At 41.9% G+C, this 108,288-nt stretch overlaps 4 protein-coding genes, 2 long non-coding RNA genes and 16 gene segments (V, D, J or C); 19 read left to right on the top strand and 3 right to left on the bottom strand.

Annotated features, from left to right (window-relative positions):
- Window positions 1-274: 274 nt before the first annotated feature.
- LOC116720960 (zinc finger CCHC domain-containing protein 18-like) lies at window positions 275-4,038 on the bottom strand. Its single transcript, XM_032564485.1, has 3 exons — window positions 3,820-4,038; window positions 3,653-3,737; window positions 275-3,252 (listed from the first exon to the last, which is right to left on the bottom strand). The coding sequence occupies exon 3, from the start codon at window positions 2,875-2,877 to the stop codon at window positions 1,240-1,242; it is 1,638 nt and encodes a 545-aa protein (XP_032420376.1). The 5' UTR covers window positions 2,878-3,252; window positions 3,653-3,737; window positions 3,820-4,038; the 3' UTR covers window positions 275-1,239.
- Window positions 4,039-6,015: 1,977 nt separating this feature from the next.
- On the top strand, window positions 6,016-7,751 carry LOC116721049 (T cell receptor alpha variable 39-like). The segment is given in 3 exon segments: window positions 6,016-6,169; window positions 6,268-7,366; window positions 7,471-7,751. Coding segments are annotated over 2 exon segments (456 nt in total).
- A 588-nt stretch (window positions 7,752-8,339) lies between these two features.
- Window positions 8,340-9,107, bottom strand: LOC116721104 (uncharacterized). Its single transcript, XR_004339521.1, has 2 exons — window positions 8,999-9,107; window positions 8,340-8,638 (listed from the first exon to the last, which is right to left on the bottom strand). It is a non-coding gene; the product is annotated as an uncharacterized LOC116721104 (long non-coding RNA).
- Window positions 9,108-12,355: 3,248 nt separating this feature from the next.
- On the top strand, window positions 12,356-13,958 carry LOC116721036 (T cell receptor alpha variable 3-like). The segment is given in 2 exon segments: window positions 12,356-13,145; window positions 13,243-13,958. Coding segments are annotated over 2 exon segments (492 nt in total).
- A 1,705-nt stretch (window positions 13,959-15,663) lies between these two features.
- LOC116721107 (uncharacterized) lies at window positions 15,664-16,805 on the bottom strand. The gene is made up of 2 exons (XR_004339524.1): window positions 16,064-16,805; window positions 15,664-15,965 (listed from the first exon to the last, which is right to left on the bottom strand). It is a non-coding gene; the product is annotated as an uncharacterized LOC116721107 (long non-coding RNA).
- Window positions 16,806-17,436: 631 nt separating this feature from the next.
- Window positions 17,437-18,155, top strand: LOC116721071 (T cell receptor alpha variable 18-like). The segment is given in 2 exon segments: window positions 17,437-17,639; window positions 17,767-18,155. Coding segments are annotated over 2 exon segments (417 nt in total).
- A 9,005-nt stretch (window positions 18,156-27,160) lies between these two features.
- On the top strand, window positions 27,161-30,658 carry LOC116721938 (T cell receptor alpha variable 3-like). The segment is given in 3 exon segments: window positions 27,161-27,446; window positions 27,551-27,893; window positions 30,631-30,658. Coding segments are annotated over 3 exon segments (570 nt in total).
- A 6,667-nt stretch (window positions 30,659-37,325) lies between these two features.
- LOC116721061 (T cell receptor alpha variable 3-like) lies at window positions 37,326-38,387 on the top strand. The segment is given in 2 exon segments: window positions 37,326-37,461; window positions 37,559-38,387. Coding segments are annotated over 2 exon segments (438 nt in total).
- A 2,320-nt stretch (window positions 38,388-40,707) lies between these two features.
- Window positions 40,708-41,536, top strand: LOC116721056 (T cell receptor alpha variable 3-like). The segment is given in 2 exon segments: window positions 40,708-40,863; window positions 40,956-41,536. Coding segments are annotated over 2 exon segments (441 nt in total).
- Window positions 41,537-45,104: 3,568 nt separating this feature from the next.
- On the top strand, window positions 45,105-45,846 carry LOC116721050 (T cell receptor alpha variable 9-1-like). The segment is given in 2 exon segments: window positions 45,105-45,297; window positions 45,425-45,846. Coding segments are annotated over 2 exon segments (450 nt in total).
- A 2,606-nt stretch (window positions 45,847-48,452) lies between these two features.
- Window positions 48,453-53,892, top strand: LOC116721068 (T cell receptor alpha variable 3-like; the record flags this gene model as incomplete). The annotated part of the segment is given in 3 exon segments: window positions 48,453-48,584; window positions 53,383-53,415; window positions 53,513-53,892. Coding segments are annotated over 3 exon segments (426 nt in total), but the record flags the coding sequence as incomplete, so codon positions are not given.
- On the top strand, window positions 50,215-51,343 carry LOC116721064 (T cell receptor alpha variable 18-like). The segment is given in 2 exon segments: window positions 50,215-50,349; window positions 50,477-51,343. Coding segments are annotated over 2 exon segments (432 nt in total).
- A 7,770-nt stretch (window positions 53,893-61,662) lies between the features above and the next one.
- LOC116721058 (T cell receptor alpha variable 18-like) lies at window positions 61,663-62,798 on the top strand. The segment is given in 2 exon segments: window positions 61,663-61,852; window positions 61,980-62,798. Coding segments are annotated over 2 exon segments (438 nt in total).
- A 2,967-nt stretch (window positions 62,799-65,765) lies between these two features.
- LOC116721074 (T cell receptor alpha variable 12-3-like) lies at window positions 65,766-66,449 on the top strand (the record flags this gene model as incomplete). The annotated part of the segment is given in 2 exon segments: window positions 65,766-65,997; window positions 66,133-66,449. Coding segments are annotated over 2 exon segments (354 nt in total), but the record flags the coding sequence as incomplete, so codon positions are not given.
- Window positions 66,450-70,011: 3,562 nt separating this feature from the next.
- Window positions 70,012-70,515, top strand: LOC116721937 (T cell receptor alpha variable 20-like; the record flags this gene model as incomplete). The annotated part of the segment is given in 2 exon segments: window positions 70,012-70,114; window positions 70,187-70,515. Coding segments are annotated over 2 exon segments (384 nt in total), but the record flags the coding sequence as incomplete, so codon positions are not given.
- Window positions 70,516-71,083: 568 nt separating this feature from the next.
- Window positions 71,084-71,967, top strand: LOC116721025 (uncharacterized). Its single transcript, XM_032564600.1, has 2 exons — window positions 71,084-71,358; window positions 71,463-71,967. The coding sequence occupies exons 1-2, from the start codon at window positions 71,160-71,162 to the stop codon at window positions 71,918-71,920; spliced, it is 657 nt and encodes a 218-aa protein (XP_032420491.1). The 5' UTR covers window positions 71,084-71,159; the 3' UTR covers window positions 71,921-71,967.
- A 2,109-nt stretch (window positions 71,968-74,076) lies between these two features.
- On the top strand, window positions 74,077-74,782 carry LOC116721046 (Ig kappa chain V region 3381-like). The segment is given in 2 exon segments: window positions 74,077-74,248; window positions 74,321-74,782. Coding segments are annotated over 2 exon segments (465 nt in total).
- LOC116721042 (T cell receptor alpha variable 18-like) lies at window positions 74,749-76,069 on the top strand. The segment is given in 2 exon segments: window positions 74,749-74,859; window positions 74,987-76,069. Coding segments are annotated over 2 exon segments (468 nt in total).
- Window positions 76,070-76,177: 108 nt separating this feature from the next.
- LOC116721936 (uncharacterized) lies at window positions 76,178-81,780 on the top strand. Its single transcript, XM_032565970.1, has 3 exons — window positions 76,178-76,726; window positions 76,823-77,221; window positions 81,407-81,780. The coding sequence occupies exons 1-3, from the start codon at window positions 76,693-76,695 to the stop codon at window positions 81,778-81,780; spliced, it is 807 nt and encodes a 268-aa protein (XP_032421861.1). The 5' UTR covers window positions 76,178-76,692.
- A 10,179-nt stretch (window positions 81,781-91,959) lies between these two features.
- On the top strand, window positions 91,960-92,661 carry LOC116721060 (T cell receptor alpha variable 3-like). The segment is given in 2 exon segments: window positions 91,960-92,095; window positions 92,193-92,661. Coding segments are annotated over 2 exon segments (438 nt in total).
- Window positions 92,662-95,713: 3,052 nt separating this feature from the next.
- LOC116721935 (T cell receptor alpha variable 20-like) lies at window positions 95,714-96,902 on the top strand. The segment is given in 3 exon segments: window positions 95,714-95,884; window positions 95,957-96,286; window positions 96,859-96,902. Coding segments are annotated over 3 exon segments (429 nt in total).
- Window positions 96,903-98,774: 1,872 nt separating this feature from the next.
- Window positions 98,775-99,877, top strand: LOC116721048 (T cell receptor alpha variable 18). Its single transcript, XM_032564608.1, has 2 exons — window positions 98,775-98,945; window positions 99,073-99,877. The coding sequence occupies exons 1-2, from the start codon at window positions 98,903-98,905 to the stop codon at window positions 99,486-99,488; spliced, it is 459 nt and encodes a 152-aa protein (XP_032420499.1). The 5' UTR covers window positions 98,775-98,902; the 3' UTR covers window positions 99,489-99,877.
- Window positions 99,878-108,288: the final 8,411 nt, after the last annotated feature.

Raw genomic sequence — 108,288 nt, 5'->3', positions numbered from 1 at the left:
CCCTGATGGTCTGTGCGTTCAACTTCCTGTAATCAATACAGAGCCGTACTGCACCATTTTTCTTCCGCACTACAACTATGGGGGAAGCAAAGGGTGAATTGGATTCACGTATAACACCAGATTGCAGCAGTTCTTGAATATGTCTATGTACCGCATCCACATCTAGGGGGTGGATGGGTCTTGGTCGCTGTTTAAAAGCAGTGGGATCTGATAGCTTGATCTCATGCTTGACCTTATCTGTACGACCAAAATCAAGATCATACTTTGAAAAAACATCTGACATACTGTCGAGCATGGTTGTTATACGTTGCTTCCATTCAGTTGAGAGCGGCGAATCTCCAAAGTTGTAGTTCAATTTGGTTGGATTTGGCTCAGAACTATGGGAAGGTTGATGCACACTCTGCTCTTTGTGAAGAATGGTTTGGATGGTACTGACTTCAGCGATGGCTGCTCTGGCTGGAATCACAATATCATGGTCAGATTCATTAGTGATCACCACTGGCAGAGAAGCAGGCTGTACAGGAGGTAAATCAAAAAGACTAGATTTTACTATCAAACCACCAGGTAGAGAGAAAGAGGTTGGATGCTGAATAACTACTTCTTTTTCACCTTGCAGTAATGGGCAAATAAGAAGAGCATCCAGCACAGCAGTCTTCTGTGCAGGAACAACCTGTGGGATGGATGACTGCATTTTTAGAATGCCATGATAGTCATCAGTTGTTAGTTTATGCCTTATCTCCAAAATTTTGTGCACTGCTCTATATCCAAAAGGCACAGGATGGAACTCAGACTGTGACTGACAGCACTGGTTATACACAACATCCAAAGTGTTGGTGCCAATCAGAACAGGGGGTTGTGATGATCGCAGTTCTGGAACAACCAAGGCCAAGGTGTTTATGTCCATCTCTTCTCCTGTGAACTCAGGGGGAAATGTCAAACAGAGTTCCACATATCCGATATAAGGCACCCTCTGACCATTTGCACCTTCTATCTCCAAAAGATCATTTATTGGGTTTATTTTGTGATCTGATAGATGGGTGTTATAGAAGGAATGTCAAATTGTGGTGACTTGGGAACCTGTTTCCAAGAGGCAATGAAAATTGATCCCTTTAATCTTCACCTCACCAGTACTCCTTGTGCCCACTAATCCTTTAGGTAATGAAAAATATGAAAATGAGTCTTTAGTGTGGGGACATTCACTGGTTGCAGCTCCCACTTGTCCCTCAGTAAGAACTGCTTCTAGTTTAATGGCTTACTTTTGTCCCAGGACTGCTGTTTGTGTTTGAGCTGGTGGCGTTTTTCTTCAACTAAGCTGGAATTTGGCTGACTGGAACAGTTGGGAGCAATGTGACCATCCTGTCCACACTTGAAACAGAACCAGGGCTTTGGCCTATTACTGGTCTGGCCAGATTTTGGTTTCTGTTTTTTCATCTGATTTTCTGGTTTAGCAGAATTAGAGTCCTTAGACAGCAGGGCTGACATTTGACTCTGCAGCTTTAACATTTGCTTCCTTAAGTCTTCGATAGCACCTGAGTCTGATAGATGGCTACATGAACATGAACTGGTAGTGTGAGCTTGTGCACTGACACGATGCTTGACTGATGGAATATGTTTTTTCATTAACATCTCTTTTGCCAACTGTCTGTCTTCTTCTGTTCTGAGTGTTAATAAAAGCTCTGAGAAAGGAGGTGGTTGGTCTTTTTTCTTTTCTAGTTGAAGTTTGTTAATCATGCTGTTATCCCAGCAACCTCTACAAAATTGTTTTAACAAATATTTGTCAATTTCAGTGGCTGGAATCCCACCACGCTTCACCACTGTACTGAGAGCCAACTGGAGTCTCTGCAGATAAGAAGATGGTCGTTCCCCATGGTCCTGAAGCGTGTTTAAAAATTTTGCAAACAATTCTTCTCCATCCTCAACAGTGGCATATGCAGAATCAAGTACCTGCAAAAATGTTGCAGGCAGGGCACCAGGCCCCAAACCCTTCACTAGGTCAGCAGCTGGAGGGAGTAAACCTTCCAAAATGCGCCTTGTAACATGTAAAGGTGCAAGACTTGGATCTGCATTTAAGAGTTCTATTTGAGACCTCCAGGATTCATAATCTGCCTCATGCTGAGGTTTTGGAAGTCTTCCTGAAAAGGTGCGTAGTCTAAATGAAGACAGAGGTTGAAGATTTACATCATCTCTGCGCACAATGTGTTCGACAACAACCCTTTGAACCCCAGAAGGATTCAGATCATTCCCCGAGAGGAAAATTCTCGGCCCCACATTTGTAGTTGGATTAGGCTGAGTTTGTGGTCCCTGCTGGTAGGTGGTGGACTGATCTGATTGGTTTGCGGGAAGAGTAGATGGCTGAGTCTGACTGGACTCTCTTTCAATGGTAAGTATTTCAACAATATCCTCCTCATCACCATCCCCTTCATCATCCCCATCAGGCTCCCCTCCGGTAGCCGCTATTCCTAAATGAGCACTTATTTGTTCAAAAACTCCTCTCAAAACGTCATCAAATGATTGTCCACTCTGCTGGGAAATACGTTTCAGTTCATGGAGATAATCGGGAGGTAAGGTCGTGTCCACTGTGACTGTGGCAGGGCACTCTCTTGAAAGCAATTTAACAACAAATATAACATCTTCTACAACCTGAGATGGATAAACATATGGTAAAAGCGATTTTAGCTTTTCCAAATCTGCAGAATTAATGAATTCAACGGCCAGGTTTTTATAAAATGGACTCTCACATGCAGTAACAGAAAAAACCTTAATTCCACCATAACTACGTAAAAGATTGACAATCTCATCATCTGCTTGAGTGTTCGTTACACCACTAATGATGACAGAATTAGCAACATTGATACCAACTTGGTCAAAGAAATCCATATTTCAATACCAAACCACAAAACACATTCACCAAAACATTCACAGTATCAGGCTCCTGGCTAGCTCGCCAAAGTAATGTAACAGTTATGGGCTAGGCAGCTAACTGCAGCTACATAAGCAGCATCGGAAGAGTGGCCTTTTAAGGAGCCTGAGGTGTGAAAAAACACAGGAGGCAGTGCTTTAAGTTTTGGTGAATATATATATTAAGTGATTTGAAAAAAAAAACATACAATTACAATAACACAATGGGACACATGAGAATTGACTCAGAATAAATTGATTTTCCAAATCATAAAGTCCATAGTCCATTTCTAGCTCGCCATCTTTCGATCCAGACGAGGATCTGATCCGACAGGTGGAAAAAAAAAACCCGACCTAAAAGGTCAGAAAACCCATCAAGTGTTTTATCAGAAACAAATATAATACAAAGGAAATAATTATTAAATTTAAACATCTAGTTTATGCATACTAAATGCAAATGCAATAATTAGATTCCTAATAATTAAAACATTTCAATCAGGTTAAACTAACCATAATTTAAATGAAACAAAACTATCATATTTCAACTAATCAATTTAAAATTAAAGTGCTAAAGTTAAAGTGCACTTCCAAAATATCAATCAAGAAAAATAAAATAAATAAATAAATAAATATACTGCGCAATATCAATTTAAGTGTAGCTACATTCTAGTCTGATCAATTTTAGTTTAAACTTCAGTGCCTCGGCATCAATGTAAAGGTGTCAGAATACGCACAAACTTCAGCAACAAGTTACCTTTTTGAAGAGAGTGGGGCGTACTGAGCCACAATCAGCACTAACAGAATCCTGGTGACGGTCCAGGTAAACAATGCCAGTGATTCTAATAAAACAACGCTCCAATGAGCAATTGAGCAGAAGTACCACATAGAAAAAATAACACTGTTAACAAATAACAAACTCACCCAGCAATCAAATCAATATGTTCAAAGATTTTTTGAGGAATTCCTGAGGAAGACGCCAACAGCAAGCCACAATCACAGTGGAACAGGTGAGGATCTTTTACTGCGCACTGGAGGCGTGGCTTTAAATAAGTTAGCAGCGTTCGGGCAACACAGGAAGTGGGCCCGCAAAAATAAAAGTCCTTTACTAATTGTGGGTTACATGGGGATTGGTTGGACTACCAAGTCTGGCACATCGGACTCCTGCCAGTACCAGCTATTAAGAGCTGCCATGGACAGACAGCTTTCTTTTACATGCTATTTAAAGCCTGGAAAGAAATCTAACAGCTAAAAACTTTTCAAATGTAAGGACTTTCTAAAAAGTCCTGTTTGTTATCTGATGGATAAACATTAGAATTAAGTAGGAACATGTTTATTATCCCAGACCCCAGACAGGACTCCTACCTGGACTCTGGCAGTCACACCTGACTGCAGCTTACCAACATGCTGACAATATTTTAGTAGTTTATCACAAAGGCGTAACTTCCTGAAGGTCTGGTGTGGACATGTCCCCACCAACTCTGGCCTGATGGGGACAGTCCCACCAATATTTCCTGCCCCTTTTTTCTTTAACAAATTTTTAACAAATATGGAGAAAACATATTTTATATTAAAGTTACAAACAACAGCTTGAATAAAATGCAACTACATAACGTTTTATGAGAAGTCTGGATTGCTTTATTTATATTTTACATGTTGCCTCTGACTGTTGCTGGTGGAGAAACATTTCAGTATCTAAAACTAGTAGAAAATATTTAAGCAACCTGTATGTGGACTGTTGGATGTAAAGTTGATGAGCAGTAAATATTGTGCTAGTATCAGTATTGGACCAAAGAAAGCAAGGCTTTAAAACTGTGACGCTTTTGATGGTTCAGATAAACTCAAAAACCAGCAGCTGCGTGGGGGGGGGGGGGGGGGGGGGGTTAATTTAATTTTTGGTCCTGGGGCCCAAGATTCCTGGCAGCGCCCCTGTGATGGAGGGATGATGATGGAGGGATGATGATGATGATGGAGGGATGATGATGATGATGGAGGGATGATGATGATGATGGAGGGATGATGATGATGATGGAGAGATGATGATGATGATGGAGGGATGATGATGATGATGGAGGGATGATGATGATGATGGAGGGATGATGATGATGATGGAGAGATGATGATGGAGGGATGATGATGGAGGGATGATGATGATGATGGAGGGATGATGATGATGATGGAGGGATGATGATGATGATGGAGGGATGATGATGATGATGGAGGGATGATGATGATGATGGAGAGATGATGATGGAGGGATGATGATGGAGGGATGATGATGGAGGGATGATGATGATGATGGAGGGATGATGATGATGATGGAGGGATGATGATGATGATGGAGAGATGATGATGGAGGGATGATGATGGAGGGATGATGATGGAGGGATGATGATGATGATGGAGGGATGATGATGTTCCCCATTTAGATGTTTCCAGGTCTGTTCTGCCTTCAGCTGATTTATGGCCAAAGTCAAAAACCTCATGATGCATTCAAGTACAAGAAATTATGTTAGAAAATAAATCTAATGTTAGCCTATTTAATTTGCCATCATAAATTTCCAGTGTCTCATTCAGCTTTTTCTAATCATTCTGTTAATTCTTATATTTTCATAACAGAACTTTGATCAGTTGATCAGTGACGCCCAGCCGAGCGTTCAGCAGCTGATGTTCAGTCTGTTGATGCTTCACAGTCAGTTCAGGATCCAGATTGGACCAATGAAAACCAGGGAGATTAAATCCAGATTAGACCTGAATGGTGACAGGTGAGTCTAATCCAGGGAAGAAGAACAGCTGCAGGAAGGAGACAGACAGACAGAAAATACAGACAGAGCTGAAGAAATAAGTCCAACATCAACAACGGATGCAGTTTATGGCTTTTTACCTGCATTTGATTACAGTTTTTGTAAAAATCTATCAATCAATAAACTATATTATTATTTTATGAAAATATCAAGTTAACAGACCTGCCATCTGCAGAACAGTTAAAATAAAATAGTTTATCTACAAACTTTACTCTGTTAAGTTCACTTCTCATTTGTCGTTTTACATAATTGATAGTTCTGAAAGTTCAGAAGTAAAAACTTTATATTTCCACCAGAGATCAGCTGAAGCTGAGGAGGCGGAGGAGGAAGAGGAGGAGCTGATTTGTTCCTGAACTCAAGACTCAAACTTTCAGTTCAGTTCAGTTCAGTTCAGTTCAACTCTCCAACATTAACTCTGCTCATCATGGACTATTATGGTCTGTCTCTGCTCATCATCTCTCTGCTAACAGGTCAGATTTAATTCTAAATGTGTTGATAAATTTATTCTAAACTTTATGATTGTGACTCATAGTTTAGTTTTATAACTAAAAGGTTTTTCTGCCTTCAGGTGTTGAGTCTCAACAACTATCTCCTCTGATGGCAGAAAACTTCATTTCAGAGGGCGGCTCCGTTTCTCTGACCTACACATTTTCTAAAGAAGCAACTGGAAGCGATGAGTTCTACTGGTATCGCCAACATCCAGGAAAACCTCCAGAGTTCCTGCTCTACCACCTAGGATCAGGAAAAATACTGTCGGAGCAAACTGCTGGACGGGAGATCGATGTGAAGGGAAGAGACATAAAGCTGCTGATCTCCTCTGCTGCAGTGACAGACTCTGCTGTGTACTACTGCGCTGTGAGGCCCACAGTGACAGGAAACACCAGAACTCTGTACAAAAACCTGCAGTACTCCACAGCAGCCACTAGAGGCCCTCACTCCCTGCTCTTCAACGGTTTGTCAAGATTCAGACTGATGTGATCAAACCTGAACAAGAAATACAAGTAATAAAAAACTAGTAACAGGGACGGTGGGTTAAACCTACTGCTGCTCTGTGGCGCTCAGAGAACAGGAAGAACCCAGAACAGTTAAATAATTGTGATTAATTCACAAACATCCTGAAGCCCCAACCAGATTTTTTAAACTAATTTGACAGCGCTAATTATTAATGTTGCTGGGTTTTTTTTGTATTAATATTTGTTTGGTGGTTTTTACTCTGGACATTTAGTTCTGATACACTGAGCAGCCTTTCTCCGCTCTGCTCAGCCGTTCAGATCCACTAGAGGGCAGCGTTACCAGGTTCTGAGCTCTGCTGTGGTTCTGTGTTCAAGCACTCTGTCACTCCACAGACCAGGTCCCATCAGGTGTTCTTGTCTCCCAGGCAGAACAAATGAGAAACGTTTATCCGGTTGTTGAACAGCTGCAGCGTTCCCTCCAGATCCCGGTCTGAATCATTCTGTCTGGTTCTAGCATGACACAGTCTGAGTTTGGACTGGTTTTAATGGGACGGCCCGTCACCAGGCTCAGTGAGGGGAGGAGCTCCACTCTGACAGACTTTGTGTTGGAGCTGAAGAGCTGCTGCGTTCTCTCTGTTCTTCTGTCAGTACCAGGGAAAACAATGCAGCTGCTGCTTTTCTCCTGCATGATGATGATCTTCTGCCTTCAGCCAGGTGAGTCATCTAAAGATGCAGCAGGTGGAGAAGGAGACAGAAGGCAGGAAAACATCTGGAGCTTTCAGTTTGTTAAAACTGAATTATCAATCTGTTGTTTCCAGGATCCTCTGAGGATTTACTGACACCATTTAAAGACGATCAACTGGATTTGGAAGGAAACGACGTGACTCTGTCCTGCAACTATTCAGGAACAGTAAACCTGCTGCTGTGGTATCGACAGACGCCCAGTTCATCTCCACAGCTGGTCACCTCAGGATATTCAGACACAACAGGAAGGCTTTCTTTGAGACACGAGAAAACAAGAAAGACGTTTCATCTGCTGATCTCCTCTGCTGCAGTGACAGACTCTGCTGTGTACTACTGCGCTGTGGAGCCCACAGTGACAGGAAACACCAGAACCCTGCACAAAAACCTGCAGTACTCCACAGCAGCCACTAGAGGGCCTCACTCTCTGTTAAACCACTAAAACCTGCAGTACTCCACAGCAGCCACTAGAGGGCCTCACTCTCTGTTAAACCAGTTAAACCTGCAGTTCTCCACAGCAGCCACTAGAGGGCCTCACTCTCTGTTAAACCACTAAAACCTGCAGTACTCCACAGCAGCCACTAGAGGGCCTCACTCTCTGTTAAACCAGTTAAACCTGCAGTTCTCCACAGCAGCCACTAGAGGGCCTCACTCCCAATTGGTCCACTGGTTGTTGAGTCTTTGGACTGAAGACAAAGACAGATGAGACGTTGTGACTGAGCTCAGTCTCAACCATCACCATTATCTGCTTTAGACTGTGGCAACAGGACAGAATGAAAACAAAAACAATAAAAAAACAAAGAGCTACAATAAAATTATTTGCTGTTAATGTTTAACAGGTTGAAGGTTCAGATCCATGAGCTTTTGTTGCTTTAATTGGAAGATTGTGAAAATGTTTGACTAAATATCTCAGATTCTCTCAGTAAATTGACTCAGAGGAAGCAGATTAAATAACATGAACTTTATTTAAAGAGGTAGAAATTACAGACCAGATGAGTCTTTTTCTTCAGCAGTGGAGTTTTGTTGAACTGTTGATGATTTATATTCTGCAGTGACTCATAGTGGGATGAATATAAAATGAAGAGAAACCTGTGAAGTGTGTGTGTGTGTGTGTGTGTGTGTGTGTGTGTGTGTCCTTACTGACAGCATTAAATCAACATTATAACTCAGGGGTGGCGAACAAGTTAGACACAAAGAGCCGAAATCTTTAACTGTGAAAGTCCAAGAGCCACACCACGCGCTGACCTGCCAAGACAGACACACACACATGCGCACACAAACACACATAATTAAAACCATATATTTTTCTAATAACACACTCCTCTTCTTACAACATAACCCTCAAGTGTCCACCCTCAACACACACATCAAATGCAGCTTAGCCAGAGGTAATACAGCAACTACCCTGGAGGTCAGACACCCCCCTCTCCACACACACACAGGCACTGCTCTCTCTATCCCTCGCTCTGACACACGCAACTAATGAACACACTTCAGATACATAGATAGGGCCTGTATAATGTAAATTGATCAATATTGAAATATTCACACAGGCATGTTTAGTCAGATGGTATTTTTTTCAAACTACATCACAGAGTTTCTTACCTTGCTGGAGGTGATGGGGTGATAATCTCAGTGGGATTTCTGGCATCTCTTGTTTCTAGTAATCCTCTGCAAATCAGGTTGGTATTCAGTTGTAGCCACTCGGAGCAGTTCCTTTATGTGAGTGTCAGTCAGAACGGACCGATGCTTGGACTTCACGTGTTTCAAGGTAGAAAACAGGGATTCGCAGACATATGTTGAGGAGAACATCGACAGCAGTTTGAGGGCGGCTCTTTTTACACACGGGTATTTTTCAGTTGGCACAACTCTCCAAAACGCAACAGGGCCTTCTTTCAAAAGAGATTTCAGTCTGTCATCCTCGCGTAGCTCAATCATCTCCAGTTCACTCGCTGCCTCATCAGTGACAAGCGGGGATTTGAGGCAGTCTGCCTCTGCATTAAAAGGGTCGATGAGAAGAGCGATCTGTGGTCTTTTCTGCTGCAGGTCCTCAAAACGCGAAGTAATGCTCCCGTACAGTTGCGCAAGCATTTTCACGTACTGACCCATATTCATTCTAATGCCAGCCTTCTGCTGGGCGCTGCGCAATGAAGGAAAATGGGACAGATTGCCATTTTGAATGTGCACTTTGAACAGCTTCACCTTGTTAACAAAGGAGAATACACTTTGTGTCAGATCAGGAAGAGTTTTTAATTTCCCCTGCAGGTCCAGGTTTAGTTTGTCCAAGTGTGAAAGCATGTCCACTAAGAAAGCCAAATCCATAAGCCATTTGGGGTCTGAGAGCTGAGGGTAACTTTTGTTCTTTTCTGCCATAAACAATTTTACTGGTTCCAAAAGCTCCAAAAAGCGTGAAACCACTTTACCTCTTGAGAGCCATCTTACAGCGCAGTGCAGTGGCAAGTCACCTGGCAAGTCTCCGTCTAGGTCAGCAATGAGATTTTTGAACTGTCGGTGAGTAAGGGCATGCGTGCGGATGTAGTTCACAATCTCCATCATAGGTTTCATGACGTGGTCTAAATTCAGTGTTTTAGACACGAGTTGCTCCCGGTGGATGATGCAGTGAAAATTCCAAAAATCGGGGAAGAGGTCATCACCCTTACAAAGGCCCACAAGGCCGTTCACAGAACCAATCATCGATGGCGCTCCATCCGTGGCTATTGCGGTGAGTTTTTCTAAAGACATATTCGCTGTTTTGAATACTTCCATCATTGCTTCTTTTACGTCAGTGCTGCGAGTTCTGTCTTTTAATGGGACAATATCGAGAAGCTCTTCTTTCACCACGCAGTCCTCAGAAATCATTCGTACAAATATTGCCAACTGTGGCTTGTCCTGTATGTCGCATGACTCGTCTAATGCTACACTAAAATAAGCACATGCGTTCAGGTCTGCATGTAGATCAGATTCAAGCGCATTATTTATGTCTGATATTCTGGTTTCAACTGTGTGTCGTGACATCTGGAGATCAGTGATGGAATCTTTGAGTTGTTTGTTATCTGGAGCCAAAATGTCAATTAAATCTACAAAACACTGTTTTAAAAACTCGCCTTCGTTGTATGGTTTTTTAGCACGGGCAATATTCCATGCCACTTTATAGGATGCAAGCAGTGGCGGCTGGCCAGTAGGGGGCGCTTGGGCGCCGCCCCCTTTAAATTGTTTAGATAATAAATGATTTCTATTCTGAACTGCAAAATACTTAGAAATGTATTTATTCATACTGTGTGTCCAATAGACATGTTAGAATTTATTAAAATAGTAAATACATAATTCTAATTGCTCACATTGTGCACACTTCCTATATGCAGGGCGCCGTCCTAATGAGAGTGTATGTAGGCGCATCAACTTTTGGCAAGCAGGTGATCTGAGGCTGACTTTTAATTGGTTGTTTAAGGTTTTCCACAGGGCGCAGCGCTCTGCGTCTCGGACACACCCATTTTGTTGTGTCATTACTGGTAGAGCGTCAGTACTGGCTAATTTTTTTTAAAACATTGTGTGATTGGACAATCCCCGATTCGACTCATTAGCGCAGCTGCAGTTCGTTAGGTCGATTCACGTTTACGTTTGCATTAAGCAATGCATTTTACTGCTTTCCGTGTTTGCTATTTCAAAGTTCTGGCACGGAGGCAATGTGGACAACAACTGGGGTAAGAGACTTAAAACATCTTCCAGAAAAATGCAAACGGCACGAAAACAGCCGCAGCCACCTAGACAATGCAATGAAGCTAAGTTTTTGGGGGAAACTTAGCTTAGCTGAAAGGTGCTTTTCAACTCTGAAAAGAATCAAGACTTTTCTGAGAAACTCAATGACTCAGGACAGGCTGAATGCATTGGCCATGTTGTCAATGGAGAAAAGACTAGTCACAGAGATGACTGACTTTAACAAGAATGTAATTGAGAAATTTGCAGGGCAGAAGGAAAGGAGGGCAAAATTCATGTTCAAATAGTGCTATTTTTTAAGATTTGTTTTGTTTGTTTTTCATTTGTTTGTTTGTGTGCGCCCCCCTCAGTTTTTTTTAGCACCAGCCGCTACTGGATGCAAGTGTCACAGCTTCTCCACGCTTGGTCAATTGCTGAAACATTTGAGACTGTCTTTTTACCTGGCTTTTCAATGTGCTCAATTTTTGCTTCCGTAGTTCAGTACCTTTGGGGAAATCCTTGTCAATATTAGCATGGAGTGTGCTAAAATGACGCTGAAGGTTTGAAGCCTTGTAATGTGATATCGTGGTATCGCATAATAAACAGAGCGATTTGCCATTCCGTTCAATAAAAAAGTAAGCATCTTCCCATTCTTCCAGAAATGTCCTGTGTTCATCGTCATATTTTCGTTTAGCTTTGCATTTTGCCATTTTTACAAAGAAGGTAAGTCTGCGGTCTGCATGCATATAAAATGTTTACCTAATTTCCCGGCATGAGACATAATCCGCGCATATGATTGGCGGTCACTTACGTCTCTTACGTCTCATAAAAAACACCCAATCTGTCAAATTAATTTATTAATTTTAAAATATTATTATTTGTTTTTAATAACCCCTGATGGATTTAAGTGTGTTTAAGATATAAAAAAAAAAAAGAAGAAAAGAAACATGAAACGAGGAAAGAGCCACAGTATATAGAAAATATGGTAACAGGCAAAGAGCCGCATTCTTATTGGTCGAGAGCCGCATGTTCGCCACCTCTGTTATAACTGATCATGTACAGAAACATTTTCTGATGTTCATCCAGCCTCATTCTGTAGAACAATGTCCCTCAGTGCATCCTGCAACCTTTAGATGCATCTCTGCTCCAAGAAGATGGTGGATGGATGGATGGATGGATGGATGGATGGATGGATGGATGGATGGCAAGCTGGCCGTCCAGCACCATGGACAGCAGCAGCAGAGGTCAGGGGTCAAACAGAAAGTTCATGTTCTCTGGTTCCTGGAGAACTGAAGCGATCTTAGTCTGTAACATTTACTGAGGAAATATTTAGTAACTTTTGACTTAATCTGGAAATGAACTGCAGTTTAGTGAAATATTGTATAAAATTCATCTACTGACAAACTTACAGAGAATTATTAGGCAGAAGAAGAAGAAGATAAAGATTTGGTGATATTTAATAAAACAAAAATAAATCATTTCAATAAGGAGAATCTTCAATGTAATCTAACATTTGATTTCTCTGTCAGAGCAGCAGGTGAAACGGATCAGCAGAACACTGAGGACTGATGGACGACCCGTTTTAAAATGTTCTGTGCCGTTCTTGGATCTGAACCAAGCATCATCTTCCTCTGGGCACAAGATAATCAGTCCAGTTGTCAGCAAGACTTCATCTCTGAGTGAAATGATTCTGCATCAACATCACAGTTCTTGTGTTTCAGACAAAGAGAAACTTCATCAGGTTAATATTTATGAACTTATATTCAGAAATATAAGTTATGAATATACTTATATTCATAGTTATACACAGTTTTTGTATAATTGCAAAACATTTTTCTCAAACAGTTTTTTTCAAACTGTGTTTGAGAAAAATGTTTCTAGAGGAAGAAAGCAGCTGAATCTGAAGAGGAGGAAGAGGAGGAAGAGGAGGAGCTGATCTGTTCCTGATCTCTAAAGAGACTCAAACTTCCTCCTTCAGTTCAGTTCAACTCTCCAACATTAACTCTGCTCAACATGGACTATTATGGTCTGTCTCTGCTCATCATCTCTCTGCTAACAGGTCACACTGTCTCTGTTTTTCAAAAACACATTTTCAAAGTTTTATTAATGTGAATTTATTTCCAGTAACTGAAACTAACAGATTTCTTTTCTTCTAGGAGTCAGATGCCAACAACTCACTGCGCTTCAGAAAGAAGAGTTCGCTGTAGGAAGCAGCAAAGTTACTCTGTCCTACACTTACTCCAAAACAGCCACTGGAACTGATTCTTTCTTCTGGTATCGACAATATCCTGGAAAACCTCCAGAGTTCCTGATCTCCCATTTAGGAACAGGAACTAAACTCCAGGATCCGGTTCCTGGTTTCTCCTTCAACGTGAATGCTGATAAAACCCAGATGGATCTGCTGATCTCTGCTGCAGTGACAGACTCTGCTGTGTACTACTGCGCTGTGAAGCCCACAGTGACAGGAAACACCAGAACCCTGTACAAAAACCTGCAGTACTCCACAGCAGCCACTAGAGGGCCTCACTCCCTGTTAATCCACTACAACCTGCAGTACTCCACAGCAGCCACTAGAGGGCCTCACTCCCTGTTAAACCACTAAAACCTGCAGTACTCCACAGCAGCCACTAGAGGGCCTCACTCCCTGTTAATCTACTGGTTGTTGAGTCTTTAGACTGAAGACAAAGACAACAGAGACATGAAGCAGTAAAGATCAGACAGAGCTGCTGAGGAAGCAGAAAACGCTCTGATTGGTTGAGTTGAAGTGGCCCCGCCCACTGACCTTCAGCTCATCCAATGACATCATTTCTTCCTCCTTCTGCTGCAGTGGAAGAACATTGTTGATCTGCAGTGTGGCTCTAAGGACTCCAAAGACATGTTGCTCTGCCTGGTTCTGCTTCTGTCTGTCAGTAGAGGTGAGTTTCAGATCAGGGATTCTAGTTCAGGTCCAGCTGCTGCATTAACACAGATACAGACTGAATTTCACTGCTTTCTGCTTTCTCTGCTCTGACTGAATGAAAATCAACTTTTCATCATCCTGGAAGTTGAACTGACATTTCTACAGTTGATGATGTTCGTCTAATGGCTTCATTTTCTCCACTTTTTCCAGGTCCAGCTGCTGCAGACATAATCTCTGCTGTTACAGATGAAGTCAGAGGGACTGAAGGACATCCTGTCTCACTCAGCTGTAACTACGAGACAACATCTGATTATGCTGACCTTTACTGGTACAAACATCCTTCTGACCTTCAGGCTCCTCGATTTCTACTATTAAAAAATGGAAAAGGAGGCTCTGCTGATTTCAACATTGATCAAAAACATTTCAAATCCCAAACATCATCTTCCTCCACTGAGCTGACCATCAGAGAGCTAACCCTGGCAGACACAGCTCTCTACTACTGCGCTCTGGAAACACAGTGATACAAAGTGGAGAAGAGGCTGTACAAAAACCTGAACACAGATATCTGACTCCTCTTCAAAGAGGAGGGAAGTGGTATTCACAGCTCAGCTTCATATCAGATGATTCTGATCATTCCTGCTTGATCAGAGTCGCTGTGGTTGCAGCTGCCAGACAAGCAAGTCGAAATACTTGATCACAGTGTTGATCTACTGGGATTTTCACACACAACCACCTGTGGTTAACAGAAACCTCTCCACCTTCAGATTATTTTTATCTCCACCTTCTTCACTTATGTCTTCCTCATTCTGACCTTATTTCATTCTGCTACAGGAAGGACAGACCAAATAAAGCAATACAATGTTAGCTTAGCTTGCTTATTCCTGTTGGTAGTTGGATTAAGATCGATCAGTGTTTTAAAATTCATGGCGCTCCTATAGCATGCATGAAAACTCAAGCTTTTGGTCATTTTTATTTTGATAACTTTTGATAACTTGGCAGGTTTACCAAGTTTGAAGTCATTATCTCCGAACTCCTTGGAGTTTGACAAAGTTGAACATTTATGAAACAACCGTGGGTTTAGGGCAGGGGTGCTCAAGTCCAGTCCTCCAGAGCTACCATCCTGCAACTTTCAGATGCATCCCTGCTCCAACACACCTGAATCAGATGAGTAGCTTGTTACCAGGCCTGTTTAGAGCTGATCCCGGTCTGTTGGAGTTAGGATGCTTCTAAAAGTTGGTAGCTCTCGCGGACTGGACTTGAGCACCCCTGGTTTAGGGCGTACCTCCAAGAGATTGTTTTCTTGAACACGGAGGTTCTGTCTATGTACCAGCTTCAGCTCTATGATTTATCAGTTGGCCTGTTTCACATTAGGGGGCGCTGTAGAGTTGTTTGGCCACGCCTGTTTTGTATTCTATTAAAATGCAAACATTTCAGTCGGGGGAACATTTTGGGTAACGTTTGGTGAGTTTTGCTTTATGTTTAGGCTTCCAAATTAACGTTTCTTTTGTGTAAAGAAAAATAAACATTTGTATTAAAATAGACCTTCACAGCACTTTCACTGTTTTGGTCTAAATATTAATACAATTTAAAGCGATGCACAATTTATAAAAATAGTTAGAAAAATCTGATATTACACCTAGTGGTAGCAAGACATGGTACTGCACAATGCCAGTATTGGTACAGATGTTTTAACACTTTATTAGTGCTGGTTGCAGATGTCATTCAGTCTGACTGCAGATGGTATGAATGACCTGCTGCATCTTTCTTTCCTGCACCGTTGGTGGATCAATCTGCTGCTGAAGGCCCCACAGCCTCATACAGGATGAGAAGAGTCAATCATAACTGCCTTCAGTTTAGCTAAAGTCTTTTTCTCACCCGCCGCCTCAATGGAGTCCAGAGAACAGTTCAGACTGAGCCAGCTTCCACAAGCATAGAGGATCACTGAAGCCACCAGAGTCACAGAAAGTCCTCAGTAATGTCCTGAACACAACAAATGTCCTCAGCAGGTAGAGATGACAAGACATCTGTGTTATGTGAGCAGTCCAGTTTGTTATTGGGCTGAACACCCAGATGCTTACTGGTACAATCTGAGAAGCCCTCCTCCTGAAATCAGCCACCACCTCCTTGTCTTGCTGACATCGATGTACAGATGGTTCAGTTCACACCAAGCAGCAAAGATGGAGATAACCTCTCCTGACACGCGTCCAGCAATGGCTGCGTCATCTGAGAACTTCTGGAGGTGGCAGATATCCAAGTTGTTGCTGAAGTCTGATGTGTAAAGTGTGAAAAGGAAAGGAGAGAGCACTGAACCCTGTGGATTCCCCATGCTGCAGTCTACCACGTGAGACGCAGAGCCTCTCATCCTGTGGTCTATTAGTGAGGAAGTCTGTGGTCCATGCCGCCAGGTGGCAGTACCTGTTTACTTTGTAATGGCAATACAAAGTAAAAAAAGAAAAAAAGTATCGACTTAATTATAAAACTAATCAATTAAATGGATAAAATGATGCAACAGATTCAACTTAAATACAATAATTGTGACTCAACATGTTTGTCTTAGAGTAGCTTTACAAATGCTGCTGCTGGAACAAACCGCAGCGTTTAAAAACGGGGTTTCTTAATGGGGCCATCAAACTCCTCGCGGACGCGAGGACATTGAGGACATTGCGGGACATGTCCTCTGGGTGGTCAGACAAAATGAGCAACAGCTGGACAATCCTTGACCTGGACAATAAAAGGCCCCAAAATGTCACCTTATGTCAGAAGTCATAAAGCCTCAGATGCCTCAAGTTATGTGGGAGCCGTTGGCATGTTGGATGCAGGGACGTCCACCAGAGCAGCAGCTGCATGGCTCAGTGTCTGTTATCGGACCGTCGGCCCTTTAAGAGTTGGTTTCCAACAGACTGCAGATCCTCCTCATCCTCGTCTGACCGCTCAGCACCACACGGCCACATCGGCTCGTCCGTCTGAGGATCGGCTCAGACCAGCGACACTCAGCTGATGAAACTATTGGTCTGAACAACAGACACATCAAACCTCAGACTGTCTGTAACCGCCTACGGGAAGCCAACAGGGTCAGAATCAGATTCCTCAAACTATCATGTAAAAAAAGGTCAATCCGCTACAAACGGCCGAACCACGACGTCATCAATGCTGATATAAAGATCAGTAATTACTGAAAATATAGTTTGCGTTTCTCTATATATTGCGTAACCCAAATGTTCATAAACTCTTATATTTGACATGGGACTTTATATTTTTGTTCAATGTATTTTTATTTTTAAAAATTAATTAAAATAGAAAACCAATAAAAAAGTATTCAAACATCTTTCTGTGAAACTCAAAACTGGCCATCTTTGAAATGTTTCTACAAATTATATGGAACTCATCTGTGGTAAATTCAGCTGATTACTAGCTGGAGCCTCGTCTCCTCTCTGGTGAACTCCACCTCTCCTCTCCACCAGGGGGCGCCATGCTCCAGCAGGCGGCGCTCTCCTTGTGCTCTGTGTTCCAGCATTGTGTCAATAAGAAGTGGTGCTGTGAAGAGAACAATAGTCAGACTGAATGTTGAACATCAGCTGCTTCCTCCTGCTGATTTAAACCTTGGTGGACAGATGGAACATTGGCTGTGGATTATTCTGGCTGCTCTTTTCTCTGGTAAGATACAAAGATCAACATGTTTCCTCTACATGGAGTAGAAGTCTTTAAAGCTGCTGATTGTTCTCCTTTAATCAATCATCTTTATTGATCCATCTCTTCCTCTGCATGTTCTGTTCTTCCCCAGAGTGTAAAGGAGACTCAGTGAAGCAGACAGAAGGAGAAGTTGTTGCTGCTGCAGGAGAATCACTGACTCTGAGATGTACTTATGAGACCAGCTATGCTGCTACATTGTTCTGGTACAAGCTAGAAGTCAATAGTTATCCAAAGTTCATGCTGAAGCGATTCTCAACAGGAGGAGATAATGATCCAGGATTCAAGAAAGATAAATTTGATGCTCAGCACGAGAAAACCTCGTTTAATCTGAAGATCCAGGATCCGCAGGTTTCAGACTCTGCTGTGTACTACTGCGCTCTGCAGCCCACAGTGACAGGAAACACCAGAACCCTGCACAAAAACCTGCAAAGCAAATTCAATGCAATTCTCCACAATGTCCACTAGAGGGCATCATGGTCATACCCAGGGCCGAATTTAGGAGGAAGTGGGCCCCTGGATACACACACGTCTGTCGGCGTGCGTGTATGTGTGTGTATAATACATATATATACAGTATATACCTCTCCTTTGGCTGCCACCTTATCGTGGTGGCAGCTCCTAGGAACTTTCAATCCTAGGAGCTTGAAAGTTAATCTAACAATAGTCAGCCCCGCCCACTCCTCACAACTCCTCTGAGCTGACTACTGACCAGTTCTCTGTCTAACAGGTCCGGATTATCTCTAAGACCTGGGTCTTACCCCACAAGACGTCTATTAGAGATAATCTGTTTAAACTGGTGGCGAGAGAGACTCGTCTAGCTCTAACTACCTTCGATCCAGAAGTTATGACCCTCTACAGTTAAGGAACAGTCAACTGAGTAGCCCTCACAGCTGTGTAGCCCCAATAACCACTTCTGTTAACGGTAGCCCCCTCTCTTAAATAACCTGCACTTGGAAACGGCTAGATTAGATTTAGTGACTTAGATTCAAGTCCCAGGGTCGTTATTTTTACTCTCACTAAAGAAAAGTCCGAAGCCACCACATTACTGAAATCATGTACACTAATTTTACTTTAATTGGAGAAACTAAAATAATCAATGACTCAATTAATTTGCTGTCTGGGGCTTCATGCCCCTGGTAGGGTCACCCAAGGCAGACAGGTCCTAGGTGAGGGACCAGACAAAGCGCAGCCCGAAGACCCCAATGATGAGAAATAACCTTGGACTTGGTGTTCCCTCGCTCGGACGTGGGTCACCGGGGCCCCACTCTGGAGCCAGGCCCGGAGGGGGGGCGCTATGGAGAGCGCCTGGTGGCCGGGCTTTTTCCCATGGAGCCCAACCGGGCTCAGCCCGAAGAGGATACATGGGCCCATGAGACCCCTTTGGCACCTCTCACGGGGCCAAAGGGGTCGGGTGCATTGTGTGATGGGTGGCGGCCGAGGGAGGGGGCCCTGGCGGTCCGATCCTCGGCTGCAGAAGCTGGCTCTTGGGACGTGGAATGTCACCTCTCTGGTGGGGAAGGAGCAGGAGCTAGTGTGTGTGGTTGAGAGGTTCTGGGTAGAAATAGTCGGTCAGGCTCTGGCACCAGTCTCCTTGAGAGGGGCTGGACATACTTCCACTCTGGAGTTGCCCAAGGCGAGAGGCATCGGGCAGGAGTGGACATACTTGTTCTTGGTCGGTGAAGTGACCCAAAGAGATTTTAATATAATTTATGGTATTCTTAAATATTGAAGCCACGCCTCCTCCTTTTTTGTGTTTTCTATTCTCACTGAAGAAATTGTAGTTAGGAGGCGCAGATTCAATTAGTACGATCGATTCATTATTATCATTCAACCATGTTTCTGTCAGAAACATAACATTGATATTATGCTCAGTGATGAAATCATTAATTAATAGAGCTTTAGCACAGAGAGATCTGGGATTTAAAAGAGTTTAAGTGACTTGGAGGCCAAGAAATCTTCAGTCTGAGGTTCCTTTAGGCAGGGGATCAGTCTGATGTTTGAATTAGGTCCCCTGTATTTTATGTTTCTGTTTCTTGTAAATTTTCTTGTAGTGATAGGTACAGGTAATGTCCTGTTCTGTCATGATGAGTTTCAGTTTACGAACCCACATGCAAGAACACAAGCAGAAGAGATCGATAAAGTGCACAATAATAAATCAGGGGAGGGGTCAGGAAGCGAATACTGGAGCTGATGACCGGGTCGTCTTGCTACCAACAGGAGAAGCAGGGTTAGAACAGTAAGGTGAGAATCATTCAGGAATAATCCAGAGTCTGTCTTACTTGGAAGGGAGGGGATGGAGACTTTTTTTTAGTTGGAGAACGGACAGGTATGTACCGCTGGCTGGATGGCTCAGACTGTGGTTCGATGTACACTTTCTCCGGCTGGGTTCGGGCTTGGGCCACCTGGCCCGGACGCTTCCGAAGGGGAATCCACCGGAGAGGGATCGACGAGAGGAAAAGGTGAGCACACGAGGAATGGCGTCTGACCGGTAGCACCGACAGCGTCGAGGGAGGACACAGGAGGTAGGTAATCCACAACGAGGGAAGCACAGACTCACACGGAATTCGGGAAGGACTGTTCTTCGCCAGAACCACGAGGGAGCAGCAGGATATCTGACGAGGATGACAACAAAAGGTTAGAGCGGAGCATCTTCTTCTTCTTCTTCTTCTTTAGATTTTAACGGCAGCTTGCATCCAATTATGTTGCACTACTGCCCTCTATTGCCTCCTACCACCTACTCCTCAAAGACTCTTAAAAATCCCAGTGTTTTTTAAAAAACGAAAAATCTTCTTTTTCCCCTCAATACTATTCAGCTGATCGATCACCTTCTCAAATTTCAATTCCCTACTAACACCTAGTTCTGTTTTTAATAATCTTCTCTGACTTGCGTATTTCCTACATTTAATCAAAACATGTTCCACTGTTTCTACTTCATCACACCATCTACATAAACCAGTAAGATGTTTCCCCATCTTAAAAAGAGTTCCGTTTAGGAAACTATGCCCAGTTCTTATTCTATTTATAATTATCTCTTCCCTCCTGTTTAATCCTCTGATCCTTTCTACATCGACTGTATTTTGTATTCTAAATAAATGTCTTCCATTTATTTCATTTACCCACCTAGCTTCCCATATCTTCTTGCTTTCTTTCCAAATTATACTTTTGCCTTCAGATTTAGATAACTTTATTTGCATATCAATATCATCTTTTTTAATTGTCTCCTTCGCCAGCCTGTCCGCTCTTTCATTCCCCATAATACCTACATGAGCAGGAGTCCAGAATAATACAACATTTTTATTTTGTTCACATATCCTATGATGAACCGCCATAATCTCATATAAAATATTTTGATGATTTTTTGTACGTCCCTTTCCGATACTCATCAACGCAGATAGAGAGTCACTACAAACTATTATTTTATTCCTATTAGTTTCCTCCACCCATTCTAAAGCTACTAAAATAGCACCTAGTTCTACCGCGAATACACTCAAATAATCAGATGTTCTTTTTGAAATACTAATCTTTAATTCAGGAATCACTACGGCTATACTGGTTGCTTCACTTTTAGGGTCTTTCGACCCATCCGTATAAATTTACAAATATTCATTATATTTATTCTGCATTTGATTATAAAATTCTTGGCAAGTATCTAATGTGTTCCTTTTCCTAATATTTGTTAGTGTTCTGTCTACATTAATATATTTCCAAGTCCATGTCGGTCTCAAAGGCCACAATACAGTTGGACTAAATTCCTTATAATATACATTAAAAATTTTCGCTCTATCATCCCCAACCCACCCAAAACTATCCATTTGTTTCTTTCCTCTTTCCCAACACTCTCCTAATAATTTCTTAACCGGGTGATCTGCATTATGTCCTTTTAAACTTATCCAATAATTGACCATTAGCTGCTGTCTTCTAATGCATAATGGCATTTCTCCTGACTCTACTTGTAATGCACATATTGGTGTTGATTTAACTGCCCCTAAACATATTCTCAGTGCTCTGGCTTGAATAACATCTAACTTTTTTAACCTAGTTTTAGCTGCTGATCCATACACCACACTCCCATAATCTATTCTTGATCTAATTAGAGACACATATATATTTCTAAGGGAATCGAAATTTGCACCCCATGTCAACCCAGCTAAACACCTCATAATGTTTAGAACCTTTTTATTCTTCTCCATAATATGTTCTATATGATTTCCCCAAGTTAGTTTCTTATCAAAAACTACTCCCAAAAAGCGAAACCAATCAACCCTTTCTAACTCTTTCCCATATAAACACAACTTTTTATCAACCCCTATTTTTTTATTTGTGAAAAACATTACTTTGGTTTTTCAATTGAAAATTTAAAGCCCCACTTTACTCCCCACTTACTCACTTTATCTATACCTTCCTGTATTTTAACAATAAGATGGTCCACATTTCTTCCCCTTTTCCATAATGCTCCATCATCAGCAAAAAGTGACTTACCAAAACCGATGGATAATTCTTTAAAAATATCGTTGATCATAACTGAAAATAATGTTGGACTTACCACACTTCCTTGAGGGGTTCCATTTTCTATTTTACATATTTCCGAAAACTGACATCCTATTTTAACTTGAATATTTCTATCCCTTAAAAAATCCCATAACCAATTAAACATATTACCTCCTATACCTATCTGATGTAATTTAATCATTAACCCTTCCCTCCATAACATATCATATGCTTTCTCCACATCAAAAAACACAGCAACAACAGTTTCCTTATTAATCTGAGCTTTTCTAATATCATCCTCTAAACATAAAATAGGATCCATTGTTCCTCTCCCTCTACGAAAACCACTCTGATAAGGAGCAATTAAATGTTTTGACTCCAAATATTGTGTCAATCTCTCATTCACCATCCTTTCCACCAGTTTACACAGATTAGATGTTAAAGCTATTGGTCTGTAATTTACAGGGTTACTCTGATCTTTCCCAGGTTTCTTCAACGGAACAATAATAGCTTCTTTCCACTTACAAGGCAGTCTCCCCTCCTTCCAAATCTTATTGAATAAAATTAATAATTTATTTAAAACTTCCTCACTTACATGTCTTAGCATAATATAACACACCTCATCCTTACCTGGAGCACTATTCCTAGTTCTATCCAAAGCTGTTTTTAGCTCTCCAATAGAGAAAGGATAATTCATCAGATCATTATTATTCTCCTTTCTTCTTAAGATTCCATCATATTCCTTTTTAGTTCTCTCCCTTCCCTCCATTTCATTACCTAATAAATTTTTACCACTATGTATCTCCACAAATGTTCTCACTAACATATCAGCCTTTTCCTTGTCAGTTACAGCTACTATATCATTTTTATTTAGTATAGGATAACTCCATTCCCTTCTATCTCCTCCCATTTTTTTGATCATCCCCCAAACATCCCCTAGTTTTGTACTACTGCCAATTGTGTCACAGAAACCTCTCCAGTATTCTCTTTTTGTGCTCCTTATTGTTCTCCTGACTTTTGCTTGTGACTTTTTATATTCAATTAAATGTTGAAAATTATGAGACCTTTTAACCAATTTAAATGCTTTATTTCTTTCTCTAACTGCTTTCCTACACTCTTCATTCCACCATGGAACTAACTTTCTCCTATTTTTCCCTGATGTTTTTGGAATAGCCTCCTCTGCAGCAACTAAAATACCCTGACTAATCACTTGGTTCATACTTTCAATACTCTGATCATTTTGAACATTTAAAATTTTCCTATCACATAGGTTATAAAATTCCTCCCAATTTGCTTTCTCAAATATCCACTTTCCTCCTATCATTTCAGGCCTATGCACCTGGCCCATCCTTACTTTGCTGATTATAATGTAGTGATCACTACCAAATGACTTATTTTTAACTTGCCAATCACATAGTGGAGCTAAACAGCTAGAAACAAATGTCAAATCTAGTACAGATTCCTTACCTGAATTTATATCAATTCTTGTCTTCTTTCCATTATTCAAGCAAACCAAATTATTACTATCTAGAAATTCTTCTAAAATGTTCCCATTATAATCTACTTTTCCACTACCCCATAATGAATGATGTGCATTAAAATCTCCACACCAAATAACAGTTCCTTTCATATCCATCTCTTCAAGTTTACTTACCTCAAGCTTTTTACAAGGATTGTAAAAATTTAAAACCAACAGTACCTTCTCTTCCACCCATATTTCAGTTGCAACATACTCCAAATCACCTTTTCTTCCAATAACTTTATACGGAATACCTTCTTTAATCAGAGAAAGACACCCTCCCCCATTTCCTTCTTCTCTATCATATCTAACTGCAATATATCCATCCAATTTGAAATCCAAAAAAGGCCTCAGCCAAGTTTCCTGTATACAAATTACATCAGGTTTTTCTTTTAATTCGTAAATAAACTGTTTAAAATCTTGCCCATTTGACAGAAGACTCCTGGCATTCCATTGTAATATTGAGACTATCCTTCTTGACTTGCCTGACTACACAGTTCTCCCCTTATGTCCTCCCACCGAATATTCTTTAAGTCTAAACTATGGCACGCTGCCTTTACAATAATCTGAATCCTTTCCGTTTTTGATTTCACATCCGATGTTGCATTTATAACTCCTGCAATAAAAGTCACCATTTTCTTTTTTTCCTCTTCAATTTTCTTTTCAACCATTTCCATAATTTTTGAAATTACTTGCTTTTCTCCTGTTAGAGATTTCCCAGTTTGTTTCTCTTTCTCAACTACTTTACACGCCTCTGCATACGTTACTTTCTGCGTAACTTTTGTTTTCTGTATCATTGATTGTCGTTTCATTACCTCGCATCCCCAAAAAGCGACACTATGCTCTCCTCCACAACTACAGCACTTTGGTTTAACTCCAACTCCACATTTACCATATTCATGGTCTCCAGAACAACGGGCACATCTCCTTTTTCCTTTACACATTTTTGCAATATGGCCAAATTCCTGACAGTTGAAGCACCTCACTGGTTTGGGCACATATTCCCTGACACTAAATCTTATCAAGCCAAAGAAAACCTCCCTTGGCATTTCTTTTGTTTCAAACTCCAGCAACACAGTTTCTGTTTCAATCTTCTCTGTACCCCTTTTCATTCTTCGTGCTCCTTTTACTTCCTTGTTTCTTTCTTTCAGATTTTCAACTAATTCCTTCATGTCAACACTTAACGGCACTCCTGTTATGATTCCTTTGCTTTCATTATTTCTTTTCACCCACTTTAACAACTGCTCTAATTTTGACTTTACACACCCATCCAAGCTTTTTTGCCTTTTCAACCTGACCTTCAGAATTACAGCCAATCAAAAGATTTCCATCTCTCAGTACTTTAGCATGTTTAATTTCCCCAACATGTGTCTTAAGTGCTTTTGTTAGTTTAAGTGGATCAATCTTCTTGACTCCTTCTCCTTCATCAAATCTTATTATAATGTTCAGATTTTGTCTTTTTGGTGCTTCTTTTCCTTCCTCAATTCCTTCATTATCAGTGTCTTCAGTGCTTTCCTCATTTCCTTTTTTCCTCTTTCTTTCAGCAGCTCGCTGCTTCTTTCCACCCTTTCCCACCAATTCCCACTCTTTATCTTCATTCCGACCACTCCTTCCTTCCTCGTCACTACACTCCATACTATTACAGTCACTTCTTTCCAAATCCAAACTTAGAGCGGAGCAGATCACAGAGAGCCTATTTCTGGAACGAGTTGTTACCGAAGTAAGCAAACACTCAGGTGATGAGAAGAAGAGGAGCTGCTGCTTAAGTCCATAATCCACGCCCTCCAAAACAAGCTGCAGGTGTGTAGACGGGTTGAACTCAGCAGCTTCCCAGGGGCTCTGCATGTTGGCGACATCTGGTGGATGTCATGAGGAATGCCGGTTCCAATGGCAGAAAAAAAAACTCAAACCAAAAAGAAAAACAAAATAAAACAGAAAAGAACGCAGACCCTGACATGTTCTGCAGTGCCGAGGGGCCAGACACATTCTGGAGCAAGAAGGGTGTAAAGATAAAGTCTGGACCCCGGCCTCAGACCTCAGAAACGCAGAGTGATGGATCCTCTGGGAAGTTAGAGTCAGGTGGCTTAAATGAAGTGAGGTCTGCTACGTGAGCGCTAAGGAGAGACGTCCCAAATACAACCTGTTGATTCATTCCATCTGTAAATTTAAGAAACTCCGGTCCAGAAGACATTTCTCCATGTGTATCTTGTGAATCCTGTGAATGAGTGGGTGAGCAGTGAGGGAGGGGAGAAGGAGGAAGGGAACCAGTCGCTCCGTCTCCAGTCGTTGTATCAGCTTGTTTTAAAACTGGTTGTTCCTGATAAGCAGAGGGTTCCTTCCTAGTCAGAAATCCTTGAGCCTGTTCTTCTGAAGCGATGATCACGTTGCTGTCCTTGTTGATAAAATGAAAAAGATTTGCAGTGAGCAGCTTTATCCCATGTTTATTAAGATTGCGTCCGCCTCTTCCAAAAAGGTGAAAGCGCTGCCAATAGATCCAGAGGTTATCAATGAAGGTCACTGAGCTGGCAGAGCAGCTTTTAATCAGCCATTTGTTTATCATGTCCAGCCTGGAGTGTTTTTCGTCTCCCCATTGAGGTGATGGAATTGGACCACTGAGAAATAACTTCATTTTTAATACCTTTCGTTTTCCTGGTAGCCGCTTTGTCCTTTGGGGCTTTGGGGGGTGGATGTGTTGGACTTGCCTCATTGTTGATGTTTGAAGGTGAGGTTTCACTCAGAGGCTCAGGCTGGAGTACAGAAAATCTGTTTTTCAGTGGGATTCCCACAGAGTCAGAATGTTTTGAGGCCCGGGCTGGTCGCTCTGTCCTTGGGAGCGGGGTCGGTGGAACCGTTTTGGTTGCAGCTGCTTGTTTGTTTTTCTTTGGTGGAGCGGGTGTTGAGGTTGAAGGTGGGTTTCGGCTCAGAGCCGGCCACGCTGATTCGTCCAGGTGAGGGGTTCTCCCTGTCAGTCGCCTCATCGGATCTGCAGTGTAAGACTTTTGCTTCGGCTTGGCACCCAGAGCGTTCCAGGGTGAGCTGCTTGATGCGAGGCGTACAACCTCTCCGTTGATTTGAGGAAGAGTTGTCTGATTTCCACAGTTAGCGTTGATTTCAAAGTTCACCTCCAGCAGTTTAATCTTCCTTTCTATAGACTGAAGTCGTTGTATAATACTGCTAATGTCCTTGGGGTCGGCCGGAGGCATTTTGTCCTGGTTCAACTTGGAGATGAAGAAAAGTAAGGTAAAAATAAAAGTAAGAAAATCCCGCAGTCCATAGGTTTGAAGTAATCCAGTTATGATGTTGAAAATGTGAATATAATCATAAAAACTGTCAATTTAAAAATAGCTCAGGCAAAGTTATCAGTAAAAACGGGAGAGAGCAGGACAAGCTGTTCCTCCTTCAGCTGCCACACAAGGTATATCAAGCACTCTGTCGCTCCACAGACCAGGTCCCATCAGGTGTTCTTGTCTCCCAGGCAGAACAAATGAGAAATGTTTATCCGGTTGTTGAACAGCTGCAGCGTTCCCTCCAGATCCCGGTCTGAATCATTCCGACTGGTTCTAGCATGACACAGTCTGAGTTTGGACTGGTTTTAATGGGACGGCCCGTCACCAGGCTCAGTGAGGGGAGGAGCTCCACTCTGACAGACTTTGTGTTGGAGCTGAAGAGCTGCTGCGTTCTCTCTGTTCTTCTGTCAGTACCAGGGAAAACAATGCAGCTGCTGCTTTTCTCCTGCATGATGATGATCTTCTGCCTTCAGCCAGGTGAGTCATCTAAAGATGCAGCAGGTGGAGAAGGAGACAGAAGGCAGGAAAACATCTGGAGCTTTGAGTTTGTTAAAACTGAATTATCAATCTGTTGTTTCCAGGATCCTCTGAGGATTTACTGACACCATTTAAAGACGATCAACTGGATTTGGAAGGAAACGACGTGACTCTGTCCTGCAACTATTCAGGAACAGTAACCCTGCTGCTGTGGTACCGACAGACGCCCAGTTCATCTCCACAGCTGGTCACCTCAGGATATTCAGACACAACAGGAAGGCTTTCTTTGAGACACGAGAAAACAAGAAAGACGTTTCATCTGCTGATCTCCTCTGCTGCAGTGACAGACTCTGCTGTGTACTACTGCGCTGTGCAGCCCACAGTGACAGGAAACACCAGAACCCTGTACAAAAACCTGCAGTACTCCACAGCAGCCACTAGAGGGCCTCACTCTCTGTTAAACCACTAAAACCTGCAGTACTCCACAGCAGCCACTAGAGGGATGTTTGAAAGTACATTAGAGCATTTAAAAACATACATGTTGGTTTTGGCAGGAATTCGTCTTTATGGAAAAAAAGTATTATTAAATGTTTTAATATATAGTTTATTATATTCAAAACATTCTTAATTAAGAATGTTCTCAAAGTTAATTAACTATTGATTAATGGCTAAATAAGGTTTAGTTATTAAAAGTTGCTATTGAATTTTTTCCAGTTTTCTGCTGCATCGTCTTGGAACCAGTGTCAGACATACATGAACCTAAAGGGTCTGTTGTCTCTAAATATTTCTCAGACTGTTCTTTGAGAAGGAAACATGTAAATTTATGACTGTGAACTTTTTCTGTTTTGCTGTGTGAATGTTCTGTAAATTGTGAGCTGCTGCCAGTCTTGGCCAGGATTCTCTTGTAAAAGATTTTTAATCTCTGTGGGATAAATCAATAATAATCATTATCTTATGATTCTTTCCTGACTGCCTGGCTCGCGTTATAAATCACATTGGTGTAACTGTGAGCTCTACAATGCACAGCGACCCAGAACAGCAGACAGGTGACTTTCTAGAGGACTAAAAGGTCACAGCAGCTCCACACCGACCAGGCACCGGCCCAGGGCAGCCGCCCCCCACAGAGGTCAGTCACTAGCAAAGCAAAGCAGCCTCCCAACCCAAAGAAGCAGCCTGAGACGCAGCTTGTCTGTCTTTCTGCAGAACTTCCTCCGGGTGATCTGTCCCGCTCCAGATCACCCGAAGACGTCACATCGTGTCCGGGGTCCACATGGACTCTCAGCCCAGATCACCTCGTAAATCCAGTAAACTTTATCTCTGCTCCATAGACCTCTGTTCACCTCTCATCTCCTTCATCAGCAGCTATTAACAAATCCTTTTTCTAAAGAAACCTCAGTGGATTGCTGTTTTAGAAATGCAAAGTGAAACGGATCAGAGATCTGAACCGACAGAGCCTGGATCTGATCTGGGTTTCTACGGCTTGTATTTTATTCAGGAATGTCAGCTTGAAGACAGGATGGAAGTGGAAAATCAAGGCAGAATCAAGATTAAGGTTTCTGTAAGACTGGCTTCACTTCACACATTTTAAAATCACTCAGCAGTTAATTATTCCCAAAACTGACGAACCAATGCAGATTAGAAGCTGAACAAATAAAGATGGTGGGGAAAGGGTCTCATCTTGCCAGTTAATGAGGTCAAATCATTTAATGCAATCAGAACAAAGGACTGAGAGTCTCATCTTCACAGGGAGAGCAGCTTGGGGGCGCTGCACACCTCAAAGGGCAAAGAGGACAGATTACCGCCCCACCTGGTGAGCTAAAGCCGGGGACTGATGGACGCCCCAGGAAACCCTGTGGCTCATGGCTGACCCTACATCTGACCTTAGACCTGACCTTAGACTTGACCCTACATCTGACCCTACACCTTACCTTAGACCTGACCTTAGACCTGACCCTACCGCTGACCCTACATCTGACCTTAGACCTGACTTTACATCTGACCCTACATCTTACCCTACACCTGACCTTAGACCTGACCTTAGACCTGACTTTACATCTGACCTTAGACCTGACCCTACATCTGACCTTACACCTGACCTTAGACCTGACCTTACATCTGACCCTACATCTGACCCTACATCTGACCTTACACCTGACCTTAGACCTGACCTTAGACCTGACCTGAATGAGGAAACCAGACAACAGCACGTCTGGGTGAGACGACCTAAATGCATTGATATCCTCAGCCATAAAAAGCTTAATGTCCTCATTAGCTTTACTAACCCAACAGAACATCACTCTACCCCTGACTCTGTTTGCCTTTCTTATCTTATCAGGCAGCACTTTGGCGGCCGAGTGTTAACCAGTAGTGGTAAAGATCCAAGCCCTTCTAGATCTCAGCGTCTTTTAGTGTCGCTCCTCCACCTCGTTGCCTCATTCAGGTTACCTGAACCGACCTCCAGATCTGGATTTCCTGTTGTTCCGGTCCACTCAGATTCTGGTCAAGGCTCCACAGTTGGCTCCGTCCACTCCACTGCTGCTGCATACCCTGTCCGCCCTCCTACTTCTCCATCACACGGCTGCTCACCATGGTTCCCATTGTAAAGAAAATAATTATTGTTTGGTGCTTAATATAGCTAATCCACGACATGTGTAAAGGTATAGCCAACACTTTAATTTGGAATAGTTTCTGTTGAGCAGTTGGGAATTCAGCAGACAAAGCAGGGCCTTTTTTCCTCCCCCTTTTGACAGACACAGCAATAAAATTTACAATTCCGAGAGAGCAGAAGAGACTTCTTGGCGCCTCTCCCCGTACCTGGCACGGCCCAAGACGGAGTGGTTCCCCCTTTCGCCTAGACAAAAACCAGACATCGGGGCTGTGATGAGGGGAGTTTCTAAGTTTCTAATTGGTCAAAGAACGGAACGCCTTGACTGCATATATTAAATAGGGAAACACCTCTTTCATTAAAAAGTACAAGTCAGCAAGCCAACGGAGAGGTTTTTTCATCTTTTCCTCCACATTTTGGGCGCCTTTGTCTGTCTTATGTGTTTCGTGTTGTCTGTTTTGTGTAGTCTGTATAAAATGTATATCTCTGTTCCTCTGCAGCTTTGTTGTTCATTGCTTTGTATGAGATTAAACTCTGTGATCTGTGACGTCAACACGTTGTGTTGTTTCGTTTTACCAGCACGCCGTCGCTCCACGTCGCCCACTGAGAGCGTCACTCGCCAAGGACTCGGAAGATCCCGGGCAAGATTAAAGAGGAAAAGAGCCAAACGTTTTGTCCAAAGCTAGCATATAATGATCCTCATTTTTTAATATTTGGGGGCTTCGTCCGGTTCTGGAATCTTGGCGGGTGGCGGTCTCTCCCTGATCGATCCGTCCGGCTGGTGCGGTAAGACGTTTTTTAATTACTCTTTTGTTGTGTGCAGCCACGTTTCGGAGCTGCAGGGGTGGATAGTTTTGTCTTAAAATAGTCTGTTGTTAGTTATAATTGGAATTTAACGATAGCCTGCGGTAGGCTTTGAGTGTGTGGTACACTGTATGGAAATACGCATGTACAGCGGACCGTAGCGGGTTCAGACTGAGGATTTTGCGCTCCCTCAGTTGTAAAAGCTGGGTTTTCTTAAGTTTATGTCTTTTTCCCTGGAGACCCATGGCTGTGCTCCTTAAAGAAAGAAATTTAGGAATTGTGTATTTTGAAAATAGCCTGAGGTAGGCTTTAGATTTTAAAATAACCTGGGGTAGGTTTATTCAGTGTGTGGGACACTTTAAAAAATGGCCTGCGGTAGGCTTTGATATGGTGCATCTTTTATTTTTTTGGCCGGCATTTTATTTTTCCCCGTCTGTCTGTTACGTTTGTCTGAAAACGTGTTTGTGTTCTCTCTGTGTGTGCTGCTTTGTGTGCCGGCTGCCGTGGAAGTGCGCTGTTTCTCCTCAGAGTTTTGTGTGTGCGTATGTGTGTCTGCGTGTCCGTGTGTGTGCGCGTGCACGAGTTCGGGCTGGCTGTGTGTTTCAGCAGAGTGTTAAGTTGTTTGGATAGCGCTGTGTGTGTGAATTTGCATTGATTTTGCTGCGTTTTATTGTGAAGTTATTATGGACACTGAGTTGCGACACGTGCTATACGCTATTTTATGGTCGGGGTTCGTTGAAGAGTCTTAACGGGGAAAGTAGAACGATGGCGAACACGTGGTCGTTTAGTTTAAAAATAAATAAATAAATAAAATAAGAGATAAGTAAATAAAACTGGTACCAGAAAACAAAATTATTGGTTGTGGTTTGATTTTTACATAACTTTGAGATGTCTCTCTTTTTAAACGTGCACGGGGAATTAAAAGGTTCCTGACGATTGGATTTTAAAATTAATTAAATTGACACATGAAAATATGTTAATAAAACATTGGACAATTCCTGAAGCTTCAGTAAATTTGATATAAATTACAGAAAATTTGATAAAAATTACAGTTAAATTTGATAGAATAATGACCACAGACTGACACTTGGGGACTGATGAAATTTTGACTGAATATAAAACCTGGACAGATGTGTGTGTTTTGTGTTTTCTGTAATGTGTTGTGTGTTTTTGTTTGTGTTGTCATTCGTGTTGGTCTGAAAGAGTGTGTGATTGGAGATAAAATACCACTGGGTATTTCATGTCATATAAAATACAGAGCAATTTTTTAGTGCTGTCCCGTGGTGTTACATTTCCAGTTTTAGGACACCCTATGTGTTGAACTGGACTAAATTATTAAAATTAGGCAATAACAGCAGTAAATGTGACCTGCAGTGTAAAGATTGGAAGGTTGTTGAAGGATAGAACCTTGATAAAATAAATCATCTGAACAAAATTGAAAATAAATTATGGGTTCTAAGGTTAAATAAATAAATAAAGAAAGATAGAATAAGCCAAGAAAATTAGGTCACAGAGGATTGTAGACATGCTGTCTTGGCCAATTACTAGATAAATACATAAATAGAGTGAATGAATAAATGGCTAAATACATGACTGATTAGGTAGAGAAATAAATAAAATAAAACTGTGTATAGCATTATGCACTAAATTAGTAGATAAAAATGTAAATAGAATGAAATACAATTTACTACAATGGGACTTTTTTAATGAGTTGAGGATACAGACAAAAAACAGAACAGATCTTTAGAGAAACAGGCTCTAACTGTAAGAGGAATTGCTCAGATAACAACAAACTGCAATATGCAACTGACTCTAGATATTTTTACAATCAGTCTTTTTTCAAACTGACCAAAACTTTACGATAGATAAAATATTGTTGAATCTACAGGACTTACTGATAATTAGACAGAATAAATTAGAAGTCACTCTCTTGTTAAATAGAAATTGATTTAATATAGAAAACTTTGCTAAAATTTACGAAATTTGTTGTTGAAGGATAATATTAAGTTAGAAATAACTTATGGGTTAATCAAAGAGGATTTGGTGGAACTTTTTTAGAGAATAATGTAGATTAGGGGACTTGCAGCAGCCCCCTTGCAGCAGCTCCGCAAAAGGGGGGGGGCACAGACCTGTGCTGTAACTTCTACCCCCACTAGATTCAACTAATTAACATGTGAAGCCTCTTTGCAAACCACGTTTTTAAGTACAAAGCAACCTCTGCTCACAGAAGTTCAGCAAGGGAGAACGAGCAGCTGTAAGGCACGTGATTTTCTCCCCCATTGTTTAAAATACCTCCTGATAAACTGTCTGAATATAAGTTACAATTGTAGTAGTGAGTAGTTTAGGATTTTATCTTTAAATTTCTTTTCATTAGTCTGATTTTTTATTTGGCTATTTGTGTCAGTTCTTTGTTTATTTTGTTAAATATAACGAATTACTTTCTTTCTTTTGAGTTATCAGTTTCCTCTGGACCCGTTCACCAGGGGATAGGGTACTTTGGTCTTTAGTTTAATTTCTTTCATTTGTAAATTTGGTAATATTCTGACCAGTATTTCTCGAAATTTATCATTTTTAGATTTTCTTAACTAAGACTATATTTTTTCTCTTTCAACGTCTCTCTGGCTGGTTTATGCATAACCTTCACTGAGTTTTTAATTGGTAAACACGTTTTGTCAAACACTGCTGAGTATTTTTGAGACGTTTCTACAATTAATTATTTGAAAATCATGAGAGTAAAATTGCATAATGAGCTTTAAAACTGTAATGTGAAATGTTTTTTTTGAAAATAGTAATCTTGAAGGTTTAAAGCATGCTATAATAAATTGTTCTGTTTGTTTTGACAGTTTGCCTGTTAGGACGGGGCGGTATTGGGTAGAAGTTCTCAGTAAAATAATGACCCTGTTTAATCAACATCGTTAGTTAACATATTAGGTACTGATGATACATTAGCCAGTAATGTATCATACAGAGGGAGAATATGTTATGGGTTATTTTTATATTACTTAATTAGATTACTGAAACACTTATATTACTTAAACAAAACTTTTGAAGAATATGTCTGATAAGTGCTTATTTTGAATGGATTTGAGTTGTTCTCCATTAAAGGATGTTCTGATAATGGGCTAACATATTTTGAGAAAATAGATAAATTTATAGTGATAATGGAGCATATTTTGGTTAATTAACTTGGGAAAATAATTATAGAAATTAAAATATTATTGTGTCAGCCATTTTCAGAGCATTAATTTAATGGAGCATGAATGTTTTAAGAAATGTTTTGAAGAATCTGTTATTGATTAAAGTTATCACTAATCAGTAAAAGTACACAGGTGGGATTATAATGATTTTTCTAAACTTGATTTTTGTTTTGATTTACATCCATTTAAAACGATTTTGAATAAAACTTTAAATTCGACGACAAGTATAAGCCTAGGTACAATTGGTGTATTTTGAAAATGTCTGGATTTGTTTCATTATAATTTCTCCAAGTCTAACTTTTGAATTTTGTTTAAGGAACGCATGTAAAATGATTTACACAGATAACAATAAGATCTAGTTTGTTCTATGAAAGTAATTTAAACTGGACTGTTTAATTCACATTGTTATTCATTTTTTGGTGGTACATGTAAGCTTTACAACTACATTTTTAAGTTTTTGTGATTGTTTTGTTTCGTTTGTTTAATCCTATTTTTACAAGATTGGTTTAAGAAAAGATCTGCATATGTTTAACATTCTGGGAACACGTTGCTTTGGAAACATGTCTTTTGAAGCAAATGATTACAGGGTTTTGGTGTTTTCCATCGGTTAGGAGCTATAGTATATTATAATAGAAACGTAAATTGAAGGGATCACATCCACCATTTGATGAACAGAACTGGACAGAGTAGGAGATAAGGTTTCACGTGATGTGTTGCTCATGGTTTTACACACAGACTGCCCTGGAGCTCGGAGCTCCAGGACTCTGGACTCTGTCATACAAGCTGTGTCATGCGAGGCGGGGGTGGGGCTGCTTGGAGAAGCGGCTTCACACTTATTTCGAAGATAACAGCCACAGAGCCACGAGCGTTGGAGGATTCACTTGAACACAAAGTGAATTGAAGATGTTTGTGTTGAATTACACAAATGAATGATGCCTTTGGATAAATCTGATCTCTGTTTTGTCATTATAGTTTTGCAGCTGGTTTCCTGGTGCCCTGCGGATGTGGTCTCCTTCAAAGTCTGCGTTCTTTGATAAAAAGGATTAAAATAATTTCCCTGGATGGAAAATAACAAAACAAATTTATTTTTAGGTGAAACCATCGTTTGATTATGCTGACTGTAATGAAGATGATATTAAAGAATGTGGTAATTGTGTTTCTGAGGCTAATGAAATTCATGTTGAACACAAAATGTCTGTTTAATGACCTGTGACAGGTCGTTTCTTGAGGTTTCCAGTCGAAGAAGATCAGGCTACAAGAGGATCATCATCGACATTAATCTTTATTGCGTGTTTTTCGTTCGTTGAGAACTCTGGAAAGGACTTTCGTTTCGTTTTTTGCGCGCAATTTTTGAACATTTCTTGACGAAGACTTCATATTTTTTGAGAGACTGTCGATGGACATTTAAAAAAAAAAAAAAAAAAAACAGAAATAGACGAGCAACAGATTGTAATTTTGTGTCTTTCTCATTTGACAGGTTGTACTTGGGTGGTGAATGTTGTCTTTTAAGTTGCAGAGCATTTCTTACTAATTTTACTATGTATGTCCCTGTTTTATTTTTTCATTTTTCATTGTGCACTTTGGGTTTTGTTTGAAAAGGGGGAACTGTATATAATTAGGCTACGTCAACCTTTTGTTTTCTATTTTTTGTTTTGTTTTATTTTTTTAATACATAGTTTTGGTTCTGCATTAGAAGGCTTAATCAATTTTTATTGAGGTCTTTTTGAAGACCTCAAAAGGGGGAACTGTAAAGAAAATAATTATTGTTTGGTGCTTAATATAGCTAATCCACGACATGTGTAAAGGTATAGCCAACACTTTAATTTGGAATAGTTTCTGTTGAGCAGTTGGGAATTCAGCAGACAAAGCAGGGCCTTTTTTCCTCCCCCTTTTGACAGACACAGCAATAAAATTTACAATTCCGAGAGAGCAGAAGAGACTTCTTGGCGCCTCTCCCCGTACCTGGCACGGCCCAAGACGGAGTGGTTCCCCCTTTCGCCTAGACAAAAACCAGACATCGGGGCTGTGATGAGGGGAGTTTCTAAGTTTCTAATTGGTCAAAGAACGGAACGCCTTGACTGCATATATTAAATAGGGAAACACCTCTTTCATTAAAAAGTACAAGTCAGCAAGCCAACGGAGAGGTTTTTTCATCTTTTCCTCCACATTTTGGGCGCCTTTGTCTGTCTTATGTGTTTCGTGTTGTCTGTTTTGTGTAGTCTGTATAAAATGTATATCTCTGTTCCTCTGCAGCTTTGTTGTTCATTGCTTTGTATGAGATTAAACTCTGTGATCTGTGACGTCAACACGTTGTGTTGTTTCGTTTTACCAGCACGCCGTCGCTCCACGTCGCCCACTGAGAGCGTCACTCGCCAAGGACTCGGAAGATCCCGGGCAAGATTAAAGAGGAAAAGAGCCAAACGTTTTGTCCAAAGCTAGCATATAATGATCCTCATTTTTTAATACCATCAAGGACTGTCTTTGCGTTTCGTTGACTCACCTCCTGGCCTGCATCCACCACCCCATCGTCAACATTCGTTCCATTTGTCTGTCAGAACCTCGAATCCTGCTGTTTGCTCATGGTGGAGATCAAGGCTAACCTTCCTGTCCGCTGCTGACCCCGTGGGCCACGCCCCCTCCCCGAGCGGTCTGCTGAATCCCTTCCTCTCCTGAGTACAGCTCTTCACTGGACTCTATTAATTAGAAATCTCTAAATTCTGCTTCCTTTCCTGAGAGTGTTTTGCATGTGGGTTAAACATATTCCAAAAACCAACATCACACTGACCTTCCATGTAGAGAAAACAGGTAATGGGCTTCAGGTAAAACCATGTTGGCCCAGTCCAACATGGTTCTGCCTCCAGGAACCATCCAGAGCTCAGCTTCCTCCTTCTCCTCATTAACCAGAACAGCTAGTCCAATCATTTCCTGTACTGTCTCTGCACTGGTTGGTCTTCAGACTCACACCACAGCAGGTAACTCTGACAGAGCTGTTTCTTCCTGTTAAAAGGAGGGAATGAATAAATTAAGGACTTGATGCAATCCACTGGATTACTGCATACAGAAAACCTTTTAATCAATTTGAATAAACTGAGCTTAATGCACTGATTTAGAATTTGTATTGATGATTCAGTTGAATTGACTGCAGATTTCTCAATACAAACTTTATATTTATGTTTTATAACAGTTTCATTTATTTCCATCAGAAAGCAGCTGAAGCTGAAAGTATGTTAGCCAGGAGGAAGAGGAGGAGGAGGAAGAGGAGCTGAGAGCTTCAGGGAGGAGCTGATCTGTTCCTGATCTCTAAAGAGACTCAAACTTCCTCCTTCAGTTCAGTTCAACTCTCCAACATTAACTCTGCTCAACATGGACTATTATGGTCTGTCTCTGCTCATCATCTCTCTGCTAACAGGTCACACTGTCTCTGTTTTTCAAAAACACATTTTCAAAGTTTTATTAATGTGAATTTATTTCCAGAAACTGAAACTAACAGATTTCTTTTCTTCTAGGAGTCAGATGCCAACAACTCACTGCGCTTCAGAAAGAAGAGTTCGCTGTAGAAAGCAGCAAAGTTACTCTGTCCTACACTTACTCCAAAACAGCCACTGGAAGTGATTATTTCTTCTGGTATCGACAATATCCTGGAAAACCTCCACAGTTCCTGATCTCTCACTCAGGAACAGGAACACAAACTTCTCAGCCGCTTCCTGGTTTCTCCTTCAACATGAATGCTGATAAAACCCAGATGGATCTGCTGATCTCCTCTGCTGCAGTGACAGACTCTGCTGTGTACAACTGCGCTGTGAAGCCCACAGTGACAGGAAACACCAGAACCCTGTACAAAAACCTGCAGTACTGTACAGCAGCCACTAGAGGGCTTCACTCCCTGTTAAACTACTGACTCATGCAGTACTCCACAGCAGCCACTAGAGGGCCTCACTCCCTGTTCGGTTGTCTAATGTTAGACCAAGCCAAACATGGTTTTTCTCTTGTGCTGATGATCCTGACAGATTGTTTTAGACTTTCTCAATGTTTATTATCTTATCTGCCAAAAATCCCTTCCTATTCTGTTTTTAGAAATGATAATGATGGATTTTCATTTCATTTTTCTGCAGCTTAACATTCATCAAGCTGAACAGTCGCATCGTTCCATCACACACTAAGCAGATGAATAAATGTAAGTACATATGAACAATGAAATGACTCCAATTAATTTATGAACCATCACCTGCTGTGGCCTGAAGGCAAAGTCTCACTCTTCTGTGTTCAATCTAACGTCTAATTGCTTCAGTGGCTCATGATGTTTTGGGCTTTTGCTCCTGGTTGATTTGATGATCTGGAGGCTGAATTCCTGCTCTGCTGTCACTCTGTCGACTGAAATTATACGCACCACTTCAGAGAAAGTTTTATAATCAGTCAACATCCATCTGATTTAAGAAAGAGAGAGATGGGTATATATATATAATTTAATTGGTAGATTTAATTACCTCCATAGTGTAATGTTTTCAGAAACAACTGGTCCTGGGTGTGAATTGTAATCCGTCAAAATGACAGATTGACTTCAGGTTTTTCAGTCACCATTTTAGAAACTATTCTACTTATTTATACCCAAATAATAAAGCTCCTGATAATGTAACTTTACAATATAGACAAGCCTGCAACAGCAGATCTTACAAGTCTCAGCACCACAGAGAGCGACTATGTCATTCTGAAATCCATCTGACATGAAGTTCAACAAACCAAGAGAACAACAGAAACATCAGGCTGCTGGTCACTAATTATGAAACGACACAAATTCAAATCAGTTCAGAACCGCGGATGGGTTCAGATCATCTTGACACTTTATCAATTTCTACTCAGAGCCTGGAGCAGCTAGCAACTGCTGAAGCTACGTTTATTGTTGGCGCGTTGAAGCGGGAACGACGCAGCGACTCCTGCAACGCCATCTTTGATCTTTGTAACTCCGTTCACACAAACTGGGCGGCTCCAATGGAAACCTTAACTATAAACGCCATTCTGCTTTCTTGGCTCAACAACGCTCAACAAGAACTGTTGAAAGCGACTTTAACTCAGCCTTCAGTCCCTGACATCACCGCTGCAGTACTCCACAGCAGCCACTAGAGGGCGTTTTCAATGGTTTGTTAGGGTTCAGTCTGATTGTTGTCGTGGTGATACTAAGATCATTATATTAAAATCAAGGCAAACATTTTTATAAACCAGTCACGTACATGGTAAAAACAGCAGCAATAACCTGGGCGGATATCGTAAAACCTCTGAAAGTCAAACTTTCACAAGCATTTTGGATTCATTTCAGTTTTTAGAAATCTGAAAATCACATTTGCCATAAGTTAAAGTGAACAAACAAAATAAAGTTCAGTTCTCAGGGATATTTTACTGACATCTGCTTCTTGCTGCTTCACTAGAGTCTGCAGCAACGTTACAACAAGTGAAGACGTTCAGATTGCAAGTGTTAGTCAGAAGAGGACGATAAAGGTCACAGCCTGGCATGCAGTGAACATGAGACCTTTTAAACATGATGCCAAACTGGACACCATGCCTGGAGCAGATCCTGAGCAGCTGCAGGCCCGTAGGGAGACAACAGGACCAGATCGTCTGCACACATTTACAAGATGGCTACCCACCATTCACCCAGTCTTATAGTCACTTAGTCCAGACAAATTATAAAGGTACAAGTTGGTCGTTAAATTAAAAGGCTTTGAGAGAGTGATGTGTGACGTGACCCGCTCAGCAAGTCTGGCTCTTTCTATTAAATCAAAAGTTCTTTAAACAATCGTTTCAAAGTCCTGGGGCTGAACATTTGCTTCCGATGTGCTGAAACATTTAGTACTTAGTCATTTGTTACACCGATACCCTAACAAGACCCTCAGTGTTCCACAATTTAGCTCAGTATGGTGAAAAGTTACCATCAAATTACCACTTTATTGTCGTCCAACTTCATTCCTATTTAAAACCCAAATGAAAAACTCAGAGCCTGCAGCTCACAGAAAACTAGAGGAAATAGACAAAACCTATCTTTTATTGTTAATGCAAAATGTTATGCACTTTTCATCTCTTCTCATCTGACAAGCTGGAATATAAGCAATATTGCTGCAAAATTTTCCACAAATGTTAAATAAATGTTGTGAAAAACTAACCTGAAGAAGCTGACCAGTGAAAAATTACAGTTTCTACAAGTTTTACTGCATTAAGTCTAAAGATCCACATCCCAGTGAATCATTTGGACTCGTTCTCGTTCAAACTGAGTCTTGATTAAATGTTACTGATTCACTTACTAAACTGATATTGGAAATTATTTTGAGGTTTTGATAATAAGGTGATACAATGCTGGAGCCAGTAGATTGTACAGATAAATGATTAAATATGAACAGATTGAAAATAATATTTCAGTTCTGGGGAGGGAAGGGCAGTGGGGGTTCTGAAAACATTATGATCCCTAGGAGGGCATGACAGAAAATAATGGAGAAACACTGGATTATTGTGACGAAGGCTGAATGATTGTGTTGATGAATTCTCGGGTTTTGGAGAAAACGTGTTTGTGTTCACTGTGTGTACGTCTGCCGTTCTTGCTGTTTGGAAATAACAGAGCACAAATTCATTTTTCCAGGTTTTTGTTCTTTCTCAATTTAACAGAGAAGAAGATGAAGAAGAGGAGGAGGAGGAGGGGAGAAAAACGGAGGAGCTGAATGACTGAAGAGACACTTCCTCATTCAATGCAGATCAGCAAACTAACCACCAACATTAACTCTCTTCAACATGGACTATGAGCTTTTGGTGATCATTACCTCACTAACAGGTCAGTTTGATGTTTGGTCAGGAATATGTTTATGACAAATCATAATAGAAATAAAAAACAATGAAAAAAGTTAACATTTTGTCTTTGCTCAGGTGTCATCTGTCAACACGTTACTCCAGTGAAAGACGAGAAGTCTGGTTCAGCAGACAGCCCTGTTTCTCTATCCTGCAACTACAGTAAAGGTGCAGCAGATTATTTCTTCTGGTATCGACAACATCCAGGGAAACCTCCAGAGTTCCTGACATTTAATACGGAAGTTGAAGAAACGCAGAAAGAATCTCGGTCTAGACTCTCTGGTAGAGTTCGAAAACAGGAAAGCCAGATGGATCTGCTGATCTCCTCTGCTGCAGTGACAGACTCTGCTGTGTACTACTGCGCTGTGAGGCCCACAGTGACAGGAAACACCAGAACCCAGTACAAAAACCTGCAGTACTCCACAGCAACCACTAGAGGGCCTCCCTCCCTGTTAATCCACTGGTTGTTGAGTCTTTAGACTGAAGACAAAGACAACAGAGACATGAAGCAGTAAAGATCAGACAGAGCTGCTGAGGAAGCAGAAAACGCTCTGATTGGTTGAGTTGAAGTGGCCCCGCCCACTGACCTTCAGCTCATTCAATGACATCATTTCTTCCTCTTTCTGCTGCAGTGGAAGAACATTGTTGATCTGCAGTGTGGCTCTAAGGACTCCAAAGACATGTTGCTCTGCCTGGTTCTGCTTCTGTCTCTCAGTAGAGGTGAGTTTCAGATCAGGGATTCTAGTTCAGGTCCAGCAGGAGACAACATCTGGGTCTGCAGACGTCGTTCTGACCTCCAGGCTCCTGTTTGTCCTCTAGAAACAACATGGTTCCTGATCCTGGATCAGCAGCATCATCTTCCTCCACTGAGCTGACCATCAGAGAGCTAACCCTGGCAGACACAGCTCTCTGCTACTGCGCTCTGGAAACACAGTGATACAAAGTGGAGAAGAGGCTGTACAAAAACCTGAACACAGATATCTGACTCAACTTCAAAGAGGAGGGAAGTGGTATTCACAGCTCAGCTTCATATCAGATGATTCTGATCATTCCTGCTTGATTTTATTACCCATCCATCCATCCATCCATCCATCCATCCATCCATCCATCCATCCATCCATCCATCCATCCATCCATCCATCCATCTTCTTTCGCTTATCCGGGGTCGGGTCGCGGGGGTAGCAGCTTCAGAAGGGAGGCCCAGACTTCCCTCTCCCCAGCCACTTCTTCCAGCTCTTCCGGGGGAATCCCGAGGCGTTCCCAGGCCAGCCGAGAGACATAGTCCCTCCAGCGTGTCCTGGGTCTTCCCCGGGGCCTCCTCCCGGTGGGACGTGCCCGGAACACCTCACCAGGGAGGCGTCCAGGAGGCATCCTGGCCAGATGCCCCTCAACTGGCTCCTCTCGATGTGAAGGAGCAGCGGCTCTACTCTGAGTCCCTCCCGGGTGACTGAGCTTCTCTCTAAGGGAGAGCCCAGCCACCCAACGGAGAAAACCCATTTTGGCCGCTTGTATCCGCGATCTCGTTCTTTTGGTCATGACCCAAAGCTCATGACCATAGATGAGGGTGAGAACGTAGATCAACCGGTAAATCGAGAGCTTCGCTTTTTGGCTCAGCTCTCTCTTCACCACGACGGACCGGTACAACGCCCGCTTGACGGCAGACGCTGCACCAATCCGCCTGTCGATCTCCCGCTCCCTTCTTCCCTCATTCGTGAACAAGATCCTGAGATACTTGAACTCCTCCTCTTGGGGCAGGACATCCCCCCTGACCCGGAGAAGGCACTCTACCCTTTTCCGGCTCAAGACCTCGGATTTGGAGGCCCTGATCCTCATCCCAGCCGCTTCACACTCGGCTGCGAACCGCTCCAGCGAGAGCTGCAGATCACGACCTGATGAAGCCAGTAGGACCACATTGTCTGCAAAAAGCAGAGACGAGATCCTAAGGCCACCAAACCGGATCCCCTCAACACCTTGGCTGGTCTAGAGATTCTGTCCATGAAAGTGATGAACAGAATCGGTGACAAAGGGCAGCCCTGGCGGAGTCCAACTCTCACCGGGAACGAGCCCGACTTACTGCCGGCAATGCGGACCAGAACCTGACATGATTTTATTACATTTTACACAAATACATTTTTTAAAACTTTTTCACAGAATATGCTAAAAAAATCCTTTGACATCAATTTCTACAAAAATAACGACATGACAATATTTAACATCAAATTAGTGATTGCATAAATATTCACCCCATTTAAAGTGACTGAGCTCATTCAACAGAGGTCCAGTGGTGGTTGAAGTCTCTTAATGAGTGAATGTGTTTCCAGTGATTGTAGTAGAAACACATAAACACTGATCTGCTGAAAATAAACGTTCTGTGGGATGGAAATAAATATTCACTCACTTTATGGGAAATATGTATTTATTTTGTCTTATTTTGTAGGCATCAGTTTTCCCTCAACATCAATTTGTATCTGTTTGGTCTAATTTTGTGGATCATGACTGATTTGTAAAAGCAATAAGACGTGCAATCTGTCCAAGAAACTATCGTATTGCTACTGTATTAACTAGAGGCACAATGTGAATATTTCCTTGTGGGACACGTTGTAGTTACAGGAGAGAACAAGTCTTTGGACCTGGACTTGATATTTGTGAAATAGCCTAATTCTCCAGATGCAAGACATTTAAAATGTGTATTAAAAAAGACAGCGAATCGCCAAAATGACATTAGAAATAAACATTTTATATAAAATTGAGGTAACGTTGGTACGCCATTCTAGACGATCTCTCCCTACTTCACAAAATCTGTCAACTCAAAATAAAATGCAAACTGAACAAACATGGTTGTCCGGTAGAGGCAGCAGCACCAAGGCTGTGCAGAGCTGGATGGTTACAGTTCATTTCTCCAGGACGTGGCTCTGACTAGGTCACTTTATCCTGGTTCCCTTCCTTTGAGATCAAAAATATTTAGTTCAAGAAAATAATTATTTTCCCCAATAGTCCTTAGCTCAGTTTGTCTTCTTTCTACAGTTCAGCTTCTTCCAAACAAATTGAAAACTGCATTAAACACGTTTTTGATTCAAAATAATTCACATGCAGGCAGAAAGCAGCACTGCTGTCGCAGAACAGAAATTCAATTTAATCGATTATTCTGATGATTAATCAAATAAAACATTTTATAAAATAAAATATTGGTAAATACTTTTGTAACAGCAGCTTTATAATTGGATATCAACATCATCCCAAATGTTCATATTTGTGCATCCCTAATTGTTACTTTTCTGTAGTTTAGAAAATTAACCTGTAACAACAGCATTTCACTTTTTAAATTAACGTGAACAAAAGTTATGCAAAGATCTGAAATTATATAGAGTTTAATAATAAAGCAGCAGGCTCACAAAGATCCTTCTAAGAAATGTCTGTCCTCCAGTTTTCATCTTCAGTCAATGTAACAGATGAACTCACTTTGCTCAGGCATTTATAGTTTCTCTGTCCATCTGAACGACTGGATTTGGTTCCTCCGTCACACAGAAACATCTTCCAGCTGTGAACCGCCGTGAGGCACGTGTTGGGACCGGGACAGAGGTACATTTATTTTCCAGTTCATCTGTAAAACTATGCTAAGCACGAGCTACTGCAGCCTGCTGTGTTACATCTGTCTGCATGTCTCCGCTCCACCTGTATGCATACACCTGCCGGCCATTTGCTCCAAACCTGCCACTAAGCAGCAGCTCTGGGAGGACAAAGGCTGCCGTACGCCAGACACTGTAAGGATGCTTATTGGTTCCCTGCTGAGTGATGAAAATCTGTACATTTTCGTCTGCCAATGACATCCCCCTGGACCAAACCTGAACATTATGCTGCTAGCACTTAACTTCCTGCTATGAGTTGTTGATGAATGCTAAGTTTTTTATTGATTTTGTCCAGTTATGAAAAGATTTTCATCTAGCATTAGCTTGGAAAATGTTGGAATGTTTGATTACAAGTTAGCATTTGTCCATCAATATTTCTTCTTTCAAGAAGAGAGCAATTACAGGTGACAGGCAGCCGACAGAAAGTCACAATGAATCAGCAGGAAAAGCTAGAAACGCTGAAAGGGTCAAAGTAAATTCTGTTTGTGGTTTTTGTGTCTCGCCCCAAATCTGTTCTAGAGATGCTTCTGACACCAACTGCAGCAAATCTTCCAGAGCTTCTCCACCTGTCAACATTAAGAAACGATTTTCTGTACACTAGAGGGCGCCATGCTCCAGCAGGCGGCGCTCTCCTTGTGCTCTGTGTTCCAGCATTGTGTCAATAAGAAGTGGTGCTGTGAAGAGAACAATAGTCAGACTGAATGTTGAACATCAGCTGCTTCCTCCTGCTGATTTAAACCTTGGTGGACAGATGGAACATTGGCTGTGGATTATTCTGGCTGCTCTTTTCTCTGGTAAGATACAAAGATCAACATGTTTCCTCTACATGGAGTAGAAGTCTTTAAAGCTGCTGATTGTTCGCCTTTAATCAATCATCTTTATTGATCCATCTCTTCCTCTGCATGTTCTGTTCTTCCCCAGAGTGTAAAGGAGACTCAGTGAAGCAGACAGAAGGAGAAGTTGTTGCTGCTGCAGGAGAATCACTGACTCTGAGATGTACCTATGAAACCAGTGATCCATATCCATATCTGTTCTGGTACAGACAAGATGAAAACGGTTATCCAAAGTTCATGCTGAAGCGATTCTCAACAGGAGGAGATAATGCTCCAGAATTCAAGAAAGATAAATTTGATGCTCAGCACGAGAAAACCTCGTTTAATCTGAAGATCCAGGATCCGCAGGTTTCAGACTCTGCTGTGTACTACTGCGCTCTGCAGCCCACAGTGACAGGAAACACCAGAACCCTGCACAAAAACCTGCAGTACTCCACAGCAGCCACTAGAGGGCCTCACTCCCTGTTAAACCTTAACATTCAGGATCAAGTCTGATTTTGTATGTGGGGATAAAAATGCGAGAGAAAATTATTTCCTTCTGATTAAATCCTGTTAAGTTTTTCTTTAATGCTTCAGAATCAGAATGAGTTTGTTCCCTTTGCCAGTAAACACATTCAGCCGCTAGGAAACCCTTTGGTGTTATCATGCAAAAATAAATAAATACAATATGAATCACAAAGAAAAATGTGTGTGTGTGTGCAGAGCAGCAGGTGGATAATGAGGCTGTGTTGTTTATCAGTTTAATGGCTGAGGGAAAGAAACTAATGTAACGTTTTAATGTCAGAACATCAAGACTAGAACCCAAAGTTAATTACAGCATTAAAGTCTTTTTTCTCTGCGTTTGGTTGGTTCCTTTTTTGTCCAGCTTTTCAGTATAGAAACATAGCATAAAGTTTCACTGTTTAATATGAGGAGCTGTTTAGGACAAAAACTATGTTTTGTCTCACTCACATGTAGCACTACTTAATGAACTAAAGGACTAGATAGCATCTGATATCAGAAGACCAAATTCATCTACTGGAGCTGATCAGTAATCAATAAAACAATACAAAAGCTTTCAATACCATGTATTTTAAAGAAGGAAAATTAAGTGAACACCACAAGACACAAACATACATAGAAACCAAAAACAATAAATTACTACTATATATATATATATATATATATATATATATATACACACAGTACTGCAGTAGATCTTCTATATAGATGTGCACAAAGAGTCCTAACTTTCCCTGCCGGTCAGCACATTGTCTGACTGACACATTTAAACATCCATGATTTGTTTGTCCAGATACTTAAGGAAAAATGTCCAGGTCCAATTCATTTCCGATGAATAATGGATTGTGTGTCTATGTAGTGAGATGGAGGGGGAACCAGTACAGACCATCAGCCTCCTACCAGACCAGTATGGAGTGAATTTCAGGTTCTCCTGGCCCCTGCCAGTGGTCAGAAGCTTCCATCCTTTAACCCTAACAGGGTCACCTGGCCTGTATTGAAATAAACAGGACCAGTAAATTACCAGCCTGCTAGTTAACTAGACTTGTTTCAGTTATTATATACAGAAATAAATGCAATTATATCCACAATCAAACCTTTAAGACAAAATAAAGATATCAGATTTGTCTCATTATCTAAAACCATATTGAATTTAAGAAATTACAATTGATGATCAAACAATTAGCATTGGCTACCAACATGCTAAACAAAACAACATTGTGTTCACTTCTCACCAATTCCATAAATAGTTCAGTGCATGACGGCTTCATGGCTCCAAGCTCACTGGGTATTCAGAGCTACATGGTTTTTATATTATAAGTTTTAAAAGTGCATAATAAACAAAGAACTAATTGTTTGGAAGCAAAACCTGTAGCTCCTTTGTCTCCAGCTCTTCCCTTCACACCTGACTGGGAGAACTGGAGCAGACCTGAAGTGGTTCAGTGATTGGCTGAACGCACTGAGTGACTCACTGTCACTCTAACCAATGGAGCAGCAAAGGTGGGATTAAAGGCCGTGTTTAATCTGGGTTACACACACAACTAAACACTCTCTCTCTCTCTCACACACAAAATACTAAATTATACTAAATTATCACACACACAAACCATACAGACATACTATTCTGAATCATAGGTCTATATGTGTGTGTGAACTACCACAGGCTTAATGAATGAATGAATGAATGAATGAATGAATGGGCATCAGACTTGTCTTTGTGTGAGAGTTGTCACAGAAGAGGCGGGGCATAATTTGGAGATCAGATGGCGTTGATACCTCAGAGCTCTGGAACCGGCGTCGCTCCGTTTGACGTCTCGCTCAGTCGCTCGGCGCCATCTTTAAAGGCCACAGACCAAAACTAACTTTATTCTGGTGTTTTTATTGTGTTACCGTTCGCTGTGGAGTTGTTTTCAAGTTGGATATTGAATATCAACGCTATGCGGAGTAAGTGGCTTTTAGCTCAAGGTCGATCCGATTTATGGACGCTAATTCCTGCCAGCTGTTCTCTGCGCTCCCTCCTGAAGCGCTCAGCGGTTCACGTGGGGACCGTCAGTTTCTCAACCAAACACTTATTATTGTAATTTGTACTTTGTAATAATTAAATATGTTATAGAGCTATTTGCATAGATTTTTTTGACTGTAATCATCAGATTTTAGTGTTTTTCTTGTCTAGATATTTTCTTCAAAAAGTGGTTTAACATCAGAAAGACTTCTGTAGTTTCAAATATTAAAAATCTTAGAATTAAATAGAATAGAGTATACTTTATTGATTGCAAAGAGGAAATTGTTTATATTTCAGATATTTTAATATTCTCGGTCCTAAAACTAAATGGATCCTTTGATTTGTCAGTCCTCTGCAACGTCAGCGAATACCTGACAGAGAACTCACTGACTGATGGAGATCAATGACAGCAACGTCTGACTATTCAGTAAAAACATCCCATAATCCAACGAAGCTCTTAATGGTTTCTGCAAACACAAAATAAAAACTACCTCTAAATATTCAACCTGCTTCTCATTTTGTGTGTTTGGAATAATTTTCTGTTCATTTTAATGCAGTTTGAACTGAGATCAGATTTAATCTTAAGGAAAATTAAACGCATCATATTTCCACCAGAGAGCAGCTGAAGAGGAGGAAGAGGAGGAAGAGGAGGAGCTGATCTGTTCCTGATCTCTAAAGAGACTCAAACTTCCTCCTTCAGTTCAGTTCAACTCTCCAACATTAACTCTGCTCAACATGGACTATTATGGTCTGTCTCTCAGTAGAGGTGAGTTTCAGATCAGGGATTCTAGTTCAGGTCCAGCAGGAGACAACATCTGGGTCTGCAGACGTCGTTCTGACCTCCAGGCTCCTGTTTGTCCTCTAGAAACAACATGGTTCCTGATCCTGGATCAGCAGCATCATCTTCCTCCACTGAGCTGACCATCAGAGAGCTAACCCTGGCAGACACAGCTCTCTGCTACTGCGCTCTGGAAACACAGTGATACAAAGTGGAGAAGAGGCTGTACAAAAACCTGAACACAGATATCTGACTCCTCTTCAAAGAGGAGGGAAGTGGTATTCACAGCTCAGCTTCATATCAGATGATTCTGATCATTCCTGCTTGATCAGAGTCGCTGTGGTTGCAGCTGCTAATCACTGAGGAGCTCAGATACCTCACTCACAGGGGCTGGGGGAATAAAGACACCAACAGAAACGCGACTCTTCCTCATGCAGTCCAGTCAGATTTCTCCTCCTGTAGACCTTCCTCCTGATCATCAGACTCCAACAGTTTGAAAACACTTGTTGGGTCAGAATCTGATAAATATGTGTATGATTAATACCTTAGCATGTGTACATTTACAGTCACTGCTCACTTTTATAGGTAAAACAGTTTCTTTAGTTGTTTACATGGTGCCACTTAAATGTGTTTATTCACCTAAATGTGGTAAAATTCACTGAATCTTCTTCTCCACTAGAACAGCTTCTGGCCAGTTTGCATGTTATGGATTAAATGATTCAGTTCTTCCTCTGTTTCATCTGCTCACTGTGAAAACTGTGAGCAGATAGAAGAGATTTGCTCTTCTTACAGATCTACGTTATGTCTTACTATCATGCATAAGACTGGCGACAGTCACGTAAAGAAAATGAAACTGATCAGCACGACAACCTAGAGAGGAAGCAGAACTGGCGCTACAACCTTTGCTTGGCTTGGTGTCAGCCCTGAGGTGAGCTGGCTGAAGCCCAGCGCTGGACGGTGGAAACCAGTCACTCTGTTCCATTTGCATGGCTTGTAACATTTGATCATGTTTTATACTGAACCAAAACTCATTATTTCTCAAGGTAGTGACAGTGAGGGGTTTTGGTCGGGTTGCTGCTAGACGGACCTGGGTGGTACACAGAGGGGAAGATGGGTGAACTACAGCAGCCACATCCAGATTTAAGTCATTTAGCCGATCCCGACTGGTTCCGACTGGTTCTTCCCTGAAGTCTGTAACGGGAGGCGGTACCAGCTGAATGCTGCATGGGATTCCTGACAGCAGAATGAACTGGTTGATCAGTCTGTGATTCAGCTGCATGAGTCAAGGCTGAAATTTCTTCAAACATCGCTGTCTGCTGCCGGAGAGATGCTCAGAGTGGAAGATGTGGAGTATGAGTTTAGTCTTCATTTGGACTTTTGGACCAGAATGACCGTGATTCAACAAGCAGGATATCTCACTGAAGAATCCGGAGCAATATCCAGTAAAACCAGTAAAACCAGTTCCTCCTGAACATCTGACCACTGCCCAGCTGCTGGAGCCTCGTCTCCTCTCTGGTGAACTCCACCTCTCCTCTCCACCAGGGGGCGCCATGCTCCAGTAGGCGGCGCTCTCCTTGTGCTCTGTGTTCCAGCATTGTGTCAATAAGAAGTGGTGCTGTGAAGAGAACAATAGTCAGACTGAATGTTGAACATCAGCTGCTTCCTCCTGCTGATTTAAACCTTGGTGGACAGATGGAACATTGGCTGTGGATTATTCTGGCTGCTCTTTTCTCTGGTAAGATACAAAGATCAACATGTTTCCTCTACATGGAGTAGAAGTCTTTAAAGCTGCTGATTGTTCTCCTTTAATCAATCATCTTTATTGATCCATCTCTTCCTCTGCATGTTCTGTTCTTCCCCAGAGTGTAAAGGAGACTCAGTGAAGCAGACAGAAGGAGAAGTTGTTGCTGCTGCAGGAGAATCACTGACTCTGAGATGTACCTATGAGACCAGCTATGGAACTGGGACCTTATTCTGGTACAAGCAAGAAGAAACCAGTTCTCCAAAGTACATGTTGAAACGTGTGTCATCAGATGGAGACAATGCTCCCGAGTTTAGCAAAGACAGATTTGATGCAAAGGTCACTAACTCAGACTTTGACCTGAAGATCCAGGATCTCCATCTGTCAGACTCTGCTGTGTACTACTGCGCTCTGCAGCCCACAGTGACAGGAAACACCAGAACCCTGTACAAAAACCTGCAGTTCTCCACAGCAGCCACTAGAGGGCCTCACTCCCTGTTAATCCACTAAAACCTGCAGTACTCCACAGCAGCCACTAGAGGGATGTTTGAAAGTACATTAGACCATTTAAAAACATACATGTTGGTTTTGGCAGGAATTCGTCTTTATGGAAAAAAAGTATTATTAAATGTTTTAATATATAGTTTATTATATTCAAAACATTCTTAATTAAGAATGTTCTCAAAGTTAATTAACTATTGATTAATGGCTAAATAAGGTTTAGTTATTAAAAGTTTGTTCCAGTTTTCTGCTGCATCGTCTTGGAACCAGTGTCAGACTTACATGAACCTAAAGGGTCTGTTGTCTCTGAATATTTCTCAGACTGTTCTTTGAGAAGGAAACATGTAAATTTATGACTGTGAACTTTTTCTGTTTTGCTGTGTGAATGTTCTGTAAATTGTGAGCTGCTGCCAGTCTTGGCCAGGATTCTCTTGTAAAAGATTTTTAATCTCTGTGGGATAAATCAATAATAATCATTATCTTATGATTCTTTCCTGACTGCCTGGCTCGCGTTATAAATCACATTGGTGTAACTGTGAGCTCTACAATGCACAGCGACCCAGAACAGCAGACAGGTGACTTTCTAGAGGACTAAAAGGTCACAGCAGCTCCACACCGACCAGGCACCGGCCCAGGGCAGCCGCCCCACAGAGGTCAGTCACTAGCAAAGCAAAGCAGCCTCCCAACCCAAAGAAGCAGCCTGAGACGCAGCTTGTCTGTCTTTCTGCAGAACTTCCTCCGGGTGATCTGTCCCGCTCCAGATCACCCGAAGACGTCACATCGTGTCCGGGGTCCACATGGACTCTCAGCCCAGATCACCTCGTAAATCCAGTAAACTTTATCTCTGCTCCATAGACCTCTGTTCACCTCTCATCTCCTTCATCAGCAGCTATTAACAAATCCTTTTTCTAAAGAAACCTCAGTGGATTGCTGTTTTAGAAATGCAAAGTGAAACGGATCAGAGATCTGAACCGACAGAGCCTGGATCTGATCTGGGTTTCTACGGCTTGTATTTTATTCAGGAATGTCAGCTTGGAGACAGGATGGAAGTGGAAAATCAAGGCAGAATCAAGATTAAGGTTTCTGTAAGACTGGCTTCACTTCACACATTTTAAAATCACTCAGCAGTTAATTATTCCCAAAACTGACGAACCAATGCAGATTAGAAGCTGAACAAATAAAGATGGTGGGGAAAGGGTCTCATCTTGCCAGTTAATGAGGTCAAATCATTTAATGCAATCAGAACAAAGGACTGAGAGTCTCATCTTCACAGGGAGAGCAGCTTGGGGGCGCTGCACACCTCAAAGGGCAAAGAGGACAGATTACCGCCCCACCTGGTGAGCTAAAGCCGGGGACTGATGGACGCCCCAGGAAACCCTGTGGCTCATGGCTGACCCTACATCTGACCTTAGACCTGACCTTAGACTTGACCCTACATCTGACCCTACATCTTACCCTACATCTGACCTTAGACCTGACCCTACACCTAACCTTAGACCTGACCTTAGACCTGACCCTACATCTGACCTTACATCTGACCTTACAACTGACCTTAGACCTGACCCTACCGCTGACCCTACATCTGACTGTTGGGGTCCAGGACTTGTGTTCTCCTATTCCTCCAGTCCTTTTCTGCAGCTTGTGTGATCTGCATCATGAGGGCGTCAGGCCGCAGGTATGATCCTCTGCAGTTTGTTTCCATCTCATCAGGTGTTCTACTTAAGAACACCTGATGTTCGGTTCAGCTAACCTTCCTGTCCGCTGCTGACCCCGTGGGCCACGCCCCCTCCCCGAGCGGTCTGCTGAATCCCTTCCTCTCCTGAGTACAGCTCTTCACTGGACTCTATTAATTAGAAATCTCTAAATTCTGCTTCCTTTCCTGAGAGTGTTTTGCATGTGGGTTAAACATATTCCAAAAACCAACATCACACTGACCTTCCATGTAGAGAAAACAGGTAATGGGCTTCAGGTAAAACCATGTTGGCCCAGTCCAACATGGTTCTGCCTCCAGGAACCATCCAGAGCTCAGCTTCCTCCTTCTCCTCATTAACCAGAACAGCTAGTCCAATCATTTCCTGTACTGTCTCTGCACTGGTTGGTCTTCAGACTCACACCACAGCAGGTAACTCTGACAGAGCTGTTTCTTCCTGTTAAAAGGAGGGAATGAATAAATTAAGGACTTGATGCAATCCACTGGATTACTGCATACAGAAAACCTTTTAATCAATTTGAATAAACTGAGCTTAATGCACTGATTTAGAATTTGTATTGATGATTCAGTTGAATTGACTGCAGATTTCTCAATACAAACTTTATATTTATGTTTTATAACAGTTTCATTTATTTCCATCAGAAAGCAGCTGAAGCTGAAAGTATGTTAGCCAGGAGGAAGAGGAGGAGGAGGAAGAGGAGCTGAGAGCTTCAGGGAGGAGCTGATCTGTTCCTGATCTCTAAAGAGACTCAAACTTCCTCCTTCAGTTCAGTTCAACTCTCCAACATTAACTCTGCTCAACATGGACTATTATGGTCTGTCTCTGCTCATCATCTCTCTGCTAACAGGTCACACTGTCTCTGTTTTTCAAAAACACATTTTCAAAGTTTTATTAATGTGAATTTATTTCCAGAAACTGAAACTAACAGATTTCTTTTCTTCTAGGAGTCAGATGCCAACAACTCACTGCGCTTCAGAAAGAAGAGTTCGCTGTAGAAAGCAGCAAAGTTACTCTGTCCTACACTTACTCCAAAACAGCCACTGGAAGTGATTATTTCTTCTGGTATCGACAATATCCTGGAAAACCTCCAGAGTTCCTGATCTCCCATTTAGGAACAGGAGCTAAACTCCAGGATCCGGTTCCTGGTTTCTCCTTCAACATGAATGCTGATAAAACCCAGATGGATCTGCTGATCTCCTCTGCTGCAGTGACAGACTCTGCTGTGTACTACTGCGCTGTGAGGCCCACAGTGACAGGAAACACCAGAACCCTGTACAAAAACCTGCAGTACTGTACAGCAGCCACTAGAGGGCCTCACTCCCTGTTAAACCACTAAAACCTGCAGTACTCCACAGTAGCCACTAGAGGGCCTCACTCCCTGTTAAACCACTAAAACCTGCAGTTCTCCACAGCAGCCACTAGAGGGCCTCACTCCCTGTTAAACCACTAAAACCTGCAGTTCTCCACAGCAGCCACTAGAGGGCCTCACTCACTGCTCGGTTTTCACAGAGGAAAATGAAACAATCCTAGTATTTGGTACATCATTGAACTAACATAAAACACACACACACAGAAACTAGATTATTCAGTCTGATTCTTTTCAAAGGGTGACTTTGAAAATCAATCAATAATATCAAATTTTATTTTTATAGCATATTTCGGCAACAAGGCATTTCAAAGTGCTTTATATCATAAAAATACAAAGTCATGCAGCATAGAATCAACAATCAAAACGTCACACCAAGTTATGTGCCATCGTTAAATTCTTAATTGATTCTGCTTCAAGCTCTAAACATTTAATCTAGATGAGTCAGTGTTTCAGCTGTTTTGTAGTTTTCTGAAAGTTTGTTCCAGTTTTGTGATGCATAGATGCTGAAAGCTGCTTCTCCTCATTTGGTTCTGGGGATGCAGAGCAGAACCAGAACCAGAACCAGAAGACCTAAGAGGTTCTGGGAGGTTGATACATGAGCAGCAGATCTTTAATGTATTGTGGTGCTAAACCGTTCAGTGATTTATAAACTACCAGCAATATTTTACAGTCTATTCTCTGAGCTTCAGGGAGCCAGTGGAGGGACTGTAGAACAGGGATGATTCGGATATTAAAGAAACTTTTGATATTATCACAATGACATTTCAGGTTTAATTACATGTATTTCTATTCACCAATAAGTCATTTGGAATCAATTACACATTCATTTCAACTGATCCAAGTAACAAATATTGCAGTAATCATTATTCAAGATCATTATTCAAGTTAGCTTAAAAAGTTTTTATCCTGCAGAAAAAAATATGTCACTTGCATCCATGATCCTGTTTTTCAATCATGTTCCAAAACTCATGATTACAGATGAACCAGAACCAGAAGCAGCTTTCAGCATCTATGCACCACAAATTTGGAACAAACTTCCAGAAAACTGTAAAACAGCTGAAACACTGACTTCTTTTAAATCTCGACTAAAAACCCACCTGTTTAGGATTGTATTTGAAATGTAATCAATTACAAATTTATTGATGGAACTTGACTTAATGCTGTGTTTTGATTATTGATTCTATGTTGCTTTGTGTTTCTGTGTTTGTAATGATGTAACGCACTTTGAAATGCCTTGCTGCTGAAATGTGCTATACAAATAAAATTTGATTGATTGATTGATAATTGTTTGAACATAGATAGAAAGAGTCGCATTTTGGCTCAGCTCTCTCTTCACCACAACAGACCGGTACAGCGCCCGCTTCACTGCAGACGCTGAGCCAATCCACCTGTCGATCTCACCTTCCATTTTTCCATCATTCATGAACCCAGAGATACTTCAACTCCTCCCCTTGGGGCAGGGCATCCCCCCGACCCAGAGACGGCACTCTACCTTTTTCTGGTTCAAGGTCCTCCTACTTGACAACACTCATCCTCATCCCGGCTGCTTCGCATCCGGTTGTGAATCGCTCCAGTAAAAGCGGTAGATCACAACCTAACGAAGCCAATATGAAAACATCATCTACAAAAGGCATAGTGGCGATCCTGAGGCCACCAAAATAAATCCACTTTATCTGCACCTAGAATCCATTACAAAGGGCGATCTTGGTGGCATTCAACTCTCACCAGAAACGAGCCCGACTTCCTTCCTGCAAAGCGTACCAGACTGACAGCAGCCAAACAGGGAACTAACAGCCCGTATCAAAGGCCTGGTACGCCGTTCTCCAAGAGTAACCCCCACAGGACTCCAAGTGACACGGTCTCCAAGTCCTCTCCAAGTCCACATGTAGACTGGTTTGGCGAACTCCCAGAACCCCTAGGCCCCTGCTGTGGATATAGAGCTGGTCCAGTGTCCAACGATCAGAACCAGATCCAACGTCTCCAGGCTCTTCTTCCTCAGTGGAAGACGCGTTGGTGGGATTGAGGAGGCCCTTGAAGTATTCTGCTCACATAAGTTCCAACTCGGGGTCATCAGAACACCATTTCCACTGGAAACTGTATTGGTGGTGTACTGCTCTGCCTCCACTCCATGATGCCGGACTGAGGACCAGAAATGCCTCCAAGCTGTACAGAAGTCTTTCTCCATGGACTCTCCAAATTCCCATGCCGTATTTCTGCCTCAGCAACCACCCAAGCTGCATACCACTAGGACCGCTGGTGCCCATCAGCTGCTTCTGGGGTCCCACAGGCCAACAAGGTCTGATGAGACTCCTTCTTCAGCCTGACAGCATCCCTCACTACCGGCGTTCACCAGCAGGTTCCCAGGTTGCTGTTGGGTCAGGCACAGATAACCTTGCGGCCACACCTGCAGTCAGCTGCCTTAACGATGGAGGCATGGAACATGTCCGACTCTGACTCAGTGTTCCCCATCTCCCCTGGGATTTGCTCAATTGGGGGCAGTAATCAAAGGAAACATTTCTTTAAATGATTTGACTGGGACGGGGTCCAACATGCAAGTCGGAGTTTGGATGAATATAATATTTTTGATAACTTACTGACTGATAAACAGTCCAATCACACATCAGGTTCTATAGTTGCATTCATCCTCTCTTACTGAGGATGAAGTAATCATGTTTGGAAGGACAACGACAGTTTTAATAGAATCAGTTTTATTAATGAGAAACTTATAAAGTCACCACTGCTGAGTCAGTTACTTTGCAGTGAGACAGAAAAACTCTCGCCTCCCAGGTTTTCTTGTAACTCCATGTGACTGTGCAAAAAAGATCTTGATTTCATCAAAAAAGCAAAAAAAGGATTAATTCAAGGAGGCTGAATACTGTGAGTCAATACAATCCCCTAAATAATCTGTTCTTTGGTCAGCTGAAGCTGTGAGTCTGTTAGCCAGGAGGAAGAGGAGGAAGAGGAGGAAGAGGAGGAGCTGATCTGTCCCTGATCTCTAAAGAGACTCAAACTTCCTCCTTCAGCTCAGCTCAACTCTCCAACATTAACTCTGCTCAACATGCTGTCTCTGCTCACATCTGGATTCACTCTGCTGGTTCTGATCACTGGATCAGGTTGGTTGGAGTCTTTCAGAGAATAATCTGATCCTTCTTGTTCTTCACTTATATCAGTTTTTCTTCCTTCAGGTGTAAACTGTCAACAACTCACTGCAGCGAAGACTGAGGAGTTCAGTTCAGAGGGCAGCTCTGTTACTCTGACCTGTACTTACACCAAAGATTCAGCTAATTATTTATTCTGGTATCGACAAAATCCAGGAGAACCTCCAGAGTTCCTGAGGTCTCACTCACCTTCAGGTGGATCAGAACATCTGGACAGGATGACATTTAAAGGAAGCAAAGAAGAAATGTCCATGAAGATCTCCTCTGCTGCAGTGACAGACTCTGCTGTGTACTACTGCGCTGTGCAGCCCACAGTGACAGGAAACACCAGAACCCTGTACAAAAACCTGCAGTACTCCACAGCAGCCACTAGAGGGCCTCACTCCCTGCTCTGCTTCTATGGTTTGTTAGGTTTCAGTCTGATTGTTTATGAGGCAATAAAAAAACTGAACAGAGAGAAAACAATCCCTCTGATAAGTCGGTCTAATTGGATGACATTTGCATAACTATTTCTAAGAAATATTTTCATTATTGATCACTGTATCAGCTACATATTTTATAACCAGCAGTGTTTTATTAATGGCAGCCAAGATGCTATAAAGTTGCTGCTGGATACCTGCATGGCATCTCCATCTGGACCTCAGAGAACAGAAAGACTCTGGCTCTTTCCATGCTACCAGCTCTCAGTGCTTTGGTACCAAAACCCATCCTGGGGATTGGTTGGACCACCAAGTCTGGCACATCGGACTCCTGCCAGTACCAGCTATTAAGAGCTGCCATGGACAGACAGCTTTCTTTTACATGCTATTTAAAGCCTGGAAAGAAATCTAACAGCTAAAAGCTTTTCAAATGTAAGGACTTTTTAAAAAGTCCTGTTTGTTATCTGATGGATAAACATTAGAATTAAGTAGGAACATGTTTATTATCCCAGACCCCAGACAGGACTCCTACCTGGACTCTGGCAGTCACACCTGACTGCAGCTTACCAACATGCTGACAATATTTTAGTAGTTTATCACAAAGGCGTAACTTCCTGAAGGTCTGGTGTGGACATGTCCCCACCAACTCTGGCCTGATGGGGACAGTCCCACCAATATTTCCTGCCCCTTTTGTCTTTATGTTTCTCTTGACTTATTTCCTGATGCACTTGAAAAATCTGTGCTCCGCGCTCCCGGGGCTGTTGTTTATTGGTTGCCATGGCAACGAGTCTGCGTGTGACGTTTAGCTGACAGACTGAGAAAAAACCCTAACCCTATCACCAAGTGAAAGACATTATATAGATTAATTAGATGTTTTAACATATTTATATTTCGTAGTATGTTTAATAGCTGCTAAAAGGTTATTTTGGAAAAGTACTATTAAACTGACAACCTGATCAGGATGTATGTCCTAATTTTTGAATAAGACTGTACGGCATTCACATGTAAGTTTTGGTTTTATTCTTAGCACTAAAAAAGAAAAGACCTTTCAGTCACTGTGGGTGCATCAGCCCCCCGGCTCCTCCTCGTCCCCACCGACTGCAACACAAAGTTTGTCGGGATCTGTGTTTTCTTTGTGTTTATTTTGAGTTTTCTGTGTCCCTGAGTCTCTGTGCCTTCCTGTCTCCCCTTGATCATTCCCAGGTGTGTCTCGTTTCTGTGTATTTAATGCCACCTGTGTGTCTGCGTCCTCGTCGGGTCCTTGTCTTGCAGTCGTTTGTGCGTGTCGTATGCACCGTTTTGTTTGCTGTCCATTCTAATAACCAGTTGCTGCCGGCGTTGAGCCCTGGCTTCTGCTCAGTCGTGCTGCCTGGTGTTTTGGATTTTGTGCTTTCACCATTAAACTGTCATCATACATCTTACCTGGGTCTCAAGCGTCTGCCTCACCACCACCTCACACCAACTCGTGACAAGTTACACTCTTGGTTTATCATGAGTTAATTGCTGGGAGAACAGAGTCTCTCTCCAGGGAAATATCAAACAGCCAACATTTAAACCATGAGGCTGTTTGTGAACAAGCAGCAGATCACTTTTTAAATGATGACGAAGGCCATATGCTGAGCTGAGGATGCTGCCTGGACCCCATGAAGAGATGCAGAGACTGTAGATCTTTGGGAAACTCTGGACTGGCTTTGTTTCCTCCAGATTGTGCTCCGGTCTGTAAAATGGGCTTGTGTTTAATAAAAATGTTCTTTTTATTCATCTTAGCCTTCCTGTAGGTTTTTCACTTCCACATCTCACAGAGGGATGTTACAGACAAATCCATATCCACTCTTTGTAAGAATCTAGTTGACCTAAAATTAAACAAATTAGTATGACGTTTTGCCCTTAATAGTTCTGATAAGTTAGAAAATGGGAAAAAATCATGTTCAGCAGCAATAAGTTAGAAAATGTCAAGGATTGGATAATCTGCCAATTTAGCACGTAAGTGTGTGTTTATGTGTGTGTGTGTGTGTGTCAGTGTTGTATAAAGTACTGAAATCTCAGAGTCAAGTAAAAGTACAAGTACCTCTCCAAAATATGACTTTGGTAAAAGTCCAAGTCACTGACTGAAATGTTACTTGAGTAAAAGTCTTAAAGTATTTGAAACTTCTTGTACTTAAGTATGGAAATTACTGTAAAAATGGATGTACTCAAGTAATGTAATGAAAAGTACAAGTAAAAAGTAAAACAAAGCAAATGCAGTTTGAATGACATTTTTTATATTTTGGTAAACTTGTCAAATACACTTAAAATAATGTACCCAACCAAGTGCAGGCAAAAATAAACCTGCTAATAGATATACCTGCAGGCATCATTTAGTTAAGAAAATTAGGTGCTTTACCTATAGCACAAGGTTAACTTAACCTGCTTTACAACTGAACCAGCTTCTTAGTATACCCTCCAGGACAGAAAATACAAAGTTTTTGTAAACCTTAAGTTTTCCCTTCAAGTAAGGTCAGTGCTGAAAATGAGAAAAATAAATAGTACAGAAAATGCGGCCAACATGAAGAAAAAGAGCTGTTACGATTACTCTACTTCACAAATCAGTGAATCAGTCAATGCTACAGTCAGTAGGTGGTGCACACAACTGGTCATTATGCAAAAGAAAAAAAGAATTGGGAGGGAAATGCAGCTTATTGGCATCTGTAAACCTGGTTTTGAACTTGCATGCCTTTCCTATATTCGTTAAATTGAGTCTAAATTGCTATCGCTATGGCTTCTGTCCCCCTTGAACAGAGGAGTCTAGGTAGCCTGCTACAGTCAACATTAGGCCTAAGCTAAATACACCACGTATGGAACTGAAACAATGCCAAACAAAGTTCATTTATGGTCAAGATTTCACAATACAGTAGTGTCTAGTGACCAAGCTATAGTTACTGAAACAGGAGGATTATAACCATTTCATAAGACGTTACCTCGATGTGTTTCTTCAAGTTGGACGGGGAGTTTTTGTAAGATAGAATTTCCATGTGACTGCTACTGATTGCGAGACTTGCTTTGTGTTTAATGGGAGAAGCGAAACAGGTGTATCCTAATTAAAAGTAAAGAAATCAAGAAATGGCAAAAAATGTGGAATGAAGATAAGAAAGGAAGAAGATTATATGAAGTACAAAAGTCAGTTTGAATTCGAAGCATTAATGAATGAAACAGAAGAGAAGAAATAATAATTAGTAGATTAAGAGTAGGTCATACCTACTTAAATGACATGCTTTATAAAATAGGGAGGAAAAATAATGATAAATGTGAGAGATGTGGATAGAAAGAAAATGTAGAACACATCTTGATCAAATGTAAGTCAAATGAACTCGAAAGGGAAGAATTAAAGAGAATAGTTAGAAATATGGGGCATGAATGGAATCTTAAAGGTATATTAGGAAATGAAGGAAACATAACAGATATTCACAAATTAAGGAAAGCATTGTTTATTTATCTTAAGAATACAAAATTAAAAAGTAGAATTTAATAGATATGAAGTAATGCTTCTACACACTAATGTACAGTAGGTGGCGGTATGCACCTTAAAGTTGCTTGTGATCCGCCATAATAGAAAAGAAGAAGAAGAAGGTGTATCCTATTGGTGGTGATGAACAAGCCCAGGCAAGCAGGCTACCGACTTTGTTCGGTAGCCTGCTTGCTACTTGCTAATCAGTAGGTGGGGTCAAAACACTTGCGTTTCTCTCTCTTGCTTTTTTGTAACGAGTAACTAAACCACACATTGAAAATGTATCGGAGAAAAAGTACGCAATTAAGTTCGGAAATATAGTGAAGTAAAAGTGAAAGTCATCAAAAATTTTCATACTCCAGGAAAGTATGAAGTACTCCAAAATATACTTAAGTAAAGTAGTGAAGTATTTTTACTTCGTTACTATACAACACTGGTGTGTGTGTGTGTGTGTGTGTGTGTGTGCCGGTTTAGCTATCATTATGAGGACTTAATCTTGACAAACGACTAACATTGTGTGGACATTTATAGCTGTGAGGACATTTTGCCATGTCCACTCAATAAAAACACAATTTTTGAGTTAGGCGTTGGGAATAAGGTGGGAATGAAATGGTTCAGGGGAAATATCAAGATTAGTTATAGAAATTAATGGGAATGTGTGTTAGTGTGTGAGGGCGGAGTTCAACAAAGGCGGTGCTTCCTCAGGGCAGCATGCACACTGGAGCCGCTGCTGGCTGTGAAGAGAACAATAGTCAGACTGAATGTTGAACATCAGCTGCTTCCTCCTGCTGATTTAAACCTTGGTGGACAGATGGAACATTGGCTGTGGATTATTCTGGCTGCTCTTTTCTCTGGTAAGATACAAAGATCAACATGTTTCCTCTACATGGAGTAGAAGTCTTTAAAGCTGCTGATTGTTCTCCTTTAATCAATCATCTTTATTGATCCATCTCTTCCTCTGCATGTTCTGTTCTTCCCCAGAGTGTAAAGGAGACTCAGTGAAGCAGACAGAAGGAGAAGTTGTTGCTGCTGCAGGAGAATCACTGACTCTGAGATGTACTTATGAGACCAGTGATACATATCCATATCTGTTCTGGTACAAACAAGAAGAAAACAGTTTCCCAAAGTACATGCTGAAGCGTTACTCCACAACTTCAGAGAATTCTCCAGAGTTCAGTGAAGACAGATTTGATGCTGATCTCAACACCAAGGCAAAAGAGAAATCAGTCAATCTGAAGATCCAGGATCTCCGTCTGTCAGACTCTGCTGTGTACTACTGCGCTCTGCGGCCCACAGTGACAGGAAACACCAGAACCCTGTACAAAAACCTGCAGTACTCCACAGCAGCCACTAGAGGGCCTCACATCCTTCTCTAGTTCTTTAAATTCCTAGGATTGAGTCTGGTTCTGGTTCTGGGTCAGTCTCTGGCTGGTTTCCTTTAGCAGCATTTCCTTTGTGCTGATTGGTCCGTGTGTTTATCTCTACCTGTTTCTAAGCATTCAGACCTGAGACTGTTCAGTTTCAGCAGCTGGGTTGTTCATCAGACGCTCTGCCAGGAAGCAGCAGCTCTTGGTTCATCAGGATCGTCTGATTCCTGCTGCTGAAATGCTTCTCCAGTAGTTTCCTTTCACTGCGGCTACACCAGGGGTCGGCAACCTTTTCTACTCAAAGAGTCATTTGGGACCGCCTCCCAATAAAAAGAAAGCACTTGGAGCCACAACCCATTTTGACGTCATATATATAAAACCTATATGCTATGTACAAAAATCGATACTATGTTGCGTTTATGAAATCAACGAACTGCTGCAGAGAACACAACATTTTATTTCTGCATGTAACAAAACGCATTTTACACTTTGTTGATGCTCAATTTCAAACAAAATACCCTCTGTCTATTTGGGTCTTTGTATTTAAGAAATAAAAATCGAAACTTACCCAACCTGCACTGAAGGAAACATAGAAACAGAATGCAGTCACCTGTCCTCCTCTTATTCAGGAGATAAAAATCAAAACATATCCAAATATTATCCACCGGTACTGAACCAACCAAGCAAACCAAAAAATGCGCAGTCTGCTTCTGTGTCCCGTAGTACGGAGCCCCTTAACACTGGGAGTACCAGGGTTTCTCCCCTGAAGTCCCGAAAGAGGGTCAACAGACCTGAGTCCAAACTGACGATTCTGATGGCTCAAATTAGCATCCCTTCTTCAATTGTAAACGTGGCCATTGACCGTCAGGCCAGAAAGGAGGAGTGGAAAATCATGCAAAACTGGTTATATGATGCTAGCTAAAATCCTTCAGGTCAGTCGACCCGTCTCTGGGCTCCAAAGGTAGAAATGTTAAAATAGGACCCTTCTCTGGTACTCACTTAACACATGGGAATTTTTTTCTTTTGCGTTCCCTCGCAATACTGTACTGGTCAGTTATGCAGCATAATTGAACACTGTAGCCTTTCTTACGGTGGGCGCCGTACTTTATGCTTTAATATAAGGTTATGTGAGGTTCTTCCATAATAATAATAATAATAAACAAGTTTTCACTGAGGCTCTGTAAGAGCCATATGAATGAAATAAGTAATTATTGATATGACAGGAGCAGGAGGCTTTGACACTAAGGTGTGTCGATGTGGGAGTGACGTCACCAGGTATGAATGGGAAGGTTACTGACCTGCTGGCTTTGTGTGTATGAGGAAGCGGTGAGCGGGGCGGTCAGTCCTGGCAAAGTTTGGAGCCTGATCATCAAAATGGAATAAATCGATAATTGTGACAGAACAAAGAAAGAAGAGGTTTGGAGTTGATTGATAAACGGACAGATGAGATTCCCCGAGTTAACCCAGTGCGGCCCTTTACCATCATTAGTTTGTCGTGTTTTTAATAATAAAAACTTGTTAATAGTAAAAACTGTTTGGTGCAAAACACTGATTGAAAATCGATTTATTTTTTCCTGCATGTTTATGTCTGTTAAGGCTAAGATGGAACTGAAAGCAGCTCTTTAAACCATTCAGACTAGAACAACAGAGACACAATCAAAACTGTCAGATGATTTATTACCCGCGATAATAACTCAGAAATAGTCCAAATTATAATGTATTTCTATTTCTTTCCTACTTACGGAAAGTTTCTGTTTATATCGTAGGTTTGTGGCGCCTTTCTATCCTAAAGAAAGATATAAAACTTCAGATATTTCACTAAAAGATTCTAACATTCATGGAAAAACCTCACATAACCTTATATTAAAGCAGAAAGTACGGCGCCCACCGTAAGAAAGGCTACAGTGTTAAATTATGCTGCATAACTGACCAGTACAGTTTTATGAACGCAAAAGAAAATAATCCCCATGTCCCCTAGGGGGCGCCGTACGCTTCAGCATCAGCTCAGAAACAACCTTTTTTCTCTCCTCTCCCTCGGGATATTTTTTAGTGTTTGCTCTTGAAATGTCTTTCAACATTTGACTTCTTGTTGTTTGCCAGTCTGTCGCCACATATTAAGCAGAAGGTGAACCAGTTTCATCAGCGGTGAAAGCAAAATGATCTGTCCACGTAGCATTAAATGTTCTGCCATCTTCAGAATGTTTCCTTTTCTTGGATTTATTCATGATGTATCTTCCAGGCAAGGGTCAAAAGGTCAATAAATCAGTGAGCTAAAAAAACGCGGTCTGCCAGACGTGTGGGGTTCGCCAGGAAAGCCTGTCGCACATCGGCGGACATGACGTATATTTTGGGTGCTAAAAATGTTCAAAACTTTTGTTTTAATGTTACAAGTTTACCATAATCTTCAGATTTAGAAATTTTTTTTAAAATGATTTTAATTTATAATTTTTTAATGATTTAATTTTAATAAAATATTCTATTTCCCAAAGTCACTGGGAGCCACAACAGAAGGATGAAAGAGCCACACGTGGCTCCGGAGCCACTGGTTGCCGACCCCTGGACTAGACCTGAAGCAACCAGAACAAAACATTTGCTGTTTCAAGCAACATATTTACTGTTCTAACTTGGTTTTCTAGCATAGATTGAACACGTTATATAATCCTACAATCTTACTAGATCTTTATATCTAATCATTTTAGGCCTGAAGAAAAACTAAAACAGATTCACTCCTGTAGTAAATCTGGATGGTAGAAGGAGAAAAACCTCAAACCCTCCAACTGACCTGATCCTACAGGACAGACACACTGACCAGAACCGGACCAGAACCAGAACCAGACCAGAACCGGACCAGAACCAGAACCAGAACCAGACCAAAACCAGACCAGAACCGACCGGATCAGAACCAGAACCAGAACCAGACCAGAACCGGACCAGAACCAGAACCAGAACCAGACCAAAACCAGACCAGAACCAGAACCAGACCAGAACCAGAACCAGACCAGAACCAGAACCAGAACCAGGTCCAGAAGCAAGACAAACTGGAACATGTCGGCTGGTTTGTGGGTCGTCCAGCAGGTTGGACCATAATTTGGTGACCCTTCAGAAACTCAGCCTGGTGGTGGCAGCAGCATGATGTGGGACTGTTGCCATCGTTTCACCTCTGCAGTCGCCTGAGAATTTCTGACCATCTTCATCCCAGTATGACCACAGTGGACTCATCTGGTGGATATTTCACACTAAGTCATCTGATCTCAAACTGGTTCCTAAACTGGGAGGATCACCAGTTAACTGGATCTTAGAGCATCAGAGCCGCTGAAACCTCATCACCATAATCAGTCTCAGTAGTTTCTGGTTGGCTGCAGCACCGACTCACTAACTTTAGCTGGTTTCTCAGTCAGAAATCACCTCACTGGCTGAACCTCACCTTCAGCAGCAACCAGTTTCTCTCTGGCTCCTCCCACCACTGCTGAGCTCAGCCAATGAGAAGGCTCGTCTCTAACAGCAGCTTGATGATGATGATGAAGGTCTGTTAGTCTTCCTTCTGCTGCAGTGGATCATCTCTGTAGATCTGCTGTCTGTCCTGAACTCCTGGAACATGTTGCTGTACCTCCTGCTCTTCTCTCTCTACATCGGTGAGTATCAGAACAGAGAGAAGCTCTGATGGTCTCTCTGAATCTCACTGCGACCACATGTGGATGGAAGAGCCTCTGAGTCTCCTGATGCCTGAATCTGCTGCAGACTGACTGACATGAACCTTCATTTTACAGCCATGGGCTCCATGAACACCGTCACACAGGAGCAGAGGGAACACGTCGCTTCAGAGGGAAGCCCCACCAGTTTGAGCTGCGGATATACTGGTTCTATCTATAATGTCCAGTGGTACCGACAGCAGCACGGATCCAGACCAGAGTTCCTGCTCCACATCACAGAGTCGGGATCGATCCATCCAACTCGCTCCGATTTCTCAGCTCACATCGATAAAACTCAGAAACGAGGAACTCTGCTGATCTCCTCTGCTGCAGTGTCAGACTCTGCTGTGTACTACTGCGCTGTGGCGCCCACAGTGACAGGAAACACCAGAACCCTGTACAAAAACCTGCAGTACTCCACAGCAGCCACTAGGCGGCCACTAGAGGAGGAGTTCTTCACCGTTTTGACCTCTGGGCCCGTTTATATATTTACTATCTATTGTTTTACCAACCGACTTGACTTTTGTTCAATGTAAAAATCAAATTCAAGTATGGTTTTCCAAGCAAGAATATTAAATATAATTGCCTCTTAAGGTGATACTCATAATAAATTTATTTATCATCTTCTCATAAAACAACTTTCTGAACAGGCCATGGAACGGATCAAACTGCACCAAGAGTAAAATTAAAGGCTCATGTTTGGCCTCTGATACCGCGGCGTATAGAAGCTGAAAGATTAAAAAAGGAAGAAAATATTTCTGCCAAAGAATTCTCACATTTTGAGATTACTCTTAGAAAAGTTGTAGAAAAAACACATTTCTGTGAGGATTTGGTTGTTCTGTGTGTTAATTGAGGTTTCTGTGTCAGTTGAGTCTCTGTGTTGTCTCGTCTACCCCTCATTGATCCCAGCTGTCTTCTTTCCTCGTCTTTACTGTCAGCTAATGTCATCGTCTCTAGATGTGTTACTGCTCTTGCTACCAGTCCTGAGCTCCAAGCCTTCTGCTCACCTGTGCTGCCTGGATTGTGTTTTTCTTCATTAAAACCATCAACATTATTCAACAACTTGGGTCCTCTGCTTCCATCCTCACCACTACAACTTCAAACCATGACAATTTCTGAGTTTGAAGACAAAAAGTTTTGACTTTTGAAACTCAGAAAATGTCCAAAGTTTCTGAAATTTACAAAAATTTATGAAAATGTTTGACTTTCACATTAACATATTTTTTTCTAGAAACGTTCTGAGATTTTTGGTGGAAATGAATTCCTTTTATGTCTTGTCTGTTATTACGCAATAGCCAGCCCCACCCACTCCTCACAACTTCTCCTGGCTGACTACTGACCAGTTCTCTGTCTAACAGGTCCGGAAAATCTCTGAGACCTGGGTATTACCCTAAAAGTACTCTATAAGAGATAATCTGTTCAAACTGGTGGCGAAAGCGATTCGTCTAGCTCTAACTACCTCCGATCCAGAAGTTACAACCCTTTACAGTTAAGAAACAATCAGCTGAGTAGCCCTCGCAGCTGCATAATTCCAATAACCACTTCTGTTAACGGTAGCTCGCTTTCTAAAATATAACTCGCTCTTGGAACCGGCTAGATTAAGTTTAGTGACTTGGATATAAGTCCCAGGGTCATTATTTACACTCACCAAAGGAAATTATGAAGCCTCCTATTTCCTGGAATCATGTACATTAGTTTTACCTCAATTAAAAGAACTGAAAAATGATCAAATGACTCAATTAATTCCAATGTCCACCAACCTCATTAGAATTTTATGGTATAAATTTATTAAGCAAGCTTAAGCAGGGATATGTGACATACAAATCAATAATCAATCGTATATAATTCAAGAGCAGTATAATAAAATCCACATGTATAACCATACTATCCTGTCTCTTTTCTCTAACCTATGTCGCAAATTCTGAGATCGAATTTTTAGGGAGCAGGTTCAACTCACACCCAGTTGTTAATGGATCTTTAGCAACAGGAACATCCAGAAGTCTTGGTCAGAGTCTCTGTCCTTATATGGAAAAATCCTCCTTAGAATAGATGCGAAGTAGAACGGGTCCAAACTCTTTGAAAACCCAGCTCTTTATCCCTCCGGGACCTTCGTCTTTTCTCCAAGTCTGTTGCAATATATTCGGGTTGAGGCATGACCGACGGTCGAATCAGAAACCAGGGCTTGGACGTCCGGAACTTGTCCCTTCTTGGCGGCGCGGAGTCTCAAGTCTCCCGTGGTTCCAGGGTGCGGTCCGTTGCTGTTTCTGCTTCCCCGTGTCGACTCCTCTCCAGCGCCGCGGACAAAGAACCGTTGCTTTCTTATTTCAGCCCTCTTTTATACTTTTCTCCACTGTGTGTGTGTGTGTGTGTGGAGAGTTTGGTCTGCGTGACTTCCTGAACATCTGCTGCTTCTCTGGTGGAAAGTCCCGGCCCCCATCCTGTTTGCTGAGTCCAGTAAAAAGTTCCTCCTTTTTCCAACTTGCGACATTTCCTGTCAGCCGGGCCTCACCCATCCTGCTGACTGTACTGTTCCACTTCCTTCTTTTCTATCACTCCCTTCATTATCTATTGTTAAAATCATTTAAATCAACTGTAAATCATTCAAATCATCTCAGCCTGTTATACACTAAAAATTAATCACTTCTCTTTCAGATTATATTGTTGTTACCATTACAGATCATTATTCATACATTTCAGAATCATTTAGTGATTACTTATACACATACACATATTAGGGATTGTACTCATACATGTTCAACTTAATCATTATTTATACACATACACATATTAGGGATTGTACTCATACATGTTCAACTTAATCATTATAAATCAACACACAAGATTGCTTTATTTCTTTCAGGCCTTCATGCACCTTTTTCTGCGTGTACCTGGAAAGATCTCAAACCCCATACCAGTTTTCTTGACAGTCTACTATGGCGTAAGACTCTAAAAACCTGGAGAAAATGTGAATATTGGTTAAATTAAATTATGTGCACAAAAATAAATATAGTAAAAGAAATAATTTTAAAATTAAGTATTGTACAAAATTATTTAAAATGCTAATAAAAACATAGCCATATAATCTGCAAATTAATTTGAAATTGCTTCAACTGCAAGAACCAGAAGCTGCCCTCCATCTGTTACACACAAGAGTCACAGCAGCAATATCTCTAGTTTCTGGAAACTTTACCAAACCGCAACAAAAAAGGTAAAAACCTGTGAATTTATCTGATTCCCTCTAGGTGGCGCTGTTGGCCGTGGCTCTATGATTAAGAATTGCTGCACGAGAAGGCCTCGGTCGCTGCTCTGCTTCGATGGTTTTCCTCTCCAAGAATCACAAGAGAAACACTGAAAATCCCCATCACAACAAGAGACTTAGACAATTCATCAGAACAGAGCAAATTTAGAAAGAAACCAAACATAACGATGGATTCAGCAGACGTGGCGTCAAGTTGCTCAACCTGAGCCGTTCCTCTGAAGAACTCAGTTCTCATCATAAGACGGCTGAGATGCTTCCAGTCGGTCTGTTTCTGTAAAATGGTGTAAACTGACCTGAGATGTTTCCGTATGGAGAAGAAGGTATGAGAAGTCATTCAGTTTGTATTTAGAAACAACCACAGAACTGAACCTGGATCAGTTAAACTTACCAATGATCCCGATGCGCTCCATCTTCCTGGTTTTAGTCAGAGCGCCAGCAGCAGCGTATCTTGTAACAGTGACTTCTGTCTGCTCCCACCATGTAGTCCTGATCAAACTGTTTCCTAGAACAGAGACAGTTTGATCACAATCCAAACTTGAATGTGGTCATGATGCGGATTCCAGGGGTAGCTATGGTGTTCGACAGGACCAGTCCTACATGTTGGTCTGAAGACTTTTCAACTTCTTGATGCACAACAGGAGGAAGAAGAGGAGGAAGAGGAGGAGCGGATCTGTCCCTGATCTCTAAAGAGACTCAAACTTCCTCCTTCAGCTCAGCTCAACTCTCCAACATTACCTCTGCTCAACATGCTGTCTCTGCTCACATCTGGATTCACTCTGCTGGTTCTGATCACTGGATCAGGTTGGTTGGAGTCTTTCAGAGAATAATCTGATCCTTCTTGTTCTTCACTTATATCAGTTTTTCTTCCTTCAGGTGTAAACTGTCAACAACTCACTGCAGCGAAGACTGAGGAGTTCAGTTCAGAGGGCAGCTCTGTTACTCTGACCTGTAGTTACACCAACAAGATAGCTCTTGGTGATGATTTCTTTTGGTATCAGCAAAATCCTGGAAAACCTCCAGAGTTCATCTTCTACGTCTCAGGACTCAACAACTCAAGATCAGCAGAGTCTCTGAAATCATTAACAAGATTCTCCACTTACCTGAGAGGAGAGAAACACCTGGATCTGCTGATCTCCTCTGCTGCAGTGACAGACTCTGCTGTGTACTACAGCGCTGTGAGGCCCACAGTGACAGGAAACACCAGAACCCTGTACAAAAACCTGCAGTACTCCACAGCAGCCACTAGAGGGCCTCACTCCCTGTTAAACCACTAAAACCTGCAGTACTCCACAGCAGCCACTAGAGGCCCTCACTCCCTGCTCTTCAACGGTTTGTCAAGATTCAGACTGATGTGATCAAACCTGAACAAGAAATACAAGTAATAAAAAACTAGTAACAGGGACGGTGGGTTAAACCTACTGCTGCTCTGTGGCGCTCAGAGAACAGGAAGAACCCAGAACAGTTAAATAATTGTGATTAATTCACAAACATCCTGAAGCCCCAACCAGATTTTTTAAACTAATTTGACAGCGCTAATTATTAATGTTGCTGTTTTTCTTTTTGTATTAATATTTGTTTGGTCGTTTTTACTCTGGACATTTAGTTCTGATACACTGAGCAGCCTTTCTCCGCTCTGCTCAGCCGTTCAGATCCACTAGAGGGCAGCGTTACCAGGTTTTGAGCTCTGCTGTGGTTCTGTGTTCAAGCACTCTGTCGCTCCACAGACCAGGTCCCATCAGGTGTTCTTGTCTCCCAGGCAGAACAAATGAGAAATGTTTATCCGGTTGTTGAACAGCTGCAGCGTTCCCTCCAGATCCCGGTCTGAATCATTCCGACTGGTTCTAGCATGACACAGTCTGAGTTTGGACTGGTTTTAATGGGACGGCCCGTCACCAGGCTCAGTGAGGGGAGGAGCTCCACTCTGACAGACTTTGTGTTGGAGCTGAAGAGCTGCTGCGTTCTCTCTGTTCTTCTGTCAGTACCAGGGAAAACAATGCAGCTGCTGCTTTTCTCCTGCATGATGATGATCTTCTGCCTTCAGCCAGGTGAGTCATCTAAAGATGCAGCAGGTGGAGAAGGAGACAGAAGGCAGGAAAACATCTGGAGCTTTGAGTTTGTTAAAACTGAATTATCAATCTGTTGTTTCCAGGATCCTCTGAGGATTTACTGACACCATTTAAAGACGATCAACTGGATTTGGAAGGAAACGACGTGACTCTGTCCTGCAACTATTCAGGAGCAGTAAACCTGCTGCTGTGGTACCGACAGACGCCCAGTTCATCTCCACAGCTGGTCACCTCAGGATATTCAGACACAACAGGAAGGCTTTCTTTGAGACACGAGAAAACAAGAAAGACGTTTCATCTGCTGATCTCCTCTGCTGCAGTGACAGACTCTGCTGTGTACTACTGCGCTCTGGAGCCCACAGTGACAGGAAACACCAGAACCCTGCACAAAAACCTGCAGTACTCCACAGCAGCCACTAGAGGGCCTCACTCTCTGTTAAACCAGTTAAACCTGCAGTTCTCCACAGCAGCCACTAGAGGGCCTCACTCCCTGTTGGTCCACTGGTTGTTGAGTCTTTGGACTGAAGACAAAGACAGATGAGACGTTGTGACTGAGCTTAGTCTCAACCATCACCATTATCTGCTTTAGACTGTGTTGCGGCAGGACAGAATGAAAACAAAAACAATAAAAAAACAAAGTGCTACAATAAAATTATTTGCTGTTAATGTTTAACAGGTTGAAGGTTCAGATCCATGAGCTTTTGTTGCTTTAATTGGAAGATTGTGAAAATGTTTGACTAAATATCTCAGATTCTCTCAGTAAATTGACTCAGAGGAAGCAGATTAAATAACATGAACTTTATTTAAAGAGGTAGAAATTACAGACCAGATGAGTCTTTTTCTTCAGCAGTGGAGTTTTGTTGAACTGTTGATGATTTATAATCTATAAACTCATAGTGGGATGAATATAAAATGAAGAGAAACCTGTGAAGTGTGTGTGTGTGTGTGTGTGTGTGTGTGTGTGTCCTTACTGACAGCATTAAATCAACATTATAACTGATCATGTACCGAAACATTTTCTAATGTTCATCCAGCGCACGAAAGAGTCGTATTTTGGCTCAGCTCTCTCTTCACCACAACAGACCGGTACAGCGCCCGCTTCACTGCAGACGCTGAGCCAATCCACCTGTCGATCTGACATTCCATTTTTCCATCATTCATGAACCCAGAGATACTTCAACTCCTCCCCTTGGGGCAGGGCATCCCCCCGACCCAGAGACGGCACTCTACCTTTTTCTGGTTCAAGGTCTTCCTACTTGACAACACTCATCCTCATCCCGGCTGCTTCGCATCCGGTTGTGAATCGCTCCAGTAAAAGCTGTAGATCACAACCTAATGAAGCCAATATGAAAACATCATCTACAAAAGGCATAGTGGCGATCCTGAGGCCACCAAAATAAATCCACTTTATCTGCACCTAGAATCCATTACAAAGGGCGATCTTGGTGGCATTCAACTCTCACCAGAAACGAGCCCGACTTCCTTCCTGCAAAGCGTACCAGACTGACAGCAGCCAAACAGGGAACTAACAGCCCGTATCAAAGGCCTGGTACGCCGTTCTCCAAGAGTAACCCCCACAGGACTCCAAGTGAAACGGTCTCCAAGTCCTCTCCAAGTCCACATGTAGACTGGTTTGGCCAACTCCCAGAACCCCCAGGCCCCTGCTGTGGATATAGAGCTGGTCCAGTGTCCAACGATCAGAACCAGATCCAACGTCTCCAGGCTCTTCTTCCTCAGTGGAGGACGCGTTGGTGGGATTGAGGAGGCCCTTGAAGTATTCTGCTCACATAGGTTCCAACTCGGGGTCATCAGAACACCATTTCCACTGGAAACTGTATTGGTGGTGTACTGCTCTGCCTCCACTCCATGATGCCGGACTGAGGACCAGAAATGCCTCCAAGCTGTACAGAAGTCTTTCTCCATGGACTCTCCAAATTCCCATGCCGTATTTCTGCCTCAGCAACCACCCAAGCTGCATACCACTAGGACCGCTGGTACCCATCAGCTGCTTCTGGGGTCCCACAGGCCAACAAGGTCTGATGAGACTCCTTCTTCAGCCTGACAGCATCCCTCACTACCGGCGTTCACCAGCAGGTTCCCAGGTTGCTGTTGGGTCAGGCACAGATAACCTTGCGGCCACACCTGCAGTCAGCTGCCTTAACGATGGAGGCATGGAACATGTCCGACTCTGACTCAGTGTTCCCCATCTCCCCTGGGATTTGCTCAATTGGGGGCAGTAATCAAAGGAAACATTTCTTTAAATGATTTGACTGGGACGGGGTCCAACATGCAAGTCGGAGTTTGGATGAATATAATATTTTTGATAACTTACTGACTGATAAACAGTCCAATCACACATCAGGTTCTATAGTTGCATTCATCCTCTCTTACTGAGGATGAAGTAATCATGTTTGGAAGGACAACGACAGTTTTAATAGAATCAGTTTTATTAATGAGAAACTTATAAAGTCACCACTGCTGAGTCAGTTACTTTGCAGTGAGACAGAAAAACTCTCGCCTCCCAGGTTTTCTTGTAACTCCATGTGACTGTGCAAAAAAGATCTTGATTTCATCAAAAAAGCAAAAAAAGGATTAATTCAAGGAGGCTGAATACTGTGAGTCAATACAATCCCCTAAATGATCTGTTCTTTGGTCAGCTGAAGCTGTGAGTCTGTTAGCCGGGAGGAAGAGGAGGAAGAGTAGGAAGAGGAGGAAGAGGAGGAAGAGGAGGAGCTGATCTGTCCCTGATCTCTAAAGAGACTCAAACTTCCTCCTTCAGCTCAGCTCAACTCTCCAACATTAACTCTGCTCAACATGCTGTCTCTGCTCACATCTGGATTCACTCTGCTGGTTCTGATCACTGGATCAGGTTGGTTGGAGTCTTTCAGAGAATAATCTGATCCTTCTTGTTCTTCACTTATATCAGTTTTTCTTCCTTCAGGTGTAAACTGTCAACAACTCACTGCAGCGAAGACTGAGGAGTTCAGTTCAGAGGGCAGCTCTGTTACTCTGACCTGTAGTTACACCAAAGATTCAGCTAATTATTTATTCTGGTATCGACAAAATCCAGGAGAACCTCCAGAGTTCCTGAGGTCTCACTCACCTTCAGGTGGATCAGAACATCTGGACAGGATGACATTTAAAGGAAGCAAAGAAGAAATGTCCATGACGATCTCCTCTGCTGCAGTGACAGACTCTGCTGTGTACTACTGCGCTGTGCAGCCCACAGTGACAGGAAACACCAGAACCCTGTACAAAAACCTGCAGTTCTCCACAGCAGCCACCAGGGGGCGCCATGCTCCAGTAGGCGGCGCTCTCCTTGTGCTCTGTGTTCCAGCATTGTGTCAATAAGAAGTGGTGCTGTGAAGAGAACAATAGTCAGACTGAATGTTGAACATCAGCTGCTTCCTCCTGCTGATTTAAACCTTGGTGGACAGATGGAACATTGGCTGTGGATTATTCTGGCTGCTCTTTTCTCTGGTAAGATACAAAGATCAACATGTTTCCTCTACATGGAGTAGAAGTCTTTAAAGCTGCTGATTGTTCTCCTTTAATCAATCATCTTTATTGATCCATCTCTTCCTCTGCATGTTCTGTTCTTCCCCAGAGTGTAAAGGAGACTCAGTGAAGCAGACAGAAGGAGAAGTTGTTGCTGCTGCAGGAGAATCACTGACTCTGAGATGTACCTATGAGACCAGCTTTACTCCCACATTGTTCTGGTACAAACAAGATAAAAACGGTTTTCCAAAGTTCATGCTGAAGCAACTGTCATCAATGAAAGATAAAGCTCCAGAGTTCAACAGCAGCAGATTTGATGCTGACCTCAACAGCACCATAAAATCCTTCAACCTGAAGATCCAGGATCTCCGTCTGTCAGACTCTGCTGTGTACTACTGCGCTCTGCAGCCCACAGTGACAGGAAACACCAGAACCCTGTACAAAAACCTGCAGTACTCCACAGCAGCCACTAGAGGGCCTTGTGACAACATTATGCCCAATCCATCGGATTTAAGGAGTAATAAGCACACATGACGTAAAATATTTTAATGAAAAGTAAATGAGAAAGAAAACCTTAAATCAAGGTTGCAGAAAAGAATGGAAATGGGCAAGAAACACAAAGATGTTTCTACTGAGGACAGAATGGAGAACGACAGAGGGAGAAATGAAGAGTGAACTCAGAAAAGAGAGATGACTGCAGACTGACTGACTGAGAAAGATAATAATGTTAGATAAATATTAAGTCATTAAATGCAAACTTAGAATATAATAGGATATGCATATAATCAATTCAGTATGTATGATTTCATGGTTTCTGTTCATTAATTAATTTTATCTGTCAAAGACATAAAAGTCTGTGGGCGGGGCTAACACTGACCAAGGCTAACACTGAACGAAGCTAACACTGGGTGTGGCTAACATTGAGCGAAGCTAACATTGAGCTAAGCTAACACTGGGTGTGGCTAACATTGAGCGAAGCTAACACTGAGCGAAGTTAACACTGAGCGAAGCTAACACTGAGCGAAGCTAACATTGAGCGAAGCTAACACTGAGCGAAGCTAACACTGAGCGAAGCTAACATTGAGCGAAGCTAACATTGAGCGAAGCTAACACTGAGCGAAGCTAACACTCACCTGTGGAAATCTGCTAGTTTATTCTGATTCTTTGAACATCAATAAAGTCTTTGACTTTATCTGGCTTTAACCTCTACCGATTAAATCTTTCAGTAATACGTTACTGAATGATACCAAGAAAAATAAAAAATATTTAATTTAAGGTCACAAAAGATGTTTCTCATTTGTTGTAGAATGTTTTCTTTGGCTGATAACTCTCACTCTTCTGATTGAAATTGATAACTGTGTATGTTATGTTTGTTTCACGTTGCACTCACTTTGTGTGACACAGCGCCCCCAGAGGTGAGGCGTAGCACTGCACTGCCTCGCATGAACCTTTCCATGTATTTAAACAGGTAAGGTGTAAAACTTTTGATATTACCAATAATAAAAACAAATTTATGGAAAGGTTTGAGTTTTCCTCATCGATGATGATGGAAAATGATGATGTTAGCATGTATTTAATTTTTCATGTGCCAAACGAGGTAAAGCCTCACCTGTAATCCTGACAGTGGATCACTGATGGATGATAATCTGCTGCTTCTTTGCTGTCTATTAATTATAAAATCTCTCCAATGAGTTCAGAGGAAAGTTGAGGAGGAGCTGAGAGAATCTGGGAGGAGCTGATCTATTGCTGAACTCTAGAGACTCAAACTTCCTCAGTTCAGTTCAGTTAAACTCTCCAACATTCACTCTGCTCAACATGCTGTCTCTGCTCATCGCCTCTCTGCTAACAGGTCAGCATTCCTCTGGTTTGAAAAACGTCCATTTTAAGTTTAATAATTGTAAATTTATTTCGAGAAACTGAAACTAACAGATTTCTTTTCTTCTAGGAGTCAGATGCCAACAACTCACTGCGCTTCAGAATGAAGAGTTCGCTGTAGAAAGCAGCAAAGTTACTCTGTCCTCCACTTACTCCAAAACAGCCACTGGAAATGATTATTTCTTCTGGTATCGACAATATCCTGGAAAACCTCCAGAGTTCCTGATCTCTCACACAGGAACAGGAACACAAACTTCTCAGCCGCTTCCTGGTTTCTCCTTCAACATGAATGCTGATAAAACCCAGATGGATCTGCTGATCTCCTCTGCTGCAGTGACAGACTCTGCTGTGTACTACTGCGCTGTGAAGCCCACAGTGACAGGAAACACCAGAACCCTGTACAAAAACCTGCAGTACTCCACAGCAGCCACTAGAGGGCCTCACTCCCTGTTAATCCACAAAAACCTGCAGTACTCCACAGCAGCCACTAGAGGGCCTCACTCCCTGTTAAACCACTAAAACCTGCAGTACTCCACAGCAGCCACTAGAGGGCCTCACTCCCTGTTAAACCACTAAAACCTGCAGTACTCCACAGCAGCCACTAGAGGGCCTCACTCCCCCTTAATCCACTGGTTGTCGAGTCTTTGGACTGAAGACAAAGACAACAGAGACATGAAGCAGTAAAGATCAGACAGAGCTGCTGAGGAAGCAGAAAACGCTCTGATTGGTTGAGTTGAAGTGGACCCGCCCACTGACCTTCAGCTCATCCAATGACATCATTTCTTCCTCCTTCTGCTGCAGTGGAAGAACATTGTTGATCTGCAGTGTGGCTCTAAGGACTCCAAAGACATGTTGCTCTGCCTGGTTCTGCTTCTGTCTGTCAGTAGAGGTGAGTTTCAGATCAGGGATTTTAGATCAGGTCCAGCTGCTGCATTAACACAGATACAGACTGAATTTCACTGCTTTCTGCTTTCTCTGCTCTGACTGAATGAAAATCAACTTTTCATCATCCTGGAAGTTGAACTGACATTTCTACAGTTGATGATGTTCGTCTAATGGCTTCATTTTCTCCACTTTTTCCAGGTCCAGCTGCTGCAGACATAATCTCTGCTGTTACAGATGAAGTCAGAGGGACTGAAGGACATTCTGTCTCACTCAGCTGTAACTACGAGACAACATCTGATTATGCTGACCTTTACTGGTACAAACATCCTTCTGACCTTCAGGCTCCTCGATTTCTACTATTAAAAAATGGAAAAGGAGGCTCTGCTGATTTCAACATTGATCAAAAACATTTCAAATCCCAAACATCATCTTCCTCCACTGAGCTGACCATCAGAGAGCTAACCCTGGCAGACACAGCTCTCTGCTACTGCGCTCTGGAAACACAGTGATACAAAGTGGAGAAGAGGCTGTACAAAAACCTGAACACAGATATCTGACTCCTCTTCAAAGAGGAGGGAAGTGGTATTCACAGCTCAGCTTCATATCAGATGATTCTGATCATTCCTGCTTGATCAGAGTCGCTGTGGTTGCAGCTGCCAGACAAGCAAGTCGAAATACTTGATCACAGTGTTGATCTACTGGGATTTTCACACACAACCACCTGTGGTTAACAGAAACCTCTCCACCTTCAGATTATTTTTATCTCCACCTTCTTCACTTATGTCTTCCTCATTCTGACCTTATTTCATTCTGCTACAGGAAGGACAGACCAAATAAAGCAATACAATGTTAGCTTAGCTTGCTTATTCCTGTTGGTAGTTGGATTAAGATCGATCAGTGTTTTAAAATTCATGGCGCTCCTGTAGCATGCATGAAAACTCAAGCTTTTGGTCATTTTTATTTTGATAACTTTTGATAACTTGGCAGGTTTACCAAGTTTGAAGTCATTATCTCCGAACTCCTTGGAGTTTGACAAAGTTGAACATTTATGAAACAACCGTGGGTTTAGGGCAGGGGTGCTCAAGTCCAGTCCTCCAGAGCTACCATCCTGCAACTTTCAGATGCATCCCTGCTCCAACACACCTGAATCAGATGAGTAGCTTGTTACCAGGCCTGTTTAGAGCTGATCCCGGTCTGTTGGAGTTAGGATGCTTCTAAAAGTTGGTAGCTCTCGCGGACTGGACTTGAGCACCCCTGGTTTAGGGCGTACCTCCAAGAGATTGTTTTCTTGAACACGGAGGTTCTGTCTATGTACCAGCTTCAGCTCTATGATTTATCAGTTGGCCTGTTTCACATTAGGGGGCGCTGTAGAGTTGTTTGGCCACGCCTGTTTTGTATTCTATTAAAATGCAAACATTTCAGTCGGGGGAACATTTTGGGTAACGTTTGGTGAGTTTTGCTTTATGTTTAGGCTTCCAAATTAACGTTTCTTTTGTGTAAAGAAAAATAAACATTTGTATTAAAATAGACCTTCACAGCACTTTCACTGTTTTGGTCTAAATATTAATACAATTTAAAGCGATGCACAATTTATAAAAATAGTTAGAAAAATCTGATATTACACCTAGTGGTAGCAAGACATGGTACTGCACAATGCCAGTATTGGTACAGATGTTTTAACACTTTATTAGTGCTGGTTGCAGATGTCATTCAGTCTGACTGCAGATGGTATGAATGACCTGCTGCATCTTTCTTTCCTGCACCGTTGGTGGATCAATCTGCTGCTGAAGGCCCCACAGCCTCATACAGGATGAGAAGAGTCAATCATAACTGCCTTCAGTTTAGCTAAAGTCTTTTTCTCACCCGCCGCCTCAATGGAGTCCAGAGAACAGTTCAGACTGAGCCAGCTTCCACAAGCATAGAGGATCACTGAAGCCACCAGAGTCACAGAAAGTCCTCAGTAATGTCCTGAACACAACAAATGTCCTCAGCAGGTAGAGATGACAAGACATCTGTGTTATGTGAGCAGTCCAGTTTGTTATTGGGCTGAACACCCAGATGCTTACTGGTACAATCTGAGAAGCCCTCCTCCTGAAATCAGCCACCACCTCCTTGTCTTGCTGACATCGATGTACAGATGGTTCAGTTCACACCAAGCAGCAAAGATGGAGATAACCTCTCCTGACACGCGTCCAGCAATGGCTGCGTCATCTGAGAACTTCTGGAGGTGGCAGATATCCAAGTTGTTGCTGAAGTCTGATGTGTAAAGTGTGAAAAGGAAAGGAGAGAGCACTGAACCCTGTGGATTCCCCATGCTGCAGTCTACCACGTGAGACGCAGAGCCTCTCATCCTGTGGTCTATTAGTGAGGAAGTCTGTGGTCCATGCCGCCAGGTGGCAGTACCTGTTTACTTTGTAATGGCAATACAAAGTAAAAAAAGAAAAAAAGTATCGACTTAATTATAAAACTAATCAATTAAATGGATAAAATGATGCAACAGATTCAACTTAAATACAATAATTGTGACTCAACATGTTTGTCTTAGAGTAGCTTTACAAATGCTGCTGCTGGAACAAACCGCAGCGTTTAAAAACGGGGTTTCTTAATGGGGCCATCAAACTCCTCGCGGACGCGAGGACATTGAGGACATTGCGGGACATGTCCTCTGGGTGGTCAGACAAAATGAGCAACAGCTGGACAATCCTTGACCTGGACAATAAAAGGCCCCAAAATGTCACCTTATGTCAGAAGTCATAAAGCCTCAGATGCCTCAAGTTATGTGGGAGCCGTTGGCATGTTGGATGCAGGGACGTCCACCAGAGCAGCAGCTGCATGGCTCAGTGTCTGTTATCGGACCGTCGGCCCTTTAAGAGTTGGTTTCCAACAGACTGCAGATCCTCCTCATCCTCGTCTGACCGCTCAGCACCACACGGCCACATCGGCTCGTCCGTCTGAGGATCGGCTCAGACCAGCGACACTCAGCTGATGAAACTATTGGTCTGAACAACAGACACATCAAACCTCAGACTGTCTGTAACCGCCTACGGGAAGCCAACAGGGTCAGAATCAGATTCCTCAAACTATCATGTAAAAAAAGGTCAATCCGCTACAAACGGCCGAACCACGACGTCATCAATGCTGATATAAAGATCAGTAATTACTGAAAATATAGTTTGAGTTTCTCTATATATTGTGTAACCCAAATGTTCATAAACTCTTATATTTGACATGGGACTTTATATTTTTGTTCAATGTACTTTTATTTTTAAAAATTAATTAAAATAGAAAACCAATAAAAAAGTATTCAAACATCTTTCTGTGAAACTCAAAACTGGCCATCTTTGAAATGTTTCTACAAATTATATGGAACTCATCTGTGGTAAATTCAGCTGATTACTAGCTGGAGCCTCGTCTCCTCTCTGGTGAACTCCACCTCTCCTCTCCACCAGGGGGCGCCATGCTCCAGCAGGCGGCGCTCTCCTTGTGCTCTGTGTTCCAGCATTGTGTCAATAAGAAGTGGTGCTGTGAAGAGAACAATAGTCAGACTGAATGTTGAACATCAGCTGCTTCCTCCTGCTGATTTAAACCTTGGTGGACAGATGGAACATTGGCTGTGGATTATTCTGGCTGCTCTTTTCTCTGGTAAGATACAAAGATCAACATGTTTCCTCTACATGGAGTAGAAGTCTTTAAAGCTGCTGATTGTTCTCCTTTAATCAATCATCTTTATTGATCCATCTCTTCCTCTGCATGTTCTGTTCTTCCCCAGAGTGTAAAGGAGACTCAGTGAAGCAGACAGAAGGAGAAGTTGTTGCTGCTGCAGGAGAATCACTGACTCTGAGATGTACTTATGAGACCAGCTATGCTGCTACATTGTTCTGGTACAAGCTAGAAGTCAATAGTTATCCAAAGTTCATGCTGAAGCGATTCTCAACAGGAGGAGATAATGATCCAGGATTCAAGAAAGATAAATTTGATGCTCAGCACGAGAAAACCTCATTTAATCTGAAGATCCAGGATCCGCAGGTTTCAGACTCTGCTGTGTACTACTGCGCTCTGCAGCCCACAGTGACAGGAAACACCAGAACCCTGCACAAAAACCTGCAAAGCAAATTCAATGCAATTCTCCACAATATCCACTAGAGGGCATCATGGTCATACCCAGGGCCGAATTTAGGAGGAAGTGGGCCCCTGGATACACACACGTCTGTCGGCGTGCGTGTATGTGTGTGTATAATACATATATATACAAGTATATACCTCTCCTTTGGCTGCCACCTTATCATGGTGGAGGGCTTTGAGGGCCCCAATGATCCTAGGAGCTTGAAAGTTAATCTAACAATAGTCAGCCCCGCCCACTCCTCACAACTCCTCTGAGCTGACTACTGACCAGTTCTCTGTCTAACAGGTCCGGATTATCTCTAAGACCTGGGTCTTACCCCACAAGACGTCTATTAGAGATAATCTGTTTAAACTGGTGGCGAGAGAGACTCGTCTAGCTCTAACTACCTTCGATCCAGAAGTTATGACCCTCTACAGTTAAGGAACAGTCAACTGAGTAGCCCTCACAGCTGTGTAGCCCCAATAACCACTTCTGTTAACGGTAGCCCCCTCTCTTAAATAACCTGCACTTGGAAACGGCTAGATTAGATTTAGTGACTTAGATTCAAGTCCCAGGGTCGTTATTTTTACTCTCATTAAAGAAAAGTCCGAAGCCACCACATTACTGGAATCATGTAGACTAATTTTACTTTAATTGGAGAAACTAAAATAATTAATAATTAATTAATTTACTCAATTAATTTGCTGTCTGGGGCTTCATGCCCCTGGTAGGGTCACCCAAGGCAGACAGGTCCTAGGTGAGGGACCAGACAAAGCGCAGCCCGAAGACCCCAATGATGAGAAATAACGTTGGACTTGGTGTTCCCTCGCTCGGACGCGGGTCACCGGGGCCCCACTCTGGAGCCAGGCCCGGAGGGGGGGCGCTATGGAGAGCGCCTGGTGGCCGGGCTTTTTCCCATGGAGCCCAACCGGGCTCAGCCCGAAGAGGATACATGGGCCCATGAGACCCCTTTGGCACCTCTCACGGGGCCAAAGGGGTCGGGTGCACTGTGTGATGGGTGGCGGCCGAGGGAGGGGGCCCTGGCGGTCCGATCCTCGGCTGCAGAAGCTCTTGGGACGTGGAATGTCACCTCTCTGGTGGGGAAGGAGCCGGAGCTAGTGTGTGGTTGAGAGGTTCTGGCTAGAAATAGTCGGTCAGGCTCTGGCTCTGGAACCAGTCTCCTTGAGAGGGGCTGGACATACTTCCACTCTGGAGTTGCCCAAGGTGAGAGGCGTCGGGCAGGAGTGGACATACTTGTTCTTGGTCCATCTGAGCGCCTGTACGTTGGGGTTTACCCCGGTGAATGAGAGGGTAGCCTCCCTCCGCCTATGGGTGGGGGGACGGGTTCTGACTGTAGTTTGTGCTTACGGGCCGAACGACAGTTCAGATTACCCACCTTTCTTGGAGTCCTTAGAGGGGGTACTGGAGAGTGCTCCTCCTGGGGACTCCCTTGTTCTGCTGGGGGACTTCAACGCTCACGTGAAATATCAGTGGCATCCTTGGACTTACTTTGTCTAATTACTTTTGCTGTTTTTCTTTTGTATTAATATTTGTTTGGTCGTTTTTACTCTGGACATTTAGCTCTGATCCACTAGAGGGCAGCGTTACCAGGTTCTGAGCTCTGCTGTGGTTCTGTGTTCAATCAATCAATCAATCAATCAATCAATCAATCAATCAATCAATCAATCAATCAATCAATCAATCAATCAATCAAATTTTATTTGTATAGCACATTTCAGCAGCAGGCATTTCAAAGTGCTTTACATCATTACAAGCACAGAAACACAAAGCAACATAGAATCAATAATCAAAACACAGCATTAAGTCAAGTTCCATCAATAAATTTGTAATTGATTACATTTCAAATACAATCCTAAACAGGTGGGTTTTTAGTTGAGATTTAAAAGAAGTCAGTGTTTCAGCTGTTTTACAGTTTTCTGGAAGTTTGTTCCAGATTTGTGGTGCATAGATGCTGAAAGCTGCTTCTCCTCGTTTGGTTCTGGTTCTGGGGATGCAGAGCAGACCAGAACCAGAACCTGAGAGGTCTGGAAGGTTGATACAACAACAGCAGATCTTTAATGTATTGTGGTGCTAAGCCGTTCAGTGATTTATAAACTAACAACAGTATTTTAAAGTCTATTCTTTGAGCTACAGGGAGCCAGTGGAGGGACTTTAAAACTGGTGTTATGTGCTCTATCTTCCTGGTTTTAGTCAGAATGCCAGCAGCAGCATTCTGGATCAGCTGCAGCTGTTTGATTGATTTGTTGGACAGACCTGTGAAGACGCTGTTGCAACAATCAATACGACTGAAGATGAAGGCATGGATGAGTTTCTCTAGATCTGGCTGAGACATTAGTCCTTTAATCCTGGAAATGTTCTTCAGGTGATAGAAGGCCGACTTTGTAACTGTCTTTATGTGGCTCTGGAGGTTCAGGTCAGAGTTCATCACTACTCCCAGGTTTCGGGCTGATCGCTGGTTTTTAGTTTTAATAACTGAAGCTGTGCATTGACTCTAGATCTATAACTCTAGATCTATAACTCTAGATCTATAGCTCTAGATCGTTCCTCTTTAGGTCCAAAAATAATAACTTCAGTTTTGTTTCTGTTCAGCTGGAGAAAGTTTTGGCACATCTACACATTTATCTGTTCTAAGCATCTGTTCAGTGATTGGATGGGTTCAAAGGTCACCTGGTGACATCGTAATGTAGAGCTGTGTGTCATCTGCATAGTTATGGTAGCTAATATTATTTCCTGTTATAACCTGAGCTAGTGGGAGCATATAAATATTGAATAAAAGGGGTCCTAGGATTGAACCTTGGGGTACCCCACATGTGACCTTTGACCTCTTTGATGAGAAGTTTCCAATTGAAACAAAGAAATCCCTGTTCTTTATGTAGGATTCAAACCAGTTAAGCACTGGACCGGAGAGTCCGACCCAACGCTCCAGTCGATTCAGTAATATGTCATGGTCAACACTGAGGTCCAACAGAACCAGCACTGTGGTTCTGCCACAGTCCGTATTTATATGGATATCATTGTACACTTTGACTAGGCCAGTCTCTGTGCTGTGGTAACCATGGAAACCAGACTGGAAGGAGTCAAAGCGGTTGGTTATCTTTAGGAAGCTAGTTAATTGTTTACACAGCTTTTTCAATAACTTTGCTGATGAATGAGAGGTCAGAGGTCAGAGGTCGGCCTGTAATTCTGCAGTAGTGATTTGTCCAGATTGTTCTTTTTTATCAGTGGTTTGATTACTGCTGTTTTCAAAGCCTGGGGGAAAACGCCTGATGAGAGCGATGAGTTACTATCTGGATCAGATCAGCAGCAATAACAGGCAGGACTTTCTTAAAGAAATGTTCTAGAGTTATAGATCTAGAACATCCAGACAGCAGGAACTGGAGCTTATTGACTTATAATTTCCTGTAGGGTTTTATAATTAAGTAGTTGAAATTGGGTCATTTTTCCTGTATTTGTTTTGTTTGGGCTCAGCACTGGTACTGACTTTATAGTGGATGTTCAGATTAATCCTCTGATTTTATTAATTTTCTCTGAAAAGAAGCTGGAAAACTGGTTGCAGGCGCCAATACATTGGAAATCAGGCGGTAACGTCACAGGAGGGTTTGTGATTCTGTCAACTGTTGCAAATAAAGCTGGAGCATTATTAATGTTTTTGTTTATGACATCTGCAAAGAAAGCCTCTCTTGCATGTTTTAGTGTTAAATGATAGTTACGTAGTCTTTCTTTATAGATGTCACAATGAACGTGGAGTTGAGTTTTACGCCATTTTCGTTCTGCTCTACGGCAGAGTTGTCTTGCAGATCTAACTGTTTGTGCATTTCTCCATGGAGATTTCTTTTTACCAGACACAACCTTCATTTTAATGGAATCAATGATATCTGAGACTTTAGACTGAAAATCTTTTACCAACTTATCTACATCATTACAGCTTAAGGGTGAGGAAGAAGAGTAGATTTGATTAAAAGTTTCTGCTGTGTTTTCAGTGAGAGAACGTTTTGTGATGGTTGCTGTTTGTCCAAGTGGGTTAAAAGATAAAGAGCTTTCAAAAATAACAGGAAGTGATGCGACAGGCGACATCAGTTACAGAGAGATTGGAAATATTCACACCCTTACTGATAACCAGGTCCAGTGTGTGTCCTTGAGTGTGTGTTGCTTGTTTGACATGTTGTGTTAGACCAAAAGTCTCTAAAATATTAGCGAGCTTTTTTGCCCCTCTGTCTTGGGGGTCGTCAACATGAATGTTGAAATCACCAACAATTATTAAACAATCATAATCAATACATATAAGAGATAGAAGTTCATTCAAGTCAGTAAAGAAATTTTCCACAAAAGTTGGAGTTTTGTATAGAGTTACAGTCAAAGTTCGTTTGTGGCCTTTAACCTCAATACCAAGATACTCAAAAGAGGTGAAGTGACCCAAAGAGATTTTACTACAATTTATGGGATTCTTAAATATTGAAGCCACGCCTCCTCCTTTTTTATGTTTTGTATTCTCACTGAAGAAATTGTAGTTAGGAGGCGCAGATTCAATTGGTACGATCGATTCATTATTATCATTCAACCATGTTTCTGTCAGAAACATAACATCGATATTATGCTCAGTGATGAAATCATTAAGTAATAGAGCTTTAGCACAGAGAGATCTGGGATTTAAAAGAGCTAGTTTAAGTGACTTGGAGGCCAAGAAATCTTCAGTCTGAGGTTCCTTTAGGCAGGGGATCAGTCTGATGTTTGAATTAGGTCCCCTGTATTTTATGTTTCTGTTTCTTGTAAATTTTCTTGTAGTGATCCGGACAGGTAATATCCTGTTCTGCAGTGCCGGGGGGCCAGACATATTCTGGAGCAAGAAGGGTGTAAAGATAAAGTCTGGACCCCGGCCTCAGACCTCTGAAATGAGAGTGATGGATCCTCTGGGACGTTAGAGTCAGGTGGCTTAAATGAAGTGAGGTCTGATACGTAAGCGCTAAGGAGAGACGTCCCAAGTACAACCTGTTGATTCATTCCATCTGTAAATTTAAGAAACTCCGGTCCAGAAGACATTTCTCCATGTTTATCTTGTGAATCCTGTGAATGAGTGGGTGAGCAGAGAGGGAGGGGAGAAGGAGGAAGGGAACCAGTCGCTCCGTCTCCAGTCGATGTATCAGCTTGTTTTAAAACTGGTTGTTCCTGATAAGCAGAGGGTTTCTTCCTAGTCAGAAATCCTTGAGCCTGTTCTTCTGAAGCGATGATCACGTTGCTGTCCTTGTTGATAAAATGAAAAAGGTTTGCAGTGAGCAGCTTTATCCCATGTTTATTAAGATTGCGTCCGCTTCTTCCAAAAAGGTGAAAGCTCTGCCAATAGATCCAGAGGTTATCGATGAAGGTCACTGAGCTGGCAGAGCAGCTTTTAATCAGCCATTTGTTTATCATGTCCAGCCTGGAGTGTTTTTCGTCTCCCCATTGAGGTGATGGAATTGGACCACTGAGAAATAACTTCATTTTCAACATTCCCATAGTTTTCAGAAGAATATTAAAGTCCTTTTTCAGAATCTCAGATTTCTGCTTTGCCACATCGTTGGCTCCAACATTCACAACTAAGGACTCAATATCTGGCTGATCAGCGGTTAGCGAAAGAACTTTACAAGTTAAATCAGATACAGTGTCACCAGGAAAAGAAATCACTCTCGTTTTCTTGGGATTGCAAACGTGACTGATTCCGTTTACTGCCTCATCTCCAACAATAAGCACTTTGGGCATACCTTTCGTTTTCCTGGTAGCCGCTTTGTCCTTTGGGGCTTTGGGGGGTGGATGTGTTGGACTTGCCTCACTGTTGATGTTTGAAAGCGAGGTTTCACTCAGAGGCTCAGGCTGGAGTACAGAAAATCTGTTTTTCAGTGGGATTCCCACAGAGTCAGAATGTTTTGAGGCTCGGGCTGGTCGCTCTGTCCTTGGGAGCGGGGTCGGTGGAACCGTTTTGGTTGCAGCTGCTTGTTTGTTTTTCTTTGGTGGAGCAGGTGTTGAGGTTGAAGGTGGGTTTCGGCTCAGAGCCGGCCACGCTGATTCGTCCAGGTGAGGAGTTCTCCCTGTCAATCGCCTCATCAGATCTGCGGTGTAAGACTTTTGCTTCGGCTTGGCACCCAGAGCGTTCCAGGGTGGGCTGCTTGATGCGAGGCGTACAACCTCTCCGTTGATTTGAAGAAGAGTTGTCTGATTTCCACAGTTAGCGTTAATTTCAAAGTTCACCTCCAGCTGTTTGATCTTCATTTCTATAGACTGAAGTCGTTGTATAATACTGCTAATGTCCTTGGGGTCGGCCGGAGGCATTTTGTCCTGGTTCAACTTGGAGATGAAGAAAAGTAAGGTAAAAATAAAAGTAAGAAAATCCCCCAGTCCATAGGTTTGAAGTAATCCAGTTATGAAGTTGAAAATGTGAATATAACTATAAAAACTGTCACTTTAAAAATAGCTCAGGCAAAGTTATCAGTAAAAACGGGAGAGAGCAGGACAAGCTGTTCCTCCTTCAGCTGCCACACAAGGTATATCAAGCACTCTGTCACTCCACAGACCAGGTCCCATCAGGTGTTCTTGTCTCCCAGGCAGAACAAATGAGAAACGTTTATCCGGTTGTTGAACAGCTGCAGCGTTCCCTCCAGATCCCGGTCTGAATCATTCCGACTGGTTCTAGCATGACACAGTCTGAGTTTGGACTGGTTTTAATGGGACGGCCCATCACCAGGCTCAGTGAGGGGAGGAGCTCCACTCTGACAGACTTTGTGTTGGAGCTGAAGAGCTGCTGCGTTCTCTCTGTTCTTCTGTCAGTACCAGGGAAAACAATGCAGCTGCTGCTTTTCTCCTGCATGATGATGATCTTCTGCCTTCAGCCAGGTGAGTCATCTAAAGATGCAGCAGGTGGAGAAGGAGACAGAAGGCAGGAAAACATCTGGAGCTTTAAGTTTGTTAAAACTGAATTATCAATCTGTTGTTTCCAGGATCCTCTGAGGATTTACTGACACCATTTAAAGACGATCAACTGAATTTGGAAGGAAACGACGTGACTCTGTCCTGCAACTATTCAGGAACAGTAACCCTGCTGCTGTGGTACCGACAGACGCCCAGTTCATCTCCACAGCTGGTCACCTCAGGATATTCAGACACAACAGGAAGGCTTTCTTTGAGACACGAGAAAACAAGAAAGACGTTTCATCTGCTGATCTCCTCTGCTGCAGTGACAGACTCTGCTGTGTACTACTGCGCTGTGCAGCCCACAGTGACAGGAAACACCAGAACCCTGTACAAAAACCTGCAGTACTCCACAGCAGCCACTAGAGGGCCTCACTCCCTGTTAAACCACTAAAACCTGCAGTACTCCACAGCAGCCACTAGAGGGCCTCACTCCCTGTTAAACCACTAAAACCTGCAGTACTCCACAGCAGCCACTAGAGGGCCTCACTCTCTGTTAAACCACTAAAACCTGCAGTACTCCACAGCAGCCACTAGAGGGCCTCACTCCCTGTTAAACCACTAAAACCTGAAGTACTCCACAGCAGCCACTAGAGGGAAGTTTGAAAGTACATTAGAGCATTTAAAAACATACATGTTGGTTTTGGCAGGAATTCGTCTTTATGGAAAAAAAGTATTATTAAATGTTTTAATATATAGTTTATCATATTCAAAACATTCTTAATTAAGAATGTTTTCAAAGTTAATTAACTATTGATTAATGGCTAAATAAGGTTTAGTTATTAAAAGTTGCTATTGAATTTTTTCCAGTTTTCTGCTGCATCGTCTTGGAACCAGTGTCAGACATACATGAACCTAAAGGGTCTGTTGTCTCTAAATATTTCTCAGACTGTTCTTTGAGAAGGAAACATGTAAATTTATGACTGTGAACTTTTTCTGTTTTGCTGTGTGAATGTTCTGTAAATTGTGAGCTGCTGCCAGTCTTGGCCAGGATTCTCTTGTAAAAGATTTTTAATCTCTGTGGGATAAATCAATAATAATCATTATCTTATGATTCTTTCCTGACTGCCTGGCTCACGTTATAAATCACATTGGTGTAACTGTGAGCTCTACAACGCACAGCGACCCAGAACAGCAGACAGGTGACTTTCTAGAGGACTAAAAGGTCACAGCAGCTCCACACCGACCAGGCACCGGCCCAGGGCAGCCGCCCCCCACAGAGGTCAGTCACTAGCAAAGCAAAGCAGCCTCCCAACCCAAAGAAGCAGCCTGAGACGCAGCTTGTCTGTCTTTCTGCAGAACTTCCTCCGGGTGATCTGTCCCGCTCCAGATCACCCGAAGACGTCACATCGTGTCCGGGGTCCACATGGACTCTCAGCCCAGATCACCTCGTAAATCCAGTAAACTTTATCTCTGCTCCATAGACCTCTGTTCACCTCTCATCTCCTTCATCAGCAGCTATTAACAAATCCTTTTTCTAAAGAAACCTCAGTGGATTGCTGTTTTAGAAATGCAAAGTGAAACGGATCAGAGATCTGAACCGACAGAGCCTGGATCTGATCTGGGTTTCTACGGCTTGTATTTTATTCAGGAATGTCAGCTTGGAGACAGGATGGAAGTGGAAAATCAAGGCAGAATCAAGATTAAGGTTTCTGTAAGACTGGCTTCACTTCACACATTTTAAAATCACTCAGCAGTTAATTATTCCCAAAACTGAGCTAAAGCCGGGGACTGATGGACGCCCCAGGAAACCCTGTGGCTCATGGCTGACCCTACATCTGACCTTACACCTGACCTTAGACCTGACCCTACATCTGACCTTAGACCTGACTTTCCACCTGACCTTAGACCTGACCTTACACCTGACCCTACCGCTGACCCTACATCTGACTGTTGGGGTCCAGGACTTGTGTTCTCCTATTCCTCCAGTCCTTTTCTGCAGCTTGTGTGATCTGCATCATGAGGGCGTCAGGCAGCAGGTATGATCCTCTGCAGTTTGTTTCCATCTACTTAAGAACACCTGATGTTCGGTTCAGCTAACCTGAATGAGGAAACCAGACAACAGCAGGTCTGGGTGAGACGACCTAAATGCATTGATATCCTCAGCCATAAAAAGCTTAATGTCCTCATTAGCTTTACTAACCCAACAGAACATCACTCTACCCCTGACTCTGTTTGCCTTTCTTATCTTATCAGGCAGCACTTTGGCGGCCGAGTGTTAACCAGTAGTGGTAAAGCTCCAAGCCCTTCTAGATCTCAGCGTCTTTTAGTGTCGCTCCTCCACCTCGTTGCCTCATTCAGGTTACCTGAACCGACCTCCAGATCTGGATTTCCTGTTGTTCCGGTCCACTCAGATTCTGGTCAAGGCTCCACAGTTGGCTCCGTCCACTCCACTGCTGCTGCATACCCTGTCCGCCCTCCTACTTCTCCATCACACGGCTGCTCACCATGGTTCCCATCAAGGACTGTCTTTGCGTTTCGTTGACTCACCTCCTGGCCTGCATCCACCACCCCATCGTCAACATTCGTTCCATTTGTCTGTCAGAACCTCGAATCCTGCTGTTTGCTCATGGTGGAGATCAAGGCTAACCTTCCTGTCCGCTGCTGACCCCGTGGGCCACGCCCCCTCCCCGAGCGGTCTGCTGAATCCCTTCCTCTCCTGAGTACAGCTCTTCACTGGACTCTATTAATTAGAAATCTCTAAATTCTGCTTCCTTTCCTGAGAGTGTTTTGCATGTGGGTTAAACATATTCCAAAAACCAACATCACACTGACCTTCCATGTAGAGAAAACAGGTAATGGGCTTCAGGTAAAACCATGTTGGCCCAGTCCAACATGGTTCTGCCTCCAGGAACCATCCAGAGCTCAGCTTCCTCCTTCTCCTCATTAACCAGAACAGCTAGTCCAATCATTTCCTGTACTGTCTCTGCACTGGTTGGTCTTCAGACTCACACCACAGCAGGTAACTCTGACAGAGCTGTTTCTTCCTGTTAAAAGGAGGGAATGAATAAATTAAGGACTTGATGCAATCCACTGGATTACTGCATACAGAAAACCTTTTAATCAATTTGAATAAACTGAGCTTAATGCACTGATTTAGAATTTGTATTGATGATTCAGTTGAATTGACTGCAGATTTCTCAATACAAACTTTATATTTATGTTTTATAACAGTTTCATTTATTTCCATCAGAAAGCAGCTGAAGCTGAAAGTATGTTAGCCAGGAGGAAGAGGAGGAGGAGGAAGAGGAGCTGAGAGCTTCAGGGAGGAGCTGATCTGTTCCTGATCTCTAAAGAGACTCAAACTTCCTCCTTCAGTTCAGTTCAACTCTCCAACATTAACTCTGCTCAACATGGACTATTATGGTCTGTCTCTGCTCATCATCTCTCTGCTAACAGGTCACACTGTCTCTGTTTTTCAAAAACACATTTTCAAAGTTTTATTAATGTGAATTTATTTCCAGTAACTGAAACTAACAGATTTCTTTTCTTCTAGGAGTCAGATGCCAACAACTCACTGCGCTTCAGAAAGAAGAGTTCGCTGTAGAAAGCAGCAAAGTTACTCTGTCCTACACTTACTCCAAAACAGCAGACGGCAACGATTATTTCTTCTGGTATCGACAATATCCTGGAAAAGGTCCAGAGTTCCTGATCTCCCATTTAGGAACAGGAACTAAACTCCAGGATCCGGTTCCTGGTTTCTCCTTCAACATGAATGCTGATAAAACCCAGATGGATCTGCTGATCTCCTCTGCTGCAGTGACAGACTCTGCTGTGTACTACTGCGCTGTGAAGCCCACAGTGACAGGAAACACCAGAACCCTGTACAAAAACCTGCAGTACTCCACAGCAGCCACTAGAGGGCCTCACTCCCTGTTAAACCACTAAAACCTGCAGTTCTCCACACCAGCCACTAGAGGGCCTCACTCCTTGTTAAACCACTAAAACCTGCAGTACTCCACAGCAGCCACTAGAGGGCCTCACTCCTTGTTAAACCACTAAAACCTGCAGTTCTCCACAGCAGCCACTAGAGGGCCTCACTCCCTGTTAAACCAATAAACATGCAGTACTCCACAGTAGCCACTAGAGGGCCTCACTCCCTGTTAAACCACTAAACATGCAGTTCTCCACAGCAGCCACTAGAGGGCCTCACTCCCTGTTAAACCACTAAAACCTGCAGTACTCCACAGCAGCCACTAGAGGGCCTCACTCCCTGCTCGGTTTTCACAGAGGAAAATGAAACAATCCTAGTATTTGGTACATCATTGAACTAACATAAAACACACACACACAGAAACTAGATTATTCAGTCTGAGTCTTTTCAAAGGGTGACTTTGAAAATCAATCAATAATATCAAATTTTATTTTTATAGCATATTTCGGCAACAAGGCATTTCAAAGTGCTTTATATCATAAAAATACAAAGTCATGCAGCATAGAATCAACAATCAAAACGTCACACCAAGTTATGTGCCATCGTTAAATTCTTAATTGATTCTGCTTCAAGCACTAAACATTTAATCTAGATGAGTCAGTGTTTCAGCTGTTTTGTAGTTTTCTGAAAGTTTGTTCCAGTTTTGTGATGCATAGATGCTGAAAGCTGCTTCTCCTCATTTGGTTCTGGGGATGCAAAGCAGAACCAGAACCAGAAGACCTAAGAGGTTCTGGGAGGTTGATACATGAGCAGCAGATCTTTAATGTATTGTGGTGCTAAACCGTTCAGTGATTTATAAACTACCAGCAATATTTTACAGTCTATTCTCTGAGCTTCAGGGAGCCAGTGGAGGGACTGTAGAACAGGGATGATTCGGATATTAAAGAAACTTTTGATATTATCACAATGACATTTCAGGTTTAATTACATGTATTTCTATTCACCAATAAGTCATTTCGAATCAATTACACATTCATTTCAACTGATCCAAGTAACAAATATTGCAGTAATCATTATTCAAGATCATTATTCAAGTTAGCTTAAAAAGTTTTTATCCTGCAGAAAAAAATATGTCACTTGCATCCATGATCCTGTTTTTCAATCATGTTCCAAAACTCATGATTACAGATGAACCAGAACCAGAAGCAGCTTTCAGCATCTATGCACCACAAATTTGGAACAAACTTCCAGAAAACTGTAAAACAGCTGAAACACTGACTTCTTTTAAATCTCGACTAAAAACCCACCTGTTTAGGATTGTATTTGAAATGTAATCAATTACAAATTTATTGATGGAACTTGACTTAATGCTGTGTTTTGATTATTGATTCTATATTGCTTTGTGTTTCTGTGTTTGTAATGATGTAAAGCACTTTGAAATGCCTTGCTGCTGAAATGTGCTATACAAATAAAATTTGATTGATTGATTGATAATTGTTTGAACATAGATAGAAAGAGTCGCATTTTGGCTCAGCTCTCTCTTCACCACAACAGACCGGTACAGCGCCCGCTTCACTGCAGACGCTGAGCCAATCCACCTGTCGATCTCACCTTCCATTTTTCCATCATTCATGAACCCAGAGATACTTCAACTCCTCCCCTTGGGGCAGGGCATCCCCCCGACCCAGAGACGGCACTCTACCTTTTTCTGGTTCAAGGTCCTCCTACTTGACAACACTCATCCTCATCCCGGCTGCTTCGCATCCGGTTGTGAATCGCTCCAGTAAAAGCGGTAGATCACAACCTAACGAAGCCAATATGAAAACATCATCTACAAAAGGCATAGTGGCGATCCTGAGGCCACCAAAATAAATCCACTTTATCTGCACCTAGAATCCATTACAAAGGGCGATCTTGGTGGCATTCAACTCTCACCAGAAACGAGCCCGACTTCCTTCCTGCAAAGCGTACCAGACTGACAGCAGCCAAACAGGGAACTAACAGCCCGTATCAAAGGCCTGGTACGCCGTTCTCCAAGAGTAACCCCCACAGGACTCCAAGTGACATGGTCTCCAAGTCCTCTCCAAGTCCACATGTAGACTGGTTTGGCCAACTCCCAGAACCCCCAGGCCCCTGCTGTGGATATAGAGCTGGTCCAGTGTCCAACGATCAGAACCAGATCCAACGTCTCCAGGCTCTTCTTCCTCAGTGGAAGACGCGTTGTTGGGATTGAGGAGGCCCTTGAAGTATTCTGCTCACATAAGTTCCAACTCGGGGTCATCAGAACACCATTTCCACTGGAAACTGTATTGGTGGTGTACTGCCCTGCCTCCACTCCATGATGCCGGACTGAGGACCAGAAATGCCTCCAAGCTGTACAGAAGTCTTTCTCCATGGACTCTCCAAATTCCCATGGTGTATTTCTGCCTCAGCAACCACCCAAGCTGCATACCACTAGGACCGCTGGTACCCATCAGCTGCTTCTGGGGTCCCACAGGCCAACAAGGTCTGATGAGACTCCTTCTTCAGCCTGACAGCATCCCTCACTACCGGCGTTCACCAGCAGGTTCCCAGGTTGCTGTTGGGTCAGGCACAGATAACCTTGCGGCCACACCTGCAGTCAGCTGCCTTAACGATGGAGGCATGGAACATGTCCGACTCTGACTCAGTGTTCCCCATCTCCCCTGGGATTTGCTCAAATGGGGGCAGTAATCAAAGGAAACATTTCTTTAAATGATTTGACTGGGACGGGGTCCAACATGCAAGTCGGAGTTTGGATGAATATAATATTTTTGATAACTTACTGACTGATAAACAGTCCAATCACACATCAGGTTCTATAGTTGCATTCATCCTCTCTTACTGAGGATGAAGTAATCATGTTTGGAAGGACAACGACAGTTTTAATAGAATCAGTTTTATTAATGAGAAACTTATAAAGTCACCACTGCTGAGTCAGTTACTTTGCAGTGAGACAGAAAAACTCTCGCCACCCAGGTTTTCTTGTAACTCCATGTGACTGTGCAAAAAAGATCTTGATTTCATCAAAAAAGCAAAAAAAGGATTAATTCAAGGAGGCTGAATACTGTGAGTCAATACAATTCCCTAAATGATCTGTTCTTTGGTCAGCTGAAGCTGTGAGTCTGTTAGCCAGGAGGAAGAGGAGGAAGAGGAGGAGCTGATCTGTCCCTGATCTCTAAAGAGACTCAAACTTCCTCCTTCAGCTCAGCTCAACTCTCCAACATTAACTCTGCTCAACATGCTGTCTCTGCTCACATCTGGATTCACTCTGCTGGTTCTGATCACTGGATCAGGTTGGTTGGAGTCTTTCAGAGAATAATCTGATCCTTCTTGTTCTTCACTTATATCAGTTTTTCTTCCTTCAGGTGTAAACTGTCAACAACTCACTGCAGCGAAGACTGAGGAGTTCAGTTCAGAGGGCAGCTCTGTTACTCTGACCTGTACTTACACCAAAGATTCTGCTTATTTCTTATTCTGGTATCGACAAAATCCAGGAGAACCTCCAGAGTTCCTGAGGTCTCACTCACCTTCAGGTGGATCAGAACATCTGGACAGGATGACATTTAAAGGAAGCAAAGAAGAAATGTCCATGAAGATCTCCTCTGCTGCAGTGACAGACTCTGCTGTGTACTACTGCGCTGTGCAGCCCACAGTGACAGGAAACACCAGAACCCTGTACAAAAACCTGCAGTACTCCACAGAAGCCACTAGAGGGCCTCACTCCCTGCTCTGCTTCTATGGTTTGTTAGGTTTCAGTCTGATTGTTTATGAGGCAATAAAAAAACTGAACAGAGAAAACAATCCCTCTGATAAGTCGGTCTAATTGGATGACATTTGCATAACTATTTCTAAGAAATATTTTCATTATTGATCACTGGATCAGCTACATATTTTATAACCAGCAGTGTTTTATTGATGGCAGCCAAGATGCTATAAAGTTGCTGCTGGATAACTGCATGGCATCTCCATCTGGACCTCAGAGAACAGAAAGACTCTGGCTCTTTCCATGCTACCAGCTCTCAGTGCTTTGGTACCAAAACCCATCCTGGGGATTGGTTGGACCACCAAGTCTGGCACATCGGACTCCTGCCAGTACCAGCTATTAAGAGCTGCCATGGACAGACAGCTTTCTTTTACATGCTATTTAAAGCCTGGAAAGAAATCTAACAGCTAAAAACTTTTCAAATGTAAGGACTTTCTAAAAAGTCCTGTTTGTTATCTGATGGATAAACATTAGAATTAAGTAGGAACATGTTTATTATCCCAGACCCCAGACAGGACTCCTACCTGGACTCTGGCAGTCACACCTGACTGCAGCTTACCAACATGCTGACAATATTTTAGTAGTTTATCACTAAGGCGTAACTTCCTGAAGGTCTGGTGTGGACATGTCCCCACCAACTCTGGCCTGATGGGGACAGTCCCACCAATATTTCCTGCCCCTTTTGTCTTTATGTTTCTCTTGACTTATTTCCTGATGCACTTGAATAATCTGTGCTCCGCGCTCCCGGGGCTGGTGTTTATTGGTTGCCATGGCAACGAGTCTGCGTGTGACGTTAAGCTGACAGACTGAGAAAAAACCCTAACCCTATCACCAAGTGAAAGACATTATATAGATTAATTAGATGTTTTAACATATTTATATTTCGTAGTATGTTTAATAGCTGCTAAAAGGTTATTTTGGAAAAGTACTATTAAACTGACAACCTGATCAGGATGTATGTCCTAATTTTTGAATAAGACTGTATGGCATTCACATGTAAGTTTTGGTTTTATTCTTAGCACTAAAAAAGAAAAGACCTTTCAGTCACTGTGGGTGCATCAGCCCCCCGGCTCCTCCTCGTCCCCACCGACTGCAACACAAAGTTTGTCGGGATCTGTGTTTTCTCTGTGTTTATTTTGAGTTTTCTGTGTCCCTGAGTCTCTGTGCCTTCCTGTCTCCCCTTGATCATTCCCAGGTGTGTCTCGTTTCTGTGTATTTAATGCCACCTGTGTGTCTGCGTCCTCGTCGGGTCCTTGTCTTGCAGTCGTTTGTGCGTGTCGTATGCACCGTTTTGTTTGCTGTCCATTCTAATAACCAGTTGCTACCGGCGTTGAGCCCTGGCTTCTGCTCAGTCGTGCTGCCTGGTGTTTTGGATTTTGCGCTTTCACCATTAAACTGTCATCATACATCTTACCTGGGTCTCAAGCGTCTGCCTCACCACCACCTCACACCAACTCGTGACAAGTTACACTCTTGGTTTATCATGAGTTAATTGCTGGGAGAACAGAGTCTCTCTCCAGGGAAATATCAAACAGCCAACATTTAAACCATGAGGCTGTTTGTGAACAAGCAGCAGATCACTTTTTAAATGATGACGAAGGCCATATGCTGAGCTGAGGATGCTGCCTGGACCCCATGAAGAGATGCAGAGACTGTAGATCTTTGGGAAACTCTGGACTGGCTTTGTTTCCTCCAGATTGTGCTCCGGTCTGTAAAATGGGCTTGTGTTTAATAAAAATGTTCTTTTTATTCATCTTAGCCTTCCTGTAGGTTTTTCACTTCCACATCTCACAGAGGGATGTTACAGACAAATCCATATCCACTCTTTGTAAGAATCTAGTTGACCTAAAATTAAACACATTAGTATGACGTTTTGCCCTTAATAGTTCTGATAAGTTAGAAAATGGGAAAAAATCATGTTCAGCAGCAGTAAGGTAGAAAATGTCAAGGATTGGATAATCTGCCAATTTAGCACATAAGTGTGTGTTTAAGGGTGTGTGTGTGTGTGTGTGGTCTTGTATTTGGTGCTCAATAAGGACCATTTCACTAACATACTATGTTGTGGGGACCGACTAGTGGGGATGTAAGTCCAGTCCACAGGAAGTGATGTTTCTGAGTTAATTTAGAGTTGGGCTGGAAATTAATGTAAAGCCTCTGCAGAGACAGAGAAAAAAATTGTGTGTGTGTGTGTGTGTGTGTGTGCTGGTTTAGCTATCATTATGAGGACTTAATCTTGACAAACGACTAACATTGTGTGGACATTTATAGCTGTGAGGACATTTTGCCATGTCCACTCAATAAAAACACAATTTTTGAGTTAGGCGATGGGAATAAGGTGGGAATGAAATGGCTCAGGGGACATATCAAGATTAGTTATAGAAATTAATGGGAGTGTGTGTTTGTGTGTGAGGGCGGAGTTCAACAAAGGCGGTGCTTCCTCAGGGCAGCATGCACACTGGAGCCGCTGCTGGCTGTGAAGAGAACAATAGTCAGACTGAATGTTGAACATCAGCTGCTTCCTCCTGCTGATTTAAACCTTGGTGGACAGATGGAACATTGGCTGTGGATTATTCTGGCTGCTCTTTTCTCTGGTAAGATACAAAGATCAACATGTTTCCTCTACATGGAGTAGAAGTCTTTAAAGCTGCTGATTGTTCTCCTTTAATCAATCATCTTTATTGATCCATCTCTTCCTCTGCATGTTCTGTTCTTCCCCAGAGTGTAAAGGAGACTCAGTGAAGCAGACAGAAGGAGAAGTTGTTGCTGCTGCAGGAGAATCACTGACTCTGAGATGTACTTATCAGACTACTGATACAAATCATGCTGTGTTCTGGTACAGACAAGAAGATAACAGCTTTGCAAAGTACATGCTGAAGCAATATTTCACAACCAGAGACAATGCTCCTGAGTTTAGCAAAGACAGATTTGATGCAAAGGTCAACAACTCAGACTTTGACCTGAAGATCCAGGATCTCCATCTGTCAGACTCTGCTGTGTACTACTGTGCTCTGCAGCCCACAGTGACAGGAAACACCAGAACCCTGCACAAAAACCTGCAGTACTCCACAACAGCCACTAGAGGGCCTCACTCCCTCTGTTCTTCCTCTGTTTCGTTGGGTTTCAGCCTGAAATGACGTCATGCTCATTTTAAGTTGCATGTTCTGTCTAAAGAGAAAAAACTGTCAAATTTATTTCTGCAGCAACTTTCAAATCAACAATAGTTGACCAAAGAGGTTCAGATCTACATCAGCAGTCATAAGATAGCAGATGGAATAAAACAGATATTAAAAAAATAAGAATTTATTTTTTAAGATGTTTAGATTTCTAAGACATATTTATCTTCCAATCCTCAGTCAAATCCAGTTAAAAGAGAAAAGTTTAGTAAGAGACATTTGATATGATTCTTTACTGGGATCTGAATCAAAATAACTGTTGAGTAAAAGAACATTTGAAATAATAGAAAATCTAAATACGCATTTAATTTTAGGTAAAAAATAAAAGCTTTACAACTCTACCTAATTTAAAAATTGCAAGATTGTATAATGTCAGGTCTAAATACCTATTAGAGACAATTTAAACAAATACAGGAAAGACAAGAGAGTTAGATTCTTTGTTTCTCGCGAGGAGAGCAGACAGAGATGTGTTTACAGTTACAAATCTCCGACCGCTCTGCAACACATCTGTCTGTTCCTCTCCTTTATTGATCTTTAGGAACCCTGCCACAAGGGGCGCTGCAACTCTAAAAGGGTGGAGTCAAAGCATGGTTGCAGCGCTAATGACATTCACTAATCTAGACACATGTTATCTATACTCTAAATCTTTCTTTCTCCAGGCACGGCGTCGAATAAGACACGTTGCATAGCTTCAAAGCAACGGCTTTGTATCACAAAGCAGAGTTTATTGCAGGATTGTAAAACTCTGCTGGGAGCAACTCACACCTCCAATTCCCAGGGAGTCATGCTGAGAATACCTATCACCTCTCTCTCTCAAGGAAGCCTTAGGAAAGAATCAGAATTATTTAACACACAGAAGCATTACTTATACTAAAAATAAAGAGTAAAAGCATATAAGCAAACAATATCTAAATGTAACTACAAGACTACATGATACAACAAATATTTGATAATTACTAATACAATTTACCTAACATTTCCGCCCTGTTTAACAAATATTTGTTGCACCGCTCATATAACTCCAAAAAACAGTCTCTTCAAATGATTTTCAGCTGGGAGATCCCAGTCCAAAAGCCAGGATCTGGATACCTATCAGAAGAATCCTCATCAGAGTATTCTTTGTCAACATCAGATTTTTTCTCTAATAAAGGATACATCTGTGCCATCTGGTCCTCCATGGGTGAAATCGCTGTGGTAATGAGACGGTTAAACAAAGAACGCAGGCACAGAACAAAACAACATCCACACAAAGTCAAAATTGCAGCAAATACTGCAATTGATACTAAGACAGAGGACACAAGGTTTCTATACTTCCCAAAGGCATCCATCCATGCATCCCACATGGAAGTATCCACTCCAGAGTGTTCCTTCATTTTGCCATTAAGGGTGCGAAGCCCTGTAATGGCCTTCGTTAAGCTTCCATCAGCTGCTGTATTGTTTGGTAAAAATGTGCAACATTTTTCTCCAAAAATCATGCACACCCCTCCTTTCTCAGCCAGCAGCATGTCAAGAGCTATGCGGTTCTGAAAAGCCATCAGTGAAGTAGCAGCCAGCTGTTCATGCACTGCCTCGAAACCAGCCTGTGTCCAGTTGCCCAGTTTTTGTACATTGTAATGGATGTAATTTATTCTGTCTACGTTTTTGTTAATCGTGCACCACCAACAAATTGTAGATTCAAAACCAGCCCCGACCTGATCAACTAATTTATATTCATCAGGCACTCCACGAGGGACTCCGATGGCATCGATGTATGTCGGATCAATATCTGTATTTTTCCATGTCACTTCACGTTTCTGTAAGTGTTGCCTCTTCTGAAATAAAACACTAGACAAAGAAAGTATTAGATCTTCAGCAAATGTAGGACAGACATATACAGGCAATAACAGAGAAAACTAATGCACAAAACCCTGTTACCACCAGCTTCAAAAGACATGTTTCCAAAATAATGTTTTGCCAAAATGTTAAACATATGCAGATCTTTCTCTTAAATCAATCTTATAAAATAAAACTAAACAAACAAAACAAAACAATAAACAAAAGCTTAAAATTTGTTGCAGTTGTACAGTTTACATTTATCATCAAAACAATGAATATCAAAGTGAATTAGACAGTCCAGTTTAAATTACTTTTATAGTACAAACTGGATCTTACTGGTTATTTGTCTAAAACATTCAACATGCTTTCCTTAAACAAAAATTCAAAAGAGTTAAACTTGGAGCAATTATAATGTCAATGTATAATTTGACAAATCTAGGCATTTTCAGAATATACCAATTTTACCTAGGTCTTTTGCTTGTCGTTGAATTTAACGTTTTATTCAAAATCATTTTAAATGGATGTAAATCAAAACAAAAATCAAGTTTAGAAAAATCATTATAATCCCACCTGAGTACTTTTACTGATTAGTGATAACTTTAATCAATAACAGATTCTTCAAAACATTTCTTTAAACATTCTTGCTCCATTAAATTAATGCTCTGAAAATGGCTAACACAATAATATTTTTAATTTCTATAATTGTTTTCCTAAGTTAATTTACCAAAATATGCTTCATTAATCGCTATAAATTTGTTATCTATTGTTTCAAAATCCTTTAGCCCATTGTCAGAACATGTTTCAATGGAGAACGACTCAAATCCATTCAAAAGAAACATATATTTCACCAGACCATATCTTTCCTTTCACTTTTTATGTGTAACACGGATCAAACATGTTCTTCAAAAATAAAAAATATTATTCAAGTAATATAAAAGATAAACCTATAACAATATTCTCCCCCCTGTTGATGCATTATCTGCTAACGCATCACATTTCCACTACTTTTAAATAACGATGTTGATAAAACAGGTTTATGATGTTCCCTGAGAAATTCTACCAAATTCAATGCTGCCTTTTTCCCAAAAGATAAAACTCGTCAAAACAAACAAAACAATTTATGTTAGCATGCTTTATCTTCAAGATTACTATTTTCCCAAAACACTTTACATTACAGTTTTAAAGCTCCTTATCTCATTGTATTCTTATAATTGTCAAATAATTCATTTTACAAACTCCTCAAAAATTTTCACTAGTGTTTGACAAGGCGTGTTTACCAATTAAGACTCTGTGAAGGTTTTTGCATTAACCAGCCAGAGAGACGTTGAAGAAAATTCAAAAATATAGTCTACAAAGAAAATCCAAAAATGATAAATTGGGCCCAAACTAAAATCAACATAACAAATACAATTCAGTTGTTAACAGAACAAACTCAAACACAAACTGACCTAACAAACAAGACATGAGGGGAACTTAAATAGTGGCTGATCAGACCATTAACACATAATAGGGGTAATTAACACACAAAACCTAACAAATATTGGTCAGAATATTACCAAATCTACAAATGAAAGAAATTAAATCGTTATATTTAACAAAATATAAAGAACGGACACTTAAAATTAACTAAATTAGTGCACAACAAATAGCTAAACAAAAAGTCAGACCAACGAAAACAAAATTCAAAAAAAAAAAAAAAAAATCCAAACTACTCACTAATCAATATATAAAGTAATATTAAAGGAAAACAGTAAATCAGTGTTTGGATGCAAAAAACTTATATTTAACATTTTCCACATTATTCCTTGCTCACTAAGTATTTACTTGCTTAAACTATTTACACTAAAGAGAAAATGTTTCACTAAATCTAAGCACAATCCTGCCTTATGTAATGATAAAGATCCTCTAAAATTAATTAAATCCTTATATTTTTAGATTTCACAAATTATATTTTAAAGTTACACTAATCTGAGCAACCTCTATTGTCAGATCACAAAGCAAATCTATAACCCCACCATAAAATCCCTCCCCCACTTCTCAGAGGGGCCGACTTTATGGCAGGAAAGAGAGCCGATAAGGATTTCAAGAGGAACTCCTAATTCTTTATTAGGCTTTTGGCACTCGAATCATCAGATATGTTTTAGTTTCTTCTAGTTTTAAAATTTGAACTTAAAAACCTTTTGTTGTTCCTCTACTGATATTTTGTCAGGAGGTACTTTTAGATGTTGGGAGTGAAAGTGATTTACATCACACCTTCTCGTTCTGCCTTGCTGAGTTACTACAAGTGGGGGTTGCTTCGCGCTTAAAAATAGTGGTATGCTAATAGCTTCACATGTTAATTAGTTGAATCTAGTGGGGGTAGAAGTTACAGCACAGCTGTAGCTTGTTCTCTACAAAAGTTCCACCAGATCCTCCTTCATTAACCCATAAGTTATTTCTAACTTAATATTATCCTTCAACAACAAATTTGTACAGTGTAGCAAACTTTTTCTATATTCAATCAATTTCTTAGTCAACAAGTGAGTTACTTCTATTTTATTCTGTCCTGTAGATTTAATAATATTTTATCTATCCTAAAGTTTTGGTCAGTTTAAAAAGACTGATTGTGAAACTATCTAGAATCGGTTGCATACTGCAGTTTGTTGTTATCTGAGCAATGCCTCTTACAGTTAGAGCCTGTTTCTATTTATTTATTAACTTTATTTCCTTATTTCATTTGCAGCCCTCTCTTCTTTCTGTAGGCATTTTTTGAAATGAAATGACCTTTTGTAATGCATTAAAAGTTCTTAAAAAAGAAATAAATCCATAAATAGAGTAATGTTAATGTATCTGTCTTACCATCCCCCCAGTTGAGACATGCGAAAACGCCATGGCTCAATATTGCAACCCATTATACAAAGTTTTTTTGTTGGCAAGATAGGCCTATTTGCAGGTCACTTATAAATTTGATCTTCCATTTTTTTTTGTCCATTTTTAATCCAAAGATCCTTTTCTTTGACAGGACGTAATTGCTGCATGTCTTTTAGGATCTTTTGTCATATGTTTGATTTTTTTTTTTTTTCCATATATAAAATCGTTATTTGTCCCTCCGCTGTTTTTTTTTTTTCTTTTTTTTTTTTTTTTTTTTTTTGCCATCTCATCAGCGAAGGCATTCCCTAGAGACACTTTATCTTTCCCTGTGGTGTGTGCGGCACATTTACAGATTGCTAGTTGTTTTGGTAGCTGCACAGCTTGTAGTAAATCTTTTAATAGGTCTGCACGAGTTACTGGTTTTCCTGTAGAAGTTATCATACCCCTATTTTGCCAGTACTGTGCAAACGTGTGTACTGTTGCAAACGCATATTGACTATCGGTGTAATCGTCACTGCTTTATCTTTCATTAGTTTACAAGCGGTGGTTAGCGCTATCAATGCTGCAGCCTGAGCCGAGTAGTGTGAGGGAAGTTTTTCAGCTTTTAACACTATTTTTTTTAGTCACTACCGCATAACCGGTTTGAGTTTTCCCTTGTACATTTTTCTTTGAGGAACCATCAACAAAAGTATTTCACCTTTATCTAATGGTAGATCTTTTAAATCATTTCTACTCTTTGCGTTTTGTTCTGCCATTTCCTGACAATCATGCTTTGTACCATCATCTGGAAGAGGTAACAAAGTTGCAGGATTTTAAAATCGTGCATCTTTCAATAGTCAGACGAGGTTGCGATAATAATGTGCTCATACAGGAGAGATGCCTCGCAGGCGATAAAAAATCATATTTGTTCGTAATAATAGTGCCGAAACTGCATGTGGTACTTTTAATGTTAACGGATGAAACAGTACAATAGGAGCACTAACTTCTACTGCCATAGAAGCAGCAATCACTGCTCTCACACAGGGAGGCTGGGCACACGCCACACTATCAAGTTTGGAAGAAAAATATGCTATTGGTCTCATTTTATCACCATGTTGCTGAACTAGCACCGAGGTCATATACTGACCTTTGCAATCCACCATCTGGAAAAAATGTTTTTTATAGTCTGGTAAGGCAAGCGCAGCACTTGACACTAGGGCCTGCTTTATTTCACTTAGTGCTGTCTCTGCTGCCTCTGTCCATTCCAAAGAGGAAGACATTTTCAGATCTTTTTCATACATTAGTTTGCTTAAAGGGGCCACAATTTCTGCATAGTTAGGCACCCAGTTTCGACAATAGTTAGTTAATCCTAGAAAAGACATCATCTGTTTTTTTTTGTTTGCGGTTTAGGTGCTTGGAGAATCGTTATTTTTCTATCCTCCATTATGGTCCGCCCTCCTGCACTTAAATTATGACCCAAATATTTTACTTGTTCTTTACACAGTTGGAGTTTATTTTTATTGACCTTATGACCTTCCTCAGCTAAATGTTTTAGAAGCGCTAAAGTGTCTTGTTTACAGATTTCCATGTTTGGAGATGCTAATAAAACATCATCTACATATAACAAGACTTGGCTCCCTCCTGGAGGTTGGAATGTTGACATACTGGCACTCATCACTTGAGAGTAAATTGTAGGGCTCTCACAGTAGCCCTGGGGCAGCCTGGTGTATGTGTACCTGTTCCCTTCAAATGTAAATGCAAACCAAAATTGACTCTCCTTATCTACTGGTATTGAGGAAAAGGCATTACTGATGTCTACTACAGTAAATACTTTTACATCTGATCTTAGAGAGTTTAACAATGTATGTGGATCAGGTACACACGGTGCTCTTTGAATGACGGCATTATTTACTGCTTGTAAATCTTGAACCATGCGCCATCCAACAGAAGGTGGTTGTTTTTTAACAGGAAAAATAGGAGTGTTACATGGAGAATTTTCACACTGCACTATGACTCCTGCCTCAATAAGGTCTTTAATTACTGGCTTTATACCCTCCTGTGCATCTGTTTTTAAAGGATATTGCTTAACTTTTGGTCTAAACTCTGTTTTGGGTCTAATTTGTACTGGCAAAGCTTCCTTGACAAGACCCACGTCTGTGGGCCCCTTTGACCATAATTTATCAGGAACGTCTTTTGAAAGAACTTCCTCTTCTTCTGTAAGTAACATTTGTCAGTTTTGTTTGGAGTACAAATGTTGTCCCTTTTGCACCCATGTTGTCCAGAACAATGCTTTTCTAGTTAACCCAGTGGAAGCACTAGTTTCTATGTTTGAGGAAGTAGTTACCCAATCAGTAGCTGCTTCTCCTTCCTCAACAAAATTACCTAATTGATTCTATTGCTCATTTCTTTGTTTAAACAGAGATACATACGGGGAGTTCCACGTTCTGTCTAAAGTTTTCAAATCATCAGGAAGAGCGACAGCTGCAACGACTGTGTGTTTTGTATCTGTATACAGATAGGTCACTGTGATTTTAGCTGGAGTGACCTTGTTGAGCCTGTCTTCATAAATCTTGTCAGGCTCAGCCGCATTCCTGAACCAAAGAGTTATGTGTAAATTGTCAGGAGGCATTTGATCCTGGGGGCAGAGAAGGCTCCCTCAGTCAGGAGTGCCTGAGTAAAGTTGGGTGGGGGTCTGTCGGCACATCTAATGTATAACAATAGTGTGGATTTCCATTGCCCTTAACAACAAAGAAATCTCCCCTTTTTTTTTTTTTTTTTTCTTTCTTCTGACTGCCGTTTAACTGCTATGTGCCCATCAGTGGTTGGAATCAAAGCTCATTTGATTTTAAACTGGCTGTCGGCTTAATTTTACTTAGACTTTTCCCCATTTTTTTTTGTTTTATAAAAAATCTTCGTTTTTATAAAATTTGGCCCAGTTTTTCGACTCCTAGGGAATCCTATTAACTGGAGATCTTTTCAGTAGGCCAGCAATTAAAAATACCTGTAGTGGTAACCCCCGCTTCAACTCTTTCGAGTGGGAGGTTCTTACCTCTGCATCCAAGACAGGTTTGCTGGTTACAACCCTACTGTTTTATATGAGATAAAACACCAAGTGGTATTTATATCTCCAATCACACTCACAATCATACGTTTGTTGCGGAACTTAAGCACCTGCTTCGCCGGACTCCGCCATCCGTTCCAATTACAATTTTAATGCCTGATTTAAATATTTTTATTATTGATTAAATTTTATTATTATATATCGAATTGAGGAAATTTTATTATTTTAATTTTTTATCGGCTAATTGATTAAATTTTATTATTTGTATTTTTTATCTTCCAATTTATTAAATTTTACTGCAGGTTTATACTAGGCTCCGTGCGCCTTTTCCACGAAATTTTTACGTAAGGACTTCGGACGCCCTTCACGGATTATATTTGTACCTGTTAGAGTCTAGAATATCCAGGGTTTTCTTATTCGCGCAATGACCCGCAGTCATTCGCCACACTTTTAAACAAGAATCTACTCACCCTCTGTCTTCCCGTCAGAGCCGTCAACCGTAAGATCCCAGCAGGCAGGCAGAGCGCCAGTCCTTGAACAGGTTCTGATAAGCTTCCACTAGGAAACTTGCCGTGCGCACGGTCTTTACTGGGGTCCACCATGCCCGCTGGAATCCTTCCGGTATATTGGCATCCGGCTGCGAAGGACCAAATAATGTCAGGTCTAAATACCTATTAGAGACAATTTAAACAAATACAGGAAAGACAAGAGAGTTAGATTCTTTGTTTCTCGCGAGGAGAGCAGACAGAGATGTGTTTACAGTTACAAATCTCCGACCGCTCTGCAACACATCTGTCTGTTCCTCTCTTTTATTGATCTTTAGGAACCCTGCCACAAGGGGCGCTGCAACTCTAAAAGGGTGGAGTCAAAGCATGGTTGCAGCGCTAATGACATTCACTAATCTAGACACATGTTATCTATACTCTAAATCTTTCTTTCTCCAGGCACGGCGTCGAATAAGACACGTTGCATAGCTTCAAAGCAACGGCTTTGTATCACAAAGCAGAGTTTATTGCAGGATTGTAAAACTCTGCTGGGAGCAACTCACACCTCCAA

Source organism: Xiphophorus hellerii, chromosome 6 (assembly GCF_003331165.1).
Source record: "Xiphophorus hellerii strain 12219 chromosome 6, Xiphophorus_hellerii-4.1, whole genome shotgun sequence".
Classification (NCBI taxonomy): domain Eukaryota; kingdom Metazoa; phylum Chordata; class Actinopteri; order Cyprinodontiformes; family Poeciliidae; genus Xiphophorus; species Xiphophorus hellerii.
This window is presented reverse-complemented; position numbering and strand designations above follow the sequence as displayed.

Bases quoted from the DNA above. Each gene is read 5' to 3' on its own strand.
- LOC116720960 (XM_032564485.1), bottom strand. From the start codon at position 2,877: ATGGATTTCTTTGACCAAGTTGGTATCAATGTTGCTAATTCTGTCATC.
- LOC116721025 (XM_032564600.1), top strand. From the start codon at position 71,160: ATGACACAGTCTGAGTTTGGACTGGTTTTAATGGGACGGCCCGTCACC. The intron at 71,359-71,462 runs GTGAGTCATCTA...TGTTGTTTCCAG, and splicing joins GATCTTCTGCCTTCAGCCAG to GATCCTCTGAGGATTTACTG.
- LOC116721936 (XM_032565970.1), top strand. From the start codon at position 76,693: ATGCTGTCTCTGCTCATCGCCTCTCTGCTAACAG. The intron at 76,727-76,822 runs GTCAGCATTCCT...CTTTTCTTCTAG, and splicing joins CATCGCCTCTCTGCTAACAG to GAGTCAGATGCCAACAACTC. The intron at 77,222-81,406 runs AGTACTCCACAG...GTTCTTCCCCAG, and splicing joins GTTAATCCACAAAAACCTGC to AGTGTAAAGGAGACTCAGTG.
- LOC116721048 (XM_032564608.1), top strand. From the start codon at position 98,903: ATGGAACATTGGCTGTGGATTATTCTGGCTGCTCTTTTCTCTG. The intron at 98,946-99,072 runs GTAAGATACAAA...GTTCTTCCCCAG, and splicing joins TCTGGCTGCTCTTTTCTCTG to AGTGTAAAGGAGACTCAGTG.